At 48.4% G+C, this 117670-nt stretch overlaps 3 protein-coding genes and 1 non-coding gene across 16 annotated transcripts; 3 read left to right on the top strand and 1 right to left on the bottom strand.

Moving 5' to 3' along the window:
• The first annotated feature begins 1239 nt into the window (after positions 1-1239).
• Dnm2 (dynamin 2) lies at positions 1240-90719 on the top strand. 10 transcript variants are annotated; one of them, XM_046437498.2, is made up of 21 exons: positions 1240-1494; positions 35845-35918; positions 44652-44801; positions 45990-46193; positions 49267-49365; positions 54619-54779; positions 58406-58548; positions 59812-59947; positions 61459-61526; positions 63404-63542; positions 64522-64608; positions 66961-67031; positions 70311-70362; positions 71354-71365; positions 75260-75373; positions 81900-82009; positions 84741-84852; positions 85343-85507; positions 86898-87130; positions 88107-88358; positions 88962-89886. In XM_046437498.2, exons 1-21 carry the CDS (start codon positions 1334-1336, stop codon positions 89026-89028), a joined length of 2610 nt encoding a protein of 869 aa, XP_046293454.1. In that variant the 5' UTR covers positions 1240-1333; the 3' UTR covers positions 89029-89886. The 10 variants fall into 10 exon arrangements, with proteins under 10 accessions (XP_046293454.1, XP_046293459.1, XP_046293452.1 ...); XM_046437503.2 differs by lacking the exon at positions 88962-89886 and adding an exon at positions 90334-90719 and having other exon boundaries at positions 1241-1494; XM_046437496.2 differs by having other exon boundaries at positions 1241-1494; positions 88959-89886.
• Positions 90467-93869, bottom strand: Tmed1 (transmembrane p24 trafficking protein 1). Its single transcript, XM_046437506.2, has 4 exons — positions 93649-93869; positions 92912-93009; positions 92592-92775; positions 90467-91435 (listed from the first exon to the last, which is right to left on the bottom strand). Exons 1-4 carry the CDS (start codon positions 93829-93831, stop codon positions 91217-91219), a joined length of 684 nt encoding a protein of 227 aa, XP_046293462.1. The 5' UTR covers positions 93832-93869; the 3' UTR covers positions 90467-91216.
• Positions 93870-95708: 1839 nt separating this feature from the next.
• Positions 95709-95781, top strand: Trnav-cac (transfer RNA valine (anticodon CAC)). The gene has a single exon. It is a non-coding gene; the product is annotated as a tRNA-Val (tRNA).
• Positions 95782-103023: 7242 nt separating this feature from the next.
• On the top strand, positions 103024-115972 carry CUNH19orf38 (chromosome unknown C19orf38 homolog). 4 transcript variants are annotated; one of them, XM_046437675.2, is made up of 8 exons: positions 103024-103196; positions 104463-104768; positions 107066-107158; positions 110427-110454; positions 111021-111064; positions 112160-112197; positions 114728-114889; positions 115019-115972. In XM_046437675.2, the coding sequence occupies exons 1-8, from the start codon at positions 103166-103168 to the stop codon at positions 115151-115153; spliced, it is 837 nt and encodes a 278-aa protein (XP_046293631.1). In that variant the 5' UTR covers positions 103024-103165; the 3' UTR covers positions 115154-115972. The 4 variants fall into 4 exon arrangements, 2 of the variants coding, with proteins under 2 accessions (XP_046293631.1, XP_046293632.1); XR_009226043.1 differs by lacking the exon at positions 114728-114889 and adding an exon at positions 113804-114038 and having other exon boundaries at positions 103033-103196; positions 115019-115142; XR_006850282.2 differs by lacking the exon at positions 114728-114889 and adding an exon at positions 114337-114498 and having other exon boundaries at positions 103033-103196; positions 115019-115134.
• The last annotated feature ends 1698 nt before the right edge of the window (positions 115973-117670 follow it).

The raw sequence follows: 117670 nt of genomic DNA, 5'->3' as shown, positions 1-117670 counted from the left end.
TAATTTTTTTTTGCCCATTTTTGAGACCTGTCTTGGAGCAGGCATATACTATCGGCCACTCTGCCATCCTCCTTCCCACTGTTTCTGCATGTCAGTGTACCCACTCGTGTCAATCCCCTTCTGCATTCTGTGTTGCTCCTATTAACACACTGAATTCCCTGTTTTCTGGCCCACGTATGCCCAGAGGGATAAAATCACTTTGGGCCTAGAGTTACAGTTTCCAGAATCCCCACCTTTGTCTGAAAAACAGCGGCTTTGCATTAGGGAAAGGATCCTGTTGTTTCATTGAGTTCTCAGATCCGTGATGGGCTAAAATTGAAGAGACTGGAAAACAACATTGGAGCGTTCCTCGCATTAAGATGGGACACTCGCAGATGGGGGGAGGCACCATATTTGCAAAGGCGTGACTGACCTCCCTAGGAAGCAATAGTGTCGTCTGACTCATCTTCAAAGCGAGTAGGGACCCTGCTCCGAAAGCTGACTTGCGGGCTGGGAGCCATGAGGCATTCTGGGACTTGTAGTTTTTCTCAAGACCCCGGAACTCAAGTGACAATCACTGGTTACTACCACAAGGTGTCACCCCTCGGCAAGTACGGTGGATCTTACCCTCCCCTTCAGAAGACTAACACGAACATCACTGGTAAGAACGGAGTTCCTTCAACTGACAGATACAGTCTTCAATCAGAGTCAAGATTCGGATGTTAAAGCCCACCCTTTTTTCCCTTATTGGCTGGAATTGAGAAGTGATATTTATATAAGCCAATGGGAAATTTATAGGGAAGTAGGTAGTGTCAAGAGACAAATCAATGTTTTAGGATCGGTTCCTTACATCATTGGTCAGCTTTCATGACTGGCGTGTTTGCCTACCAATAAGGCGCAGATCTCCCTACTGGGCGGATCCGACATGTAGTTTCCCGAGACACCGCCCCGCTGCTTTGACAACTCGTTTTCCGCTCCCATTGGCCTTTGGACACCAGCGACACTTCTTTCATCCAATGAACTTGCGTGACGTTCCTTAGGGGGAAGGCTTACATAGCCTTAGGTCCGTGCCTCGCCTCCATTGGCTCAAGTGCAGGAGTGATAGCGGTTCTGACCAATCGGCTGCAACACAAGTGCTTTGGGAGCAGCCCACAGGCCGGGGCGGGAGGTCGCTCAGGTCGGATGTCGCCTGAGAACCGGATGAGGCGGCGACCGTGAGGCCGAGCCGGGAGCGGGCGTCGCGCCAAGACCCGGGCGGGCAGGGAGCAACGGCCACCGACGCCGCGGGGCCGGGTCGTTAAGGGTCGGGGGTGGGCGCGGAGCGCCGGGCGCTCGGGCCGGGGCCGCCGGCGCCATGGGCAACCGCGGAATGGAAGAGCTGATTCCGCTGGTCAACAAGCTGCAGGACGCCTTCAGCTCCATCGGCCAGAGCTGCCACCTGGACCTGCCGCAGATCGCTGTGGTGGGCGGCCAGAGCGCCGGCAAGAGCTCAGTACTCGAGAACTTCGTGGGTCGGTGAGCGAGCGCGGCGGGGACTGCGGGAGGGCGGCGGCCTAGGGCGCGGAGGGCGTACCGGGAATGGCGCTCCCTGCGCCGCCGGCGTAACTGCGGCGTTTGCGTGCCCGCGACTGGGACAAGGAGGCGGTCCCTGTGGGACGCCTGGGCGGAGGGTTCCCTGCAGGGGCTGGGGTGCAGACCCAGGGGTGGTCGCATGGGCTGGGTATCGTCGAACAAGGAGTGCGGTAGACCCCCGCAGTGTTATCTGGTCCCACTTTTTGTAGGTCATTTCTGCCACCTGGTTGCCTGTGATCGGGGATAGATCCTCCTGCTCATCTGTCCTTCCATCAGGGATGAAACCTGCCACTTAGATATTTATCAGGGAGACCCCTGCGGTCTGACTGGCGGTTCATTTATCAGGGGCAGCCCCTGTTGTCTGGTTGGCTGTCTTTCTGTTCTGGGCATGCCTCCCTAATACCACCATTTGGCTGTCCATCTGTCCAGACCCATCCAGCAGCATACCCCTTATTCCCCCCTGCCCCCGCCCACTATCTGGCTAGCTATACAGAATGATCTCTGCCGTCCGTCTGCCCATCTGTGTCCCTTGCAGCCTAACAGTTATCAATTCCTCCCGATTACCCTAGCTGCCCTCCACTGTCTTACGGACTGGATTCTCCATGGAGTCTCTTGTCTGGTTCTTCAAGGCTGACTTTTCAACTTTGTGTCTGCTGGCTCCTCTTTTGCCATTGAGTCCTATCTGCCCTGGTGTCTACTCATTACTTCCTTGGCAGCTCCTGACTCTCTGGCTCGACCCCTCTGGAAGGGGCTGACAGGAGGGTGGAGCAGAGAAGAGCTGAAGGGTGAGAATTGAACTCTTTCCTCTCTCAAATGGATATAGGACCGTTCTCTAGGGATTTTTCCTGGCCTATGTCAGGGCATTCTGGGGCCTACCCTTGCACACAGGGGCCAGCCCCCAAGCCAAAGCTTGCAGTTTAGGGGCCTCTGGGAATAGGCTACTTGCCTGATCAAGCCAAAGAAGCAATAACTGAGCAGCCCTGAGAAGCCTCAGTTTGTTCCACTTGTCCAGTGGCAAATTCCAGTCTTGGGATTTGGGAAGTGAATGAATGAGAACAGTGCTTGCTGACACCAAGGGATGTCAATTTACCCCTTCCCCTCCCTTCTTATCCTTCTGTTTCTCATATGGGCGTCCACTTCTGCATTCCAGGAAGTACTCCATTTGTGATGGTGTGCCTGCCAAGTGATAACATCCTCATTGCTGTCATCGTCGTCATAATTATTGTTATTATTGTTGTTATCAGTCTTAAGGGATAGAATTCATCCAGCAGGTCTCAGGCTAAGCTCCTCCTTGGTTCTGTGTTTTGAATCCCAGCAATGAGCAAGTGGCAAGAAGGTTTTTTGTCACCTCCTTAGAGATGAACTGGGAGGTTCTGGAAGGACTTGCTATCCATCCAAGGCCACCAGGCTCTTGCACAGCAGAGCCTGACAGCACTCAGGCCTGCCCTGCCTTCTGAGAGTCCTGGGATTTTTCTCACAGCAGCCAGAATGTCCTCCTTTGCTGCTTTGTCTCTGGCACTGTCTACTGTGGCAGAAAGGTGTGGAGTTGGGGGCAGTTGAAATTCAGACCAGGCTGTGGGACCCTTCTGCATAGCTGTCTTCTTTCCTGCCCAGGCTTCCAGTGGGCATCTTCAGAACTCTTTTTCATTTGCCTTGTGACCTTGCACAAGTGGTTTGGCTCCTCCAAGTCTTGAATGATCCAAGTTGAGGTACTGGTGACAGACTGAGAGGAAAGGGGGACTTTTCCTTCTCCGTCTTTTGGGATTGAGGAGTTCACCTCTGCATACTGCTCTGCTGTGGCTGACGGTATTAGTCCATCTTACCATATGTCAAGAAATTGAGAGTCAGCAACTTGGTGGCAGCAAGCACTGTTCTCATTCATTCACTTCCCAAGTCTCCCTCCCCCACCAAAAATTGGATTATGGTTCCTCAAAAAGAATGTGGCAAGGATACAGTGTATAGTGCATTGAAAGCCCTTGCTTTTTTTTTTTTTTGGTGCTGGGGATTGAACTCACAGCCTTGTGCATGCAAGGCAAGCAGTCTTCCAACCGAGTTATATCCCCAGCCCTGAAAGCCCTTGCTTTAAGAGCTGGAGATATAGCTCGGTAGTAGAGTGCTTGCTCAGTGTGTATGAGACCCTGGGTTTGAGCCACAGCACCGGGGGAGAAAAAAGAGTTTGTTTTAGCAGGCTAGTAGGTGTGCTAATTTGTAGTTCCTGCTAATTTGGGAGGCTGAGGTAGGAAGATCCCTTGAGCCTGGGAGCTCAGACCAGCCTGGGCAACATAGTGAGACTCTGTCTCAAAAAAAAAGTGCTTACTTAGTATAATGCCTGGTATACAGTAGGTCTCCATGGATGGGGCTATTACTTACTTAGCTGATTCCTTTTATATTAATGGCAAAATTGAACCAGAATTAAAATGCTTTTAAATTTTGTATTGGACTTCTTTTTTTTTTTTTTCCTTTAATTTTGAAACAGGGTTTTGCTAAATTGCTTAGGGCCTTGCTGAATTGCTGAGGCTGGCTTTGAACTTGGGATTCTCCTGCCTCAGCTTCCTGAGCTGCTGGGATTACAGGTGTTTGCCACTGTGCCTGGCTGAACTTCATTTTTTTAAATTAATTTTTTAATTGAACTTCACTTAAGCTTTATGAGGGTGGCACTGCAGTGGTCCCCATTTTACAGAGCAGGAAACTGAGGCTTGGAGAGCTGAGCCATGCACTCTTGCTTGAAGCTGTTCAAAGAGGGATTGGGATTCTGGGTTGGGGGCTCAAGTCTCTGACCCTTCCCCACCTCCTTCAGGCCCTCTACTCCTTGCCGTGCCTCCTTACACCCACCTCTCCCTGTCCCTCCAACCTGGTGCTGACCATGACTGCTGAGGTGGCTCCCATGGCATTGTCTTCCCAGAATCCTGCAATGTAGACATCAGCAGTTAAGATCATTAATTCAGTGCCTGAAAATCTAAGTTGTAAAAAGACCTTTTCTTGGGTACAGTACTCAAAGAGAGCTTAAATTCTTCGATTTCTGGAATGTGGGTAAGGCCTCTCAACTACAAAGCCCTGCTAGGAGGCTGCTGAAGGTGGGCCACACTTTGAATTACACTCCCTATTTCCTCTCATGAATTTGGCCCAACTGAGCTGAACCTGTTTCTTCCCTCGAGTGTGCTGTGCATATACAGTGGGCATCCTGGCAGGCGTAAGGAATGAGTGAAAGCGAGTCAAGGGCCTGTGGCTAGGCCAGCACCTAGTGGGTCAGCACAGCTGCTTTGTTTCTTTGCTTCCTCTGTGGATTTTCTGAGAGTGGCCCCCTTAGCTCAGGACTGTACCAGGGGTTGCAGATCACTGGCCCTGGGAGCTGAGAGGTGCCAACATTTTAAATGTAGATTTCACATTAAATTAAATTCCTGTGGTGCTAGAAGAAAACCCCACATCTTTAGAGGTTCGTGATGTGGTGCACAGGTCCTGGGATCCACTATGTTTGAATGTGTAACTTTGCTGAATGGATTTGGCTTTCTGGGTTTCTTTTCTAATGAGGGTGATAGGGTTGGGGTGTAGCTGTGGTACAGTGTGTGCTTTGCCTGTGGAAGGTCCTGGGCTCCCTCCCAGTATTAAAAAAAAAAATAGGGGTGATAACTGGATCCTCCCTTGGAGCCTGGATAAGTTAATGATTAATTCCTTTGGTTCTCTACCCATGGCTCCAGTCACTCTCATTACCGCCTCACTCTGCGGGGCCTGCATCTGGTGTAGTACTAGCTCTTTGAGTTTTAGAACCAGCAGTTCCTACCCCATCAGGCTACATTGGAGTTTGAGACCCCTGGTTTTTCTGCTCTGCACCTGCAGATAGACCTATAGACCTATGGGGACGCCCTCCCCGCCTTTTTTTTTTTTTGGCACCAAGGATTAAACCCAGAGCCTTGCAAGGAGCTGGCAAGAAGGAAGGACTGGGGCATTTTTTTCTTTTTCTTTTCTTTCTCAAACTTGGACTCCTCCCTGTTTAGCCTCCTGAGTTGCTGGGATTACAGGTGTGCACCACCATGCCCAGCAGAATTTTTTTCTTCTAATGAGGAGCAGGAGGAAGGTGGGGCCTCCAGTTTGGGTGGGTCAGCTGGGCTCTGCTTCATGCATCTATTACCTCTCTGAGCCTCAGTTCCCTCAGCAAGGAAGGGGGCTGGTCTGTTCCACCTCAGGGTGCCAGCCCTCACTGCAGACTGTGAATCCTTATGTGAGGAACTGAACTCCTTTAAAATGGGAGTTATAATAAGGCAAAAATTCTTAAGAGTTGAGAGGAGATTAGATGAGACCATTTTAGAATGCTTGGAGTTAGCACAGAGAAAGTACTTAAAACAAAAGGTCTTCATTGAAGAATGTTTTTAACACTTTGGAGCGATTTTTCTGTGTGCCTGGGTACATGGCCCTGAGATAGATACCAAAACTCCTGGCTGGGGGAGCTGACCTTCCAGCAGGGAGCAGATAAAGGAGAAACTGTGGTAGAAGGTGATAACACTTATGAAAAAAAGGATAAAGGAGAGATCATAGTGTGTGGGGGAATTATACTGTAAATAGGGGAGTCAAGTGACATTTGAGTAGAGACTTGAAGGCGGTAAGGAAAAGAGCTTGTGGAGATTGAGGCAAGAACATCCCAGGTTGTGGGAACAGCCAGTGCAAAGGCCCTGAGGTAAGATGGTACCTGGAGGCCAGTGTAGTGAGAGACAAGGTCAAAGAGGAATTGGGGTGGTGTTGCTGGCCATTTTGAGCCTTGGGAGCAGGGAGGGATCTGAACAGAGGAAAAGTGGCCTCTGTCACTGTTCCTCTCTCTCTGAACCTGGTCCCAAGCAGGCTTGAGGGTGCTCTCCTCTGATTTTCAGCTTTCCCTTGATTTTATTAGAGTAGATTTTTCTGTATGTAGAGGCCCTCTGCCCTTTTTCATTTAACTAGAAACAGCTGTCTGTGGGACTCCACCATCTCCAGCTACATTAACATTTGGTCATGGTAATGTGTTCCTCCAGGGATGTGGATGAGCCACAGGGCTGCTGCCTGTGCCTTGGTGAGTGCTGGACAAATGCATGCCAGATGGCTATTGGCTCACAGCCCTGCCATACTGAAGGGCACATGACCCACCTCCTGGACTGGTTTGTTCCTTAGTGGATCCTAGGTGTTCAAAGCCACTTGGAAACTCTGGTGGTTATTTATTTTTCTTTTTTTTTTTTAGTTATAAGTGGACACAATATCTTTATTTTACCCTTATGTGGTGCTAAGGATAGAACTCAGTACTTCACACATGCCAGGCGAGCACTCTACCTCTGAGCCACAACCCCAGCCCCAATGGCGGTTATTTCCATTGACCTTTCTTTTGGTGAAAACCAAATTGCATTTTGAAAAGGCTGCATCCTTGCCCAGGTGGTCTCTATTACCTTGGCCATCTCTAACGGGTGGAGGCCAGAGGTGTCTAGAGTGTGGCTCTCCTGGTGTTGCCACACACCATATGAGTGATCTCGTTTGTCTGGGCCATGGTTTTCTCATCTGAAAAATAGGATCATGATGCTTTCTGTCTTCTGGGAGTTGCCTGAGAATCAAATGAACTAATCCTTGTGAAACATAAGATAGGGTTCTTTTGCCATCTTGATCTTGAGTGCTGTCTGCCTTTAGTCTGGATCAGGCCTCTGATGATCAGTGTTCATTTCTTTTTCCTTAAAGAGAAGCAACTCATCATTACTTTGTTAATATCAGAAACTCCTCATTTTAGCACATACTTGAACTGAGTGCGTATTAGGCCAGGTAGTGTTAAAACTCTTGGGGGGTGCAGCTGTGACCAGGACCTGTGAGATGCTCACACATAAGAATGCACATCCCGTTCCTCAGATCCTGACGTGCCAGCTGGAGGCTGTTCCTGGTTTGTTTCTAAGTGGGAATCATGGCTGCAAACAAATATTTGGCTGTGAACATTATTTACACCCATTTTGTGTCTGATGGTGGGAATTTGGGAGCTGAAACACCCAACAATAGGGGATTTGGCCAAACAGTGTGTCCAGACAACTGACTATGAAATACACTGAGAATGATCTAGAAGAATACTTAATAACCCAGAAAGCTGTAGAAGACTTGTATATCATGGGCAGCGTGGTCCCCTCTTGTTTGTTTATGTATGTATGTTAATACATCTACATTTTAGAAGTCCTAGAGATTGAACCTAGGGGCGCTGTAACACTGAGCTGCATCCCCAGCCCTTTTCATTTTTTGAGATAAGGTCTTGCTCAGTTGCTGAGGCTGGCTTCAGACTTGGGATCCTCCAGCCTCAGACTCCCCAGTTGCTGGGATTACAGATGTGCACCACTGTACCCAGCATAGTCTTGTTTAAAACAGTTGTATTTTTGAAATAAAAAACCTGGAAAGTTGTACTGCACTCTAACCCCTGTCGTGGTTTACCTCCCGTGATAGTTTGATTTGCTTTTACTCATTGGGGGTTTACTTTTATAACTAGAAAGATAAATATCTCTAGAGCTTAGCTCTGGGCTCTCCCAAGTGGGGTTGATAGAGCTTTTTGCCCAGGGAGGAACTGAACTGAACATGGCCCTACCTATGTACAGGATATTGAAATTCCCTGGTAACAAGCTGGGTCATTTTGAGGGAGTCTGGAGGATGGCCTTCTGGATAGTTCTAGAGCTTTTTGAGCTGGGAAAGAAGGAATTGGTCACCGAATGGAAACCCACATTTCTTTCTGCATTTGCATTGGTCTGAGAGCAGCAGCTGCCAACTTTTGCCCGATTTAAATGTGAATGCTGAAATTATAGGTTCCCCAACTACTGAAAAAATGGGAGCACCTGCTAAACCCTAATTTACTGGGGTAAAGCCAACTGCATGCTGTAATTAGGCCCTTATTGTGCCAAAGCTTTGGAGAATTGCAAACCAATAATGAGATATTTATAGGGCATTAGCTGCAATCTGAATAAAAGAAAAAAATTGCCAAGCCTCCAAACAAAATGGCACAGGAGAGAAAAGACTCCTGTTTCCGGGTACATTTTAGGTTCCTGTTGGTATTTGGCAACTAGGGCCTTGCTGGGTGATGGGGAATTTCCCTGTGGAGGCACCCTTAGCTTGAACCAGGGGCTGGGTGACCATTTTGGTTTCATCTACTCTTGGATGTTTGTGACATAATACCTGACATTTGTAGAGATCTCCTGCCTGGAGACTTAAAATTAAAATCTGATTACGTTGTCCCAGCACCCCTGACAAGACAGCTGCACTTTTAGGATCACTGCTTTACAGGGAGGGAAACTGAGGCTAGAGCCAAAGGACTGGCCTGAAGTCCCATAGGGAGGAGCAGAGAGGCTGGGATGTGACCAGGTCTGTGTCCTCCTGAACTCTTATTGGGGACAGTGGGAATGGGCAGGTGTGGGCTTGTCTTGGGAGCTGGGCTGAGTGGTAGACATGGCATTTGTGACTGAAGATGGGGCTGAGGTCACAATAATGGAGCAGCTTTGGGGTCTCAGGATCCTTTTGTCCCCTCACTGACCTACACTCCAGACCTTTTTATTATTTATTCTTTATTTTTTTATTTTTTTTTAGTTGTAGATGGACACAATAGCTTTATTTTATTATTTATTTTTTTCATGTGGTGCTGAAGATCAAACCCAGTGCATCATACATGTGAGGTAAGTGCTCTGTCACTGAGCCACAATCCCAGCCCCATACCTTTTAATTTTTGTGACAACTTATTTTACCAAGTTGCCCAGGAAGACTTTGAGTTTGTGATCTTCCTTCCTCAGCCTCCTAACTGCAATTGTGGACATGTGCCACTGCACCCAGCTTTTCTGGATCCTTTAAGGTCATCAGCTGTGTGTCTAACTGGCAGTACCTATTCTGAGCCAGGTGCTGGGGACCCAACAGGGACTAAAATGGACTGAAAAACAGGGGAATAGGTAAATGAAGAACAGTTTGAAGATCGTGGGGACTCGGGGAATGAGAAGGTAGCCAGGGTGGCTGCTTTAGAGGGGGCCGTTAGGTGGGGGTACTGCAGTTGAATCAGCTCTTGAAAGACTTGGAAACAGCCCCCTAGGCAGAGGGAACAGCAGGCTCTGAGGTCCCTGCACACTCCTAGGCTGCTCCTTGCATACTGTAGATTGGCAGTGAACTAGTGGGCACGTGAGGGTCAGGAAACCACCCATCAGATGCCTGCTTTGCCTAAATTTAATTATGCAAGTTGAGCATGAAAACAGCATTCTTGTAAAAAGGGAAACCATCACAGATGAGGAAGAGCACACCACCTACCCTGTCCCTTCCCCCCAGCTGTGTAAGAAAACCATTGTCAGTTTGGAGTCTATCCTGCCAGACCCTCTGGTCAGTTGGTCGGTTCGGTCTGAGGTCTGTCTGTTGGTCGATCTGTCTGTCTGTCTATCTATTTTGGTACCAGGGATTGAGCCCAGGGGTGTTAACCACTGAGCTCCATCCCCAGCCCCTCTAGCCTGTTTTATTTTTTATTTTGAGACAGGGTCTTGCTAAGATGCTCAGGGGCTCACTAAGTTGCTGAGACTGGCTTTGAGCTTGTGATCCTCTGCCTCAGTCTCCCGAGCTGCTGGGATTATAGGCCTGTGCCACTGGGCCCAGTCTCTGGTGTATTTAGGGCCTGCTCCCTCTGGTCTTTTTATGTATGTGCTGGTTCTGTAGAAAATATGCAGCATTGTTAGGGGTTGGGTCTTTTTTGGCATGTTTTCTTGAACTGGGATCATCCTGCTTATATCATTCAACAACTAGTTTTCCAAACAAAGGACACTCTGTAGAGATGTTTCTGTATTGGTATGTTTGTAATTGCAGCTTAGAGCATTCTGACTACCCCAAGGGGTAAGGAATAGAGACAGGGATGGGACAGCATTGGGGCGTCACCTTGACTGTCCATCCCAGTGAGAGACAACAGGATCCTCAATGTGCCATGATCTACTCTGGGCCTTGGTACAGGTGCCTTGCCCACTTTGGGACTGGTGCTTGATCCCACATTTATCAATGAGGAAACTGAAGCATTGAGTTTGTCCATGGATGCTGTTGTTTTAGTGTGCCCAGAGCCTGGGCCTTGGTGGCCTTGCCCCCTGACATGGTGGCCTGTAATTCACCCCTGGTTTTATTGGATTTTCCAGCTTTCCTTTTCCTCTGGTCTGGGTTCATGTCTTTGGCACATTTTCCATGTGCCGGGCACTAGTTTTGGTCACATGGGCCCACAATTTAGAATGCACTTGGACATGTAGGGGAGGATATGGAAGGGTAGATGGCCAGTGCTGGCCCTCACCCTGGCTGTGGCAGCCTCACTGCTGGGATTGGATGATTGGGTCTGGACCAGAGAGCCCTCCACAGTATCCCCATATCCCACGTCAGTGTCCACACTACATCCTGAAAAGACACTACGTCCCTCCTCTGCTTTGAGCCCTCCATGGCTCCCACCTCACTCAAAGCAAACCCAAGACCTCCCATAACCAGACCCCGTCATCTCCCCGCCCTCAACTCTCCTCTCTCCTCGCTCACCCTCCATCAAAATGACCTGCCTTCTCCAGGACCCTCAGGCACACTCTGTTCCCATCATCTGCATTTCCTTTGTCCCTATTTCTCTGTGACTTGCTCTGCCCTCTGCAGTCCCTATGCAGATCTCAGGTCTGAGAGGCATCCCCTTTGCCTGGCTGGTGGAAAGCCCCTGCCATTCTCAGGCTGGCTGCCTGGTGGGTTTTCTTTAGTGCTTTGCAGCTCTGCAGCTATTCACTGCATGTTTGCTTGCTGTCCCGGGTCTTCCAGAACATCAGCTCCTCAAGGACAGGGGTTTTGGTCTGCTCATTCCTTGCTGTCCTGGCATGTTGTAGGAGCTTATGTATTTGTTGAATGAATATGTCTAGGAGCTAGAGTTGAATGAATAAATGTACATTTATTGAGCAGGGGAGCTAGACGACAGCCTTGAGACTTGCCTTTTGGGACTCACAGTTTCCCTGGGGTGGTTGGATCCTGAAGCAAGGGCATCTTCCTTACAGGGAGGACTGAGCCTTGCCCCTTTTGATACAAAGAATAATAACAATGATAGGGCTAAGGGGAAAAATGGCTACAATCCTAAGTTAGGGTGTCAGTGGTATCTCTGCTGAGTGGCTTCTTTGGTGGTAAGATTGGACTTAGCAGGGTCCCATACTAGTGGGCCATCCCCTCTTAACTCCTGCTTCCCGTCTGGGAGCCAGGTGGCCCTGGAAGTGTGGGTCCCCTGCTGTTTTTGTAACAGAAGACCTCCTTTGGGTCACCCTGAACACACTGGATCCACGGGTGTGGACAAGAGGCCAGCAGATGCTCAGGACCCTAGTGACACCCCTGTGTCCAGAGGAAGGGGGAGACACCCTAGACCTGACCTATGACCCATTTTTCCAGTGATAAGAGTCTTTCAGGGCTGCAAGGCTGGCAGATGAGCTGAGTAGGCAGCAGCAGTTCCTGCTGGGGTGACACTTGCCCTCTAGGTGATACACCCTGGTACAACCAGGCCAGCTCCAGAGGAAACGCCCAAGGTAGACTGGCGTAGACTGGCGACACAGCCCCATCTATCCTGACCCTGGGGCCTGTCTTCTGTCCTGAGAGAGGGTGGCAATCTCCTGGCCTCAGAGACCCCCCAGCTGGCCCTCGTGCCTAAAATTTGTACCCTGTAGAACTGTGCCTTAAGACTGTTTTTTTCTACCTGAGGGTAATGGAGTATTAGGAACCCATCAATCAAAATCAGGGGACTGTGGCTGGATAGCACGAGCTACCAGCTCAGCTGAGGGAGTCTTCCTGTGGTTTGGGTTGGTATGTCTTTTGGTTTTGCAACACTGAGCTCCCTGTCGTCTGGGCGGAAGCCAGTCAGACGGAAGCCCAGCTTCTATAGCATCTGCCTTGGTGGCATCACTTGGTGGCACTGACTGGCACAGGCTGCCAGGGAGCTCTGGGCAGGCTTTCGTTTATTTATTTATTTTTAATTTATTTTTATTGTGTTTTACATGTCTTTATTTGTTCTAATTAGTTAGGGCTTTCTTTTTTATTTTTATTTTTGTGGTATTAGAGATTGAGCCCAGTACGCTAACACTGAGTTCCACTCCTTGCCATTTTATTTTTTATATGTAGGGTCTTGCTAAATTGCTGAGGCTGAACCTGAATTGTGATTCTCCAGCTTCAGCCTCCAGATTAGCTGCAGGTGTGCACCACTGCTTTGGTCTCTGGGTTGTTTTTTTTTTGTGTGTGTGTGTGTGCCTTTTTTTTTTTTTTTACTTATTCTGATTTGTTATGACAGCAGAATGCATTTCAATTCATAGTACACATATAGAGCAAAATTTTTCATGTCTCTCGGTGTACACAAAGTACAGTCCCACCATTCGTGTCTTCATACGTGTACTTAGGGTAATGATGTCCTTCTCGATCCACCGTCTTTTCAACCCCACCGCCCCCCCTTCCTTGCATTCCCCTTGGCCCTATCTTAAAGTGCCTCTGTTCTTCCCGTGCTGCCCCATCACATCCCCAAGCAAGTGCTTTATCACTGAACCACATCCCTAACCCCTAATTTAATTTTTGAATGAGTTATGAGGTGTAGGTTGAAATTTTATTTTTGTTTGGTTTTATTTTGCATAGGAATGTCCAATTCCTCTGTTTATTTAAAAAGACCATCCTTTCTTCATTGAGCTGCCTCTGTCAGAAATCAGTTGGCCAGGTTTGTGTGGGTCCTTTCTGGGCATTCTTCTCTAACATAGATCTGTACATTTGTCCATTTGCCAAAACCACGTTTTTTTTTATTACTGTAGCTTTATGGTTAGTCCTGAAATCAGGCTGTGCAAGTCCTCTGTTCTGAGTTGCTTTGGCTAGTCTAGTTCCTTTGAATATGTATTTTAGAATCATCTTGTTTTCTACAAATAAAAGATCTTATACATGGAGAGTTTTGTTATTGTTTTTATTACTGTTTTGTTCCATTCACTGTCACTGTCCACCTGGACCCGTGCTTGAGTCTTGTACCTTTTGACCCCCGACCCTCACCCCTCTGGGCTGTTTGCCATACAGTGGGGAGAGGGGGCCTGTTAAGAACAACTGTGGGGGCTGGGGATGTGGCTCAAGCGGTAGCGCGCTCGCCTGGCATGCGTGCGGCCCGGGTTCGATCCTCAGCACCACATACAAACAAAGATGTTGTGTCCACTGAAAACTGAAAAATAAATATTAAAAAATTCAAAAAAAAAAAAAAAAAAAGAACAACTGTGGGCCGGGCATGGTGGCGCACACCTGTAATACCAGCTACTTGGGTGGCTGAAGCAGGAGGACCACAAGTTTGAAGCCAGCCTGTGTAACTTAGCAAGACCTTGTCTCAAAAAAAATTCTTAAGAGGGATGTTGCTCAGTGGTAGAGCAGTTGTCTAGCACATATGAGGCCCTCAGTTCAAGATCCAGCACCACCATAAAAAACAACCCCAGTTGTCTCTGGGTATGCACAGGGGATTGGTTCCAGGATCCCCACTGATACCAAAATCCTCTGATGTTCAAGTCCTTTTTAAAAAATGATATAGTATTTGCATAGAATCTATACACATCCTTGCAGATACTTTAAGTCATCTCTACGTTAATTAGAATACTTAATACAATGCAAATGCTATGAAAATACCTGTTGCTGTTCATGGAATAATGATGAGAAAAAAAGTCTGTACATGTTCATTACAGATGCAGTTTTTTTTTTTCCACATATTTTTGATCTGCTGTTGGATGAATCTGCAAATACTGTGAATTCAGAGGCCTGAGTACCCCCTTCTGCTCAGAATCCTTTTTGGTTCCCAGCTCCCTAGGGACAAAAACTAAAAGTATACTGCAGCCCATAAGGCTCATATGGTCTCCTTACCAATCCCCATATCTCATCACCACTGTCCCTGCCTCCCCCTCACCTCCCTGGTTTGTTCTCCAGCCAGCTGGGCTCTTGCCAGTCCTCAAACATGTCAGGGTCCATCCCACCTCAGGGCCTTTGCATGTGCTTTTCCTCCACCTAGACTGCTCTTCCCCTTAGGTAGCCCTGGGCTCATTTTGTCAGCATCATGAGGCTTCTGCTTAAATGTATCCTCTTCAAGAGGCCTTCCCTGGCCTCTAAAATGTCCCACCCTGTCACTCTGTCCCCTTGCTCTCTCTATAATTTTTTTTAAACACTTATCATATCTCTGCCCTACCTATTTGGCCCATTGTTCATCTCCACCCATGAGAAGGAGGGTGAGTGCCCGATGGTTGGGCCTTCTTCCTGGTTGTGCCCTAGTCTTACTGTGTCGTAGGTAATCAGGAAACCCATCTCCCTTTCTGTGTAAACTTATGATTGGTCTACGCATCAATCCTGCATAAGACTTACTCAACAAAGGTGGCCTGCCCTGTTCTGCTAAACTCTGACCTGGGCTACCACCCAGCTGGGACTAAACTGTCCCAATTGCCACTTCATCAAGCTAGGCAAGGTGGGGGAGACACATCACAAAGAAGTGGAAGCTCCTGATAGAGGCCACAGAAGGGAGGGGAGGCTTTGAGAGTTCAGGATGAGGAGAGGCTGTAGTCAGGGTCTTCCTGGGAGTGTTTGTGTGGGCCAGTGGTGAGTTTTTATCTTTTTTGGGGGCGCGGGGGTACTGGGGATTGAACTCAGGGGTTCTTGGCCACTGAGCCACGTCTCTAGCCCTATTTTTTTTTGTTATAGACAGGGTCTCACTGAGTTGCTTAGCACCTCACTTTTGCTGAGCCTGGCTTTTGATCCTCCTGCTTCAGCCTCCCGAGTTGCTGGGATTATAGGCATGTGCCACTATGCCCAGCATGAGTTTTTATCTTAAAGAAGATTTTGCTGGCACATAGGGAATCCCTGTGCTTATTGTTTCCTTTTCTCTTATAATTCTTTTTCTCTTATAATTCCTTTTCTCTTATAATTTCTCTTATAATTCATTCCCCTCCCCTCTTCTTTCTTTATCTCTCCCTTGAATGTGCTGGGATATGTGCCACCATGCATAACTATTACATATTTTTATTGAAGTATATATCACATACCATAAAATTCATCATTTCAAAGTATGCTATTCAGTGGCTTAGAGTTTAGTCACACCACCACTATCCAATTTCAGAACATTTCATCTCCCCCGAATCCCACACCCATTAAGCAGCAGTCACTCCTAGCCCTGGCTCCTGACAACCTCTAATATTTTTTCTATCTCTGAATTTGCCTATTCTGGTATTTCATGTAAGTGGAATCATACAACATGTGACTTTTAGTGTCTGGTGTGTGTGGGGGGGCTACCAGGTATTGAACTCAGTGGCACTCAACCACTGAGCCGCATCCCTAGCCCTATGCAGAGACAGGGTCTCACTGAGGCTGGCTTTTAATTTGCAATCTTCCTGCCTCAGCCTCGAAAGCCACTGGGATTACAGTCACCCAGCCCGTCTGGCTTCTTTCACTTAAAATGTTTTCAGGATTCTAACATGGTGTAGCAAGTATCAGTGCTTCTTTCCTTTCTTGGGTCCTAATATTCCATTGTATGGCTGTGACCCATTTTGTTTATCCATTCATCCCTTCGTCTACATTTGGTTCCTTTCTACCTTTTAACTATTAGGAATAATGATATTATGAATGTTTGCATACAAATATTTTGTGTAGACATATTTCTCTTGGGCACATACCTTGGAGCAGAATTGCTATACCATGTGGTAACTCTTGTGTTCAACTTTTTAAGAAATGGCCATTACTATTTTTCCATGTGACTGCATTAATTTACATTCTTACCAGCAGTGTCAGCTTTCCAGTTTCCCCATATCCCTGTCAACACTTGTGATTGTCTTTGCATTTAGCCTCTTAGTGGGTGTGAAGTAGTATTCATCTCAGTACTTTATGACTAATGACGAGTTTCTCATAAGCTTTATTTGGGTATTTTCTTTGGAGAAATGTCTTTTCAGATCCTTTTAAAAATCCATTTTAAGGCATTTGTAAAAGCTCTTTATATAGCCTTTTTTTTTTTTTTCCTTAATGATCCTGAGGATTGAACTGAGGAGTGCTTTTACCACTGAGCTATACCCTTAACACTTTTCTTTCTTTCTTTTTTTTTTTTTAATGGTGCTGGGGATTGAACCCACAGCCTTGTGCATGCAAGGCAAGCACTTTACTAACTGAGCTATATCTCCAGCCCTACACCCTTAACACTTTTTATTTTATTTTATTTTTTTTGTGATGGGGTCTTACTAAGTTGCTTAGGGCTTCACTAAGTTTCTGAGGCTAGTCTAGAACTTGGCATCCTCCCTCCCCTGCTTCTCGAGTCATTGGGATTGCAGGTGTATGTTACCAGCTACTCCTGTATTTTCATTTAAAATCTTTTATAGTTTCAGCTGTTACATTTAGGTATCTGATCCATTTTGAAATACTTCATTTATATAATGTGAGATAAGAGAACAGCTTTTTAATTTTTTTGCATGAATATTTAATTGTCCCAACTCCATTGGTTTAAAAGACTTATTCTTTCTTTATTGAATGACTCATAGTACCTTTGGTTGAAAATCAGTTGGCCATAAGTGCAAGAATATATTTCTGAACTGACTGTCAATTCTGTTCCTTTGATCTATATATCTTCCTTTATGCCAGTACCACACTGTCTTTTTTTTTTTTTAATATTTATTTATTTTTTAAGTTTTTGGCGGACACAACATCTTTGTTTGTATGTGGTGCTGAGGATTGAACCTGGGCTGCCCGCATGCCAGACGAGCGTGCTACCGCTTGAGCCACATCCCCAGCCCCACACTGTCTTGATTACTGTAAATTTTAGTAAGTTTTCAAATTAGAAAGTGTGAATTCTCCAACTTTGTCTTTTTCAAGCCAGTTTTGGATGTTGTAGGTCACTTTCATTCCATATGAATCTTAGGGTCAGCTTATCAGTTATTGTAGATGTCATTGGTATTTTGTTGGGGATTTCATTGATTCCTTACATCAATTTGAGAAGTATCACTATCTTAATAAAATGAAATTTTGGGATGTAGCTCAGTGGTAGAGCACTTAACTAGCATATGTGAGGCCCTCAGTTTGATTCCTAGCACACCTAGAAAATAGGAATCATATGAAGTCTTCCACTACATGAACACAAGATTTTTTAAAAATTCTGTTTGTTTAGGTGTTTCTTTTTTTTCTTTTTTCTTTTCTGTTTTTTTTTTTTGTTGTTGTTGTTGTTTTAGTAAACAACAGAAATTTATTTTCTCTTCATTATAAATAAGTATTTAATTTCTTACAACATTTTTATTTTTATTTTTTTTCTTATAAAAATTTGTACTTCTTTTGTTAAATTTTATTTTTTTTACCTTTTCTTTGTTTGTGTGTATGTTTGCTTCCTTTTAATCTTTTTGTCCTCACTTTATTGTAGTAGATAAATCTTTGAATACCTGAGCCAGATTTTTTTTTCTATAGGTTATATAAGGCAAGTGCTATATCACTGAGCTACACTCAGCCCTTTTCACTTTATTTATTTAAAAGATATTTTTTTTTTTGTAGTTGTAGATGGACAGCATGTCTTTATTTTATTTGTTATTTTTTTATGTGGTGCTAGGGGTTGAACCCAGTGCCTCTCATGTGTTAGTGAAGCACTCTGCCACAGAGCTACAGCCCCAGCCCCCACTTTTTACTTTATTAAAAAAAAAAAAAATTAGATATATTTTTTATTTGTAGATGGACACAATACCTTTATTTTATTTATTTTTATATGGTGCTGAGGATCAAACCCAGGGCCTTGCACGTTCTAGGCAAGTGCTCTACTGCTGAGCCACAACCCGAGCCCCCCTTTTTAGTTTATTTTGAGACAGGATTTTGCTAAGTTGCCCAGGCTGTTCTTGGACTTGTGTTTCCCCTACCTCAGCCTCCCCAAGTAGCTGGAACTCTTTTGTGTGTGTGTGTGTGTGTGTGTGTGTGTGTGTTGCTGGGGATTGAACCCAGGGCCTTGTGCATGCAAGGCAAGCATTCTACCAACTGAGCTATATCTCCAGCCCAGCTGTAACTCTTTTAAGTATTTTATTTATCTGTTTACTATCTATCTATTTATTTATTTGGTGCTGAGGATCGAACCCAGGACCACTCATGTGCTAGGTGAGTGCTGTACCTTTGAGCCATAACCCCAGCCCAACTATTTTATTTATTTATTTATTTATTTATTTTAAGTGGACACAATATCTTTATTCTATATTTATGTGGTGCTAAGGATCAAACCCACTCCCTCAAGCATGCTAGGCGAGCGTTCTACCACTGAGCCACAACCCTAGCTGTTGTTATTATTTTTTAATATATTTTTTAGTTGTAGATGGACATAGCACATTTATTTATTTATTTATTTTTAATGTGATGCTGAGGATTGAACCCAGTGCCTCATACGTGTGAGGCAAGCATTCTGCCACTGAGCCACAATCCCAGCCCCCTTTTTAATTTTTATTTTAAGAAAGGGTCTCACTAAATTTTTTAGGGCCTCATTAAGTTGTGAGGCTGGCTGTGAATTTTTGCCTTCTGAGCTGCTGGGATTACAGGTGTGCACCACTGCACCTGGCTCTTTATGATGTTATTTTAAGTGAAATTATTTTCTTAATTTCATTTCCAGATTATTCTTTGCCAGTATATAAATAACATAACTGATTTTTTTCTTTTCTTTTCTTTTCTTTTCTTTTTTTTTGTATATTGATCTTGTATTTGGCAACCTTACTAAACTCATTATTTCCAGTAGTTGTCAATTTTCTTTTCTTCCTTATTTTTCCCTGTAGCTTCCTTAGGATTTTATGTAGACATGATCATGTCATCCGTAAATTGTTTTCCTTCTTCTTTCCAAACTGGATGCCTTTTATTTCTTTTTCTTAGGTAATTGCTCTGCCTAGAACCTCCAGAACAGTGTTGAAGTAACTAGAGTAATGCCAACTGTTGTAGCACATGTCTGTAGAACCCTAGTGATTTGGGATGCTGAGGCAGGAGGATTATTGCAAGTTCAAGGGTAGCCTTGGCAATTTAGGGAGACCCTGCCTCAAAATAAAAAAGTGAGAAGAGCTGGGGGTTTGCTGAGAGAGAAGATGGGAATAGGAAAGGCAGTAGATGAACTGGACGTAGCTTTCCTATGTTTATGTATGAATACATGACCAGTGAAACTCCATATCATGTACAATCACAAGAATGGGATCCTAATTAGAATAAATTATACTCCATGTAGTTTAAAAAAAAAAAAAAGAGCTGGGATGTATCTCAGTGGTAAAACATCCCTGGGGTCAATCCCTGGTACTGCCAAAAAAAAAAAGTAACCAGAGTGGATGGGGAAATCTTTCATTATTTCACCCCCAAGCATGGCATAACTGTGGGTTTTATGTTGAAGTTTGGATTGAAGAAATGAACTTCTTTTTTTTAATATTTATTTATTTATTTTAGTTTTAGGCGGACACAACATCTTTGTTTGCATGTGGTGCTGAGGATCGAACCCGGGCCGCACGCACGCCAGGCGAGCGCGCTACCACTTGAGCCACATCCCCAGCCCAGAAATGAACTTCTGTATCTAGTTTGTTGAGCGTTTTTATCATGAAAGGGTGTTGGATTTTTTTTTTTTTTAAATATTTTTTAGTTTTTAGTTTTAGGTGGACACAATATCTTTATTTTATTTTTATGTGGTGCTGAGAATCGAACCCAGTGCCTCATGCATGCTAGGCGAGTGCACTACCACTTGAGCCACATCCCCAGCCCCGGGTGTTGGATTTTTTAAAAATATTTTTTAGTTGTCAATTGACCTTTATTTTATTTATTTTTATGCAGTGCTGAGAATTGAACCCAGTGCTTCGCACATGCATTAGGCAGGTGCTCTACCACTGAGCCACCACCCCAGCCTAGGGTGTTGGATTTTGTCTAATGCTTTTTCTGTATCTCTTGAGATGACCAGATAGCTTTTGTCATTGACTCTGTTAGTGTGGTGTATTGTTTATTGATTTAAATATTTTGGACCACCATTTCATTCCTAGGATAAATCCTAGTTGGCCATGATATATAATCCTTTTATATGTTACTGAATTTGGTTATTACTTTGTTAAGGTGTTTTTTTGTGTTTGGTATATCCGTAAGAGATATTAGTCTGTTGTTTTCTTGAGATGTTTTTGGCTGGCCTTGGTATCAGGATAATGCTGGCCTCACAGAACGAGGCAGGAAGTCCTTCCTCATCTTTCACTATTTGGGAGAGTTTGTGAGGAATTGGTGATAATTCTTCTTTAAATGTTTGTTAGAATTCACCAGTGAAAGTTTTTAGTCCTGGCTTTTCTTCTTGGCAAGTTTTTTGAACACTAGTCAAAAAACAACTTCTTGTTCCTTGTCAGTCTATTGTGATTTTCTGATTATCCGTTTTTTTGTTTTTTTTTTTTTTTGTACAGGGGATTCAATTCAGGGGTGCTTTATCACTGAGCTACATTTTTGAGTCCATTTTACTTCCTGCCTCAGCCACCTGAGTCATTGGGATTAAAGGCATGTGCCACTGCACCTGGCTGTTTTTGATTTTTTTTTTTTTTAAAGATTGTTTTTCTGCTCTGGGGTTGTAGCTCAGTGGTAGAGCACTTGCCTAACATGTGTGAGGCATTGAGTTCGATCCTTAGCACCGCATAAAAAATTTTTTAAAAAATTGTTTTTCTATTTTCCATTCCATTTATCTCTTTTATAATCTTTATCAATTTCTTTTTTTTCTGTTCACTTTGGGTTTGATTTGCTCCTCTTTTTCTAGAATCTTAAATTGAAGATTAAGTCATTATTTTGAAATCTTTCTTCCTTTTTTGTACAGTACTTAGATTCATCTATTTCCCTCTAAGCACTACTTTAGCTGTATCCTGTGGTTTTTGTTCTTGGTTTTTTGAGATAGGATTTTGCTTCCTAGTCCAGGCTGGGCTGAAAGTGTTCCTTTTACCTCAGCTTCCCAAGTTGCTGGGACTATAGACATGCGGCACTGTGCCCAGCTAGAGCTTACTGTTGTTTGTTTGTTTGTTTGTTTTTTAATACTGTGGATTGAATCCAGGGATGATTAGCAACTGAACCACATCCCCAGCCCTTTTTATTTTTTACTTTGAGACAAGTTCCCGCTGAGTTGCTCAGGGTCTTGCTAGATTGCTGAGGCTGGCTTTGAACTTGTGATCCTCCTACCTCAACCTCCTGAGCCTCTGGGATTATAGGCATATGCCACTTGCGCCCTGCTAGGTCCTGTGTTTTGATATGTTAGATTTTATTTTCAGAGTGTTTCCCAGTTTCCTTCATGTCTTTTCCTTCCTTCCTTTTTTGTTTTTTTGGTACTGGGGATTCAACCTAGGTGTACTCTACCTCTGAGCTATGTCCTCAGCCTTTTCTATTTTTTGTTTTGAGTCAAAGTCTTGCTAGGTTGCTGAAGCTGGCCTCCAACTTACAGTGCTCCTGCCTCAACCTCCCCAGTAGCTGGAATCACAGGCATACACTGCTGCACGTGGCTTCCTTATTTCTGTTTTGATTCTTTGAATATTTAGCACTGTGTTAATTTCAACTTATTTGTTGATATTTTTGTTATTGATTACTAATTTTATTCTGTTATAATTAGAAAATGTATTTTGATTTCAGTTCATTCATATTTATTGAGTCTTACACTGTGGCTTGGCCTAAACTATGGTCTGTAGTAGAGAATGTTCTACGTGTGCTTGATAAGAATATGTGTTTTTCTGTTGTTGGGTGGAGTGTACCATACATGACTTAGTTTGTGTTGGTTCGTGGTCTTGTTCATATTTTCTGTTTCCTTATTTATTTTTCATTTTGTTTTGTCTGGATTGAACCCAGGGTTTCACACATGCTAGGCAATTACTGGGGAAGTAATTCTATCACTGAATTACTTCCCCAGTCCTTTTAATTTTATTTAGAGGCAGGGCCTTGCTAAATTGCCCGTGCTGACTTGAACTTGTGATCCTTCTATCTCATCCTTCTTAGTAGCTAAGATTATAGGTTTGTGCCTGACATTCCCGAGTCTTTTTTTTTAAATATTTATTTTAGTTTTCAGCGGACACAACATCTTTGTCTGTATGTGGTGCTGAGGATCGAACCCGGGCCGCACGCATGCCAGGCGAGCGCGCTACCGCCTGAGCCACATCCCCAGCCCCCGAGTCTTTTTTTTTTTTTTTTTTAATGTTATCGTAATTTCTGTACCTTTATTTATTTATTTTTATGCAGTGCTGAGGATCAAACTAATGCCTTACATGTGCTAGGCAGGTGCTCCACCACTGAGCTACAACCACAGGCCCCCATTTTTTTCTTTTTTTGGGGGGGGGTACTAAGAATTGAACTCAGGCACTCAACCACTTAGCCACATCCCCAGCCCTATTTTGTATTTTCTTTAGAGACAGGGTCTCACTGAGTTGCTTAGTGCCTTATGGTTGCTTTGAACATGCGATCCTCCTGCCTCAGTCCTGAGCTGCTGGCATTACAGGCATGCACCACTGCGCCCTGCTTCCCCCATTCTGTTTAATGATTGGGTAGTAGTCCTTTGTCCCACCCAGTCTGCTAAGTCCAGTCATTTTCCGACAGGCATTTCCAGGTTGTTTCCAGATTTTTCCCTCCTAACAGCCTGTAAGGTCTCCAGACGTGTGTCTGTTGTGCTCAGGGTTGATCCTCTAAAGTGGGAGGCCATGTTGGAAAGGAAATGGATTTAGGATGATGTTGCTAGGCCTACCGGGGAAGGCTACCCCATGGTTCTTGTGGGGGTACCAGAGAGAAGGGTCTGTCCCTGTTGTAGTGGCACTAGTGGTTGACATCCCCCCAGTCTGTCACCCTTGTTAACTAACCCTATGCAGTAGGACCCTTCATATTCTGAGCACCAGGCTTCATGTGTCTCAGCCTTCTAGTCCTAATGACAGCTTATAGGTTGGGTGCTGTTACTGTTCCCATTTTTTGTATGTAGACACCAAGGATAGGGAAAATGACAACCCTCATGCCAGTCACGTGGTGAGGCTGTTGGTCGAGCCATGAGGCAGCCGACCCCTGTGTATGGCATCTGTCCTCCAAGTGTCTCCACAAGGAAGCCAGGACTGGCTTTCTTATGTTCAGACTTCAGTTATCTTTCCACATTTGCTCCCAGACATGCTGTGTGGTGACTGGATGGTTCCTGGTAGATGGGGACAAGAGCAAGGCAGGCTGGTTGGCCCTCTGTGGTCAGGAGGGCAGCTCTTAGCACTGTGGCTGTGTTCTGGGTGATTAAACTGCTCTAGCCACCATTTTTCCATGGCTCAATGGGATTGGTAAGAGTCCTGTGAGGGGGAGAGAAAAGTCCATGTCCCCATGCTCCCCATAGCTCCTGCAGGTCATTTGTACCCTGGAGATGTCAGCCACTCTGCTGTGAGCCAGGCACTGTGCTGGGTGCTGGGGACATGGTTGTGAACAAAGCAGACAAGATGCCATGCCCCTGTGGGACAGCCTAGTGGGGGACTGGAAGATATAAAGGAAGGGTAAAGGCTGGATTGAGAAACAAGATCATGCAGGTGAGAGGACAGTCTGGTCTTGGAGGTGCCACCGAGCCAAGGCCCAACATGTGAAGGGTTCTATGCAGGCAACTGGTGGCTGAACTGCCCAGGCAAGGAATAAGTCGGAGGGCTCATTCATTGCAAGGTCCCCAGGAGAATGTGCCCTGTCCCTAGAGTTCTAGTGTTTTTGAGGCAAGAAAGTAAGCAAGGAATAGTAGGGAGGTGACCACAGTAGTAATGCAGGCCAAAGGGAGGGACTGGATTTTGTCTTGAGTGAGACAAACATGATTGGGTTTTAAGTACATGTGCATTATGATCCAACTTGCAGTTTGGAAAGCTCTGGGCTGAGCTTGGGCCACATGGAAGAAGTGTTGTGCTGACTGAGGGGACTTGGCTTAGGGATGTTGGGACAGAGTAGATGAGCTGGGCATGCATCCTGGATGCACTGAAGCCAGGGCAGCAGGATTTGCTTAGAGATGGGCTGTGGGCTGTGGGAAAGGGATGACCCAAGGAACAGGGATGAAGCTATCCTCTCCCTTGTGATACTATGGACCAGGTCTGCTTGGATAGTCCCTTGGGTATGGCTGGAAAGGTGCTGGGATATCCTTGTCTACTCTTCTGCCTGAGGAAGGCACCTGCAAGGAGGATGGTTCTGAAGTGCTCTGGATGGGCTGGGACGCTGCCTGTCTTGCTTCCTGCATGTTACCGGAATCCTGATAAGGGGTTCGTTTGGGCCCTCAGGGTGGTGATTTGTACAGAACTTAGAATCATGTGTGGCCACCCACTTGCAGGACTGCAGAGATGCAGTGAACACTCACTTTGCTCCAGTACCTGCCTTGCCTCCCCGCTCCTCACTGCACCCCATTTCACAGAGGAGGACAACTGGTCCAGGATGTGAAAAATTCTCCTCCAAGGTCACCCAGCTGGCATGTGGCAGGCTGGTCGTGGGACTTAGGCCATCCGCTGAGTATAGGGCAGTTAGGACAACATCAAAGAGACCTCCAGGAAGCAGAGTTGAGAGCCCAGGATCCCAAAATGCCAGCAGTTTTCCCATCACGCTTGCAGACACTGCCTGGTTAACCAGTTGCTTTGGGGCTTCTCAGTCCAATGGACAATTAAATATTTGCCTGTTATAAAAAGTTATAAAGAGTCATAAAAGACTGAGATTTGTGTCACAGTGGAGCCTATATGAAACAGCCCATTCCCATTTCACAGATGAATTCCATCAAGCCTCCACAGAGCAAGAAATATGGACGTACCCCAAAGCCCCAGATGGCAGACAGCTTCCGGCATATTGAATCTGGCTGCACTTCACACTTTGCTTTCAGCCCTGCAGTCTGGATTGCTTCCCAGATGAGTTCCCAAGATCGATTTAGCCAGTTCCCTGCTGCTGGACATTTAGGTCACGAATGGTTTTTCCTCTGAAAAGCACTGCCGCAGGCAGTTGGCCGACCTTGCAGTCCCATGCAGGCAGTGCCAGCATCATTATGGGCCCCGAAGGAGGGGAGCACATCTCACAGCCCTTCCATCAAGGTGCTGACCTTCTAGTTGGGGCCGATCAATAAATAGATAAAGCAGAAAAATGCTGTCTCCTGAAGGGTACTGGGTAGAGATCCAAAGAGGCTGGCCAGGTTCAGTGGCGCACGCCTGTGATCCCAAGCAACTCAGGAGGCTGAGGCAGGAGGACAACAAGTTTGAGACCAGTCTGGGCAACCTAGTGAAATCTATCTCCAAAACAAAACAAAAACGGTGACATGGGATTAGGGTCAGAAGGGTCAGCCAAGCCTTTTTGGGGAGGTAACATCGTAGCTGAGCTTGAGTGAGCAGAGGAAGCTGGGGTTGTCAGGTGTAGGGTTGTTCTTCCCTTGGATGAGAAGGTCATTCAGCACATGCAGAGGCCCTGAGGCAGGAATGTGTTTGGCCTTCCAGCTGTTCCTTGACCACCATTGTGCTAGAGGGAGTGAGCAAGAGGAAGATGGGGGTGAGGGCCTTAGAAGCCTTGGGGAAGCCTTTAAAGGTTGAGCAGAGAAGAAACATGATCTTGCTTCTTATTGAGTTTTGCTTTTTTTGTTTGTTTGTTTTTTATATATGTTTTTTAGTTGTAGGTGGATCTAATACCTTTATTTTACATTTATGTGGTGCTGAGGATCGAACCCAGTGCCTCATGCATGCTAGGCGAGCACTCTACCACTGAGCCACAGCCACAGCCCCTGAGTTTTACTTTGATTTTACCAACAACTTCCCTCTATTTGGTACCAGGGTAAGAACTCTGCAAACTTCCCACACCCCTCTGAGGTAGGAGGCATCATTCCTATTTAACCAATGAGGAAACCACATCTTTGTGGCCCGACCTGCCCAGATTATCCAGAAAGGATATGGTAATTCCTGGATTCTAGTGGGGCCTTGAAGAGTCACAGAGCCATGGCCACAAATCATAGTGGGCTGCTTCTTGCTTTTGCTGCTACCCTGGCTTGTCCCTCAGATGAGACCACAGAGGAGGTGACAGTAAAGCCTGAGGGCCAAGGGTGGGGCTCTGGAAGCTGCAGGATTCCTGCACAGGGAGGAGCTGCTGGGCTGGGCATGTGATGGTGGAACACTGCCAGGAGTGAGCTTGTCGAGGCCAAGCAGGCAGGGGCCTCTACCACTGTCTGACCCTCAGTCTGCTGCTCTGTGAAATGGCAAACTTGATCCTTCATTTTACCAACATATTGTACCTGCTTGGTGCCTGGCTCAGGGCTGGGGGGAGAACTAAGATCCATCTGGCCACAGAATCCCGCACCCATGAGGCTGCTACTGGAATGGGCAGGTAGAATGGGGATAGGGATGGACTAAGAGGAGGTGACAACTAGGAGGAGATGGCAGTTGAACTGGGAGCTGCCAGCCTGCTCTGTGAGTGCTGCAGGAAGAGGGTTCTAGTCCAAGAAAGCAACCTGTGCACAAGCCCTGAGATGGCATTGTGCCTAGTATGTTTGGGGATCATAGAGGAAGCCTGCTTGACCTAGCAGAGCAAGCAAGGGACAGAGGAGGAGGAGGAGGGGCATGCAGGGAGGGGACAATGCAGGTTGTGTGGGGTTGGGTGGAGAATTGGGGCTTTTTCCCTGAAAGAAATGGGAACCATTGTCACTTTCCAGGGAGACATGGCCCTGGGAGGCCTTAACAAAGAAGAGATGTGCCCTGACTTGGTGCTCACAGGTACCTCTGGCTCCTGTGAGGAGTGACAGGGTGTAGAAGAAAGGCCCAGGCAAGTGATAACGAGACCAAGCAACCAGTGATGTTGATGTGGAAGAACTGAGCAGATTCTGCCTTGATTTGGGGGTGTCGCCAGCAGATGTGAGGAGTGAGGGGTAGGAAGAAACCCTGGTCGGATCTGAGTGAGGGCCATGCCACGGACACTATGGCACCTGCCTGGAAATGCTGAGAGTGGGCTAGGCACACGACACCTGAAGCATCCACATCAAGTGCCCAGTTGTCATTGTTAGGAGTTCAGAGGGGCTGGTGAGTTGGGCACAAGAGTAGCACCATGAGCTGGTCCGTGGCTCAACTTTTGCTCTAGCAAAAGCACAAGGAGGATCCAGGGTGGCTGGCTGGATCAGCCTCTTGGTGTCTCCCCTGCATTCCTGTCAGGGCTCCGTTCCCTCCTCTTTGTGTGGCCTGGGCAGGAACTAAAATGCAGAGCGTCAGTCTGCCCATATGTGAAGTGGAGGTATTGGTTCTGCCATCATTTCTTTGGGGTTGCCTGAGAAGGGGTTGGAGCAGCACTGCTGACCAGGGCCCTGGAATGTGGTACACCTGCTGAGGGACTCCTTGTGACCCTGCAAAGGTCTGGCTGTGGTATTTCTTGAGTCCTGCCAAGCCACCTCGGGCTGTGAGAAGCTGTGAATAACCCCACTAGTGTATGACCTCGAAGAAGGGACACCAGCCTGGGACCTTGCTGCTGCCCTGCCAGCACCAGCCTGCTCAGGTGACAGGTGGCTTGGGCCTTCCTGCTGACTCATCCTCTGTTGGCTTATCTGTTTGTTTCCTGTTGCCTGGGAAGGCCTTGGTTTTCAGCCTCCATTGTTCATGCACATAGCTGTCTCCACCCTCATGGGGCTAGAAGTCAAAGGGCTCCTGGTGGGACCTTGTGCTCTGTTCAAGACTATAAATAAATAGTCTGGCCTTCTCATCTGATAAGGGGTACCACCCCGACCACACCCTTCCCTCCCTGTCCCCTACCAGGCTACCTCATCACCTTCCAGGGGGAGATAGCCCAGTTGAGAACTCTGAAACAAGCTTCGGTGGTGTGAGGTGATTTTTGCCAGGTCCTACAGCTAGCACGGTGGGCAGGGGACACCCTTTCATCCCATACATGGTCAAACCAATGCCCAGAGAGGCACACAAAACTGCCCATGGCTCCACAGGCCATGGTCATTCAACAGACATTTAATGAGCAGCTGTGGTGCAGAAGGCCTACCTGCAGCAGGACTCGCTTCCATTGAAGGCCTTGTTAGCAGGCCATTTGGTGAGGGACAGGCCTAAGCCGTAGCCTCTGACCATGGCTAGGTTGGAGGGCCTGTGTAGGTGTCCTGGCAGGGGCAGCAGCCCCTGCAAAGACTTGGAGGGCCAAAGTGCCAGAGAGATCCTAGAGGTCGAGTGGAGGAAGTGTGGCTGGAGGACCTCTACATTTCTGGAACTGGGCACTTGGCTTCTACAGGAAAGAGTCTTGGAGATCTTTGTTTTAGTAAGATAATGGTGGTGGTGGGGGATGGGCCAGTAGATTAGAGGCCAGGTAGAGAAATGATATAATAGTTAGCACTTAATTGAGCTACTGTGTGCAGCCCTGTCCTAGGCCTGGGGACCCAGCACAGGAGATCCTGCCCTGGGAAACTGATATGGGCTGTGGGCATGCACAGTAAGAAGCAGTCGAGTGACATTTAGAATGTTAGCGTATGCAGAGAAATGAGGAAGGGAAGGAGATGGGGAATTAGAAGTATGGATGAGGTGAGAGGCGGCTTTCTGACCAGGTGTCCGTGGAGCCAGAGCCCTCAGAGATTGGCCCAGTTACTCTGTCTTATATTCCAGGAAACCCAGACCAGAGAGGCCTGAAAGTTGGTCCAGGGTCATGTGGCACAGAGGTAACTAAGATGGGTCTGGAATATAGGGTAGCCTGGGCGCACTGTAGCAGCAGTGAAGAGAGAGGACAGGGGAAGGGTGGCTTTCAATGACCAGGAGGGACTCGGTGACCTATGGGATATGGGTGGGATCAGGGAGGAGGAAGCAGATGAGACTTGAATTGAAAGTCATTTCCATTTCCAGCTAAGTAGACAGACAGTGTTCTGGGTACAGCTACTTAGAAGGTGTTCCCAGAAGGCCCTGAGAAGGTTCCTGCCACTGTGTCCAGAGAAACTCTTTGGACTAGGTCCCTCCTCATTGAACCCCTGGGAGATTGCGGGAGGTTGTCCAGGCTAAGGTGGGTTTTGCTGCCCTTCGCACTCAGCAGTCTGAGAGCTTCCAGCGGTACCACTGTATGAGTTCCAGGGTTTCTGACATCCCTAGCCTATCATGTGTCAGGCCTAGCCAGTCTCATCCTTAGCCTCTTCCTGCATTGAGCTCTGTCTCCTTCACCCGGGCTGTGCCCTCCCCTTGTCCTTCCCGCTGGCCACCAAGGCCTCAGTCCCAGAAAGCTCCTTTTCCTGTGATGGCCAGAGCATCTCTTGGGCATCACACCCACCGCCTGTTCTTCTGAGGCTCTGATTGTCCCTTGTCTATGATGAATGCTGGTGGTATCTGGGGTGTTACCATTGTCCTCACGGTGCCTGCCTCAGATATGCCCAAAGCACAGCCACAGGACAGGACACAAGCAAACTCCAGTGGTTTGCAGTCTTGTCCTGGCTGGAGAGTTGTGTGGCTTTTGTATCCTATGTTCACAATGAGAGGCCAGCTGGTTGGTGGTCAGAGGACCATGGGGTCCCATGTACATTCCCACCATCCTGTGTGTTGTGTGACTTTGACAGGCACCCAACCTCTGGACCTAAGTTGCTTTTAAAGATGGACCAGCAGGATGTGAGGGTGATCTACCTGCCCATTGATTACCAGAGCTGATTGGTCTGATCTGGCTATCAGGTGTCCCTTTCCTCCTTGACCACTCCAATGCATTGCTCTTCAGTCACAGGAGACCACCTTCCCATGGAAGGCTGTTCTTTTTGTTTGTTTTTTAATATTTATTTTTTTTAGGTGTAGATGGACACAACACAATGCCTCTATTTTTATGTGGTGCTGAGAATTGAACCCGGGTCCTGTCTGTGCTAGGCGAGCACTCTACCGCTGAGCCATAATCCCAGCCCCTGGAAGGCAGTTCTTTAATCAAGGGTATGGTAGACTATATAGAGGGAGCAGCTGTGTTCTCCCTGCTGGAACCTCCAGACTCTCAAGGTGAAGCCAGCAAACCCATGTCACTATGTCGCCATGATCGAACTGGCTAATCCGTTGCAAAATTCTCAGCCCCTTGCCTGGCATACAGTGAGCGCTCCATGACTGTTAGTTCCTCTTTTTTTTTTTTTTTTGTACTGGGGATTAAACTCAGAGGCACTGAACCAATGAGCCACATCCCCAGCCCTTTTTATATTTTACTTAAAGACAACACTGAGTTGCTTAGGGCCTCGCTAAGTTGCTGAGGCTGGCTTTGAACTCAAGATCCTCCTGCCTCAGCCTCCCAAGCTACTGGGATTACAGGCGTGCACCAATGCACCCGGCTCCCCTTATATATTTTTTTTTAAGTAATTTTTTTTAGCTGTGTGCAATGGTACAGTACCTATAATCCCAATGACTGGGGAAGCTGAAGCATGAGGATCATAAGTTCAAGGCCATCTTAGCAACTTAACAAGACCCTATCTCAAAATAAAAAATACAGAGGGCTGGGATGTAGCCCAGTGATGAAGCACTTCTGGGTTTAATCCCTGGTACAAATTAAAAAAAAAAAAATCTATATTAATTTTTTTTTGCAGTGTTAGGGATTGAACCCAGGACCTCATCTATGCTAGCCAAGTAGCCAAGTACTTTACCACTGAGCCACATCCCCAGGCCTTAAAAAATTTCAAGTGGTTTTTGGAAGCAGTAATGCATGTGTATGATGTGCAGTTCAAAGATGTTTGAGAACATGCAGTGCCGGGCTCCTGACAGCACTCTGCTCTTGAGGCTCTATTGTGTTTTGTTTTCTTTAGTCACAAAGTGCAGACGTTCTTCTGTACCTTTTTTCCCTATTCACTTAGTATATCCAGAAGGAAGTTCCGTGTCAGGAGATAAAAGACTTTTCCTTTTTATGTGGTGGCTGCACAGTGCCACGGATGGGCTGTCATTATTTAACTAGTGCTCCCTACCCCCACTGGGCTTTTGAGCTGCTCAGATGTGAGCTTTTCTTCTAATTGTGAAGCTAACGAGTTCAAGGACTAGTGGAGTGGTAGCTCTCTACTTCCATGTCTCAATTTTCATTAGCTGTGTCTTCCTGGATTTTATGTTTGTGACTTTTTGGTTTTCTTTTTGTTGTTTTCGTGCTAGAGATGGAACCCAGGACCTTGAGTATGCAAGGCAAGCACCCCACCAATGAGCCACAGCCTCAGTCTCACCTTCTTTTTTTTTTAGAGAGAGAATTTTTTTTTTAATATTTATTTTTTTTAGTTTTTGGCGGACACAACATTTTTGTTTGTATGTGGTGCTGAGGATCGAACCCGGGTAGCACGCATGCCAGGTGAGCGCGCTACCTCTTGAGCCACATCCCCAGTCCCAGTCCCACCTTCTTATATGTGTATGTATTTTTTAGTTGTAGATGGACACAATGCCTTTATTTTACTTATTTAGTATTTATATGGTGCTGAGGATGGAACTCAGTGCCTCACATGTGCTAGGAAAGCACTCTACCACTGAGCCACAACTCCAGCTCTTCTTGTTTTTTGAAGCTGGAAATGGAATCCAGGGCCTCACATAAGCTGAGCACATCCCCAGGCCAGTGAGCCCTTTTTCTGAGATTTAATTTAGACTTTAATCGTATAATTTTTTTTTTTTTGGTAGTGGGGATTGGGGACTTGGGGTCACTTGACTATTGAGTGACATTCCAAGCCCTATTTTATATTTTATTTAAAGACAGGGTCTCACTGAGTTGCTTAGCGCCTCACTGTTGCTGAGGCTGGCTTTGAACTCGCCATCCTCCTGCCTCAGCCTCCCGAGCCACTGGGATTACAGGTGTGCACCACCATGCCCAGCTAATTCACAAATTTTTTTTTTTAAATATTTATTTTTTAGTTGTAGTTGGACACAATACCTGTATTTTATTTATTTATATGTGGTGCTGAGGATCGAATTCAGGGCTTCGCACGTGCTAGGTGAATACTTTACCGCTAAACCACAACCCCAGCCCTAAATCACAAATTTTAAGTGCACACCTTGATGTTTTTATATAACTGCGTGGAACCTCTGGATCACTGAATAGATCAAGATTTAAGATGTTTTCATCAAACCAGAAAGTTCCCTTATTCCCCTTACAGCCAGTCCCCCTAAAGGAAACCCTCTAGTGCTCTGATTCCTATCACCAGAGACTTGTTTTGCCAGTTGAAGTTCAAATCCGCCCTATGACTCAGCTGGAGAAACAAGGGCATATGTCTTCAAAAGATGTGTATAGGAATATCCAGAGCAGCTCTCTTTGTTACAGCCCCAGACTGGGAAGACCCCAGTCATCTCTGTCAGCTGATGAAAGGATGAACACACCGTGTTTCATCCATGTAACGGGACACGGTTTGGCAATGAGAAGGGATGAATTTCTGTCTCGCTGGATATGACAGAGGCACTGCACCGATGTTGGTGACTGTCCTTACACACTGTCCTAGCCATTGAGCATTCCTCTTCTGTGATTAGAAAACAGTCAACAGGGGCTGGGGTGGTGGCTTAGCGGTAGAGCACTCGCCTGGCACGTGCGAGGCACTGTGTTTGATTCTCAGCACCACATATAAATAAATAAAATAAAGATCCATTGACAAAAAACCAGTCATCAAAGGTGGTGTAGTGGAATTGGGGACTCTTGTGAAGGTGGCACACTGTCATTGCTTCTACTAGTTACTGTGTTAGCACCCATGGTTTCTGAGATGCCACCTATATACAGGGTGCCTCCAATTCCTGTCTCTTGTGTCCTGCATTTGAGTCTTTGTGAGGCCCCAGGAAGGCCTGGGCCAGGGCTACATGTGATAGCCTCCAGGTTGAGTCTCCTCAGCAGACCTACGGTGTCCTCTGAAGAGTCTAATGTCCCTGTGTCCACTGTGAAGGGGAGTCCGGGCCCTGTCTGGATGCAGTGGTGAAGAGCTAGTGTTGAGTTCTGATGACCCACAGTGGTCTCCTGGCTCTTTCTGTCACACTGCCCCTCCACACCAGGGCTGCATGTGTCTTGACCCTCGTTCCACCTTCTCAGAGAGTCCTGTTTGACCAGCCCAGCCCCCAGCCCTAGAGTCACCCCTGAGCAGAGGACCTTGGCTGAGGTATAGGATCTGGCTCAGTCTCCTCACTGGCCAAATGAGGGACTACCGGGAGTAGAGGACTACTCAGTGTGTCGCATGAAGTGGGGCATGCAGTGTAGAGTGCTCAGGGCAGGGCAGGCAGGGTCTTTGGGCTCTGTCATCCTCTGGAGTATGACACCATAACCCCTAGTACCCAGGGTATGTAGAGCTGACTTTGCGCCGTAAGGCTGCAGGGGATGAGGTACAGAGCTGGCATGTTTCCTTGGGGTATTTTCTTCTTACAACGGGTGTTTAAAAAGCTGACATTTGGGCTGAGTGTGGTGGTGTGTTGCCGGCAAACCAGAAAGCTGAGGCAGGAGAATTACAAATTTGAGGTCAGCCTGCACAACTTGGTGAGACCCTATCTCAAAATAAAACTAAAAGGCTGGGGCTGTAGCTCAGTGGAAGAGCACTTGCCTAACCCATGTGAGGCGCTGGGTTCCATCCTCAGGACCACGTAAAAATAAATATATAAAATGTATTGTGTGCATCCACAACTAAAGAAAAAATTTAAAAAATAAAAAAATAAATAAAACTTAAGGGGCTAAGGGTATAGTCCAGTGACAGAGCACTTGCCTAGCACGTGAGACTCTGGCTTCAATCTCTAGTGCCACAAAACCAAAAAAGTCCCCCATAACATGACATCTGTTATCATCAAACCCCACCAGTGGTGAGCAGCTTCTTCATTGTTACTCCCACGCCCCCCCTTCAACATTACCCCTGCTGAGTCTGTCAACTGGACGAATATTCTGGAACTTCAGTGCCTGGTTCTGCTGCTAGTTAACTGTGTCTTCATGAGTGCTTCCAGAACTCTGATGCCTGTGGAGATCCCCATAAGGATGCAGGTCATGTGGTCACTGCCATATTCCTGCATCCAGGAAAAAGAGGTGCTGCATAGCATGCTGGGATGGCCACAGGCTGACAGATTCACAGCTCACCATGCACCTTGCTTGGCAAGTGTACCTCTCCACTCACCTTCTGTACACTGGTTTAGGATTCTGACCTCTGTCTAGGCTTGAGAACCAGCACTCTCCTTTGGAACCCTCCAGGATCCCAATCTAGGGCTTTCCAACCTGGGGAGGGCACCTCCTTGCTGGGGAGGGCATAGTACTAATGGCATTTGGTCTACATCTGGTTGAGAACTGGGATCTGGTGTCTGTCTTGCCATGTGTGGGATGTACAAGCCCAGCACTGATTATCCTGTGTCCTGTATGAATTTTGGACAGTCTTCTAGGTATAAATCTTGTTTAAAATTCCCTGTGCCTAGCTGGGCGCAGTGGCACACACCTGTAATCTCAGTGGCTCAGGAGGCTGAGGCAGGAGGATCTTGAGTTCAAAGCCAGCATCAGCAATGGGCAAGGCACTAAGCAACTCAGTGAAAGCCTCTCTCTAAATAAAATACAAAATGGGGCTGGGGATGTGGTTCAGTGGTTGAGTGCCCCAGAATTCAATCCCTGATACAAAAAGAAAAAAAAAATTCCCTGCACCTAAAACCTTTTTCATGTAAAATAAGAGGCTTTCACACTGCTTTAATGTCCTCTAAACGTGTGAGTCCTTCCTAAGGGACCACTTGGGCATTCTCGCTTTCCTTTTTTAATTTTTATTTAAAAAAAAATTTTTTGGTACCAGGGATTGAATTTAGGGGCATTTAATTACTGAGCCACATCCCCGGCTGCCCCTTTTTTTTGTATTTAATTTAGAGACAGAGTCTCACTAAGTTGCTGAGGCTGGCTTTGAACTCGCAATCCTCCTTCCTCAGCCTCCCAAGCTGCTAGGATTACAGGCATGCACCACGACGCCCAGCTCACTTTCCATTCTTTTAATTTTATTTTGAGGCAGGGCTTTGCTAAGTTACCCAGGCTAGCCTCTAACTTGCAATCCTCCTGCCTTAGCCTCTCAAGTCACTGGGATTACAGACATGCATCATTAAACCTGGCTTAGATTTAATATTTTGGACATGCAATGTAATTTGCTGTCAACTACTTTTATTTTGCCTTTTTATCGTACTTGTGGCACTGTAGTAACTTAAAATAGGTAGAAAATATACTGGGGGAGGTTGTCCAATTACTTTCTAAGGAGAGGGCCCTCTGGGAATGCTGGTGTTGGGACATAGCCTGCCAGAGGGAAAGAGGTCTATCCTCATGGCCTTTGGTCCCTCCTCTACCCCTTTGACCTCAGGACCCTCTAAGATCAGAGTGTTCTCCAGAGATTGGTATCTTTGCCAAAGTTTGCAAAAGCGAGTTGCTCCACTGGTTGCAGTCACACTTCCTGCCCCTTCAGCCTGACATGTGAGTCATTTCTGTTCCTTTGTTCTCTCACAGAGACTTCCTTCCCCGTGGATCAGGAATCGTCACCCGGAGGCCTCTCATTCTGCAGCTCATCTTCTCAAAAACAGGTATACTATGGTGCCCAGGAAGAGCTGGGGCTTAGGGTGGAATCCTGGGTTCTGGGCTGTCATTTGGGTTTGAATTCACATATCCCACATGTAGGGAAGTTGAAAAACAGTTCAGTGAATACCCACACCCCCAGAGTCCTCAACTGCGACCAGGTCCCTGGGTGTCAGAGATCCTTTCTAACATGTTTGTGCTGAATCCTTTCAAAATCATGAGCGCACTTCAACCTGAAATGCCTCAGCACACTTCTGTGCAATGAGGACACTTTCCTGTGTCATCACAGAACCAGGCCCAAGAGAAGGAATCATCGCTGCTTGTTGTCTGAGGCGCAGTGCATACTCACAAATTGCCAATAAGCCCCAAATATCTTCTATAGCTGGTTTTACAGTCAGGGAAACTGAGGCTTAGCCAGTTTACCTGCCTTTCTAGTGAGTGGCAGATCTGGGATTTTCACCTGGGCATATCAAAATCCCACCTGGGACCCGGCTCCTGGCTGGACCTTCTCACCTTTCTCCCTTGACTCTGCTTTGCCCAGCATGGGGTGTGTAGCTCCAATGGGAGGTGGCAGGGGATTGGCCCAGCTCTTCCTCTATCTGAGCTGCACCCTGGGGTATAGGTCACAGGTGGGCCAGTGGACTGCTACTTCTGGATCGGGCACCCAGACAGCTGTGCTAGTCCAGTGCAGTGGCAGAGCTGCTGGTTTCAGATGTTAGCCCTAAACCAAGTCCCTAGGAGGTTTGTCCTACACTGGGTCTCTGTTTCCCATTCAACAAGTTGGGGTGCGGGGGTGAAGATAAGCATTTTTCATGTGTTTCCAGGGTATGTTTCTGCCGTTACAGCTGCTGCTGCTGCTGGCTCCTAGTGGCACTGGAAAGCCTGCACTGGTGGATGGGGACTAGGAGCTGGGACTGTCCAGGTTCCCATCCTGGTTCCTGGGGTGGGCCCCCTATTCAGGATCTTGTCTGTCTTTACCTAATGCTGGCACACACCAGACCTTGCCGCGCGCTGCTACCCTGATGGCTGTGGTTTTGTGCTTGTTGCCGGTGTGTCTTAGGGTGGCATTAGAAAGCAGGTCAGCTTCCTGCATTGAAAGTCACTGACAGTCTTCATGGCAGGTTGAGGGGTGGCTCCCTTATCACTGAGTCCATCACCCACCAGTGGGATTTGGATATACTCGGGGGTAGAGGCCCAGGGAGAACATTCTAGGAGGGGCAGCGGCACATGCAAAGCTGGGGTGGGAGGCTGTGAGGTGAGGGTGGGGTCCAGGAGGCAGGTGGGACATGACCAAGAAGGCATGGTAAGGGATTCAGGCAGCCAGAGCTAGGTTGGCAGTGGGATGGAAAGAGAATGGCTCATTCCTCTGGGGGAGGGAGGGACAGCATGGCACCAGGTGAGTGGTGATGGAGCCAGCCTAGGCAGTGCTGTGGTGGTGAAGGGCAGCCTGGAGGGGCCTCCAGGCCAGGCACCAGATGTAAGAGGAGCCTGGGCTTGGGGAGACAGGATACTAATAGTAGGAGGGAGGAGATGAGCACCCTGTGGGATTCTGTGGGGTGCTGAGGGGGCTACGCAGGGCTGTGTTGCTCCTAGAGGTGAAGTTCTGGGGGCTGAGCTCCAGAGCCAAGCTGTTCACATGCTTACTAGCCAAAAACTTGAGCAGGCAGCTTTCCTTTCTATACTGCAGTTCCCTCAACTATAAGTGGGTGACAATGTGCCTCCCTCATGTCCTTACTTGGCCGTGGCCTATCTGTGTCTTCCTGTGGGGTCCAAAATGCAAAGACATGGCCCCTGAAGCTGGGTCTAGGTCCTTCTGTGTGACTCCTGAAACTCCCAAGGTTGCAGGTTTCTTGTTCAGTCTGGTCTCAGTGAACCATTACTTTTAACCAGTGAAGTTTAAAAATTACCCAAGACCGCAGCCAGCAGGATTTTAGTGGTCCATGGGTGAACCTGCCTTCACTGGGAATTACCCTTGAGCCTCGTAAACTCTGAGTGCTAGGGACTCTTCTGTGTGGAATGTGGGTGACATGGCCTGCTGAGCTCCCTGCCCCCGGTCTTGACTTTGACTTTGGTCTGTCCTCACAGAAGTCAGAGAAGAGATGTTAGGATTTGACTCCCAGGCTTCCCATTGGCCTCAGAATAAAATCCAGCCTCTCCTCAAGGCTTTGTGGCTTTGACCTGTTCCTTCTGGTCTAACAGCCCCTCCTGGTCTGTGGCTGCCCTACAGTCTCCCTCCTGACCTCAGGCTCATTTGTTCTCCACCTCTAGGCCTTTGTGCTCACTGTGCTCTCTGCCTGGAGTACCCTGCCTAGATTTTCCCCTCCGCTAGGTGACCCTCACCCCTCCTCCATCCTGGCTACTTGCTGCCTTAGTCCCCACACTTGCATCCCGTGGCACCATCCTGTTCTTGTGTGTTTGCCTTGATTTCTCCCTACTGCGGTGTCAGTGCCCCAGGCCTTCATGCTGATCCACTTAGTTTCCTACTCTTCCCTTGTGCCCAACACAGGGCCCAGGCCAGCACCAGGCATGGGCTGTGTCTTGGGTGCTGTGAGGACCTCTGTGTGCCCCTTCTCTTCCAGTGGAAAGTGGGCTAAACTAGGCATGGTGACACATGTAGCTCCAGCTACTAGGTAGGCTGAGCACAGGAGTTCAAGACCCCATCTCAAAAAAAAAAAAAAAATAGCTGCGGTTGTCAGCCACTCTTTATCTAGCACTTTCTTCCTGGGCCATGCACTCCCCCACTCCCCCAGCATTTTAACACTTTTCCTGGCCATGGTAAACCTGCCTGCCCATCTGTCTATCCTTCCTTCCTTCCTTCCTTCCCTTCCCCTTCCCCTTCCTTCCTTCCTTCCTTCCTTCCTTCCTCCCTCCCTCCCTTCCTTCCTTCTCTTCATCCTTTTTTTCCTTAGGAATTGAACCTAAGGGTGCCCTACCACTGAGCTATAGCCCCAACCCTTTTTATTTTTTCTTTTGAGACAGGATCTTGCTAAGTGTCCTTCTGCTTTGGCCTTCTGAATTTCTGGGATTACAGGTGTATGCCACTGTGCCTGGGCTTAAGTGTGACACTGTCCTTAAGTGTGACAGTTTCCATCAGTGTGAGTCAGGTTGAAGACTGAGTCCTGGGTGGGTCCCCAACAAGAGACTAAGTATGCTGGTCTCTGGGTGCTCTTTTCTCTAAGAGGAAATGGCCTGGAGCTAGCATGGCTAGCTGGGGACTGTTGGGATGCCAGCTTACATTTGTAGTGTGTCCTCTATTGGGAGATCTTGCCCACTTATCTCAAAGGGAGTTAAAGGGCCAAGTGGGATTGGAAGTGCTGTGTGCTGTACCCTGTCTTGGGTGGCTAAAGTCTCTGGAAAGTTCTGCATAAACGGATCCTGTTTGACTGTAGGGTACACAGGGTCTCCCAAGTGTGTCTGAGCCCCGAGTCACTCATGCCCAAGCATGCCTATCACAATGCCAGATCGAAGGAAGGCAGATCTTGTCTTTCTTCTTTCAGGAACCAGCCTGGTGGTTTTGTTCTTTGCTTGGCTGGGAGTGGGGGAGGATGGCAAGCTCCCCTCTGTGCAGAGACCCTCTGTGCAACATGCTCAGACCACGGGACAGTCTGTTGAGTTCCCCTAAGACTGACACCTAAAAAAAAAGCTGCCAGCGGGCTTCCTGTGCACCCACACCCAGATTTGATTACATTCTCATAGCACTAGTAATAGCTTTGGATTTTGTGCTGGCTTTTGCATTGTAGGGAAACTGAGGCACTGAATGAAGGACCGAAAGCCTGGGCTGGGTGTGGCTAGGCTATGGAGCTTCATAGTGCCAAAGCACTTCCACCTCACACTTTTTTTCCAAGTCCTATTGGGGTACCTGAGGACCCCACTTAATGTAGATTTCTCAGCAGAACTTTGACCTTTGTGACTTCAAGGAAATACTACTGGACATATGTCCAGGTGTGTCTTTAGGATAGGGAGGCCATCCTCTGATTACCTGTGGCCTTCTTTTAGATCCTTTAAAACAAGAGAGCTCCAGTGGAAATCCTTGTGGGACATTGATCTCAGTCAAAGGGCTACTTCCTTGTGTCCCAGGTGGAGATGGGCTGCTGCGAACAGTGGGAATCCATTGGGGGATCACAGTGATGATATCCTCCTGGGCCAGAGCATCTGATGCTTTGTAATAGATTGGCTCATACATGTTTTTTAAGCAGCTATTGCATAATCAGATGCTGGGGAGTGCAAAGCCCTTTGCTCTTTTTTTTTTTTTTTTAAGAGAGAGAATTTTTTAATATTTATTTTAGTTTTCGGTGGACACAACATCTTTGTTTGTATGTGGTGCTGAGGATCGAACCCGGGCCGCACGCATGCCAGGCGAGCGCACTACCGCTTGAGCCACATCCCCAGCCCAAGCCCTTTGCTCTTGAATTCCAGCTTCTGTGGAGGTAGATAGGCCTGGAAGGAGAGCAGAACCTCACTCTAGAAGAAAATCACGAGGGCATCCACCAAGCTCACCATTTGGCCACTATCAGGAAGCCCAGCAGTGGATGAGGATGGCTGGTTTGGTAGCCCGGCTTCTGGGCCAGGGTCTTGTTTCTTCCTTCATTCCTGCTGTGTGCCAGGCCCTGGGCTGGGGCCTATGGAGCTAAGAGCCTTCTAGAGGTACCAGCCTGGCTGAGAGCACAGCAGGCAGAGGGGAGAATACACTGCTGCTAATAGGGTATGTGTCATTGTTGAAAGGCCACACCATTAGCCCAGGGGCCAGAGGAACTGGCTTTATCACCTGGAAGTACTGGGACCAGGGAATGAGTGAGGAGTGCAGTCCAGCAGCAGGGACTAGGATGGGCAGTGCTGGCAGTGGCTTATGGCTTGACCTTGGCAGCTGGGGACAAGTCAGTCTTAAGGCCTCTGAGTTCTTTCTTTCTATGTGTCTACCTGTCCATCCATCCCCCCTTCCCCCTCCCATCCAGTACTCCCACCAAGGGCCTCACATATGCTAGACAAGTGCTTCACCACTGAGCTCCACCCAGCCCCTTTTTATTTTCATTTTGAGGCAGGGTCTTGCTAAGTTGCCCAGACTGGTCTCAAACTTGTAATCCTCCTTTCTCAGCCTCTCAAATAGCTAGGATTACAACTGTGTACCACTGCACCCAGTGCCTCTGACATATTATTTGAGTCAGTGGGTCGTTAACTAAATCATTGCCAGCATTTGACCACATTCAGAAAGGGGGACATTTGTATTAGGACCTGCAAGAGGAGATGGGATGCTATTTGACTTCTGAGACTCATTTGCCTTTGTGTGTGTGTGTGTGTGTGTGTGTGTGTCACTGGGGATTGAACCCAGGGCCTTGTGCATGAGAGGCAAGCAATCTACTAACTGAGCTATATCCCCAGCCCTCACTTCCCTCTTTTGACTCCCTCTTGTTTAGGTCAGGGAAATGCAGAGCCCTTGGCCCTCATCATTGTTCCTGCCATATTGTGCCATGGGGTTCTTTGCCCACTCACATGGCAGCGGTGGTGGCTGTTCCTTTTTGTATACAGGTGTTAATTCCTCAAGACTTCATAGAAGCCCTATTGTAATGCCCAGTTTACAAATCAGGAGACAGGCCTTGGGGGGGGGGGGCTCTACTGCATACTAAGCTAATAACTTCATTGCATACTGGTTTCTGAGGTGCCACAGCTGGTGGGCCACATAAACAGAATGCAGAATGACGGAGTTCAGATAGGGAAGGAGGCCAAGCTGCAGGATTCAGGGAAGTCTGCCTGGAAGAAACGACGGGCAGGGAGGACCTGGAGGAGGAGGAAGTGAGGCCAGGCTTTCCAGACACCGCGCCTGGCAGGGGAGAGGACCTATGTCCTGGTTTTCAGCCTCTCTTGTGTCCCATATCCCTTGCACTCCTTAAAGGAGAGTGGCCTCTCTTGGGGGCCAAGCCAGGGCTTGAAACTGGAAGAGAACTGAGGTTCTGTGGGGGTTGGGGGATATTACATTTTTAGTGGCTGCTACAGGAAGAGTAGCCAAGTGTTTCCTCTTATCCCTGTGGAGGGCCAGAGTGTGACTGTCCTTGGGAACTGGGTCAGCTGATAGCCTGGGTGGGGTGGGGGAAGGGATCCTGAATCCTCTAGCTGGCATCCTATTGCCCTGCTCCCGGGTGGCCAGTGCTTGTGCAAAACGTGAATATGAGGGCTGGGGATGTGGCTCAAGCGGTAGCACGCTCGCCTGGCATGCGTGCGGCCGGGGGTTCGATCCTCAGCACCACATACAAACAAAGATGTTGTGTCCGCCAATAACTAAAAAATAAATATTAAAAAAAAAAACAAACATGAATATGAGTCCACTGAGGCCCACTGACTCTGCAGCAGAAGCTGGGAAGTAAGATCCTTCCAGAGGCTTCATGGAGGCCCTCTGGCGTAAGAGTCATGAACCCCACTAGGCTGTCTGGGTTCCAAGTCCTGTCTCCACCACTGAGCTTTGTCCAAAGTCATTTCACTAATCTGGGCCTCAGCTTTCCAATCTTTGAAATGGGGGTCATGGAGATGCCTATCTGCTGTGAGACTCAGAGAGAGTATGGGACCACAGACAGGACCTGACCGGAGTGAACGAGGGTTGGAGGTTTGCACAGTCAGTTAGGTTTTAGTGATGGAAAAGCACTCTCTTCTTTTGGCCGCCTTATACCTCTGGATAGTGGCACTCCAATAGTGCAGGCTTTCTGCAGCTCTGGGCTCCCTCTTGAGGCAGCTGCTTTTCTTTCTTTCTTTTTTTTTTTGTAGTTGTAAATGAACAGAATACCCTTATTTTACTTGTTTATTATATATTTTTTAATGTGGTGCTGAGGATAGAACCCAGTGCCTCACACATGCTACGCAAGTGCTCAGCCCCTGAGCCCCAGCTCCAGCCCGAGGCAGCTTCTTGATGGCAATGCTATTCATGCAGCCAGGTCTCCTCCTGGTGGACGTCGTGGATGTTTCCAGTTGTTAACTCAGAAATGCCATGCCAGTGCACATCTTTGCATTTCTTCCCTGGGCCGGTTCTCCAGCCCAGTGGCCCATGTGACTTGCTTCCTTTGACTTTTCAGCATCACTGCAGGAGCTATGATCTCTGAACTTGATGGTCCCTACTTCCCAGAATTTTACTGTGAAAATTCAGATATTTGAAAAAGTGCAAAAATTGTATAACGAACACCTTTGTGTTCAGCATCTACATTCTACCATGAATGTGTTCGTTATTTTTAATTATTTCATGCGGTACTGGGGATTGAACCCAGGGGTGCTCTACCACTGAGCCACCTTCCCAACCCTTTTTATTTTTATTTTTATTATTTTGGCACTGGGGACACTTTACCACTCAGCTACATCCCCAGTCCACTTTTATTTTTTATTTGGAGGTAGGGTCTCCTTAAGTTGTCAAGGTTAGACTTGAACTTAGAATCCTGCCTCAGCCTCCCAAGTTGCTGGTATTACCCGTGTATGCCATCACAACTGACTGAACAGTTTTTCTGTTTGCCTGTCCCATCTCTGTGCTTTAGGACTGGATTCCCTCGTTCAGGACCCACACTGCCACATTAATCACTTATGTGTTCCTCTTGTTCTCATTCCCAATGTGGCTTTCAGACACCCTGAGCTCCTACATCTGCTTGAGATCCTGCCCAGGAAGCAATTCTTTTGAGTCATTTATATCCAGGTGGGGTTCCCCTTGAACATATAGGAGGGGAAGGAGGGACATCAAGATGGCTTTGGCAAGGCCAGCAGGGATACTCTGGTTCCCTTGGGGAAGGACAAAATACTATGGGAGCTGGGTGGCGTATGCTTGTAATCTCAGCGACTTAGGAGGCTAAGGCTAGAGGATGGCAAGTTCAAGGCCAGCCTAGGCAACTTAATGAGACCCTGCCTCGAAATAAAAAATAAAATGGGCTGGGGATATAGCTTTGGATAAAAGCACTCCTGAGTTCAATCCCCTGCCCCTCCAAAAAATGCTATGTGAGAACATCTATTACATACTGAGTCTGCCAGTACAATTTGAACATCCCTGATTGAAAAATACAGGACCTGAAATGCTTCAAAGTAAGTACTTTCTGAGTGCCGACATGACACCCAAATGTTGAATTTTTACATCTGACCTCATGTATGGTTGCAGTCAGTACAGGGGGACACTTAAAATATTGTGTAAAATCACCTTTAGGGATGTGTCTTGGGTGTATAAGAAACAAATGAGTTTCACATTTAGACTTGGGTCCCATGCCTAAGATGGTTCACTATGTATGCACGAATATTCCAGAATCTGAAAAATCCCCAGATTTGAAACACGTCTAGCCTTGAGCATGTTGGATAAGAGATACTCCACCTATTATTTCTTGTGGAATCTCCAGGTCTGAAAAGGGGCTCTGTCTGGGCTGGGGATGTGGCTCAAGCGGTAGCGCACTCGCCTGGCATGCGTGCGGCCCGGGTTCGATCCTCAGCACCACATACAAACAAAGATGTTGTGTCCGCCGAAAACTAAAAAATAAATATTAAAATTCTCTCTCTCTCTCAAAAAAAATATTAAAAAAAAAAAAAGAAAAAGAAAAGGGGCTCTGTCTATAGGAGCCCCCCCTCAGTACTGGTCATAAGAATGAATCTCTTGGTCTCAAAATTCCTAGAGTGATTGTAACTGTTTCTATTCTTCCCCTGCTTGAAAAAGCACTCGTTCCAAAAGTCTTTCTGTTCTCTACCCTTGACAAGATGGCTTTTCTTTCTCATATTGAGTATCTCTCTTCCTTTTTCAGAATATGCAGAGTTTTTGCACTGCAAGTCCAAAAAGTTTACTGACTTTGATGAAGTCCGGCAGGAGATCGAAGCAGAGACCGACAGGGTCACGGGGACCAACAAAGGCATCTCCCCAGTGCCCATCAACCTGCGCGTCTACTCGCCACATGGTAGGCAGCTCAGAATGAGACCCCCCCACACATGAGAGCAGAAGAATGCTGACTGTCCCCCAGTCATGGGGAGATCTACCTACTCACAAAGAATATGCTTCCTTTTTTCTTCATAAACGCACAGCTCTAAAAAAAAAAACCCACATACCAGGAAGATTGCTGGGAGTATTGAGGCCTGGGGCAAAGTGTAGCTCTCTACTTTTAATCAGGGCATCATCCTTGCTGCCTCTCCTATTCCATAAGGTCCACCAGAAACCAGACTTATTTGCAGATGTCCTCATTTTAAAACTCTGAATTAAAACATGAGCCTGCTGCTATATGTTGCTGTTGGCCCAGAGGCCTGGATTGTGATAGCAAATGCCATTTGGGGACCATCTCAACATATTTTTCTTGAGATGGGTTCCTGGTGATAAATTGTAAAATGTATTTATTTTTGAATTATTAATGACTATATATGGCTCAGGAATTTAAAAATTACCTGAGAGGATGGAAATATTGCTCAGCAGTAGAGCACTTGCTTAGCATGTGCAAGGCCCTGGGTGCCATTCCCAGTACCAAAAAAAAAAAACAAACCATCAAACAGTATGTGGCAAAAACCTACCTTGCTTTTCCACCAATGTTACAAATATATTTCATGTTCGTCAAATGACAATGCACATGCAGTTGTGAATATGTACATATATGTATCATGTATGTGCATATCATCAATTTTCCTGAAATCATAGCATACTACAGAAATCATTTGTGCCTCTTTTTTGTGTGTGTGAATACATCTCAGAGTGTGTTTCTTATGGTTCTTTGGTACTGGCTGAATGGGTGGACGAATGGGCTGGAATTTAGCCACTTATGAATTCCAGTTTGTAGCTGTAAACATCCTGATTTAAACATCTATATCACTGGAATGGAGTAGGTAGAGGGTAGAGTGGAATCCTAGGAAGGTTACTGGATAAAAAGTACAGTTGGGATTGGGTGTGGCTCAGTGATAGAGCCTGACTAGGATGCACAAGGCCCTGCGTTCCATCCCTAGCACCATGTTTTAAAAAGAGGGTATGGTCCAGTTGGAGTGTCTAGGAGTCATCCGAAGTCTGACCCCCTCCAGGAAATTAGGGATGTCACCTGGATCTTAGGGCTATATATGCTTTGCCTTTTGCAGGTTCTGACCACTTTTACCTCTGATTTCCTTTCCAGTGTTGAACTTAACCCTTATTGACCTCCCAGGCATCACCAAGGTGCCTGTGGGGGACCAGCCCCCAGACATTGAGTACCAGATCAAAGACATGATCCTGCAGTTCATCAGTCGGGAGAGCAGCCTCATCCTTGCTGTCACACCTGCCAACATGGACTTGGCCAACTCAGATGCTCTTAAGCTGGCCAAGGAAGTTGACCCTCAAGGTAACCAGGCAGCAGCTCCTTCATCCCGTCCCAGTATTGAGACTTGCCTAGAACCCTGGATTCTAAGTCCTAGCATTCTCTTAGCACATGGCCCTTTAGGAAAAGACCTCCTGTGAAATTCTCAGCATTCCCTGACAGGACTTGTGATGGTGGTGGGTGTCTCCTGGGGGCCCACAGTGTGGCTGTTGGGTGTCCCTCCTTGAACATGATTCTGCCTGCTTTGCTAGTGCAGGAGGGTAACCTAGGGGAGTGGGAACAGTACAACTATGTTAGTCTTCTTTCTGTTACTTCAACAAATACTGGAGGTAATCAATTTATGAAGAGAAAAGGTTTGTTTTTGCTCACAGTTTTGGAGGTTCCAGTTTGGCCTCATTGCTTTGGGGTCTGCGGTAAGGCATCACATGACAACACATTCATGGAGCAAAACCACTTACCTCATAGTCAGGGAGCAAAAACGAAAGAAAAAGGAAGGGACCAGCATCCCGTAATTTTCTTCAAGGGCATGCCCCTAAAACCTCCCTCTAGGTCTCCACCTCTCAGATTCCACCCATTGTTGCCACTCTGGGGAGCAATCCTTTAACACATCGTCCTTTGGGGGCGCATTTAAAATTCAAACTCCAGGGGCTGGGGTGGTGGCTCTGTGGCAGAGCACTTGTCTAGCATGTGTGAGGCACTGTGTTCATCCTCAGCACCACATATCAATAAATAAAATAAAGATCCATTGGCAACTAAATAAATAAATAAAATAAAATTCAAACTCCAGCACCAGCCCTCACGGGGCACAGATGCAATTCCAGATCCCACCTTTAGAAGTTACTATCTTCCCAAGGTTTGGTTTCACTCTGTCAAAACTGGAACATTAATCCCAACCCATAGAGTGGCTTTGAGGTCTATAGATAATCTCCATAAACTGCTTCGGCGCCAGGCAGGTAAAGTAAAAGTTACTGAAGGAACTTGGGGTCATAGTGGGTAGTGGAGACTGTGGTATTCCTGGCCAGAGGCTTGCAAAATCAAACTTTTCAAATGGCCACTGAATATTAGTTAAGCACCTGCAATGGGCCAGGCTCAGGAATGCAGGCTTGGGAATGGAGCAGGGAACAAATCATCAGGCTCCTGAGATACTGATATTCCATTGAGAGTGTAGAATAATAACCAGGAACAAGCATGCGAGATCCTTGCAAGTAATGGCAAGTTTTGGGGAGAACATAGCTTGGAGAGTGGCCAGGGTTGAATGGTCAGGGACCTCTGTGGAGGTGAGATTTGACCAGAATGATAAAAAGATGAGAAGAGAAAAAAATCCAGGAAATTGGACAGTGGGTACTAATAGCTGGAGTGAGGAAGGGGGTAATTTGAGTCTGGGGTATTCAAGATGCAGCAAGGAGACCCTGTGTGGCTTAGGCAGAGTGAGCTAAAAGGTAAAAGGTGGAAGGAGACACTAGTTGAACAAGGCTTTGAGAGCTGCTGTAGGGGGCTGTGGTTTATTCTGAGAGTCTTGGAATTTTAACCACGTATGACACAAACGGAAATGCATTTTGTTTGATGCCCTCCGACTTCCAGGGTTCTGAGTAGTTTGGAGGAAGTTGGGTACCAGTAAGGAGCGGAGGGAGTTGTCAAGGCCAGGCAGGCTTGTAGCTCATGCTACCTAGTCAAGGGTTAGGCCCATGGGTCAGTCAGTCTTGTATGTGACTGAAAGCTCTTCAAAATCCAGTGCTGGGGGTGTGGCTTGGTGGGAGAACATTTGCCTATCATGCCTGAGACCCTGGGTTTCATCCCTAGCACTGCAAAGTAAAGTTTTTTTAAAAAAATGTTCAGGGCTATCCACTGAGCACTTCTGTGCTGCTGACGAGGAGGCTGTGACTGCTACTCCCCTCCAGGGCACATGGGCACACTTTCTTGGGAGAGGCTGCCCCTGCCTCCCTGTCAACACCAGTCTTGTCCTCTGCTGTCTTCACATGAAATATGGGGTATGGTTATGAAAAAGGGTTAATCAGGTGGTGCAAAAATGGGCATCAGTACAGTTAAGTGCCATTTGTGAACCCGATGCTGGCCTTAACATTTTTTTCTGTCTTCGAAAGCATTCGTGATTATTACCCAAAAATAAAAGTCACCATGGAAAAATAGAGAACTCAGAAAGTGACAGCTCCCCTCCCCCTGCAGAGATACGGCTGGCTACATTTGGTAAATATCTTTCCAGAGTCGGTTTTACCCATAAACGTGCGTTTTTAAATTAGACTATTGGCCAGGTGCAGTGGTGTGCGCCTGCAATCCCAGCCACTCGGGAGGCAGAGGCAGGAGGATTGTGAGTTTGAGACCAGCCTGGGCAACAGAGTGAGGCCCTGTTTTGAAAGAAAGGAAGGAAGGAAGGAAGGGAGGGAATGAGGGAGGGAAGGAAACATGGCTTTCACCCCGTCAATGCCCAAGTTGGCACTTACCAGTGATTTCCCTGGGCTTCTATCTGTCCCCTGTGTGTGTCTCACACATGTGACACACGTAAGTGTGCACACACAGCTAGCACAGCCCTGAGCTCAAGCCCTGCATGGGCATTTGATGTGCAGGTGTGAAGCTATGCTATGAGGAGTTCCTTGAATTTGGCTGAGTAGGGGAGAGGAGGTATTTGATGGGGTGGGCCCCAGAGTGGCACTTTGCCATTCAGTTGAGAGGAAACCCTGGAAACAGTTGCTTCAGGTACAAGTGTGATGTTGGGACTTATATACAACTCAGAGCACAGCATTGAAACTGCATAGAAATTGACTGGGGATAACTCAAGTTGCCATGAGGTTCCCTGTAGACCCTGAAGCAGCAGGTTCTGTTGCTAATATGAGTGACGATGATGATGGTGGTGGTATTATATATTGACTGTTTGAATGTGCCAGGTTTATCCTGTGGATTACTCTCTGAGATCAGAACTTGTAACTGTCTTCATTTGATACTTGAGATACTGGGGTCCAGACAGTTAACATGGTTTGTTACCATATAACCTGACAGTGGCAGGGTGAATTGGACCCCAGGTGGCCCGGGGCCACCAGCCTGTGTTCCTTCCTCATGGTGCCTTCTGACCTCTGTGCTTTTTCAGGCCTGCGGACCATTGGTGTTATCACCAAACTCGACCTGATGGATGAAGGCACAGATGCCAGGGATGTCCTGGAGAACAAGCTCCTGCCACTGAGAAGAGGTGTGGCTGGGGACAGGGGCTGGGACCTCAGAGTGGGGAGTGTGGACTGGGGAAGCCATTGGGTGCTCCTGGGGCAGGGAGAATGGGCTGGGTTGTGTTTGTGTCTTTTTCTTCTGATTTTTATACTTTGATTTTTCAGTTACACAGTGAACACCTGCTCCTTTTTGGAACATTAGTAAACATGTATACAGAAAGAGGAAACTAATTTCACCCACAGCCCTACTTCCCCAGTCAGTAGTTAATACTTTGTGGCTATCTTTCCAAACAATTCTCTAAAGTTTGAAACTTTTTTTTTTTTTTTTTGGCGTTGGGAGTCCAGGGCATTGTGCATGCTGAAGCACATACTGTACTACTGAGCTACACCCCCAGCTCTTTGGGCTATTACTAATTTATTTTATTTTATTTTATTGTTTGTTTGTTTGTTTGCTTGCCTTGCCAGAAATAGAAGCAGGGCCCAGCATATGCTAGGAGCATTCTACCACTGAGCTTCATCCCCCCCATCTTATTAATTTTTAGAATTACTTTCTATTATGAACATACTACGTACCAAAAAGTAGGGGAGTTTTAGTAGTCCTGTGGACCTGTTGCCCGGCTTCAGGGGGTGTCACACACAGTTAATTTTAAATCTCCTGAATGTCGTTGTCAACTATTGTTATTTTCTTCCTGGGGGATTTTTAAAGCAAGTCCTAGACATTATATCATTTTATACATAAATATGTGCATTTCTTTTCAAATAATACTTCTTCTCATCCCTTTTCTTTTTCTATACTGTTTATTTGAAGAAGAAACTAGATCACATCCCACATTTGGAATTTGACCAGTTGTCATTCCCTATCAGCTGGTAATTAGATCCAGATGGAAGCCTGATTATCTTCAGGTTCAAGTTCAGGGTTGGGTATTCTCTCACAGGAGTAGCCTCAGCATTTTGTTGTTGTTGTTGTTTGTTTGTTTAGTTGTCAATGGACTTTATTTTATTTTTTTTTATGTGGTGCTGAGAATTGAACCCAGAACAAGCGCTCTACCACTGAGCCACAACCCCAGCCCAGCCTCAGCATTTTAATACATATTTTTTTCAGTTTTAAGATTTTAAAAATATTTTTGGTTGTAGATAGACATAATACCTTTATTTTCTTTGTTTGTTTATATATTTATTTTTATGTGGTGCTGAGGATCAGACCCAGTGCCTCACACATGCTAGGTAAGAACTCTACCACTGAGCTACAATCCCAGCCTCAAGATTTTTTAAAGTAGCAGTGTTAGACTCACAGCCAAACTAAGGGGAAAGTACAAAGATTTTTTCCAAAGTTTCTATGTGCCCCTGCTATCAACATCCTGTGGCAAAGAGGTGTTTTCATTATAATTTGTGAACTTCCATTGACACATCATCACCCCAAATCCATAGTTTACATTAAGGTTTACTCTTGGTATTATAAATATTTTTATTTTCAAAAGATGAGAATAAAAAGACGAGTATCTTCACACAACATATGTTTATACTAACATCTGTCAGCCATTTTGTGAGAATATTGCCAAAATATAACATTTATAAAAACAATAAGCCAAAAAACGTGAGAATAGCAAACATTTATTGAGTATGTATATGTACCAGCCACTATTCTAAACTCAGTATGTGAGAAATCATTGAATCCTGATAGCAACTCAATCAGGTGGTTTATTCTGTTCTCATCCCCATTTTATAGAAGAAACTGAAGCACTGGAGGACTAAATCCCTTCACCCAGCTCCTAGAACTAGGGAGTAGCAAACATAGTTTTTGAGGCCCTAACCCTTCAGCACCATGCTACTGTGACCCTCTTTTACATTTCAAACATTTCACCATAACAGGTCAATAGTCTTCAATGTGACTTCAGGATGTCTTGGGGAATTCCTTACATAGGGCCCGAAGGCCATCACATTATCCCTACACTGAGGACACTGAGGCCACTTCCTGATTTTCACCATGGCACAATGTCTGGCTATTTGATTTTTTTTTTAAATATTTTTTTAGGGGCTGGGGATGTGGCTCAAGTGGTAGCGCGCTCGCCTGGCATGCGTGCGGCCCGGGTTCGATCCTCAGCACCACATACAAACAAAGATGTTGTGTCCACCGAAAAATAAATAAATAAATATTTAAAAATAAATAAATATTTTTTTAGTTGTCAATGGACCTTTATTTTATTTATTGGCTCATGGTGCTGAGAATTTAACCCAGTGCCTCACACATGCTAGGCAAGCCCTCTGCCACTGAGCCACAACCCCAGCCCTGGCTATTTGATTTTTAAGAACATCCTTCTCTCTAGGATCTGCTGTCAGCTGTGGGCATATTCTGGTCTTCATCCCTGTTGGCATCACTTAGACCTTTTCTTTTGCTCCTGGGGGTTCCTGCTTGGATGACTAGGATGGACCTGGGAAAATATTCACACTTCATTTGTCACCTTCTCCTAGCACTGCTGAGACACTGAGTAGTGACATGGCCCCAAATCAGAAGGGAGCATGGTCAGAGGCCAAATCTAAAAACCCACTTGGCTGTGAGGATCAGGATCTGAGAAGTGAGTCAGCTACCAGCCAGCGTTGAGGGAGGAAGTGCTAGGGCTGAAGAGGAAGCCAGCCCACACCCTTGACCAGCCACTCTGCCTTGAGCTCCCTTGAATGGTCTTGAGCCTCCCCCTTAGCCTCTGGAATCAGGGGTGTGCTCAGCATCTATGGGCATTAGCTGAGCTAAGAATCCAATGGCAGGGGCCTTGTGTACCTCATTCCTCACTAATGACCACATGACTCCTTCCTCTGTTGTCATGGAGGACAGCTGTCATGGGCCTGCTCCCATATTGTCTCGTCATCTCAGGCTCTCTCTTTCTCAGTTTCTTCCCTCTCCATGTGGCTTCAGAACTCCTCCCCCTGAGATCTGAGGGTGTTGTGCAGGAGGCCCTGAGTTTCATCCCCTAGCACCACAAAATAAAAGTCCTTCCCACTGGATCCTTATTCCTGGTTTACAAGACATTTGCAACTCTAGTACCTTTAAAGGAACTGAAGTCCAAGCCAGATGACCTCTGTCTGCCCCACCCTGATATTTCCCTCTGTATTCTCTTACATGTGCAGTATGGAGTATGGCTTGACAGGGTTCTAGGTTCAGAGTTTGGTTCACCTACTATGACTTCATGTTGGCATGCCTCAGTTTCTCCATCTATAAAATGGACATAATGACAGCTTATGAAGAGGACAGGAGCCATCCTGTCTACACAAGTCTTAGCAACGTAAATGGCAGGCACTACTCCTCTCCCCAAGAGAAACATGTACAACCCCCACCACTGGTTTTCTCATATACCACATGGAGTATGAGTACAAGACATTTGTCACTTTGGACCTTTTGCCATTACCTTTCCAGTTTTAATTATGTTGATAACAATTAATAGCAACAACTGTATCTGTGTCTGCTACTAGGTGATGTTCTTTTTGTTTTTGTTTTTGTGGTACTGAGAATTGAACCCAGGGGCGCTCACTTCTGCTGAGCTACATCCCCAGCCCTTTTTGTTTTTTTATTTTATTTTTGAGACAGGTCTTGCTAAGATGCTGAGGCTGGCCTCAAACTTGTGATCTTCCTGCCTCAGCCTCCCAAATAGCTAGGTAAAGTTCTTTATTTTTCATGACACCCATCTATATACCCTTAGTGCTGAGTGCCTCCTGCCTGGATTCAGGGAGTCCTGGCTGTTCTGGGTTTCTTTTTTTTTTTTTCCTCTCTCTCTCTCCTTTCTCCCCTCCCCTCCCCTTCTCTCTCTCTCTCTCTCTCTCTCTCTCTCTCTCTCTCTCTCTCTTTTCTGTTGGGGGTAGGGGCTCTGCTGGTGATTGAACCCAGGGCCTTGCAAGTACTCTACCACTAAGCTTTATCCCCACTCTTTTTTTTTTTTCTTTTTAATATATTCCTTTTTTCCTTATTATTATTTTTTTAATCTGTGTGTTCATTCATTTAAAAAGATAGGGTTCCTCACCTGGACCCCAACGTTCTGGGCTCAATGTGTTCTCCCATGTTCTGACTTTTTGTTTGTTTGTTCATAGTACTAGGGATTGAACCCAGGGCACTCTACCACTGAGCTACATCTCCAGCCCTTTTTATTTTTTACTTTGATACAGGGTCTGGCTAAGTTACCTAGGCTGGCCTTGAACTTGCCATCCTGCCTCAGCCTCCCAAGTTGCTGGGATTACAGGTGTGTGCCCCTGCACTAGCCCATGTTCTGCCTTTTTGAATGTCATCCCTTGCCCCTCTTCTCTCCAGGTTTCTTTATTTTTAAATATTGTATATCTTTTTCCAGACTAGCATTTTTATTCTAAAAGTGTTTTTTACCATTGGAAAAGTTGAAAATGATACTGAAAGCCCCAAATTGAGGAGATAATCTCCTGATTCCACTAATCCACACCTCCAGCTCTCTCACTTGATTACTTTTAACTATTTTCTTGTGTTTCATTCCAGAAAACAAATGCAATCTTTTTTTTTTTTTTAATCACTCATGTTTTCTTCAAGTTTTTTTTCTAGTTTTCTGTTTTCTGTGGGGATCTGTGATCCCTTGAGAGTTCATTTTGGTAGGCACCCAATGTTGATTCTTTGCCAGCAGAACCCAGATTTTTTTCTTTGCCAAATAATTTTGGCAAAGCTTTTATGCCACCAATTTTGAAATCTTCAGTTCCCATCTGCTTCTAATGGTGTTTTTGGATTTTCTATTTGGTGCCTTTCATCTCTCTATGCATAAGGTCCCAGTATGCCAGATATTGAAAATATAGTAGCTTTGTAGTTGTGGTGGTGGTGTCTGTTTGTTTTTGTCTCTGTGTTTCTTTGCTTTGTTTTTTGGGGTGGTGGGAATGGAACCCAGGGCTTCTTGCATGCTAGTAAGTGTTCTGCCACTGTGCCATATCATCTCAGCCCTATAGTAGCTTTTAATGTCTAGCAAGATTTAGCTGCCTTCTGATTGCCTTGTTTTGGATATGTATTTTTTTTTTAACTGTCTTTAGCTTTTTTCTGGCATCTGTCCCACAGACTGGATATGAGTTGTCGTTCCTCCAAATATTTATGTTGCTTTTCCATACCGCTTTCTGCTGCGTTGCACTGTCAGTTGTTTCTGAGTATCGTGTGTTGACCCATGTGTCCCAGTCTCCACACGGCCATCTCTACACCCAAACCTGGCCCTGCCCATTCTATGTCCATAGTAGATACCCGGGCACCTTAGTGCTCCTGACCAAGGCCTTATCCTTACTGTGTCTTCCCACAGGCTACATTGGTGTGGTGAACCGCAGCCAGAAGGACATTGAGGGCAAGAAGGACATCCGTGCAGCACTGGCAGCGGAGAGGAAGTTCTTCCTCTCCCACCCAGCCTACCGGCACATGGCTGATCGCATGGGCACCCCACACCTGCAGAAGACCCTGAATCAGGTACCATGAGGATTTGGCGTCTCTGTGTATACTGGGACAGTCTGCACACTGCACAACAGCCACTGTCCACACTTGTACCATCTTCAGTCTAAACCAGCAGGGTTTTTTTAGTAAAATGGGTTCAATCCACGTTATTACTCCACAATGAGTGCTTTTAAAATGGAACCTGATAGGATTGGGTTGGTTCAATCAGTTGGTATTTGACTTTTTAATATTTTGCCGTTATTTTTGTTCTTTTAATTGCCATTGTAATTTGGTCAAAGGCTCAGAAGTTTGCATGCAATTCTGGAGTTGGCTACCTGGATTAAGGTTGCCTGGACTAAAGCAAAGCCAGGTGCCCTTCAGTACCTGACTGCAGCTAAGTAGGAAGACTCTGCAGTCTGAACCTCGAGATTCCAAAACCCAGCCCAGCCTCAGATGTGTGGTCCCGGCCCAGCTTTTCCAAGGTTCTCTCCTCTTGGGTCCACCGATTGAGAATGGTCACTGTGCCTGCTTCCTAGGGCTGGCATCTGGAATCAGCAGGGCCATGTGTGTTCAGTGCACAGCACAGATGCTGCGTGCAGTATACTGATAGATGGCAGCAGCCACCCTGGTACTGGATTGTATTCCCATCCCTCTTTTTGAGGTAGTGTATTCCTAGGGTTCATAAACAAAAATAGTATTGAAATGTATACAGTGAAAACTTTCCTTTCATGGGCTCCACATCATTACCCTGCCTGAATTTTTTTTTGTCCATGAAAACAGAAAGAACTGTGAGAAGTCCCTCTTCTCCCTTACCATGAACCATGATAGTCAGGGATTCCTGCTTCACTTGCTTTTCTCTGCTCTACACTTACCTTGGGGAGCGCCATCCCTGTAGTTAAGGGCCCTTCCTTACTCCCAGTACTGGGCCCTGATCTGCTCAACAGGCTTATTTTTTTTTCCCTCAAGCACTTGAGATGGTTTCTAATCTTCCTGGTCAATGAACAGCTATAGTTTGTATCATTTTATAGATGTATAAATGTGCATGTTTCCCTGGGGGGTAGACTCCCTGATGTGGCATTGTGTAGAAACAGGCGATAGGCTGTATCTGGCCTGGCCTTCACTGATTTCCTGGTTTTCCCAGACAGTGTTGCCCTCTCAGCTGTCCCTGTGGTTGAGCAGATCAGGGGCCAGCTTTTGGGAACTAAGCAGCTACAGCAAAGAGTAAAGAAGGGCTCTTTACTACAGGGACAGATCTCCTGGAGATAGTATGGGACAAAGGAGAGCAGATGGAGTAGGGATCCCTAACTGCAGGCATTGTTTATGATAAGAAAGGGAGAATGGGGACTTCTCAAAGTGCTTCCTGCTTTCTGGCAGCTTTCAGGATGATGGCCTCAGAATGGCAATCTGAAGGTCATACCTTCATGTACAAACTGGGGAGCCAGTGGCACTGTGAGAACAGATCCTGTCCATCCGGAGGGCTTTCTTCTTGTGCCTTCTGTGTGTATGTATGTGTGGTACTGGAGATAAGGGAAGGCTAATTTTTAGTGGTGGGCCAGGGAGCAAGCCACCAGGTAAATGGATGATCAAGTGTTAACTTGGGCTGGGGTGGGGGCCAGAGGTAACACAGAGCAGGCAGCTCAGGGGAGGGAAGAGGGAAGTCAGCCTCCCTTGGGAGGGGCCCTCCAGGACCGGAAGTAGGCAGGCCTCAGCAGTGGGGAGGATGCAGAAAAAAGGAAGGAAACCTCCACTGCAGCTGGCCAAGGCCTCCCAGGGTGAGTGGCCCAGAGGCCCCTTAGGAGTCAGGAAGGGTTGGCCCCTTTCACATTGGGTGACTTTCTGGGACAGTGTTTCCCCAAGTTAAATACTGTAGGATCACAGACGGGAGTAAAGGTCTGCAGAGCCCTAAGCATCAATCCCCACCATTTGAGTCTCTCAGCTCCCCTAGAGAGGGGCCTGTGGGCTGGGTCATGGAGGCAGGGACCCCTGCTTACAGAGAACTCTGGGGTGGCCTATTAGAGCCACACCACAGATGAGAGGCTTCTTTTTTTTTTTTTTATTGGTTGTTCAAAACATTACGAGAGGCTTCTTTATGCCTCTTTTTTAGCTTGATAGATACTTAGAAAATTCTCTTCTATTAGAGGACAGGTGGCAGCAGAATTCTGGTGTTCACTTTTTGGGTAGTGGCTGATTTTATGGTTTTTGTTTTTTTCCCTTTATTTTGTATTAGGGGGAAAAAAGGTCATCCATCCCCATAGTGACTGTCCCATTTCTTCCTTTCCTGTAATGGATGCTTGTGCCTTTTCCAGAGGTGGCCTTTGTCATCGCTTCCTGTGTGTTTTCTTCTAGGGCCTGAAGAGAGGGACATGTCTACACTGTATATCCCTCCTTCCCCTCCCCGACTCCACTGCTTCCTCCTCGTCCTTTCCTCCCTCTTCCCCTCCCTCCCTTCCTTTCCTTCTTTTCTCCTTTTTACTTTTCTCCCTATTTTCCCTTCTCTTTTTTTTTTGGCAGGGGGTTACTGGGGATTGAATCCAGGGGTGCTGTCCTACTGAGTTACATCCCCAGCACCCCTACCCCCTTTGTTTGAGATAGGATTTTGCTTAATTGCCCAGGCTGGCCTCGAGACTTATGATCCCTCAGCCGTGGCCTACTGAGTAGCTGGATTGCAGGTGTGTGCCACTGCACCCCACCTTCCTTCCCTTCTTCCTCTTCCTCCTCCTTTACCCCCTCTTCCTTACCATTTTTTTTCCCATTAGGTGGGGCATGGAACCCAGGGCCTGTGTGTGCTGAGCAAGTGCCCTGCCACTGAGCTACGTCCCTAGCCCTTTTTCCCCCCTGCCCTAGACAGCAGTAGCTTACCCCCATTCCATATCTAGTTTTCTGTCAAACAGCACATCTTGTGGGTCATTCCCTGTCTGTTTTCTGCCATGAACCTCCCTTTCAGAGATTAACAGATATCAGATTCGTACAGTTCAAAAGCAGAATAAGGGGCTGGGGGTGTAGTTCAGCGTAGGGCACTGGCGTGCGGGAGGTCCTGGGCCCCATTCTAAACACCACAAAAAATAAATTAACTAAAGCAGAACAGTAGAGCAAAAGAGAGCACTGAGAAGGCCATTCTCCGGCCAGCCCTCTCTATGCTCCAATCCACCGTCTTCCGTGTTAGTTTCTTCAGAAACTCTTGTGTTGAGGCAAATGCAGGTGCTGCCTTTCTTTCACAGCAGGGAGCCCGTCGTATGTGCGTTGTGTTCTTCTCAGGATATCTATTCCACCTAAGTTTGCAGGTTTGTCACTGTCACTCCTCTGGTCAGTGGGCTCTGCAGGGCCGCGCAGACGTCTCACTGAGTGGTACCAAGGCGGATGTCCCGGGTCAGCAGGCCTCCTGCCCTCTTTGCCTCCTTGTTAGCATCTGTGTGTCTTCCTTGGTGTGACTGCCTCATTGACCACCCAGTGCCCTATGGCAAGGGTGATCACTCAGTCGTGGCCCCTCTTTTAGCCTGGGCGTAAGCGTGTCCGTTGCTGGGTACTTTTTCTATTGCTTTTATTTGAGGCTGAGGAGTGTGCTGGTCTCAGGTGGCATTGGCCCTCCATGGGGAAAACAGGGCCTGCACCTTCCTGGTTTCCTGCCCACAATGACCTCCCTGATATCTGCCCTTCTCTTGCAGCAACTGACCAACCACATCCGGGAGTCACTGCCAGCCCTACGCAGCAAACTGCAAAGTCAGCTGCTGTCCCTAGAGAAGGAGGTAGAAGAGTATAAGAATTTCCGTCCCGATGACCCCACAAGGAAAACCAAAGCCCTGCTACAGTATGTGCCTCTCCTTTCCCTCCCACCTTCCCACAGCATCCCTGGGCTGGGTGCCCATTTGACCTTGTTGTCTGTTCATTCATTCAACAAGTATTTGTTGAGAACCACCTGTGTGCCAGACCTTATCCTAAGCACCATGGTGTGGCAGTGAATAGGGCAGGTGCCCATCCCTCTCCCCAGGGTGTGCAGGAAGCGGGAATAGGGAAGGAATGGGACAGAAAATTAGTAAGTAGCAAAACATATGGTAAAAAGCTGAGCACAGGGCTGGGGTGGTGGCTCAGCGGTAGCCTAGCACATGCGAGGCCCTGGGTTCGAGCCTCAGCACCACATAAAAATAAATAAATATTATGAAGATATTGTGTTCAACTAATATATATATATATAATTTTTTTAAAAAGCTGAGCATGGCAGTGTACACCTGTAATCCCAACTACTGGAGAGGCTGAGGCAGGAGGATGGCCAGTTAACTTCTGGCACTGGGAGTCTGAGGTGAATTACTATTAGTTGGAAGCATTTTTCTTTTTTGTGAGTGCACAGAATAACTATGTATTTTAGGGTCAGCGACTTTTTGAAGTTGATGAAATGCACAAATGCCTTCAGTTCTCAACAGTGACGGTGTGAGGTAGATGTTGTTCCTATCCACCACTTTGCACATGAAGAAACTGAGGTGCAGGGGACAACTTTGCCTGTCCAAGGCCTCAGCACTCATCAGTGGTACAGACCCCACCTGAACAGGCTGGAAAGGGAACTTGTGTAGCCACCTGAGTTGCTGAAGGGGCTACCTTTTTTATATTATTGTTAATTTTTTTTCTTTTAGTTTTAGTTGTTGATGGACCTTTATTTTGTTTATTTACTTATTTATATGTGGTGCTGAGAATCAAACCCAGTGCCTCACACGTGCTAGGCAAGTGCTCTAGCACTGAGCTACAGCCCCAGCCCCAGCGGGGCTACCTTTTTACACCACCATCTGCCAAGTCAAGTTGAGCCTCGGGGTAGAGGTTGAGTAGCTGTGATGTCAGATCTTCATCTACAAACTAAGAAAAATAATTGACCCCCTCAGATTCAGTGGGTGGATAATTGCAAGAGGCTTTGCAAACGTTTGCCCTCAGCAGCTCTTGTATTTTGTTGATTTGTTTTAGTATAAGCCTATATTTTGCTGCTAAAAATGAAGCAAGCAAATACATCATGGTTCAACTGGGAACATAATTCCAGAGCCATGCAGACACCTCTGCTTTGATATTTGTGTTTTCTTTTTCTTCATAGGATGGTCCAGCAATTTGGGGTGGACTTTGAGAAAAGAATCGAGGGCTCAGGAGACCAAGTGGACACGCTGGAGCTCTCAGGGGGCGCCCGAATCAATCGCATCTTCCATGAGCGCTTTCCCTTTGAGCTGGTGAAGGTAGCACCCCAGAGATGGGCCCCATCTCTAGCCAGGCACCCTCCCTCTTGGCATTGACTCTGGCCTCCTTTCTGGCCATAATGTCTGTGGGTAGAGCATGACCCAGAGGAGGCATCCCCATGGGCTTTCTTCCCCCAGTGGGCAGCTTAGGAGTTCGGGGCAAAATTATATTTAAGTCCCATTTGTTTGCATTGATAAAAACCAATATATGTTCTTTGCTAATTCTGTCAGCCCTCCAAGTTCATGTGTTTCACATTCACAGGTTTAACCAACTGCAGATCGAAAATACTAGAAAAGAAAAAAACGTCTGTACTGAACACTACAGACTTTTTTCTTGTCATTATTCCCTGTGCAAAACAGTGTAGCTATTTACATAGCATTTACTTTGTGTTAGGTATTGTAAATCATCTAGAAATGTGGAAAGATATGCATAAGTTCTATGCAAATCTACACCCATGGCATAGTATATATAAAGGACTTGAGCATCCCTAGATGTGGTGTATTGGGGGAGGATCCTAGAGTCATCCACTGTGGATACCAAGAGACGACAGAAAATGGAGGTAAACTTGCAAGGAAAAATGTCCTCAACATGTTGTTAAAGGTAGAACCAGTTATGGAGCCTGCAGATATGCTGTATATGTACATGGCATAATAACAGCCTTCTGTGTGAAATTGTATGTAAATGTCTAGGGCTACATCTGTATGGACAGATCTGCCAAGATGTTCTTGAAAATGTCAGCTCTGGAGCCTGGGATTTGGGATCCTTCTTTCCTCCTTCCCTTCCTTTTTTGGTGATTTATTGGACACTTTATGTTTTTTATAATGAGCATATAACATTTAAAAAAAAAATAAAATGCTTTTCAATAAAAGGAGAGAAACACCTATAATCCTGATAGCCACAGACAAGGCCTATTAACATTTAGCTAGGCATATTTTCTGAATTATTTCTGTGCAGATGGGTAAGCCTGCCACAAACACAGCATGTGTCCTTATCCATAATTGTGTATACATATCTATTTTGTAATCAAAAAACAAATTATGCCTCTTTGTGACATGCATTTTTCATGCAGTAACCATCTTCCCAAACTAGTTATCAACATATAACAAATTGTTAGTGGCAAAATAGTATCCTGTTTTATGACTGTCCCATCATGTACTTAATCTGTCTCCCATTTTTGATCATTTAGGTTCTATTTACACTTTTCGGAAAAGTTCTGTGCATGTTGCTAAATCTTTCTTAATTCCTTAAGATGAATTTCTAGAGTATTGGAACTAGTAAGTGAAGTATAGGAATGTTTTAGAGAGATTATTACTTTATACAGACCATGTGACAGTGTTAGTTTTAGAACATCTTTGCTGAAACTGGGTTATAATTTTTAAATTTTTATTCTTGAAGTAAATAATTTGCCCTCTGAATACAACTGTGCTAGGAAATCACCTTCCCCAAGTACACACCTGTGCTGGGGTACCCCAGGGACCTCCCTTCATTTGTTTGGCTTATCTCTTCTCAGATGGAGTTTGATGAGAAAGACTTAAGACGAGAGATCAGCTATGCCATTAAGAACATTCATGGAGTCAGGCAAGTTTCCTTCCCCTCTACAGTGACACCCTCTAGCCAGTTGGGCTCCCCAAACCTCTGGGCACACCAATTGTGAGGCTCTTGGGTGATTTTCAAGAGCTGTAAGCCTGTCCTTTTGGGTCGCTAAAGGCATTGAGGGGGGGCATGTTTCAGTCCTTCCTGAATCTTTTGCAGGCCACCGTGCATAGCATGGCCCCAGGGTTAGACACAACTGATTGGTAGAGCCTTAGTCACTGGTAAACTAAGAGAGCTTACCGCAGATTGTCTGGGGCAGGGTAGGGCAGACTTGAGTCACGTTCATAGAAATCTCAAATTTATCCTCATCGAAGGTCCCTCATGAGAGTCTTGGGCCCCCTTCTTATTCTAACAAAGGTAGTCTTTCCAATTATCCAGGCTTTATTGCCATTGGGTCCTCGGGTCACCTTGGGTTTCCCCACTGTGGACTCAGGCATCTGATCCCCAGATTTGATGTAACCTTCTTCTTCCTTGGGGACCCAGCCAGTACTTAGGAAATTTCTGATCATGCTTTGTTTCTCTCTGACTTATCTCCCCTGCCCCCCGGGTACGGATGGTTTTAGGACTGGGCTCTTCACCCCGGACTTGGCGTTCGAGGCCATTGTGAAAAAGCAGGTCGTCAAGCTGAAAGAGCCCTGTCTGAAATGTGTCGACCTGGTTATCCAGGAGCTAATCAATACAGTTAGGCAGTGTACCAGTAAGGTATTGGATCCCTGGCAGGGTGACTCCTGGCCTTGTGGAAACTGGGGTATGGGAGTTTGGTATCAGGCCCCCAGTGTTGGTCATCCCCTAAGTTACCTAAATTTCCAAGAACTTGACCTCTATCCAGAGGAAGGGATGGGATCATGTCAGCCAGGGCCCACTGGGGGGTGTCAGGCCTCCAGAACTGGCCAGACATGAGGACAGGCCTCCCTGGGGCCCTGATACCAAGCCTAGCATGTATCTGGTGGAATTGGGGCTTCACTGGGCTGTTGCTTTGCTGCCTTCTGGGAAGCAGAGAGGGACCCCACGTCAGCTGCTGGAGGCCAAGCCCCTGAATCTACTTGACTGTCACCCCTTCTTGACAAATGCCCAGTATCCTCTGGCTTCTCTGGAGCCAACTCCTTCTGTTTCCCCATGGTGCTGGGAAAGGCCCAGATGCCAACAACATAACAAATGCTTAGTGCCCAGCTTGATAAAGCTTCCTGATCTCCCAAGTGCCCCCTGCCAGCTCCCCTGCACCCCATGCCACGTACCCCACCCCCTACCCAGCCTGTCCTCAGCCCACCTGATCACAAGTACCTGGGTGCCAGTTTTCACAGGTGGCTGCCTCCACTCAGCAGGACGTGTCGGGCTTCCCAGAAGGGCCTGTTTCCCAGGGCAGCACGCTTTGGCCAAGCCACTCAAATGCTTCCCAGCGGGCAGTCTGTGCTTGTGCGACCATGATGTCCTCAATGCTCTGGGTTGGCAGAGAATTTCTGCTTGATATCTTTGTTCTTAGTCTGGAAAAGCCCCCATTTGCTTCTTAAGCTCCTTCAATTGGAAAAGGGGGAAACCAAACCTGCTTGGGTTGCTGATTATCATCCTAGAACCCTTCGTCATGAATGTGACCATTTAAGGCCTCCACCCATCATAGCTGTTCACAGATCATGGTGATCCATAGCACCTCCATAATTAAATGCCAGACCAGCCCTCCCCTCCCTTCCCCTCCAAGCCTCTGTAATCTGAAGCAGCTTCCGGGGCAAATGTGGGCACAGGACCTCCATGCACATACTAACCAGCTGATTCTCGTTTCTTCTCTCTCTCTGTCTCCTGTCTTGTGTGTGTGGCCTGCACTATCCCTGGGTGTCTTTCTACTTCGTCCCACCTTCCGCATGACCCAGGACGGGGCTCTTCACCCCGGACATGGCCTTTGAAGCCATTGTGAAAAAACAGATTGTAAAACTCAAAGAGCCAAGTTTGAAGTGTGTTGATCTCGTGGTCTCAGAACTGGCCACAGTCATTAAAAAGTGTGCTGAGAAGGTAACAGGTTTTGTTCTTATCGCCTCCGCATTTGTCCCCCATCTTATCCCTTCCATTTGTTTGTCTCAACCCAAGCATCTGGAAAATTCTGCCTCGGTAGGAATCCCCTTCTGTGGACCAGTTGTCACCTGTTGATATCTCAACTTTGCATGGGCAGCTGTGGGAGTTGGGTCACAAACACATCCCACCTTTGCAGTTTCAGGTACAGTGGGGACTGGAGGCCTTTGACATCGTCAAATGCATTGCTTTTACAAAGCAGTGCCTATCCCTGCGACCCTTGGACAAGAGTGGTTTCCCAGCTATCACCAAAGCTCTGAAACATATTGTCAACTTGTAGACCCATACGTCTTTAGATTATAGGGCGTTTGAGAGGTTTTCAGGGGCAATTTGACCAACCAATCCATTTTCCCCAACTTGTGGATTTAACCCAAACCACGAAAGGTGTGACTCCCACACAAGTGTGGTTTGGTTCAGTCACTGCTGCAGACAAAGGTGAGGGGCCCTGGGGTGTTAGCCTAGTGGGTGCCAGAAATGCAACAGTAAGGAATGGTGTCTGGCAAGGGGGTCCCTCTGAGGTGGATGGCCCAGATGCTGCCCTCGTTATCCTAGAGGAGGTGCTAGACACAAACTTGGCAAGCACCTCCATGGTCTTGTCACCCAGCGCTGTGCAGGAGGGGCCTGCTGGAACCTTGAGTGGCAAATCCATGCCATTCGCTTTCTCTACCACCTTTCACCTACCAATCTCTGGCTTACAAAGCGGCTCCTGGTGCATGCATGCGCACCCTCTCCCTCTCTCCACTCCGCCCCCTGCCCACCGTCCTGTTCTTGTCTCCCAGCTGGAGCAGCTGTGAGATGGGAACAGAGTGGGGACTTGGCCCCCCATGTCACTCCCCTTGCATTTTCTACTTGTGTGGTTCGTGTTTCTCCCTGGTCAGGCCACTAGGATCCCACCAACATGAGCCCTCTGCTTGTTCCCTAGCTCAGCTCTTACCCGCGATTGCGAGAAGAGACAGAGCGAATTGTCACCACTTACATCCGGGAGCGAGAGGGGAGAACCAAGGACCAGGTATTGGCGCTTTGTCTTATTTTCCAGGTATAAATTTTAGGTCATCAGTTTTGAGTATATGTTCTGTAAGTTCTGACAAATGCATAGAGCACTAATCAAGATTTAGCGTGGTGGGCTGAGGATGTGGCTCGCTGGTAGGCTTCTTGCCTCATGCACGTTTGATCCCCAGCACTATTTAAAAACCAATTCCAAATTATATCTTATGGTTCTGTGACCTCCCCGCAGGTTCCCACCCTTGTGCCCCTCTGTGGGAGACTGTTCCACCACCAGGCCCAAGCTCCCCCCAGTTCCTCCCTGTTCCTGCAGATTTTTGTTTGGGCTCCTATAGCACCTGTCCTGGTGACTGGGCTTCCCTGACCCAGCACCGTGCACGTTGGGTTCCTGGTGGTGCTTGTCACACATGCTGGGAGCTCGTGGTTGTTGGTGCTGAGCAGCAGTCCCTGTGGATAGAGCACAGCTCCTGCTATCCATGTGCTCACCAGAGGGCAGCTGGGGTGCCATGGTGGAGAGTGGGGCATAACCCATATAGCCTCCCTTCTCTGTAGCAGTCTCATCTATCACCTGCTGAGCCCCGGGAGTCACAGGTGACTCCACATGTGAGTTGTGTCACTGTTCCTTAATTGTCCTTTTTTGTGGCCTTATAGCAACTGTTAAATCCAGGTCCAAGATGAACATATGTGTTGCGTTTGCTTGTGTCTTGTTTTATTTAGAACAGTCCCCCTGTTCTGGTCTTCACTGGGGAAGAACGTGGCTCATTTGTCCTGGAGGGCTTCCCCTAGTTCCCACTGACCAGTCGTTTCCTCTGTGAGCCCGTCCACTGTTGCCTCATTGCCTCGTAGTTTCTGGAGCCTGGAAGTTTTATCAAAAGCCTGGGAGATTCCAACTCATTTTGTCATTGTTGGCAGAAATGCTGCTGTCCCTTGCAAATGTACACAGCCCCTGGTGCCCCACAGTTGACAATGCCAGAGAGCTCTGGTCCGAGAGTTCTGGGGTGATCATTTGGGCTTTACAAAACCAGCCCTCAGGAGTCCCCTTAGACAGAGCACCCCTCGGCATTCTCCAACAACCTCCAAGGCCCCAATTTATCTTTGAGAACTCCGAGGCACACAGAGGGAAAGTGACTGGCCAGGGATCAGTGGGAGCCTGGTTGCGGGCACGAGAGCTCCTCTTCCCCAGCCGCCTGGCCTGGTCTTAATGGGAATTGCGCCAAAGAGCTTTCTGAGCCTGTGCTTCCCATCAAGCACCTTCATCCTGGCCAAACTCGGACAGGGATTGTTGCGAGGAATTTGCACAGTGTGGGGCGTTTGCAGGTGCCGTCCGGTGTCTGAGACTGCATCTTCCTGATGTGTGTGTGCAGACGTGTGCACATGTGTGGGTGCCTTTGTGTGTATGTCTTATTTTAATGTTCTCACTTAGCCAGTTTATCTTTGCAGTTTTCATTTTTGATTTTAACATTTTATTTGGAAGTAATTTCATTAGGGAAAATTTCAAAAATAGAACAAGAGTCTACACTATTCACTCAGAATTAGCTATTACCTTTTTACCTGTTTTTTTCATTCATTCTGTTTGTATTACAATAGAATATATGCACACTTATACACACACCACACATGTGTATGTGTGTAAGCTCTTTAGTTTGAATGTAGCATTTATAATGCATTGGGTGCTAAAGATTTGATGCACTGTAAATGCTGGAAACCTGGCTGGGGCAAGGCTGAGTGGTCGAGCTCATGCTGAGCATGTGCAGGGCCCAGGGTTGCATCACTAGCACTGCAAAGAAAAAAGAAAACATTGAACCCTGTGCAGTAGAGCCTCCCGTTAATCACATTCCACAGCTTAGTAATAAAAGATCCAGGGTCACGGGCTACTTAGAGTCGGAATGAGACTCCAGCTCTAGTGGTCCACTGGGCTGCCTGGCACTGTTCTCTTTTAGTGCAGTCATTTTTCTTTCTTTCTTTTTTTTTCTTTTTCCTGGTACTAGGGTTAGAACCCTGAGGACTTTACCACCAAGCTACAACCCCAGTTCTTTTTTTATTTTGAGGCAGGGTCTCACTAAATTGCTGAGGCTGGCATTGAGCTTGTGATCCTCCTGCCTCAGCCTCCCAAGTTACTGGGATTACAGCATGTCCTACTTTGCCCAGTTTAGCCCAGTCTTGCTTGTGTGTGCTGTTCTGACCATGGAAGTACCCTGTCCCCTCTGTGTGCTTATGGGCCCCCAGCCCCACCCATCCTGGCTCTCGCCTGGGAGGCTGTGTGGTTCTGGGCCTTCTGACAGGGTGCATGACGTGCTCTTGCTGCTGCCTCTTCTATCTTGGCTGGGCTTTATACCCACAGATTTCCACTTTCTCCCAGATTCTTCTTCTGATAGACATCGAGCAGTCCTACATCAACACGAACCATGAAGACTTCATTGGATTTGCCAAGTATGTACTTTTGGGGACAGTGTCTGGTGGGGCGGCCCTAGGGAGGAGTTAGGTTCCCTCAAGAGGGAGGAGCCAGAGGGTCTCTGTCATGGGGGTCCCTGGTTAAGCACAGAGCCATTAGAGAGTTTGTGGGCCCTGACCCAGTGTCCCCACCCAGCATGTTCTCTGTGGGCATCCCAGTAGCTAGTTTTATGAAATAAAAAGACAGTCCTTGGTCAGATTCAGGGGTGGGGCTGGCTAACTGCAGTGCTCCTTTCTTCGAAGAACTCTCAGAGCCTTTGTGGACCAGTGTGTGGCTTGTTTCAAACCTGGCTCTTTCACAGCCAGAGCCTCCTACAGGCTCTGAGCTTCAGAGAGTCTCTGTGGGATGTGCTGTTTGGGGTGTGTGTGACTTCTGGGCATGTTGGAAGTTTAAAAACAGAATCTCATGGCACTCAGATGTGGGACAGGCTTTGATTTAGGCAAGTCTTAGACAAAAATGGTATGGTCTTGGGTGTCACCTCCCTGATTCCATTACCTCTGGGTCCCCTTGACAAGCTTGTACATCACTTGGATTGTTCCATTCCACCAGGCACCAGCTTCCTTGTACCAATTTAGCAGATACAGCTGGTGCCTTCTTGTGCCAGATCTGGTGATAGAGCAGCGTGTAAGCACAGGCCAGGTTCCCACCCCCAAGGAAGGCCCTGGCAAGCACAGGCTTGTACCCTTGCAGTTAGCATGCAGGATGATCGGGGCCAGGTGGGGACTGTGAGGGTCCCAAAAGTCCCAAGGTACTGGCCTTGGTGTCCTGGAGGCTTCCTTAAGGAGGACCTCCTGGTGCCGAGACTTGGACAGTGTAGGTCTTTGGTAGAAAATGTACCAATGAACTGGACAAAGTGGATGGAGGTTATGTTCTGTTCTGGGTGGGTAGGAGATGAGTGCATTGAATGAATGAATGAATGCTCCTCCCCAAGCCCAGGAAGCTGAGGGCCCTGTCTGGGCTGTCCCCACAGGGGGTGGCCTGGGGAGCCCCAGATGTGGGCTGTGCTTAGGTGCAGTTCTCAGAGCCTGAGACAGACAGCCTTCAGCCCTGAGACAGCCCTCCCACCCGTTCTCCCTGCCACCAGGTGTGCGTAGGCAGAAAACGCTGGTCCCTCTCTTTGGTTTGCTGCTGTTTTCCTCACTTTGATGTCTCTGCTTCTCACACTTCATCCACAGTTCCTTCTCACAATCTCTCCTGTTTTTCCTTTGACCACTCCATTCTTTCCTCTGGATTCCGGGGCCTTCCCACTTACCCCAGCTGTTACTATACTGAGCAGCTGGTCACCGGGTGGGTATTGCCTGCTGTGTGCCTTTTCCCTGGTGTGTGAATGGGGACGCCTTGGCTGGGTGGCCCTAAGGCCCAAGGGGATATCCCAGAGGTCCACTGAATAGCAGTGGAACACTGTCTCAGAGATGGGGCCAGTTCAGGGTCTTTGGATAAGGTCAGCGAGTGAGGCAGCTATAGCCCCTGCCCTTTTGGAGCTCCCAGCCTAGGAAGATGGAGTCATTGGTCAAGACATGACAGAAAGAAAAGACTAGAAAAGGAGAATAGGCAAGGGCTATGGGAAAGGAGAGTGAGGACTGGAGAGACATTCCTGAGAAAGTCATGACAGCAGGTGACAGGCAGGGCCCCAGGGAAGGAAGGCCAAGAAATAGAGCAGGGGGCGACCAAGACAAGGTGGAAGTGACAGGAACTGGTGGCCACACCCCTCACCAAGAGGACCCTATAGGATGCAGGGAAGAATCTGGAATTTGGTACCTGGAAATCTCTGATTGGGTCCAGCAAGGGCGAGGGCCCACCACATGGGCTGTTTGAGGAAGGGTGGAAGCCTTTAGGGGGTAGCACATCTGGGACCTCCTGCCACCCACCCTTGCTGTGAGTGTTGTCTGTGCTCGTTCTCACCTCCCTCAGATGCCATTGGTCACACTCCTTTCTGTCCTACAAATGTTACAAACAACTCATAGTAAATGGCCTATGGTAATCACATAGAACACTAGGAAAATTGTTCACTAACATTTTGTCTTCATTCTTAATACTCCAGCCTTTACTGATTTAGAACTAGAAGCTTCCTGTACATACACAAACACTCGTTCTGCCTTATCCATCAGCCAACTTAAACTGTAAAACAAAACCCCAGAGGTAAAGGAATGAAACCAAGCTGGTTTGCTTTTTGATATTATTCTCAAACTTCCAGCTAAAGCAATGAGATAAGAAAAGAAAATATGATGGAGATGTAAATTGTTTGCAGGTGGCAGTATGATTATTTGAATGGCAAATGTATTAGAAAGGGGGTTGAGTGGGTGCACACATAAAATACAGTGGCCTTCTGTACCTATATGAAGTAGCCAGGAGATAGGATGGATAGAGAATAAAAGAAGCTGGGCATGGTGGCACACGCCTGTAATCCCAGCTGCTTGGGAGGCTGGGGCAAGAGGATTGTAAGTTGGAGGCCAGCCTGGGCAATTTAGTGAGATTCTGCCTCAAAATAAAAAAGGGATTGGGCAGTGGCCCAGTGTCTGAGTCTGGGTTCAATTCCTAGTACCATTAAAAAGAAGAAAGAGGGCTGGGGATATAGCTCAGTTGGTAGAGTGCTTGCCTCACATGCACAAGGCCCTGGGTTCAATCCCCAGCACCACACACACACAAAAAAAAAAAAAAAAAAGAAAGAAAGGAAAAAGAAGAAGAAGAAGGCAGGAGGAAGAGAAAGGAGATCGGCAACTATAGACAAATAGGGTTCCTGATTGAACTTAAATGTCCTCTGACTTGGGTCAGGAGCAATCAGAGACTAGTGCCATTTTCCCAGGGCTGGATTGCTTTGTGGTTAGTGCTACTTACAACCTGGTATTGGTGTTAGAAATGGGAAGAGAGAGTATAGGGAGAAACCTCAAGTGTCTGACACTCAACCATCCTGGTGCAGAAGTACCCCTGGAGTTACCTCCTGCCTGCCTCCCAGCTACCTGGCACTCCAGCTTCTCCTGTCCCCTCTTAGAAGCTCCAGGATCTTGTGGAAAGAAAACTGGCACTTTTGGGGTAGTGAGATCGGGGTCTAGAAGCATTAGTTCAGCCACATGTGCTTTCTTGTTCTCTAGGCCCCAGCTGTTTTTCCTGGGCAGCATGCAGACAGCATCTGTCTTCCTCTGTCCATAGCTGGTCAGTTGGTCCCCCAGGGAAAGAACCCCACCTGGGCAACCAGGGCCTCTTGCTCCTTATCCCTCCTGGCATCTCATCCACATGTGCTTTCTCTGCTTTGATTTCAGCGCCCAGCAGAGGAGCACACAGCTGAATAAGAAGAGAGCCATCCCCAACCAGGTAGCTTCACCAGGCTGCAGTCACCACTCCACCATGGGGGTGGGGGAGGGTGCAAGAGATGACCGAAACCCAGTAATGGCACTTTGCACATGAACTGCCCTGCCAGGAGCTCACCCCTAAGCACCAGACCATCCACTCTGTTAGCCTCCGAAGTCCACTTAGATATCAGTGTTTCCGAAAACAGTCTGAGTGCTGAAGCTTTGGTAGGGCCACAAGAGGCAGATTTCACATGCAGGGGGTGCTGTCCTATTTGATATCTGAGGCCAAGATTAAAGCCTGGCCCTGGAGATGGGGTGACACAACCATCACCCAAGGTGTCTATAAGCAAATTGAATTTCCCATCTCCTGCCCCAAGTATTGGGGACCTGTTGGTGAGAACCATGGAGGCTACATTGTCACAGGCATCTCAGAGAAGTCTGGGGTGGTTTGAATCCCATACCCAGACAGACCCTGAGCCTTGATAACTTGTCCCAGCTAGAGGTCTCGCAATGGCTTTATAAATACCAATATTAGGTGGGTTTTTTGGTTTGTTTGTTTTATGGTTTTTTTTTTTTTGTTTTTGTTTTTGTTTTTTTAAGAAAACTTGTCTTTGTAAAGTTTCTGCCACTTGTCCCCACCTTTTCCACATCAGACTGAGGTGGGGGTGGGGATGGGGGCGGGGGCTCTGCTGTTTATCTTGCACGATTATAGAGTTGATGAAAAAAAAGAATGTAACCTCTGCATGATTTTTTTTTTTTTGCTGCTTGCCATAGGTAATATGTACATTGTTGCTTTTTCATTTTGAGAGATGATAATGAATTAAATATTAACACCATGGATATAATTAATAGCATGTAATTTTTTTCTTTTGCTGTTTTTTTCCCTGCTCCTCTCTTCTCCCATTATTGTGCTTTTTCCTGCTTTTTCTCTGTCCCCTCATGTCCCTTTCGTCTCTTTTCCTCTGCCTGCTCTTCCTTGATTTACCCACAACCCTAACTTTGCATTCTCAAAGGGGGAGATCTTGGTAAGTACCTGCTTAGTGTGGTAGCAAACATTAGAGAACCTAGTATCGGTGGAGATCCTGCCCACCCTGTAACATTCCCTTCCCCACAAAATAACCAAAAAAAAAAACTAAAAATAGAGCTAACCTGGAAATCCCACGTCACAGTTGTCATTGGACTTTGCATTGTCTGGGTGTCAATTGCCCTCACACAAACACTAACCTGACCACCACCTTTGTCAGAAGCCCACCTCTCCAGCTGATGCCTGGCGGGTTCACCTAGGGTCCTATAGATCAGGGATGGCAAATAATCAGCTTATATACTATCCCTGCCTCTGCTCCACTTCCCTGGCTGTGGAAGATTCTCCTCGAGTCCTACTGAAATTTTTTATTGCTGCTGTCACTCCTCTTTCTGCCTCCAGTGCAGACATCCCTCACTGACCAGAGCATGTTTTTCCATATGCAGAAATTTCCTCTCCTGTGCTCATGGCAGGCATGGCTAATTGATTCAGCCCTCTTCCCCATTTACCTTTCCTCCATCATGTGCCAATGGCAGAAATTGCTAATCAATCCTGACATTGTATCCTAATACATATGCCACCACTCCCCATTCTGTGACCGATGTGACTAACTGATGAGGGCTTTTAAAATTTCTTCTTATAATCCTGCTTCTGTATCCATGGCAGGCATGTCTAATCATTCAGGGTGTGTTTCCTGGATTGCTGCCACTAGCCTCGAGCCTCTGTAGCAGATAATGAGACTGTTCTGTTCCATATGCCCCCTTTCCTTATCCTTTGCCTGGGACAGACATCCATAATCAATCCTAGTACCTGTTCCTGCCATTCTCAGAAATCTCACCACAGTGCTCTGGGCAAGGTGAATTGTATTTGCCATCCCTGCTGTAGGTAACGCCTCCTCCCCTTGCTCAAGCCCTTGAGTGGCTCAGCCCAGCCCAGGAGTGGGCAGAGGCCACTTGCATCTGAGAGCTGAGTCCAATTCAAGGCACTCACTGCGGGCAGCTGGCCTAAGCCTCAGCCTGAACCTCAGAGAGCACTGCTCTAGCCTTAATAGAGGCCCCCTTCTCCAGGACATTCTCCCACTGCCAGCCCTCTGCAGAAATCTTCCAGTAACCCCAGGATCAGTAACTGAGACAATGCTATCTCAGGGCTTTGATGTGCCTGGGTTCCTAGAAGATAAAATAAAGATAGAGCCAAAGCAAAAGCCTGGACCCGTGGGGAGGATGTTTGGGGGAAGAGATTGGCTTTAGGCCTGTGGTTCCCTCTTGCCACACACCCCTCCCCTCACCAAGTTCCTTTGAACTTGAAATTTTTCCTCCCCAAACAGTTCAGGCACATGCCTGCTTTCCTCCTCCCCACATCCCAGATGTTTAGTCATTATTCTTTTCCTATCAGATTCTACAACCCTGGCCATAAAGCCTTGAGTTTGGCTGTGGCCTCTGGGTGTCCCAGCCATGGTTTCCACCCCTGCCTGGGACCCTGACTCAAGAGAGAAGGCTGGCCTAGCCTGCCCGCTGACCCCGCCTGCACCGCTGCTTGCCTGCTGCCCCTGGCTGGCCCTGCCCACCTCTCTGCGCGCCTACCTGCCTGTCAGTTGTGCACCCCGGACCTCAGGAGCCCTACCTGTCTCTCCTGTCTCCCTGCCCCGTACCACTCCCACTTCCTTATAAGCCCAGTCCCCTGGGGATGGCCCCTTGGCATTCCCTTTCTTTGGATCACTGTGTGTGTCTGCCCACAGCTCACTAGAGAGGGATTTAGGCTCTGACCCTTCTGAGCACTCATGCAGGCAGCTCTCTAGGTGGCCTGAAGGGAAGGTGCCTCAGGGCTTTTGCCAGGCCTCACCCGAAGCCCGCACTCCCCAGCCTCCTGCTCCAAGGCCTGGGTATGCTGTTCCTCAAGGGTGTGCTCTGGGAAGGGCCCCGCCCATGGCCATGCCCCTGAAGCACAGTCTGTGGGCTCCGGCCTCCCCTAGCCTCAGGTGGGAAGCAGGCAGCCCAGGCCACAGAGGGATGGTTGGAGCAAGGTCTCTCCCAGGAGAGCAGAGACCACACCATGCAGGATTTCTTCTTTTGGGGAGCAAGGACAGCCTGGATCCCTATTTTCATTCCATGACTAAACCTAAGCCTACTATGCTTTTAATCTGTGCCAACCCCTGGCCTACACCTGGGTGAGGCAACCCCTCTGTCTGCCCTTGGGTAGATGAAGGAGCAGAACATGGCTGCCATAGAAAGCCACTCGGGACTGGGCCATATTGTTAGAACCACGGGGTCCCTTCTGGGTCCTCCTGTGCAGTTTGGCCTTGGCCGCAGTCTTTCTGGAGACCAGCTTTGCTAACAGCGCAACAACTGTCCCAGTGAGTCTGGGATTGAGCACATTCCAGAACACTGAGCCATCCTTCCATGCTGCAATCAGGACATCTTGGAAAAATTAGGATGATGGTCACCCTCTTGTCAGGGAGACTATCATGACCTTGTTTGGGCTGTTGGCCTATGTTCCTGATGGCTGCAGGGGTCCTGAGATCTCTTTCTCATCCCAGCAAGTGATAAGTCTATACCCTTGACCTTAACAAAGGGTGCCAGGTGGCAACTTTATGCTGTCCCCAGCCTGGGCAGGGACTTCAGCATGGTACAGGGTGCCTGGGCTTTCTGTGGCCACTCTGCCTTCCTTGCCGCCTGCAGCTGGAAGACAATGTGCAATCATGGGCAGGGGCCATGGGTTGGTGGCCCTGTTAAAATTTGGTACCCTGGAGGGAGGTTCAGTAGGCACAGTGAAGCTCCTTCTGAAAGCTGCCTACCAGGAAGGTTTCCGGGCCCCAAACTCATCCCTAGAGACCCCATCTCAGGTTCTCCTGCCTAGTGCTGCCCTGGGAGTACCCAGTACCAGCCCTTCCAGCTGTCATGGCCATGTGCAGCCCACCCTCTAGAGCTTAGCCCGTCTGTTGCTGTCTTGGCCCCAGGCAGCCCTGTCTGTGCCTCCATGTGCTTTCACTGCCTGGGGTTCCCAGTTCAGTGGGGGGCAGGGGGGCTCTGGTCCACATGTACCTACCTCCATGTCCCAGGGATCATGGGAGCATAAGAACGTGGCCAGCCCCCTAGGCTGCCTGCATTTAGCCATCAGGTAAGTCTCTAAGCAGGCCTGGGGTCTTCTCTGCACTCGATGACAGCGACAGCCAGACATCCCAGGGCCCTGAGATGCCATGCAGAGAAAACTGCAATTGCTGGGCTTAAAGCCACACTGGGGCATGATCCAACCCCGATAGTCCTTGTAGGGTCCCTGAGGAGGTTCCTCTGTGCTCCAGACTTTGTCACCAGCCCTCTAGGAAGAAATGTCCTCCCAACCCTAGTGACCTGGGCACAGTTGAGCCAGTAGTGAGGGTAGCAGTCAGTGGAGTGGAGTGAGAGTCATTCCATGGCATGGGCTCCTGCAGTCCTCCAGTGACAGCCACCTGCCAGAGGGCATGAGGGGTGACACTGAGGGCACCCCTGGTTACCTTATCTCACCCAAAGAAGATGTCACCTTCCATGTGCCCCTGCCCTGAACACAAGCCCCAGACTTCCCCCTGGGCCTTTTTCTACCAGGTGAGCGTGCATTTTGCCTCCTGGTTAACCAAGTTAGCCCCAAGCACAGAGGGCCTCACAGGGTCCTGGTTCCCTATCAGCACCTGAGCCAGCGAGTTACTGTCCTGTCTGTCTGCCCACCTGCCTGGGCACCCTGCTGGGTTTCCAACTGGGAGTGCTTGGGGTGAGATGGAGTTGGGTTCTCCTGGCTTAGGGCTAGAGGTGTCTCTGCCATGGTCCCCAGCTTCCTGCCTTGCTATGGGGTGAGGGTGCTGGCTGCTGTGCTGGGGGGTAGCCAGGGTGATGGAACACCGTTCCCCGCTAAGCCATGTCCTCCCCCCCAGGTGATCCGCAGGGGCTGGCTGACCATCAATAACATCAGTCTGATGAAGGGTGGCTCCAAGGAGTACTGGTTTGTGCTGACAGCCGAGTCACTGTCCTGGTACAAGGATGAGGAGGTGAGTGGCCGGTGGCAAGGGCTGGGTGATGGGGGTTGTGGGTGGGTAAGCCCACACCTGCTCCCTCTAGGCAGCAGCCATCCATTCACTCACTCATTCACTGTTCATTTGGGGAAGGTTCTAGAGGGCAGGCTTGATGTGCTGGGCATGTCTCATCATAACCCAGCCCCTTGCTGTCCCCTGTGAGGTCGAGCCTGATGGCAGTCAGTTCCCACAGGGGGAAAGGGGTTCAGGAGGTGAAGAGCTGCCAGGAGGTTGGAAATGGACCCTAGGCCTGAGCACCATAACTCTCATGAGAGGGGCCACAGCTAAGGGTTGGGAACTCAAGTGCAAGGCCAGGCTCCTGGAATGTGGGTTTTGTCACCCATGGGCTTGGCCAGGCTCTCAGGGCCTTGGTTTCCTTACCTGTGAAGTGAGATAGAATGCTCCCTTCCCCCTGTGTGGTGCGTATCCATAATGAGTGTCTTTTGAACAGTATGCACATTCGTGTCATTGTGAGAAGGAGATGGAGAGGCCTCTGGGGACTGTGGGAGTAAGAACTGCAGGGAACTATGTTGTATGTGGAATCCTACCAAGGGGCTCATCCATTTGGCTTGAAACTACGCACTTGGTGGACCTGTGGGCAATGAGCTATGAGCCAGCTCAGCCCCGGCCCAGCAGACCCTCTTCTGAGCAGTTCAGACAGGCACTGCCACCCAGGCCACTTCTGCTCTGTGCTCGCCCACCCTCCACTCCTGGCTGACTCATTTCTTGGTCCTGTCAGTATAATGACAACCACAGTTTAGCAGGTGGGGAGTGAAGCCACTTCTTCACAGTGATGTGGGCCAACCATAAGGAATGCAGTTTCTCTCCATAAACTCAGCCAAGATTGCTTTAAGCAGGTTATTAATTTAGGTCTGTAACAGAGGTCCCAATGAAGGCATGCAGAAATTCAGAAATCTGTTTCTTGTTCATGTGTCTGTGAGCTTGGTGTGCCCCTGCTGCCAGAATGTCCAGGGCCTGGGCTCCGCCTTCTCGGTCACCACCTTAACACATGGCTCCTCCTCGCTTTCCAAGACCGTCCCCATGTCCACATCCCAAGAAAGGAAAGAAGAGTTGAGTATGGTGGTGCACACCTGTAATCCCAGTGGTGCAGGAGGATCACAAGCTAAGGCCAGCCTCAACAACTTAGTGAGGCCCTGAGCAACTTAGCAAGACCCCTGTCTCAAAAAAAAAAAAAGGCTTGGTAATATGGTTCAGTGGTTAAGCACTCCTGGGTTCAATCCCATGTACCAAAAAAAAAAAAAAAAGAATAGAAAAAAGAAGAGGGCAGATGAGGGGAATGCTGGCTCCATTTATGGGCTCCTAGGCAGCAGTCTGTTCACAAGGCTACTCTGTGGGAACTGGGCACCTAGCTGACAGTTCATCACCCTAAGAAGAACATGAGAACCAGAGTTTGATGCCTAGTGTTCTACCAGGATCGTGAGCAGGTATTCTCACCCCTTTATGTCTTGTCTTCCTATCTATAAAGTAAAGGCCATGGCCTGCTTTCTGTGGGGCTATGGGAGTCCGAGGGGGTAATCCTGGTTCTAAGCCAAACGCAGGACCTGGCTCTTAGCATGTTCTTGGTGATTTGTCCTGGTGGTCGCCTCAGGTTAGTCCTCCAGCCATTCTGCATGAGGGAACACCCCCCAATTCACAGAAGGGGAACCAGAGTCTTTGAGGGTGTTTTTCTCAAGATCATGCTGGGGCCCAGCTCCAGATCATGGCGTGGACTAGCATTCACTGCCCAAGTGCTTCACTGCGATACAAAGCCAGCCAGCTAATGCCCATGGTCCCTGGGATGGCACAGCAATGACAGCACAGCAGGTGTCCTCCATGATGAAGCCAAGCTTCTCTGATCACTTCTAGAGTGGGAGGAGGCCAAATGGAAACGCACTACTCTGGGGGTCTCTCCAGGACAGGCTGGCCTGGGCCCAGCCTTGTGTCCTTCCAGTCAACCTTAGAGAGGAGGCAGTTGGAGCTTCCTTGAGGAAGCAGCAGTGGGAGGGCCTGCACATTTATGCAGCCCCCTCCCTGTGGCAGTTCCAGGGCTAGGAGAAGTCACTGAGTCCCCACAAAAGGCACCCTCCTCCCTTTCCTCAGCAAAGTCTCAGGCCTGCCTTAGGCATGGCACTGTCACCCCTCAATTGCCAGTTGGGAAAATTGAGATGTGTCCCTGTGTGGTAGACACCCCTCGCCTATGACCGTCTGTGAGCACATGCCAGCTGACCTGAGGGACAGCTGCCCCTGTGTTCAAGCCACTCCCCCGTAGCTCAGGCTGGATACAGTTACTGCAGGGGAAGGTATTGGTGTGAAAGGTGGTCATCCCTCTTCACACGAGGCTTACACACTCAGCCCTGAACAGTTCCTGGAGCTTTCAGAGCCCTGTGCCCCCTGAGGGACCCTGCTGGGGACTGTTCTAATCCCAGGATGGTGGGGTTGATAGAGCTACCACAAGAATTTCTGGGGTATACCTGGAACCCTCCAGAACTCCAGGCCCAGCAAGCCTGACAAGGTTGACACGTAGAAGCAGGTCAAGACTGGGTGTGGTCTGGCCTCCCTCCACCCACCCCCACCGCCGCCCCCTGCCATCAGTTCTTCAAGAAACCATGGGTCTGGCCAGGCATGGTGGTGCAAGCCTGTAATCCCAGCTACTGGAGAGACTGAGTCAGGAGGGTCACAAGTTTGAGGTCAGCATGGGCAACTTAGTATGACCTTGTCTGAAAATGAAAAAGGCTAGGGATGTAGCTTAGTGGTAAAGCACCCCTGGGTTTGATCACCAATACTGCAAAAAAAAGAAAAAAAGAAGACGAAGAAGAAGTAGTAGAATAAGCAGCTACAGAGGCTATGGGATCCATCACTCCTCAAAATGGCCGGGGTGAGGGGGTGGGGACAGCCCTTTCGCATTCCCTCCCCTCTTTTTACCACCAGTCTGAAACCCAGTCTGCTCTGTGGAATGTCAGCTGTCCAGGGTCTTTGGTCCCCCGGGGCAGGACCAGGCTGGAGCAGCCAAGACAGCAAGGCATTGGAGTCCCATCTCCAGCACTGCACAACAGAAAAAAGTCAACCGGGGCTGGCCCCTGCCCTCCATTGTTTTGGGGGTGCGCGGATCTTCTGGATTCTGCCCATGGAAAGACCAGGCCCCGGGCAGGGTGCCACGGTGCGGCTGCTGGGCCGAAGCCTAGACTGCGCAGGTCACCGTGTGGCCGCGCTGCAAGTCCAAGTTTACGAGCTCCTCTTCTGTACCTTGAGGAAGCGCCCTTTGATTTTCCCTCGTTGGGGGGGGGGGGGGCATTTTAAGCAGGAGCCTCCTACCCTCCCTGGAGGCCCCAAACTGGAAGCAGGGGCAGGGTTGGGAGGAGGTCGGGCGCTGGTGGTAATGAGAACCAGTCAGACCCGTGAAAGGGGCCCTGTGTGTGCCCCAGACACAAAGCAGTCTAAGATCAGAAGGGACAGGCACAAAGTACTACCCCCTCCCTGCACCACTGCCCACACTGGGGACCCTAGCAGTCACCCCCAAGGGCCAGGCCACTTTTGTAGAAAAGCTTTGGTGAGAGACAAGATGTCAGAATTTCTTTATTTCTGAAATAAATGAGGAGACATTAACAGCGGAAGGGGAGAGAGGGGAACAATCCAGCTAGAGACCCCCAAGCCCAGTGCTCCCTTGGCCTTTATCCAGCACCTCGTCTCCCCCCCCCCCAGACCCTTCTTCTTTGCTCCAGAATCTTCAGTTAAGTCTCCAACCCAGTGGGAAACAGGACTGTGGAAGGTGACACTTACCTCGAGGTGTGCCTCACTCTGGGGGTGGCAATAAGTTTAAGGGACCGGCGGGGGCCATCCTGAAGAGCTGCTTGCCCAAGCCCAGCCTAACCAATGTGCAGACTACTGTACACATTCAGAGCCTCCTGAACACTAGTCTGAACACTGGGATGGCGGGGCCGGCTGTTCATCCCTTGGGCCCCCAGCACGGCAACGGCAGGGCCACCACGCGAGGCCATGCCTCTGCTCCTCTGAACAGGCGAGAAAGCCACTGCTCCTCCTGCGACAGTCTGCTCTGTCGTCTCTTCTGACGTGGCAAGGCTGCAGCCGGCTCACATCTGGAGAAAGTTGTGGGTTTTCAGGAAATCCAAAGGAGGGGGTGGGGGAGGAGGTTGGTGGGAGGGAGGGTTGGGTCGGTGGCCTGTGCGCAGATCTCTGGGGTGGGGGAGGGGTGTCAGCACTCCTCTATGTCTGTGTGTGCCTGTGTTCTGTGTGTGTGTATGTGTGTGTGTTTGTGTGTGCGCACGCGCATGTGCTGGCAGTCGCAGGAAGGCAGCCACTGAGTTCTGGGCGGAATCACACTATAAACAGTTCCAGATGTGGTGTCTCGCTAGAAGCCAGGAAGGCCTCTGACTCAGTTGCTTGGCCTGGCTGGTGGCTGGGAGCTTCCTGCCTTATGACACGATGGGGCAGGGGTCACAGCCGCCCTTCCACAAACCTCCAGGAAGGCCCCAACCCTGGCCCCCTCTAAACCCTAAGCCCTTCCCCAAGAAGGCGGAAGGCCCTGGGCCCTGTGGGCCGCTGTTTTGTCTGCAGTAGCCATTGACAGCCTTTCTTGGATACTGTCTCTCCCCTGGGCTCTCAGTGTCCTCCTGTCTCGTGGCCAGTGGGCCCCTCTGTCTGTGCTGTGCCCTGAATCCTTGCCCAGAACCCTGGGGGCTGGCCCTGGAGCCAGTCCTACCAGTAGAAAACCCTTGGAGCCTCAGTGGGCATGATGCTAGGGCTTTGCCATGTCAGCAATCCTCGCTTCCTGTCATAAGTATGGAACTTGAGTGCTTCTGTTGACGAATGGGGAAACCAAGGCACAGGCGAGAGAAGAGACGTGTTCAAGGGCACACAGTCAGGAAGGGGTAGAGCTGGCACTTGGCTTCAGCCACGCCCCCATGCGGCCAGGCCCACCTAAGTCCTGACTCTCTGCCTGAGGGGCAGCCCCTAGATCCCTTCCCTTCCATCACTGTGGCTGCTCTTGAATTCAGAGGCAGCAGCAGGGTTGAACTTCATTCTGGGGCTTTTCAACAATATGGAGACAAGACATGTGACAAAAAGTTTCTAAAGACATCTGAGTGCTGAAGAAAGGAGAATCGCAGAGAGAACCCAGCTTTGTGTCAGGTGGACATGGCTCGTGAAGTCCCACAGTGGCCCACACCACCTGCTGTGTGCCCCTGGACAGCCAGCTTTCCTCACTGAGCACAGTGTCATCCTAAGGAGATTGAAGGAGAAGGTTCCACGAGCTGATGGATGAACAGCACACGGCCTTGGTCACTGGGACCTCTGCTGCTGCTGTGGGTCACATGCATGTGGGAATCAGGGACCCTGAGTGCTTTGTTTCCCTGCTATAGAAGATTGGTTCATGGGCTGGGTGGTGGTGCAGTGATAGAGCGCTTGCCTAGCATACACAGGCCCTGGGTTCCAACCCAGTACAGCAAAAATAAAATAAAAATAAAAGCAAGTGACACTACTGAAGGGGCTCAGTCCCGTGTTGGGCTCAGAGTAACTGCGTAGTCGATATTAGTGGGTTATACAGGTCTTGTGGTGCCACCTCCAGCTGTGACTTGCAGGCGGAGGGTCACACCTCTGAGCTTCCTCCCCAGCAGCCTATGGAACTGCCATGCCCAACACTTGGTGGGCACTCCCTGAAGGGGGCCACCCTTACAAACCCACTGACAACCGGGCATGAAATGCATGCCTATAATCCCAGCCACTAGGTAGGCTGAGGCAAAGAGATCACAAGTTCAAGGCCAACCTGGGTGACTTAGTGAGACCCTGTCTCAAAATAAAAGGGGCTGGGAATGTGGCTTAGTGGGTTCAACCCCAATACCAAACCAAACAACAACAAAGCCACGGATGACGCCTAGGCATCAGATTTCCAGCTCTGGGATCAGGTGAAGCAGCAGTCGAGGTGTAAAACCCAACCTGCCCCCGCCTCTGCCTGCCCCTCTGTGGGGCCTCAGTCTCTCTCCCTGTAAAATGAGATCATCATGATAGCTCACTGCTAGGCCCTTTGGAAAGTGCTTCCATTCACTCACTGGGGGTTGGGGGGGTTGTGTTCTTCATGTCCCCACTGAACAAAATACATGGGCATCTGTCCTCCAGGAACTACTGAACCAGCCCAGGTGACATACAAGCTATCACGTGGGTCACTAAAAGCAAGGCCCATGGGGGTGTGGGGTAGGGTCAGCCCATGAGGGTCCCTTCTGCATAAAGACTTGAGGTAGACAAAAGAAACCCTCATAGTTCAAGGCCATTGGCATAGAAGCAAAGGTCCTGGGGTAGGAACCCCCTTGGAATGTACTGAGTGTCAGGAGGAGAGAGTAAGGGGGAGAGCTCTGGCAGATGAGTTAATTCACATAAAGTCAGGAGCATGGGAAGTGCCACATGCTGGCAGTAGCCCTGGCCGAGCATTCTGGCTTAAACTTTCTCATGTTGCTGGACATCCCAGAATGACTCCTGTCCCCTCTGCCCTCAGGAAAAGGAGAAGAAGTACATGCTGCCCCTGGACAACCTCAAAATCCGTGATGTGGAAAAAGGTTTCATGTCCAACAAGCACGTCTTTGCCATCTTCAACACAGAGCAGAGGTAAGGCGTCCGCAGGGCCTGGGAGGGCTTGGGATGCAGACAAATGGCCTTGTTCCTAGTCTTTCAACAGCGTGCACTGAGTGCTTGCTCCCAGCAGTCCCTGCCTCATGTTCCAGAAAGGAAGTAGGGTGAGAAACAGAAAAAACACCGGGTGTTTCTGAGGAGTAGTCAGGGAAGACCTCTCTGGTCAGAGATGGGGATGAGGTGAGTCGGCGAAGGCGTGGGGAGCAGAGGTACCACAGGGAACTGGCTGTGGTCCTCACAGGCGCCCTCTGGTAGTTGTGGGGCAACCCTTGGTGGGTGGGCAAGGAGAGAACCTGGGGCTGGGCTGGGCCAGGTGGGAGGTCATGGAGCCAAGGACTTGGAGGAAGAAGGAGCAGATTCCAGGTAGAAGTAGAGCTGATGAAATCCTCTAGTCAGGCATGAGCGAGACACTGATGGCAAGCCTGGGGACTTGGGCCTCAGCTGCTGCTAAGGGCTAAAGGGGGCAGTGAGGTAGGGCAGGTTTGGGCTTGGTCAGCAGCTCAGCTGGGACCTTGCTGAGGGAGAGGCCTGGGAGACACCCTCAGAGTAAGTGGGAGGCGAGGGAGATGCAAAACGTGGTGTCCAGGAATGAGTCTCAGGCAGAGATGTGAACTGGGGAGTCGCTGCTACACAGATGGGATTCAGAGTCCTAAAATCAAATCAGCCGGGGGCGTAGCTTGGTTCTAGAGCGCTTGCCTAGTGTGTGCCGGGCCCTGGATTTCATCCTAGTACCACAAAAAGGGAAGAACAGGTGAAAGAAAACAGTCCTGAAAGCATATGAGTCCCCCTTCAAGGGAAGATGGAGATGAGGGAGGACCCAGGAAGCCCTTAGGACCTACCTGAGTAGGGGAGCAGCTATTAGCAAAGGCCTGGTGTTTCTATGTGACCAGCCAGTGGGCCCTGGTGTCCTCCCTACTGGCCCCAGCACCATCGCCCCACTGCTCATCCCACCCACTCCAGCTGTCTCCTGTTTTCTGAAAGAAAAGTTCTGTCCTGGGCTAGCTGGCCTGCACCTCTGAGACCCAGCTTGGCCAGCAGCCAGGGCCCAAAACCTTTTAGATTATCTTTTAAGACTGGAATCAAGGCACCCAGAATAGTAATAGAAACAAGATAGACATTTCCTTGTGTAGTTACAAAAATTAAGTCTAAAGGGAAGAGAGGCAGCTCTAGGTATTGGGGCCCAGACCCCACTTCTTGTTTCTCAGACTTCCTGGACGCATGGCTCCCATCTCTTTGTCCAAGAGGGCCACCCAAACTCCAGCCATTATAAAGCAGCATAAAGGAGAAGAGCCACAAAGGCCCGCCCCTTCCCTTCCCTCTGACTCCCTCCAGACTCTTTCAGGGCAACCACTTGCCCATGCTGGTTGGTCAGAGCTCTGTGATGGAGCCATGGCTGACCTCAGGGCCAACACTCACTTGAGAACTTTAGGGTCACTTGCTGCCTCAGCCCTAAATGTTTGTGGAACAGGCTGGCATGTGTGCCCTGTGACACCACAGTTCCTGACCCAAGAGGTGCTTGAAAAACACAGTCCCTCCTGTCTTGCTTCTCAAGTCCTTGGTGCTCTGCTTCTACCACCAACTTGCACAAGCCTTGCCAGGCGTCTTGGTACTGTCCTTGGAGTTCCCATTCTACCTAGTCCTGGGACTCAACCACATACATGCTAGACCTCTGATGTGCAATGGCCACTGGCAGTTATTTACATGCAAAGGATGAAATGAAATTAAAAATTCATTCCTGTGGTCGCTCTGGCCCCATTAGCCTCCTTGGTGGGGGTAGAGTCAGGGTGTTGAGCTCAGTGATAGAGCACTTACCTACAGTAGGTGAGTTTTTGGATTCAATCCCCAGCACTGCAAAAAATAAAAATTAAAAAAGGCATTTTAGGGCTGGGGTTGTGGCTCAGCGGTAGAACGCTCACCTGGCGTGTGCGAGGCCCTGGGTTCGATCCTCAGGACCACATATAAATAAAATAAAGGTATTGTGTCAACTACAAATAAAAAATAATTAAAAAAAAAGGCAATTTAAAGAAGCTGCCTGCGCCTTAGGCTGCCACATTGGATGGACAGTACAGAACATTCCCACTGATGGGTGTGCTGGCGCACACCTGTAATCCCAGCAGTCAGGAGGCCGAGGTGGGAGGATTGCAACTTCAAAGCCAGCCTCAGCAACTTAGCAAGATGCTTTCTCGAAATTAAAAGGGCTGGGGATGTGACTCAGTGGCTATGCACCCCTGGGTTCAATTCCTGGTAAAAAAAAAAAAAAAAAAAAAAAAAAAATCCACTGTCACAGAAAGTTCTGGTGGAAGTTACCTCTGTAGGCTTCCTCATTGGGAGCTTCCCAACCCAAAGGTAGGTGTTATGACACACATGCTCCCACTTTGGGGCTTTTTGACAGCTTTTGGCTCCCACAGGAGAACTCAAATGAAGGGTACGGGCAGTTCCCAGGAAAAGAGTTGGCAACAAAAGCCAGAGGTACTGCTCCACCAGGCCCTCCCTGGGCCTGTGCTCTATGCCTAGTCCCATTTACGTGCTGGACACACTAACTCACAGTGACCCCTCAGCATCAAGGAGGAAGGTGCTGAAGCCATGCTGGAGCCCAGGTCAGGTTTGAGTCCATGCTCAGGCAGAGAGACGCCAGAGCTCACACCTCTTAGAGGTCAGTCAAGTCCATGGGCAGGGTCAAGCTACATGCCCCTTCCTCCTGCCCCAGGAATGTCTATAAGGATTTGCGGCAGATCGAGCTAGCCTGTGATTCCCAGGAAGATGTGGACAGCTGGAAGGCTTCATTCCTACGTGCTGGGGTCTACCCTGAGAAGGATCAGGTGAGGAGCCGCCCTGCCCTACCCGCCCAACACTCCTTGTGCTGAGCTGACCCATCTGGGAGAGGAAGGAGGCAGGTCATTACTAGACCTTGTGTACAAGGATTCTCTGAAGGTGTGTAGCTGACGCCCACTTAAGCAAGAAAAGCAGAGATGGGATCAGCTTGTCATCAGAATCCCAAAAGTTTTCAACTGAAGCTGCTACAGTCAAGGATCTCCAAGGACTTGGGTCCCATCTGCGTGGTCCTCTTCTCTCTTCCCATCCTTAAGGTGGAATGAGCATGGATGCATTTGGTCTCCAAATACGTTGTTACCACAACTAGGGGAAAGGATCTGGGGGCAGAAAGGACCTACAGGATGTCAGGGCCCCTGACAACCAGGGGTGTTTGGTTATTGGTGGTAGGTACATGGCAAGCAGTACCCAAAGAAAGGCAACTCACTACAATCACCTCAGGCCTCAGTCACCCCTCACCGCCTCTGCTCCCTCTTGCAGGCAGAGAATGAGGATGGGGCTCAGGAGAACACCTTCTCCATGGACCCGCAGCTGGAGCGGCAGGTGGAGACCATTCGCAACCTGGTAGACTCCTATGTGGCCATCATCAACAAGTCCATCCGTGACCTCATGCCAAAGACCATCATGCACCTCATGATCAACAACGTGAGTGCAAAATTCAAATTAGAATGAGTCATAACATTGGAACCTGGATTGCAGGCCACACTGGGCTCCTGGTTCCATTTAATCAGATAATTGGAGCTAACGCTGCGCTTGCGCACTTTGTCTAAACCCTGTATTCCCATCTCTAAGAAGTCTGTGGCCTGAACACTCCCATCTTACCTAAATTTGTCCTACCCTGGAACAAGTATAAAATTAATAAACAAAAACTGGTAGTGTTTAAAGAAAAGCAGTTAAAAGATATAATGGGAGGGCTGGGGATGTGGCTCAAGTGGTAGCGCGCTCGTCTGGCATGCGTGCGGCCCGGGTTCGATCCTAAGCACCACATACAAACAAAGATGTTGTGTCCGCCAAGAACTAAAAAAAATAAATAAATATTTAAAAAAAAAAAAGATATAATGGGAGAAAAGATATCGATAAAGGCATAAGGTACTAGGAAGAAGGGCTGGGGATGGAGCTCAGTGGTAGAGCACTTACCTAGCATATGTGAGGGACTGTGTTCAATTCTTGGCACCACATAAAAATAAACAGATAAAATAAAGGCATACTGTCCATCTACAACTACAAAAAATTAATTGATTAAAAAAATGTAAAAAAAAGGTATGATGGGAGAAAAGATAGAGAGGGATAAGATACTACAATAAGGGTTTGGGGTATGATTCAGTGGTAGAGCACTTGCCTAGCATGCATGAGGCCCTGGGTTCCATCCCCCAGGACTTCAAAAATAATAATAATAATAATAATAATAGAAATAAATTGAACAAGAATCTTGTGAAGGCAGGAAGAGCATTTTGAAAGCACCCCTGAGAGACTCGGCAGACAGCTGGATAGAAAGCTTACCAGATACACTTCCAGCTATGCACTCCAGTGTAAAGGAAAAACCAGGGGGCTGGGGATGTGGCTCAAGTGGTAGCGTGCTCGCCTGGCATGCGTGCGGCCCGGGTTCGATCCTCAGCACCACATACAAACAAAGATGTTGTGCCCGCCGAAAACTAAAAAATAAATATTAAAAAAAAAATTCTCTCTCACTATCTCTCTCTCTCACTCTCTCTTTAAAAAAAAAAAAAGAAAAAGAAAAAAGGCTAAGCACATGGTGTATGCCTGTAATCCTAGCTAAGCATGAGGGTCCCAAGTTCAAGGCCAGCCTGGACAACTTAGTGAGACCAGTCTCAAAAAGGACTGGGAATACAGCTCAGTGGAAGAGTGTTTGCCCAGCTTGTGTTGGTTTCAATTTCTAATACTGCAGAAAGTGAAAAGGGAAAAAAAGCCAAAGGAATCTCTGTTCTAGATAAAGGGTGGTTTTTCAGTCATGGTGAGCCACTGAGTTCTTGGCTGGGGTGATGGGAGGGCCTGACCTCCCAACATTTGTCTCCAGACGAAGGCCTTCATTCACCACGAGCTGCTGGCCTATCTATACTCGTCAGCAGACCAGAGCAGCCTTATGGAAGAGTCAGCCGACCAGGCCCAGCGGCGGGACGACATGCTGCGCATGTACCACGCACTCAAAGAGGCACTCAACATCATTGGGGACATCAGTACCAGCACTGTGTCCACCCCCGTGCCCCCACCTGTTGACGATACTTGGCTCCAGAGCACCAGCAGCCACAGGTCTGGGAGACTCTTCCCCTACATGCAGCAGAAGCTGCTGCTTGTGGGTGCCCAGGTCCATCCACGTATCCTTCAGGGTCCTGGCAGGAAATGGGGCACAACGAAAGGGTGGAAAGGGTGAAGGGGCCGAACCCTAGATGGCACAACACCCAGGGCTGAGCTGCTGTCCTGCCCGAAGAAACAAGGGAAGAGGTGGGTTCAAGGTGCCAGTCAGGGCTGGAGTGGGTAGAAGCTGCATATATATAATCCTGACTCCTCATTTTCCTGATTTTCTGCCTTCTGGTGCTTTCTCTTAGTTAAGCCCTTCTCAGAGAAAGAGGTCTGGGTGATGCTGGCCATAGGGGTTAGCCTCCTGGGACAGAGAAGAAAACAGGCAGGCGGGGGGGTGGGGGGTTCCTAACCAGCATACCCCACCAGCAGAGCTGTTAGTAGAACCAATACCTATCTGCATGGGGTTTGGGGATACCAGGCAGGGACACAGGAAAGGTAGTTGCTCTGCTGAGACCTTACAGCACCACAGAGTTCCTTAGAAATAGAACCCAGAGTCCAGGTCTGGGGAGAAATGGGTGCCCAGGTTCAGCAGGGAGCCCACGTAGGGGCTTGCTGGTTCTGCAGCATCTGGAGGCAGTAGAGCTAGATTCTGGAAGGGTCTTGGGCTATGAGGATGGCTCAGAGGCCATGGGGGGGTCCAAGTGGGGGCTGCTAAGTGGTAAATGCCCTTTAGGGTGCAGACATAACATCAGGGAAGCTGGAGCCCTTGGTGGCAGAGGGGAGGCAACGCCGGGGCATGGCTCCAGCTGTGGGTGGGAAAAGAGTCATTGCTGAGCAGGTCTAGGGAAGGGCAGAGAATCTCCCTATACCTTTGATGCCTCTGTGGCCAGAAGCCCCCAGAGTCTGGGTCCCCAGTGCCACACTGTCATGGCCGATGCTCACACCTCCCCACTTCACCTCATAGCCTCTACCCATTCCTCCACAGCCCTACTCCACAGCGCCGACCTGTGTCAAGCGTGCACCCGCCAGGCCGGCCCCCTGCAGTGAGAGGTCCCACACCAGGGCCACCTCTGATTCCTGTGCCTGTGGGGGTCGCAGGCTCCTTCTCAGCGCCCCCCATTCCATCTCGGCCTGGACCTCAGAGTGTGTTTGCCAACAATGATCCCTTCTCAGCCCCACCTCAGATCCCATCTCGGCCAGCACGGATTCCCCCTGGGATACCCCCTGGAGTGCCCAGGTAAGGTTGGACCCCACTGGCTGCCTATCATGTAGAGCCCCCAGCCTGCACACTGGGATCTCTTCTAGAATCTGACTCCCTCCCTCCTAAAGATCTTCTGCCATGCTCTAAGCAGGGAGTGGAAGAGTTATCACCATCCTGGGGAATGAAGGCCCAGAGAGGCCAAGTCCTTTGCCCAGAGTCAGAGTGGTAGAATCAGGGTGACTCCAGAGCTCTTGGCTCGTCCTTTAGACCTAAGTAGTGGGCCACCATGTAGCTTGGCACCCCTTGCCCTGGGTGCCTGTGAATACCATTTACCTTTGTTTCCCTGCTGAGGACAAATGCCCGCACCAGCCATTGCAAGCTTCACTCACCTCCACCCACCCTATGGGCCAGCTCTGTTCTTCCCACTTCTGTGAAGAACCCCAAGCCAGTGACTATGACACCAACAGACAAATGCCAGGATTTGTCAACTCCCTCCTGGTACCTTAGCAGTCTATGGTGTACCCATTACTGGGAACACCTTGGGGTGGGGTGGGGTGGGCTGGGTCCTCAATAGTTTCCCTGCTTCTAGCCTCACTACCCTCTCCCCCTCCCCATCTGTCTTTATTCTCTTTGCAGCAGAAGACCCCCTGCTGCGCCCAGCCGGCCCACCATTATCCGCCCAGCCGAGCCCTCCCTGCTCGACTAGGCCACACAGGGGGCATTTCCTCGGGGGTCCACGTACCCGCGGTGCAGGAGCTTCGGTGGTCTGGGCCCCTCTGCTGCCCCTGGCCCTCCTGCCCCTATTCTGGGACCAGGCTCCCGTGGGCAACCCCTGCCTCTTCCTCCCTAACTTGGCCCCAGTCAGGGGCTGGCCTGGCCCCCATTCTGGACTGGACACTAGAATGAAGGGGCCCCGGAGCCCCAGGCAAGGGGGTTCCAGGGCACTGCACTTTGCGGGGTAGGGTCTCAGGGTGGCAGCAGGAGTAACCACCTTGGATACCAACTCGAATGAGGGATCCCGACTGTGGTGGCAGGGACTCTGCCAGGAGCTTCTCTGGCCGGAGATGTTCATATAGGAACAGGCTTTCTGGAAGCCGGGGTGCCAAGGGCATCTGTATCCCCTAGTCCTTGTGGGACAAGGAGTATTTCCACCTCTCTCACTGGGAGGTCCCCAGCAGAAGCCAGGCCCAGTGGGTGCAGGACTGCCCACCGGGCCCAAGTTGTACATATTCCTTTCTAGGCCATATTAACCACAGCCTGAGCCCAGCCGGGGCTTGGCTGCCAGAGTTGCCTTCACCAGGCCTGGAACTCTCAGCCCAGGCCAGCCTCACTCTTTCCTCTCTGGGTGCCCTCCTTCTTCTGGGACCCTCAGGGTGGCTTGGGCTCTGTGTGGGTTGCGGAGGCTTTGGGAGTCTCTCAGCTCCCGTCAGGCCTCCTCTACCAGGCAGGCCCCGGGCACCTCTCTCAGAGCAGAACTTCTTGCTCACTCCTTTCTCGGTTTGACCACTGTAAGTGCCTGCACTCTGTATCCTATTAATAAACTAAAATAAAGGGAAGAACCTTCTGGTGGCTGCTGTGTGGGCCTTTTGTGTCGGTGTTCAGGCTGAGGTTGTAGCCTAGCCTCTCCTGGGCCTCTCACCGGGACCCCTTTCCTTCCATGAGGAGCCCTGTAACCTCACCTAGCAGGGGCTCTGCTCTGCTCTTGGGCAGTCATATTTTCTGGAGGAAGCCTGACACCAAGGGAGAGCTTTCACCTTCCTCAGTACCCCAGAATCAGAACAGATACTCCCCGCTCACCCCCAAGCCCCCAGCCCCACGCCTGGCTGCTGCAGGTGACCCAGTGCTGAGGTGGAACAGGAATCCCAGCTGCTACCCAGACCCTGCATGGTCTGACCCCTCCAGGCCTCCAGGTCCCCCTTCTCCCTCTCTTGCCCTCTTGGGGGACCCAGGCCTTTTTGCCCAGCCCGGGACACAGTTAAACTTTGCTTTCTGATTTTTCTTTTGTGCCCAGGCGACCACCTCCATCGGCTCCCGCCCGACCTTTCTTCTGAGCTTCGTGGGAGATCCCTCCCGCCTGCCTGGCTGCCCTCTTGGGGGCAGGTCTGTCCCAGCTGGTGTCCCTGAGCCCCAGTCACCAGGCTCTGTGAGATTTTCTGACCATAATTTATTGACTCCAGTATGCAGGCCGGACCACCCTTTGTTCCTTGGGGCTCCTGCACAGGCTTTGGCCAGACCACCCCTCAGCCTTGTCTGGGCCCCCTGCACAGGGAGGGGTGGGTGGTCCTGCAGACCCTCTCCTGGAGTTCTGTTACCAGACCTCACACTCAGCAGGCCCCCCGCTGGGCTGAGGGGCCAGGGCCTCTTCCTGTCAAATAAAGTGACTATCCTGGCAAGAAATCTGCAGCCCTGTCTCCTTTTCAACCCCTGACATGAGCAGGCCGCCCCCAGCCTAGGAGAGAAACTAAGGCTTAGGGTCCCACAAGTAGCAGGCACCCTCCCACCACAAGCTGGCTTGGGGAGCCCAGGTGGGGACTCGGGGAAGTCGGCTTCCTGGGCCTGTTCCACTCTGGGTAGTGCTGATACAGGCTGGAAGACTTGAGCTAAGGCACATTTACAGGGGGCAGGGCCAGGAAATCCAAGGGTTGCATTCCAATGCTGCGTCACCCACCATATACAATTTCCAGGAAAGTAGAAGCAGACGCTGAACTGCCCCTTTGGGGGGCCCAGGTTTGCAAGCCAGCGGTGCTCTCTGCACAACCCAGGAGAGGAGATGCACAGGGCCACACTTGTGGTGCTCACTGCACAGCCTCCCCTCCTGCAGGAAACTACGTGGGGAAAAACCCGCAATTCACACTGGCTGCCCCTTTTTTCCAGTTTGTCCTCCAGGGCAGGGGCTACGTGGGTACCGGGTGCTTGTCCTGGAAGAAGCGCTTGAGCGTGCAGACTTGCAGCACGGCCACCAGCAACAGCACTGCTACATTGACAGCTGACCAGAAGTTGACCCGCTCCAGGTTGCCTTCCTGCAGGTTGCGGTCCCGAGCCTCAAAGGCCCGCAGCAGTGTGAGCATCTGGATGCTGCGCTCCAGCCGGGTCCTCATGGTCTCGATGGATTCCTGCAGAGTGAGGGACAGAGTCAGGCCTCCAATAAAATGAGGAAACAGAGCAAGGCCATGTTGGGCAAGAAAGAGAACTGGGGACACACAACTTGGCCAGACTGCCTAAGTCTGAATCCTCACTCTGCCCCTCACTGGCTGTGTGACTATAAGCAAGTTAAATAACCTAAAGGCCTCAGTTCACTCTCCGCACTGCCCCCACCTTTGGTACTGGAGACTGAATTCAAGAGTGCTCTACTTTGAGCTACATCCCCAGCCATTTTTATTTTGAGACAGGGTCTTGCAAAATTGCCGAGGCTGGTCTCAAACTTGCAATCCTGTTGCATCAGCCTCAAGTAGCTGAAATTACAAGCACATGCCACCACATCCAGCTCTGTTCACTCTTCTATTAACCTCAGCATTGCTGTGGAAGTTGAATTTGTAGGGCAATGGAAGAAGGCTCAGTGGTAGAGTGCCTTCTTAGCATGCTTAAGATCCTCAGATGGATTCCCAGTACCAAAAAATAAAAAGAAAAGAAAAAGAAAAAAGTTGAATGTCTAGATACAATATATTTACTAGTGATTAACAGAATAATTGCTGCACCCAGGCACAGTGGCATACTCCTGTAATCCCAGAAGTTTGGGTGGCTGAGGAAGGAGAACTGCAAGTTCAACTTGCCAGTCTCAGCAACATAGGGAGATCCCATCTTAAAAAATAAAATGGGCTGGGGATGTAGTTCAGTGATAGAGCACCCCTGGGCTCAATCTCTAGTATCAAAAAAGAAAAAGATTATTGAAGTCACACTGCCCGAGTTCAAATGCCAGCTCTCACAGTGGCTAGTTGTGTGATCTTGTGTGAGCTACTTGACCATTTTGTGCCTCAGTTTTACTACCTATAATATGGCGAGACAGCACAGCCCCTAATTCATGGGGTGGTTTGGAGACTTGATATATGAGTTATTTGTGACATAACTATGCATTATTTAGCTTTAGAACAGCACTTACTCGTAGAAATGAGCTATTATTTTAACTGACATTAAGTTAAAATATTAAGGTGGGGACAGCACTATGTAGGTGAGTCAGAGTCAGGCCAAGAGAGAGACACCAGTCAAAGAGAAAGAGTAGAATGCTCTGCTGATAAATGCCAAAAAACGCAGCCCAGCTCAGCCCGGTCGCACCTTGATATCCTCCATTTTGACATCCAGCATCTCCTCTGGCTCCACAGCCTCTGCCCAGCCCTCTACCTCCTCATCGTCTTGCAAGCTGTCAAAGATGAGCTCGAAGAACACCAGCTTTTCGGAGATGGTGCTGAAGGAGTTGTCAAAGCACAGCTTGTAGTCCCCCGCCTCTGTAGGCTCCACACTGGGCAGACAGACACACAGACGTGACCATTAGTGCCAGCAAGACGGACTCTAGGGCAGGTAGGGCAGTAACCCGAGGCCCCTGCGGAGGGGCAGGGCTGTAACTGAACCCAGGCAGGGAGCAAGACTTAACTCACGTGTGCACCCCGTCAGCCTTTCGGGACTCGCTGACCAACAGCACACCCTGAGGGCTCTCCAGCGTGAAATCCACGTCCAACCCAGCACCTCCGATCACCTAGGGGGCAGGTAAGAATGGGTAGAGTACACCAAGGGCACCTACAACTCACGTTCCCGGCTGAATCAACCTGCCCAGATGCACATAGACCACCGAGGGCCTGAGTGCTGACACCTATACCTACAAGCGGGTCGTGCCTCCCAACTGCTCCTCTAGCTGCACCCTTTGCCCTGCCTTAGTCCTCACTGATTTGACAGCCTCAGGGTGGATTTTTTCATCAGGCCACACCCGTCAAAAGTCCTTGATCGATGTTTACTTCGCCGCGCTTTACTTGGCACTGCTCCAACTGAGATGCCAGGGCCTTGCAATCTCCGAGAAACCCTCACGTTGACCACTCCCTTTATTTTAGTCTACATATAATATGGCCACGCCCACTCGCGACGGTCCTGCCCTGAATGCCTTCCTTTACTTCCCATTGGCCCCGCCCCCTCAGCAGTCTCACCGTAGCCCCACCCTCTTCATTATTCCCACCCCTTCCGCTCCCACGAGCCACGCCGTCCGGCTAAGCGCTTGCTAGCCCCGCCCCCGCGTCATGCAATGGCTCCTCCCGCTTCCCGATTTAATGCACGCCTGGTCTAGCTGCTTGGCCACGCCCCCTTCCCCTGGCCCCCACTAGTTTCAGGGTCCGGGACCCTCTACCTGGTACTCGGCCTCGAGGCTTGCGTTGGCCGGCGCGGACTGGTAGAAGCACTGCTTCCTCCCCGCGGGCAACAAGAACGTGAACTCGCCGTCCTGGATCGGTGGGGGCCCTGCTCCTCCCACCCCCACTGGCGGCAATAGCAGCCACAGGGCCAGGAATAGGGCCGAGCCGGCCGCCATCATCCGGGTCACCCTCTGGTCTGCAAATGGGTCGCGGCTCCTTTAAGGGATAGCCCTGCCCACTCTGCTACTTCGCGGAGCTCATTGGTAGCCACTTCGTGTTGATTGACAGCTGCTGAGGGAACTGGGAAGGACCCCCTGAGAGAGGAGCTGTCCGGATAAGTGCCATATGCGAGTGAAAAGACTCAAACGAGAGACTTTTTTTCTGAAAGGCCTGAAACTGTAGTCTCAGTCGTTCGGGATGGGGAATAACAAAACTAAGCGCCATGATGGCACATATTTCGCAGGCCTCAGTTAAGACAACTAAGGTAGAGGTGGCCCGGGTCCTTCTAAAGCGCCTCGCTGAGGTTTTCCCAGAGTACACGGCCCCGGGACCGTTGGTCCATCTAGTCTGAACATAGCGGACCCGGGTTGCTTGACATGTCCCTGCGCGCGACCCGTAGGGCTCACTTATCTTCATTGCGGCTAATGGTATTGTTGATTACTAAGTATGGGCCGCCTCCCCCGGGATTTGACGCCCCACTTCCCATTCTGTGTACACCTTAGGCCAAAACTTTCAATTTTGTCTTTAAATTGGGGGCTATTATGCGCCCAACCCTTAGAACGGCTGTGAGAATTCAGTGAGAGGAGGTTGGAGGTTTGACCATAGTGAGCGCTTGGCTTTCCTTTTCAAGTCGACGTGGTTTCAGTTTGCATCCCATGGGTCTTAACTAGAGGACCCGCACATAAACTCAAGGCTCTGGGTCAGGAAAACGACAGCCATGGTGAGAAGAGGTGAAAGTGTGGGCCTGGGAGCCAGATTGCCTAATTCAAACCTCACTCCACCCTTCACTTAAGGCGATCGACCTGCTAACCCTCAGTTTTCTTGTCTGCAAAAGGGGGATAATGATAACCCTAGCTGTGAATAATAGCTGTCCCATTGGGCTGCTGTGGGGACTGAGATTGTGCTTGCCAAGTGCTTATTTTGCATTATAGTGCTTGGCAAATTTTAGGCTAGTGAATAATTTTTACTTGGTTCCTGGTTTATTGTCCTCCATTGAGCAGCCTGTCATTTAACCGCTTTCAGCCTGGCTTTAGAGAATCTGGAGGCCACCAAGGAAGTCATCAGGCCAAACGGAATCTACCTCTAAATATAAGAAGAAAATGTTAGCCAAGCATGCTGGCACACACCTGAAATCCCAGTGACTCCGGAGGCTGAAGCAGGAGGATTACTAGTTCAAAGCCAGCCTCAGCTGATAAAATATTTTCAACACCAGGTGTGGTGGCGTACACCTGTAATCCCAGCAGGAGGATCTTGAGTTTAAAAGCCAGCCTCAGCAATTTAGGGAGGCTGTAAGCAACTTAATGAGACATCCTCTCAAAAAGGTTTGGGATAGTGTTGGGTTGTGGCTCAACGGTAGAGCGCTCGCCTCGCAAGCAGGACCCTGGGTTCGATCCTCAGCACCAGGTAAAAATAAATAAGATAAAGATATTGTGTCCAACTGCAACTAAAAAATAAATATTTTTAAAAAATAGAGATGTGGCTCAGTGGGAAAGCACCCTTGGGTTCAATCCCAGGTTTCAAAAAAAAACAACAACGATGTTTAAGTGGAAATCTTCCATGATGGACTGACTGAAAGAGATTGGCAGCTGGTGATAATTACTCTTCAAGTAAAGCTAGATATTGTCAGCTCTTTCCTGCATGTGGGGAATCTGAGGAAGTAGCATCAATTTGTAATGTCAAAGTTTATATATACACTATTCCTTTTCTCAGTGCCAAGATTTTTTTCATTTATATAGATGCACTGCTTATACATTTTAAAGTAGCAGCAGAGAGTAGGTAATTCCTGTTTTTTATTTTATTTAATGGATTATTTAAAAATGCACTTAAATTCAGGGCTGGGGATATAGTTCAGTTGGTAGAGTGCTTGCCTCACATGCAAAAGGCCCTGGGTTCAATCACCAGCATCCCCAGCATCACTTCACATTACATAAGATTAGCCACTTTAAAGAGAACATTCAGTGGCATTTAATAGATTCACAGTGTTGTGAAACTCTCACTTCTATGTAGTGCCAAAATATTTTCATCATACCCAGGTGCAGTGGTGCATGCCTGTAATCCCAGTCTCAGGAGGCTGACAGAGGAAAAGAGCATGTAGGAGGCCAGCCTCAGCACTTTAGTGAGACTACGTCTCAAAATAAAAAACGAACTGAGTATGTATCTCAGTAGAATCATGCCAGGATCCAATCCCCACACCAAAAAAAGATGTGTATTTCATCAAGAAGAATCCCTACGTCCTTTAAGTGCTTATTCCTCATTCCTCCTCACCCCAGCCCCTGGCAACCACCTCTACCTCTACCTCTATGGATTTACCTACTCTAGATAGTCCATAGAAATTGAGTCATATGGGGCTGGGAGGTGGCTCAAGCGGTAGCGCGCTCGCCTGGCATGCGTGCGGCCCGGGCTTGATCCTCAGCACCACATACAAAAACAAAGATGTTGTGTCCACCGATAACTAAAAAATAAATATTAGGAAAAAAAAAAAGAAAAGAAATTGAGTCATATAATATGTGACCCTTTGTATCTAGCTTCTTTCACATAGCATGTTTCTTTTTCATGGCTGAGCCATATGCCATTGTATGCACATACCATAATGTGTATCCATTCATTCATTGATGGACATTGGGGTTGTGTCATCTTTTGGCTGTGGTGAATAATGCTGTTGTGAACATATGTATAAGTATTTTTTAGTATCTTCTTTCAGTTCTTTTATATATATATATATATATATATATATATATATATATATATATATATACCTAGAAGTGGAATTGCTGGGTCATATGGTAATTGTATGTTGAACTTTTTGAAGAACTACCTAAGTATATTCTACAGTAGCTACATTTTCCATTCCTTCTAACATATATGTGATTGGAACATGATTATTTTATTGATTCAGGGTCTAACTATGTTGCCAAGGATGCCTTCAAATTCCTGGGCTCAAGAGATCCTCCTACCTTATCCCTCCCCAGTCGCTGTCACTGGTCACTGCAGTGCACACCTACATACCTGGCCTGAAATGTGTTTTGTTTGTTTGTTTTCAGTACTAGGATAGAAACCAGGGGCCTTAAGCATGCTAGGCAAGTGCTCTACCACGAAGCTACATTCCCAGCCCTCATTTCTTTCTTTTTTTTTTGATATTAGGGATTGAACCCAGGGCCACCGAGCCACATCCCCAGCCCTTTTTTTGTATTTTATTTAGAGACAAAGTGTCATTGAGTTGCTTAGGGCCTTACTAAATTGCTGAGTCTGGCTTTGAACTCGCAATCCTCCTATCTCAGCCTCCAAGCTGCTGGGATTACAGGCATGCACCACTGTACCCAGCCCCCTTTTTATTTTTTATTTTGAGACAGGGTCTCATTAAATTGCTGAGACTGGCCTTAAACTTGTGATCCTCCTGCTTCCACCTCTCAAATTGCTGGGGTTGCTGGCATTTGTGACCCTGCCCAGCCTGGAACATGATCTCAAAAACTCAGTAATCCACAATGTTTGTTCAATGAAATAAAGCCACCCTGGGAATCTAAGGGTTCCAAAATTTCTCCACATCCTCATCAACACTTGTTATTTTCTGTTTCATTTTTATTATATCACCCTAATGGGTGTAAGTGATCTAATTTTGGTTTCCCTAATGACTAAGGATGTTGAGCATCTTTTCATGGCTCTGTTAGTCATTTGTATATCTTCCTTGGAGAAATATTTATTCATGTCTTGCCAATCTTATGTTGTTGTTGAGTTGCTAGAGTTTTTTGTTTATTATGCAGACAAAAGAAAGAACAAACAGAAAGTCTCAGTCCTGTGAATCCATGCTGCAGTACTCCAGTGATTAGTAAGGGCAGTTAAGTTAGCCTCTATCTTAGCCTTCACTTCTTGTTCACAGTTGGTCTAGAGATCAGCCAGAGATGAGCTCTTAGGTTTTCTTGTTTTGTTTTGGGTGTTACTGGGGATTGAACCCAGGGCCTCACACATGCTAGGCAAGTGCTCTACCACTGAGCTACATCTCCAGCCCTAGAGATGAGCTCTTAGGATCCTTTTGGGTTCATCTGTTCTGTCTTTTTTTCTTTTATCTTTCCTTTTCTTTCTTTCTTTTTCTTTTTTTTTTTTTTTTGTGTGTGTGTTTGTGTGTGCATATATGCATGCGAGATACTGAGGATTGAACCCAGGGGCACTAACTATATATCCCCAAACCTTTTTATTTTTTATTCTGAGACGGTGTTTTGCTATGTTGCCCAGGCTGGCCTGGAACTTGAAATTTTCCTCCCTCAGCCTCCTGAGTTTCTGGGTTTAGCCTCTTAGGTTTTTCCTGACCACGTGTCTCTTATGCATGTTCATTGTTTTCATGTGTGTGTGTGTGTGTGTGTGTGTTTTGGGGATTGAACTCAGGACCTGGCACATGCTAGGCAAGCACTCTACCACTGAGCGACTCTTTCAACCAGGAATGCACTTTGAGTTCAACAGACACCTGAGTCAGACACTTTACTTGACACTTTACTTGAAGAATGGGGATTCTCCCCAGTAGGTCTCCTACTGGGAACATACGTTGCTCCCTTCAAGATCTCTGCTGTGCTGGGGAAGGAGACAGGGTAAAGCTTTCCTGTCACGTTCAAGTTGTCTTTTTCTTGATTGAATGTATTGAACGTTCACTTAGCTTACCTAAACTTTTGTTTTTCAGAGTTCAGACAAAGTTGATTCCAAGCATTTTTGTTGTCTTACTGTTTCTGTGATGGGGTGGGCCCTCGGAGATACTCTTCCATTCTTGCTGACCTCTAGGATCTACATGGGTAATTCATGCCCCTTGACTAAACACAAACAAAGACTCTCCCCCTCCCCAATTAGTCAACCAACACTTGCTGAGCATCTCACACTGAATTAAACCAACACTGTCCATGTCCTCATGATGCCGATGTCTTAGTTTGGAGACAAAAAACAGACAAGCAAGTTTAGCACTAACATGATTTCAGGTAGCCATGGGCACCAAGAAGTAAAAGCTGGGTGGTAGATGGTGATGGCGTTGGTAATTTAGGCTGAATGGCATCAAGTAGGGCTTACCTGAAGAAGTGGGATATAAGATGAGGTTTGAAGTGGAAGGGAGAGAACAGGACCCTGAGGTCAGAAGGCACTAGGGAAGTTCAGGGGCATAAGGAACACCAGAAGGCCCAGGGTGAGACAAGTCATCAGTTAAGAGACGGAAACAGCCCATCAGAGCCACATCAAGGGTCCTTCTTCACTTTGTAGTGTTGGCCTAGAGTCATAGCCTGCTGTGTTTCTTAGAACCTCGAGGAATTTGCAGACTGGCTTCCAGAAGTCAGTGATCCCCAGAGATTACAACCCAAGGATTCTGTGAGTGTGTGGCAGTCACTGTTCTCCCTTCATCCTCCCCTGCATTTCTCCCTGCCCCAGGATTCTGACAGCCACACATAAGGAGAGCTTTACCCCTTCACCTGCAGTTGAGCTTGGCCTTGGTGGATTATCTGAGTGCTAGCAGAGAAGGAAGCCTAGGTCTGCATTCCTTGGCTCCTGCCTAGTTGGTCTGCATCTCTTTACCAAAACCTGTGACTATATCGCCCTGAAACTAATTTCCACAATTCCTGTTCCACAGGTGGTAACAGCCCCCTGGCCTGAGGTTTCCTCACCATCCCTGTTTTCCCTTCACCCTGCCCATGACTCCTCAGTGGTTTTTTGTTTTTTTTGTACCGGGGATTGAACCCAGGGGCACTTGACCTCTGAGCCACATCCCCAGCCCTATTTTGTATTTTATTTAGAGACAGGGTCTCACTGAGTTGCTTAGCGCCTCACTTTTGCTGAGGCTGGCTTTGAACTCGCCATCCTTCTGCCTCAGCCTCCTAAGCCACTGGGATTACAGGTGTGCGCCACCAAGCCCCACTCCTCGGTGGTTTTTGAGGGCATCATCCATCAAGAGTCAAATGAATTAAAAATGCCAGGTTGCTGATTCCAGCACCATGGGAACTGCTCCCAGGATGAAGCCTTTGCATACATGATACTTGCTCTACTTAGAATTCCCTTCCTTCCTGCCAGAAGCCTCCCTTGAACCTTCTGAAGCTGGAGTGAGCTTCCCTCACCATCACTGCAATACAACTTCATCAGCTCCTCACTTATATTTTTGGTGGTGCTGGGGACTGAACCCAGGGCCTCGTGCATGCGAGGCAAGCACCCTACCAACTGAGCTATGTCCCTAGCCTGCTGTTGTCACTTACTTGTCTGACTTACTGACTTCTGAGCTCCTTGAGGACAGGAGCTATTTCACTTATCACAACATATCCGGCACCCAGCACAATTCTGGGCTTTTGGTGACCCTTGATAAATAGCTGGAGGAATAAGTAAATGAGAAGTCTTTCTTAACTCCATCTTCTATGCACCCAGCATAAAGTCACAAAAACAAATGGAATGAATGGGTGATTTACAAGCTTTAGGTCAGACAATGGAGAAATATTTATGGTTCACTGTGTGCCAAGCTTTATAGACACTACAGGTGACATCATAGACTGCAACTCTGCACTCCTGGAGGAAGAAAACTTTTTAAAGAAATCAGGATAGCCGGGCGGGGTGGTGCACACCTGTAATCCCAGCAGTTTGGGAGGCTGAGGCAGGAGGATGTAGAGTTCAAAGTCAGCCTCAGCAAGAGCAAGGTGCTAAGCAACTTAGTGAGACCCCATCTCTAATAAAATACAAAAAAGGGCTGGGAATGTGGCTCAGTGGTTGAGTGCACCGAGTTCAATCTCTGGTATCTCCCCACACCTAAAAAAAAAAAAAAGAGAGAGGAAAAAAAAAAGAAATCAGGATGAAGTCAACAAATTGAGGAATGTTCTTGACCCACAGTGGCCTGATGTAATTGATAATTGCAGATAACTGATATAATTGGAATAATAATTGATATTATTCCAAATTACTGCAGAGTACAGTTTCATTTCTATTACACATCCAATGTGAATCAAGATATGGTTGCTAGACCATTAAAAAGTGTTAATAAATTTCAAAGGATTGAAATATATGGAGTATATTCTTTGACCACATAGGAATTAGAAATCACTAACATTCAAGCTACCAAAACAGCCCAAATGTTTGAAAAGTAAACTGCGTACTCCCAATTAATCTTTGGGTCATAGAAAAATTCAAAAGGGAAACATGAATATTTAATAATGACATCGAAGCACAGTATATAAAGATGTGTGAGGTGAAGTTAAGCAGTGCTTTAGAGAGCAATGTATAGCTTTAAATGCTTTAGAACAAAAGTTTTTATCTGGGTGCAATGGCCCATGCCTGTTATCCCAGTAGCTCTGGAAGCTGAGACAGGAGGATCACAAGTTCAATGGCAGTCTCAGCAACTTAGTTAGACCCTGTCTCAAAATAATTTTTTTTTTAAAGGGTTGGGGATGTGGCTCAGTGGTTAAGCACCCTGGGGTTCAGTTTCTGGTACTAAAATAAAAAATGTTCAAAGGAAAGTTTTAAGGGCTGGGGTTATGTTTCAGTGGTAGAGCAACTCTGCACATGTAAGGCACTGGGTTCTACCCTCAGCACTGTATAAAATATAATAACAAACAAAATAAAGGCATTGTGTCCATCTACAACTAAAAAAAATATTTAGAAAAGCATAAAGAAAAGTTTAAAGACAAATAACCTAAACTTCCATATTAAGAAGCTAAAAAAAGAAGAGCCAGTTAAACACAAGATAACTAAAAGGCAGAAGAGATTAAAGGTAAGCCCAAAAAAATTATAGAAAATAGAGGGAGAAAAAAGTCAAAAGTTAGTTCTTTGAAATGATGAACAAAATTAACCCCTAGCAAGACTAATCAAGAAGAGAAGCCAGGCACCTTGATGTAATCCCAGGGTCTAACAAGGCCGAGGCAGGAAGATTGAAAGTTCTAAACCAGCCTCAGTAATTTAGCAAGGCCTTAAGCAACTCAGTGAGATGCTTTCTCTAAATAAAGTATAAAAAAGGGCTGGGAATATGGCTCAGTGGTAGAGAGTTTGCCTAGTATATGTGAGGCACGGGGTTTGATCCTCAGCACCACATAAAAATAAAAGTATTGTGTCCATACACAATTTAAATTATTTTAAAGGGATGGGGATAAATAGATAAAATATTAAAAAGTGATTCAATGGTTAAGCATCCCTGGGGTCAATCCTTGGTATCAAAAAAAAAAAAAAAAAAAAGAAAAAAGAAGAAGAAAAGGCTTGGGATATAACTCAGTGTATAGCATCCCCGGTTTCAATCCCCAGTAACTAACATACACACAAAATAAATAAATAAAAATGCAGTTGCAACAAACAAAGATCACAGGGCAGTATAGAAAAATTCAATAAGGGAAGAGTCCAGAGGAGCTTGGAATGATTTTCCAGAAGTGATATTTAAGCTGACACCTGAAGGAAAAGTGGTATTCCACCAGGTTGAGAGAAGTGTGGTAAGGAAAACAACAAGTGCAAATACCCTGGGGCTGGGATGAGCTTTGTGTGTCCATAGGAAAAAGTCCATTCTAATGTTTTTTTGTCTTTTGGTGACCATATGCTGCCTCCTTCTCAGTGTGAACCACCAGCTGGAGCTGTTTGGCTTAAACAAAAACATATAGCAAGACCAAAGCACATCTACCCATAAGACAGAAACTTAGAAGTTTCTGGGCTGTAAACAGGAGGCAATAAATCCTGCAAACTATGCCATTTCCTCAATTCTAGACAAGTGTCACTTTTTCCCTGTTGGTGAAGCCCAGAGCCTTCTCCCTGTAGATGCCGACTGGGAGCACTCACTGCCCCCTAGCATTGTCTTATGCCATGAGTTCTTTCAATCTGATGTCCACTCATCTTAGCCCCATCCGACAGGGCAGCAAACTGAAGCTTCAGAGAAGTCAGAGGCCAAACCCTAACCACCATGCCCTACCACATTGCACCCCACGTTTATTTCCGTCTTGCCATTGCTTGGGCTGTGGTTTCTGCCTTGGGCATGAGTTTCCCAAGTAGCCCCTGCTGCCACCCTTCCTCGGGCATGGGAGTTCTCTTAGGTGGAGGGAGGGGAAAAACAAATACCTCACCATCTCAGTCATGCTCCCTCCAATCTACAGAACTGCACAGGGCTGGTCCGCTGTGCTGTGCATTTAGGGAAGGGGTGGGGAGAAGAGAGAGTCCCTTTCAGTGCCTGAGTGTGTGTGCAACTTCCTGCCACTGAGGAAACATTCAGCTCGAATTAGCCCTGGTTCTCCTTTCCCTGCTCTGGCCTCACAGGAGGAGCTGGCGGGGAGCCCTGGACCCTCTGGTCCCAGCCAGATTTCCTGGCCAAACGCGGGAGGAGAGATGCCTTGGACTGTCCTGCTTTTTGCAGCTGGTGAGTCTAACGGCCCCTCCGGCACCCCCAGCCTGTCCCCCGTCTCCTGCCCATGTCGCTGCTCTGAGGACAGATCCCAAGTGAGGTTGCTCATCCGCGGTGATGGAGGAGGCTCATCCTGGACTGATTTGCTTGAGAGCGTTAGAAACCTCTCAGCCTTTTCTTCTTAGGCTCCTCCTCGTGGTGTCCCAGTCAAGAGAGCTGCCTACAGCCCCTGCCTCAGCCCCACTTGGCCTCCACAGGCTCCTGCCTTTGACAGCAGGAGTGGGGGCAGCAGGAGCGCCTGCCTGGGGGCAGACTAGCCACAGGGGCCATGGGGGGCCACTCTGCTTGTGGGCCTGTGGGCAGCTGGAGAGCAACTCCTCCCTGGGTGCGGCTTCCTCTGCAGGAGCCCCAGTCCAGCCCCACACTCCTTGGCACACCCTGGGGAGAAGGTGGGACCTCCCCCCATTTGCCCATTTGCCGCGCTGCTTTCTCCCTTGCTCAACTCCCCCCAGCCACCCGCCTCCTCACCTTTCCTGGATTCCCTTCCTTCCTTCCTTCCTTCCTTCCTTCCTTCCTTCCTTCCTTCCACTAAGGACAGTACCCAGGGCCTTGCGTGTGGTAGGCAAGTGCTCTACCACTGAATGGTGCCCCCAGTTTGACTTACCCCTCCTTAAGCTCACCCCATGTCCAACCATCCTCTGGGCCTTTGCCCTTGCCATCACCTTGGCCTTCGAGGCTATCACCCAGCTCATGCCACTCTTTCATTGCTACAACTCAACTTACATGACACCTCTTCCAGGAAGCCCTCCAGCCCATGCAACTCTCCCATTGCCCAGAACTCCTTGTCTCTTTGAAAGAACATCAGCTGCCTGAGACGAGCATGTCTCTTCATTTGTCTCCTTCATTACTTTGTCCCCAACACCTTGAACAGGGCCTGGTGCATAGCATTGCTGATTGAAGTAGTGTACTTGGGACACTATATAATAACCAAGGTCATCATCACTGTGACCCCGTGTTGCGCCAGGCACCCAATGCTCTGAGCATTGCAGTGGGGAGAGATTGCCCGCCTCCTGGTGCACAAAAAAACAAGGCCCAAGGCCTGGGGATACAGCTCAGTGGTAGAGCACAGGCTAAGCACGCGCAAGGCCTGGGTTGGGTCCCCAGCACCAGAACCAAAATGAAAACAAAACAAGGTCCAGAAAGGTGACCTGCTTGCTAGAGGTCACACAATGCTCTCCAACGTGCACCCACACTGCCACCTCCCCTGATCCTGCGTTGCAGGTTCCTTGGCCATCCCAGCACCAGCCATCTTCTTGGTGCCCCCCTACCCAAAGAGCCAAGAGGACCCCATCCACATCTCATGCACAGCCCCCAAGGACTTCCTGGGGGTGAATTTCACGCTGTACCGAGAGGGACAGATTGTCCAGCTCCTGCAGGCCCCAGCCAACCAGCTGGGGGTCACATTCAACCTGAGCGGCGGTGGCGCGGCTTCTGGAGGGAAATTCTGGTGCCAGTACAGTGTGGTGGGCGAGCACAGCCAGCCCCAGCTGTCAGACCTCAGCCAGCCGGTGCACGTCTCCTTCCCAGGTAAGCCCTCCCCTGGGCTCACCCAGCTGCGGCAGATGCTGTTCCCTCTCCTGGGAGGTCGTCACAGGAAGGCCAGGCCTACCACTGGCCAGGGGTCACTCACCTTTCCCTGTCTGTCCTCATAGCTTCCCTCCAAGGTGGGTGCAGGATTGTCCTTTCTGTAGATAAGAAACAGAAGCACAAGATGCACAAGGACTTGCCCAAGGCACACAGGTAGCAGAGCTGGGAGGCCAGCAGCCCCTCAAACTCCAGACCTTGGGCCTCCGTGCTAGTAGCTCAGGGGCAGAGCACCTGCCTAGCACATGGGAGTCCTGCGTTCCATGCTCAGCAGTGAAAAAAATATCTCCACCGTCCAACACACCTTCCCCTTCCTGGACCCAACATGTTTGCTCATCAACTGTGCATCAGAGTCTCTCCTTATCACTGGAGGTCCAGCAGGGAACAAAACAATGTTCCTGCCCTCCTTCCACAGATGTTCCCAGGGGGTGGGACAGATGATAAACCCAGGATCCAATAAATATTCAGTGTGCCAACGAAGTGCCCAAGGATGATACACAGCCTGGTGAAGGTGTCATTTTAAGGGGAGAGTAGAGTGACCAAGGAGGACCTGTCTGAAGAAGTTATTTGGAGAAAAGATCTGAATAAAGTCCATTGTGGTAGGGCTTGCCTGTAGTTCCAGCTACTTGGGAAGCTGAAGCAGGAGGATCACTTCAATTGAGGAGTTTGGGGCCAGGTGAGGTGATATAGTGAGACCCCATATTGGAAAAAAAGAAAAGAAAGATCTGAATGATGAGAAGGAGCCAGCCATGTGGATTTCTATGGTAAGAGTATAGCAAGAAGAGGAAATAGGCTGTGCAAAGGCCCTGAGGCTGAAGCGTGCCTTGTGTGTTTGAGAAGCATAGAGGACCCCAGAATGGCTTAAGTACCCTGAACAAGGAAGAATGTGTGGGGAGAGGAGGGAAGAGAGGTGGTGAGAAGGATCACATAGAGCTTAGTGGGCTGTAGCAAGGACTTTAGCTTTCCATCTGAGTGAGAAGGGAGCCCTGGGAGGGCTGATGTCTTTCTCTGGTCTTTCCAGGAGAGGGGGGTTGGGCATGGGTTGTGGATCAAGAGGCCAAGGGATGGGGCTAAGGAGGTAGCTCAGTGGTAGAGTGTTTTCCTGGCAGGCACAGGCCCTAGGCTCAATTCCCAGCAAGCCCCCCACCCCGCGGGGGAGATGGGGAGGGGCGGGGAGACTGGGGGGGCAGGGGAGGGGGCAGAAGGAGGAGGGAGTGTCTCCATCCCACCATCACCAGGACTTTCCCACTGCAAAGAGGAACTTATTACCAGCCAGTCTTAGAGCTGTGATGACAGAGGGTTCTCTGTGTCCTTTCTGGCCTAAGCTCCTCTGTCAAAGGCTCCCTTTTCTCACCTTAGCCTTGTGGTCTGAGAGTGGGGAGGTGACAACAGCCCTCCCACCCGAGGCGAATGAATGGACAAGGCCTAACACTGTTGGAATCTCCCCGTACATCTTTCCTTCCCCTCCGGGCTCCACAGCTCCTGACCTCCACTGGGGTCAGGGGACCTCCTCCCAGGGCCCTCAAGAGATCCTCTCTCTCTTCCAGGAGGGAAGCTGAGTCCTTTACTTGGCTTCTATTTCCCGGTGGCTGACCTCTGTGTGAATCTCTGTGTGGCTTGGGGTGGATGTCAACTGATCCTTCATAGCTAGGACAAGCAGGATTCTTCAGGTGGCAAGTAACTGAAAACCTGACTCACACTGGCTTCAGAAACCAAGGGAGATTTCGTTGGTTTACTGAACTGAAGTCAGTTCATATTAGGGCTTCAGGCGTGGCTGAATCCAGAAGCTTGAAGTTGTCAGGAATTATTTGCCACCTCTCAACTTGGCTTTGTTCTAGGTTTATTTTCAGGCAGGTCCCCAACATCATGGTAGCAAAATCATGCCCAGAAGCCCCAGAGAAATATCCTATCAGAGGGATACAATACAAGCCAAAGGAATAATCCTTTTCTCTCAGTGGCCCTGCAAAATCCCAGGATTACCTTTCATTGTCTTGGCTTGGGCCACACTCCATGTCTGAACCAATCACAGGGACAGGGGGAGGAAATATGCTAATGCTAATTGGCCAGATATATGCTAATTGGCTGATTCCCAGGGTCCAGCTACACCCAAATCTCATGGTTGGGAGGAGGTCCTTTTGGAGAGGGCTGGCACCTCAAAGTAGCCTGGAGAGATGACAGAGGCCCCACCCTCCCCCGCAGCTCCTGACCTGCCCACTCGCTCTCTTCCTGTTTTCCTCTAGTGCCCACTTGGATCCTGGCCCTCTCGCTGAGCCTGGCTGGAGCCCTCCTCCTCCTCACTGGTCTGGCTGCTTTTGCTGTGGTGGTCAGGAGAGGTGAGTGCTTAAAGAAGACAGGGCCCCGCGCTGCCAGCTGGCAACTCTGAATGTGCCATGTGCTTACGGGCACATACCCATGTTTCTAGAGGCACAGAGACAGGCCATTTTGGGAGGTCTAAATTCTGCAAATTATCAGTGAAGGAACCGTCCATAGGGGAGATGTTGGTGGTGAGCAGGGCAAAAGGATACACGACTGTTCTTGAGATTGTTTCCAGGTTCTTCTATGGATACCCCAAACCATGGACGCTCAAGTCCCTTATGTAGAATGGCTTTGTCCAATGGGTCCTCCCTATTGACAGATTCAGTATCCTGGATTCCATATCTGCAGACTCAACCCATAATGGATTGAAAAGATTTGGAGGGAAAATTTGTGTTTAGGGGCAGTGGTGCAGCCCAACCACAGATCAGGTGCTTTCCATGTACAGGGCCCTGGGCTCCATCCCCAGCACTGCAAAAGGGGAACGTTTGGCGTCTTTGTGAACACGTGCAGACTCTTTTTTTTCTTGTCATTATTCTCAGTATAACAATTCTTTTTATTGTGTATACATTTTATTAGGTATTTTCATCTAGAGCCAGGTGTGGTTTTGGTGCACGCCTATAATCCCAGTGACTTGGGAGGCTGAGGCAGGAGGATTGCAACTTCAAGACCAGCCTCAGCAATTAGCAAGCCTCTAACTAAGCAACTGAGTGAGACCCTGTCTCAAAATTTACAAATATAAGGGACTGGGATGTGTCTCAATAGTTAAGTGCCCCTGGGTTTAATCCCCAGTACCAAAAAATAGAAAATAAGGCATCTGGAGATGATTTGAAGTCTGTAGGAGAAATAGAAGGGAGACCAGTAGAGTATGAGGAAGATCATCAAGAGGGAGGGAGGGAGGGAGAACAAGGGGAAGTACAGGGAATGAAATCTACAAATTATGGTACATCCATGTATGAAATACCACAGTGAATCCTACTTATATGTATGTAATTCTTATGCACTAATTAAAATAATAATATTAATAATAAAAAGGAGATCAGTAGATTTCAGCAAGCAGGTAGGGGGAGAGAGGAGAAAAGGGAAAGGGAAGGAACTGGGGAATGAGACTGATCAAACTGTTATCTGCATATACAAATATGGCACAATGAGTCCCACAGAATTATGATGTATCAAAAATAAATAAAAATGTAAAATGAGGGCGGGGCTGTAGGTCAACGGCAGTACACTTGCCTAGCATGCATGAGGCACTGGGTTCGATCCTCAGCACCACATAAAAAAATAAAATAAAATAATAAGTAAAAAATAAAGGCATTCTGTCCATCTACAACTACAAAAAAAATTTAAATATAAAATAAGTCTACAGAGGATGTGAATAACGTAGTCACATTTTATATAAGGAACCTGAGCATCCATGGATTTTAATATATTTTGGGAGTTCCTGGAATCAATTCCCACTGGTACTGGAACAACTTGAGTGTACATATGTACTGGGGATTGACCCCAGAGATGTTCCACTACCTCAGCCCCATTTAGACTTTTATTTAGAGACATCAATAAGTTGTCCAGGGGCTGCTGGGGTTGTGGCTCAGTAGTAGAGCGCCTGCCTAGCATGTGTGAGGCACTGGGTTCAGTGCTCAGTACCACATATAAATAAATGAATAAAATAAAATAAAGGCCCATTGACAACTAATAAATAAATAAATAATTGCCCAGGTTGGCCTCAAACTTGTGATCCTCCTGTCTCAGCCCTCTGAGTTGCTGGGCTTACAGATGTGCATCAAGTCGCATAGCCATGATATTTTGATTGTGGTAAAATTCTCCATAGCAATTCAGTACATTCACATTATTGTGCAACCGTCACCCCCATCCATCTCTAGAACTTTTTCATCATCTCAAACTGAAACTCTATCCGCATTAAGCAATAATTTCCCATTCCCTCCACCTCCGGCTTCAGCTCCTGGCAACCACTGAAACTCAAATATATTTATAGCAACTCAAACACACACACACACACACACACACACACACACACATACCCGTGGCTCAGGAGGCTGAGGCAGGAGAATCACAAGTTCAAAGTCAGCCTCAACAACTTAGCAAGGCCCTAAGCAACTCAGCAAGATCCTGTCTCTAAATAATATTAAAAAGGTTGGGGATGTGGCTCAGTGGTTAAACCCTGGATTCAGTCCCTGGTACCAAATGTGTGTATATATATAACTTTGAGACAGGTCCTTGCTCAGTTGACCAGGCTGGCCTCAAACTTGAAATCCTTCTGCCTCAGCCTCCCAAATCAGTTCAATTAAAGGTGTGCACCCCCACACCCTGTAACTCATTTCTTTTAAGAAAAATCATGTCACATGCTGTGCCTTGCTTGAAGTTTTTTTTTAATACTTAATTTTCCTATTCTTTATTTTTTAAATTTTTCTTAAATGTTGATGCACCTTTATTTTATTAATTTATCTATATGTGGTGCTGAGAATTGAACCCAGTGCCTCACACATTCTAGGCAAGCACTCTTCCACTGAGCCACAGACCCAGCCCCTTGCTTAAAGTTTTTTTTTTTTTAATTTTTATTGTTGGTTGTTCAAAACATTACATAGTTCTTGATATATCATATTTCACACTTTGATTCAAGTGGGTTATGAACTCCCATTTTTACCCCGTATACAGATTGCAGAATCACATCAGTTACACATCCATTGATTTACATATTGCCATACTAGTGTCTGTTGTATTCTGCTGCCTTACCTATCCTCTACTATCCCCCTCCCCTCCCCTCCCCTCCCCTCCCCTCTTCTCTCTCTACCCCATCTACTGTAATTCATTTCTCCCCCTTGTATTATTTTTCCCTTTCCCTTCACTTCCTCTTGTATGTAATTTTGTATAACCCTGAGGGTCTCCTTCCATTTCCATGCAATTTCCCTTCTCTCTCCCTTTCCCTCCCACCTTGCTTAAAGTTTTTATCAACATACATTACTATTGTAATTGAAGAATTAAAAAAAAAAAGGATTCAGGCGTGGTGACATGTGACTCAGATATTCAGGAGACTGAGGCGGGAGAATGGTGAGTTGGAGGTGATTATATGGGCAACAGTGAGACCCCATCTAGAAAAAAGAAACAAAAGTGCTTGTTAGCAGTAAGTTTCACAATGAGTGGCAAATTTGCCACAGAGAGGCAAGACTGGGTTACAGAAGTAAAAAGGAGTTTTAGATTTCTTGGGTGTAGAAACTTGTTTGGTGCAATCAGAACCATAATCTAACAAATGCTTGTTTATTTATTTTTCAGTGAAAATAAAAAATTTACAGAGAAAACGGTAAGACCATCCCTAGGGACCCTCATAGAATGGTTTGGGATCAGAAGGGCACTCCCTTGGCTGGGTGGGCTTTCCATTGCAAACAGCACCCTCTGGTGGGAGAGTTGATGAACAAAGACAGGTGGTATTTGTTAAGCACCTACTAGGTGTTGGGCACTGTGCTAGAAGTGATCCCACCTTATCCCCACAGCCCTGGAAGTAGGAATAATGAATAACCCCATTTTACAGATGAGAGGACAGAGGCTCAGTGCTTAGTCACACAGGGAGCAAGTGGCTTAGTCTTCCCCTTACAGTCAGCTGCCAGGAATTGTTGTGCTATTCTGGATCCCACTGGGGTTGTGCAGTGCCCAAATTGCACTAGAAGTGGGCCTGGTTCTTGACAGCCAAGGACTGTTGCACAGGGTGATAGCTCTGGAAATCAGGGCATTAACTGCTTTGTCACTTTGTGGGTAGGATGTGTAGGTGGGTAGGGGGTCAAAGACCCAGTATTGTGCTTGGTTTGGGTCTAGGACTTTCCAGAAGCCTCCTGTCTCATGAGGCAACCTTTCTTTTGAATCTCTTTGCAGAGAACAGGAATCCTGTTGGGCCCAGATTAACTTCACCACCGCAGGTCTGTGCTCCTTGCTCCTGACCTCCACAGGATGAGGTCACTGCCTCAAAATGCTATGGTGACTTGAACCTTTTCTGCAGCTCTGTTAGGGTCAAAACACACCCTCACCCTCCTTTCCCTGGATTCTCACTTTCTCTCCGGGTCCCAGGCGCCTGCCTTTCATTGGCTCCACCCACTGCCTAGAATATTCTCCATCTCCTGGGTCTCAGTCACCTCCTCTTGGTCACCAGGCTCTCTAGACAGGGTCTGCGCTTGCTACTTACCTGCCTCTACTACCTTGTTGTTCTTACCCTTGGTAGAAACCCAATGACATCATCTTTGGGGTCTGAGTTTCAATGCTAGAGTGCTTACCCAGCCTGCGAGAGGCCCTGGGTTCTATTGCCAACACCGGAAAAAAAAAAAAAGTAATCTCTGGATGCTTGTGTATTTAATAACTCGCTTGCTTCCACCGCTAAATGGCCAGCTCCACCGGGAAGGACCGCCTAAGCCTGGGTCCTGCGGGTCTTCAGTTAATGGCCCGCTCGCCCTGCGGACCCTGTCATTCCTCTGGCCTCCACCGGGGCCGGAAGGCAGCTGGTCTGTGGTGTGCGATGCTCTCTGAAAGGGGCCCAAGCGCAGAAAACTTCATTCTCTATGCTTGATTAACTGCATGACACGTTTATTGAGCCCCTACTATGGTCTAGGAGTGTTCTATGATGACCAAGATAGACAGCCCAGACTCCATTGGGGAAAGAGCGGATGGCAGGTCTGCTTAAGCAGAGAGGAGTGTTTAAGAGGAGCATGGCATACCTGGGTGACGAGGGGGGCCATCTAGCAATGGGGCGTGGGCTGGGGAGTGGGTGGGCTGATAAGTGCTCCTTCTGAAAGGTGGGAGTTGGCAGAAGGCTTGGGGACAGAGGCATGGTTCAAAATGTAGTTTAGATTCACTGCTCAGTTGCAGAATGGGTGGGAAGGGAGCAGGAGAGGTTGCTGGGAGATAGGTCCCACTCTTGCCCCTCTTTAGACTTTGAACTGGGGAATGTGGGCAGAGGTGAGAGGATTAGGGCGGTGCACAGTGAAAACTGGCTCCAATCCTGGTTTTCCTTTCTTTTTCAGACATGTCCTTCGATAACTCCCTGTTTGCCGTCTCCGCGGTGAGTGGCTCCTGTTTTTGGTTCCCCTTTCCTGTTGACCATCCTACCTGGTCAGGTGGAGGCCACCCTCAGCCTGGGTCTACCCCGGACTCTGAGCTCTGGGATTAGGAAAAAGCATAGAATCCCCAAAGTGGGGTTTGTCAGTGAGCCCAGGATTGACTGAAATTCCCAGGGACAAGGTTATCATATGGGGGTATATACTGTCATGGTCAGTGCTCCCTTTGGATTTAGGAAAATGTGTCAGAATGGTGAGAGTAGTCAAGGTAACTTGGTAGTCTCTCTGTGGTCCTTCAGATCGCCTTTAAACAATCTGATGTATTCTGTGGTTGGCTCTTGGCTTACTCTTGTTTAATTTCAGGGACTTCACCTTAAGTGTCCCACTGTGGGTTTCCATGTAGGGGAGGGTCAGAACCCCCTACTTTTCAAGAGGTGTCGCTCCTCCCCTGTTACACAGTGCCAGTGCTGGGATTCAAAACTGGGTCTATAGGACTCCTCTGCATAGTTAAATTTTGGGGGGTGGCACTTATAAACTTTATTATTATTAACTGATTTTGTGATATCTGACCCATGAACTCCACGGATCAAGGAAATGTTCAGTCAGTTCCACAGAGGGAGCTCCACTAGGGGGCCTCAGACGTCCCATTTGGACACGTGAATGTTACAGAACTTTGACTTTGCTCAGGTGAAATGAAAGCCCTGGAGGGTTCTGAGTACAGACTAGATTCGGGTGCGCACAGGCGCCCTCTGGTGGTTCCTTCGGGCAAACAGATTGTGGCAGGCAGGCGGCTGGAGCTCGGCAGGCAACTACCGTCCGTGGTCAAGGCCCGCGAAAGAGTGGTGGTTTGGTTCCGCGGGTTGGCAAGAGAGGTTGAAGAATCGAAAATGGTAGATCCTGGTGATGGGAAACGAATGGTCCAAAAGAGAAGGAGGAAGCCTTGAGGAAGGGCAGGCTGAGAGGGATAAGAACCGATATTGCAACCGCATCAGCACCAGGTGGAGCCTGAGAGCGGAGGCCAGGAGAGAGGGCAATGCTAGAGATAAGGACTCGGGGTCGCAGATATACAGAGGGTAAGAGGAGGGGGGGGGGTTGGCACTGGCTGGTTAAGCTCTCTGAGGTCTCAGTTCCTAGAACAAATCCTGAGCCATGAAGACAAACACATCCGGCCAGGCAGGCTCTAAAACTCCATGAGAATCTGCATGCTCAGGATGCCATCTGGGGACATACCCCCACAATTTTTTTTTTTTTTATGCTGGGGATTGAACCCGAGGTCACTTAACCACTGAGCTACATCCCCAGCCTTTTTTAAAAAAATGTTTTTATTTTGAGACAGGATCTCGCTAAGTCTTTAGGGCTTTGCTAAGTTTCTGAGGTTGGTCTCAAACTTGAGATCCTCCTGCATGCCTCATCTCCTGAGTCCCTGGGATGACAGGCATGTGCCACCACACCCAGTGGGAAAGCCTTTTTAAAAATCTTTTGGGCTGGGGATATAGCTCAGTTGGTAGAGTGCTTGCCTCCCATGCACAAGGCCCTGGGTTCAATCACTAGCACAGAAAAAAAAAAAAAAAAAAAAGAAAGAAAAAGAAAAAAAGCTTTTTTGTGTGACAGGGGAGGAGCGACACCTCTTGAGAAGTAGGGGGTTCTGACCCTCCCCTACATGGAAACCCACAGTGGGACACTAAAGGTGAAGTCCCTGAAATTAAACAAGAGTAAGCCAAGAGTGAACCCCAAAATACATCACATTGTTCTAAGGCGATGTGAAGGACCACAGAGAGACCACCTCAGAACTTTAGCCTGTCATTCTTCTGCTTAAAGAATGGTCCCTTCAAATGGTCATTTAAGGGTAAGTAATATAAATGGCTTTTTTTTTTTTTTTTTGCTGTACTGGGATTGAACCCAGGATTACTCTACCATTAAGCTATATCCCCAGCTCTTTTTATTTTGAGACAGGGTCCCTCTCAGTTGCTCAGGCTGGCCTTCAAACTTGTGATCCTTCTGTCTCCAACTTCTGAGTAGCTGAAACTACAGGCTGCTGCGCCAGCACAATCAGTTTTAGTTTCTTTTTGAAGCTTTGTAAAGCTCTGCTGTTGGCTGAAATGACTATGAAGTAGCTGACTCTAGTTTTTACTGTTGCCTTGCAGAGGGCCTGATATGCAACTTTATAACATCCTGCTAAGTGAGGTTGACAGTTTCTTTTTACAAAGAAGTTCCCTGAGGTTGGACTTGGACGTTACTGTAGTCTCCCAGCTAGGGAGAGGCAGGCTGGAACCCCACCTGCTCTCAACCACTTGGTTTAATTTCTAGTAAGTTCATTTGTCCTTGACTAGTGTTTCAAGTATTCAAGATAGGGAAGAGGGTGGATCTTGAAGATCTTGAGGTACTCAGAAGGGGAGAAACAAAGGAGAGCGGCAATGGATGTGTTCATCCTTTAACAAAGCTTAGAGGTGTCAGCCACTGTTTATCTGTTGTACTTCTTTAAGTCTCATAGCAACCCTAGAAGGTGGGTACTAGCATTCTCTCCATGTTCAAAAGGGGAAACTGAAGCAAAGGGGATTAAGTCACTCAACCAAGTTCACACTGCCAAGAAGTGACCGAACTGGGATTTGGACTCCTGCTCTCAGGTCCTCTACTCAGCAGGGAGGAACCCTGGAGAACAGAAGACCAGGACAGGAGGAGCAGGTCCCTGAGGCTCAGGTGTGGAGAGGTAGAGGAGCTGACATAAGACCTGATGGGCTGAAGTAGTATCAGGTTCAGAACGTGGGGGAATCCTGATTCTGATGCTCCAAATCACTCACTTCTGATTTTTTTCTTTCATGGACCAAGAAAATGACTTCAGAAGAAGACCCAGCAGCCACCCTAGATGCTTGCGCTGGCAACTGTGGGCCCCGAAAGAGGCCAACCTCCACATCATCCTCACCAGAGCCCCCAGAGTTCAGCACTTTCCGGGCCTGCCAGTGAGGCTGAGGATTGGGGAACACTTCTATTCAGCCCTGTCCCTCCACCTGCCTGAGCCTTTCCGGGGCCTGAGGTTCCCTTCAGCTACTTCAGGGGTGACAGGGGTTTATGTTCCCTGGCTGCTACCTTCTCAGGGAGTTGAAGAGAGATGAAGGGGTCCTCTGGCCTTGGGACCTTGCTCATAGAAGAGTGGGAGAGGGGATGAAGGCAATGGCATGGAGGCTGAGCCCAAAGCAGGAAGCCCTTCTGTGGATTCCTCCTTCTCAAGACCATCAGGGAAGATGTCTGGATTTCTTCTGGCCCCCCAGCTGGGCATAAGAGGTCCACACTCTCCACGCTGTGCCCCCCAGTTCTTCCATTTTCAGTCACTCTGATTCAGGTACCTGACTTCCCAACTGGGTTTTTGAGCTCAGGGTTGGGGGGATGTTCTGTGTGTTCCCCTTTTGGCATACCTAAGTTATTAATTATAACACATGTTGAGGTGGTCCCAAGGTCTTTCTGGTGTGTAATCCTTCAAACCTGGGACCTTCGGCATCCAACTCTTGGACAGCTGAGGGTGGTAGCATGCCCAAATCCATGATGTTTAAGGTACCCCTGAACTGAGTCAGGATGGTGTAGGAGACCTATGAGGGGTTTTGTGAAGAGAGGGGACAACAACACAAGGTTGTCTCCTGCTAGGTTCCTTCAACTGTGGGGGAACAGGAGGTAGAATGATGTTGTGTAGGGGTAAAGGGGTATTGGGGAAAAGGAGGTGTAAATGAGGACCAGAAAAGGTGTCCCAACTTATGCAGTCAAGGGGGAGAAATAAAGAATGTCCACGTGCTTCTGCCCTTTTCAATGCTTTATTCACTCAACTCAAATCACTCAATACCATTTCATTCTATAGGTTCTTAATCAAGAAAATAACAGGGCTGGGGCTATAGCTCAGTTGGCAGAGTGCAGAGTGCTTGCCTTGCATGCACAAGGCCCTGGGTTTAATTCCCAGCACCACAAAAAAAAAAAAAAAAGACAATCCTTAATGCTAGGCACTGCAATAGCCATAATCAATTCATAGCAAACAATTCTAGATTAATTCTAAGCATGCCAAATACACTTAATCATGACAGGCTCATGACAGACACTCCCTCTGCATTCTAAGCTCAAGTGTCAGATCAAAAGTCTAGCAGATGCACACTCACTCAGACCGCCCTGATCAGGTCAGGACCCAAGGCAGGATTCTCCTAGGGTGGAGCTGACAGCCAGTTGAGGATAGGGTCCTAGGGAGAAGAAGTGGCTCTCACCATCAAGATGTGGCTGTAGAGTTTGAGAACAGTGAGGAAGAAGCAGAGGATCAGGCAAAAAATGAGAAGAGTTGGGATGTCAGTCCAGGTCCTCATCAGGCTCTCAGCGTGAGGGCATCAGTGTCGGCTGGCTGAATGTCTGTTCATTTGCTTTTTTTATACTAAAATTTGGGGCTTCTGACCACCCTTTCAATCCCTACCAGCTCCCACGGGATTTCTCAGTGACATCATTTGCCCTGGGGTTACAGCATCTGGTCTGGTGGTCCCCACCCTGATTTTCTTGCTTCTCTTCCTTATCAAGGCAAGGACAACATGACAGACTTCACTCTGAGCTTGTCTGGGTGGGGAGAAGTAACTCATGTCAGGGCTATGTCTGATGATCATTATCAGAGGGCTCCTAGGAGGTGTGCCTGGTGAGACTGCAGGTTTCAAAGTGGAGTTTTTAAAATGGAGTTGCTTAGGCTAAGGCCTAAGGCCATCCTTACAGAAGGGGCAATGGGAAGCCGGCTCCTGGGCCCTCTAAAACGAATGAGCCCCAGAACAATGCACACAGGAGCAGCCACTGTTGGAGTCACTACCCACCACTAGGGAAAGGGGAGGCCCGCAGGGAGAGGAGGAGGAATGTTTTGTGTAGAGGAAAGAGAGAGACGGGCCAGGGCTGGGGAAGGGGCAGTAGGCGGGGCAGAGATAATGGGAAAGAAAGGAGCAGTTCAGTGACGGAGTTCAGGTTAAAGGTGGAGGCCCAGGAGCATCTCAAACCGCTTTCCCATTAGGGTGGCCGGGATAGGGCCACGGGATGGGGGCGTGCCCTAGGCTGTGGCCACGCCCTTCTCTCAGCTCCCCTGCAGAGCCAGGAGCCTCGCAGAGTCTCAGTGGGAGGGGAGCGTGGCTGGTATAGGGCGGGCCCTGGTGGCAGCTGGGCCTTGCCTCCGCGAGACGCTACCCCAAATCGAGCGGGACCAAGGGGTGGAGCGCGGACCCAGGAGCGTGTCCGAGCCGTCCAGGCGTCAAGCCCGCCCCTGACATCCCTGAGGCTGGGGAGCCGCCTCACAAAGGGCGGCCGTTTCTACGGGGCGGGGTCGGGGAGTGTCCGCGCGGCCAAGTGCCCTCCCCGCCCGCGCCTAGCATCAGCACCTCCTTACAAAGCGCGGCCGTTCGTGCGACGCGGGGTGGGGGCGGGGCCCAGGTCCCATGGGGGCGTGTCCACGCGACCCGGTGCCGCCCCGTGAAGCACGCTCCG

Source organism: Marmota monax, unplaced genomic scaffold (genome assembly GCF_021218885.2).
Source record: "Marmota monax isolate L192 unplaced genomic scaffold, Marmota_monax_Labrador192_F-V1.1 WCK01_AAM20220418_F8-fsc00021, whole genome shotgun sequence".
Taxonomy (NCBI): domain Eukaryota; kingdom Metazoa; phylum Chordata; class Mammalia; order Rodentia; family Sciuridae; genus Marmota; species Marmota monax.
This window is presented reverse-complemented; position numbering and strand designations above follow the sequence as displayed.

Coding starts and splice junctions, on each gene's coding strand:
- Dnm2 (XM_046437496.2), top strand. CDS start 1,334: ATGGGCAACCGCGGAATGGAAGAGCTGATTCCGCTGGTCAACAAGCTG. Junction 44,802..45,989: donor GCGCGTCTACTCGCCACATG/GTAGGCAGCTCA, acceptor TTTCCTTTCCAG/TGTTGAACTTAACCCTTATT. Junction 67,032..70,310: donor GACTTCATTGGATTTGCCAA/GTATGTACTTTT, acceptor CTTTGATTTCAG/CGCCCAGCAGAGGAGCACAC.
- Tmed1 (XM_046437506.2), bottom strand. CDS start 93,831: ATGATGGCGGCCGGCTCGGCCCTATTCCTGGCCCTGTGGCTGCTATTG. Junction 93,010..93,648: donor GCCTCGAGGCCGAGTACCAG/GTAGAGGGTCCC, acceptor CCTGCCCCCTAG/GTGATCGGAGGTGCTGGGTT. Junction 92,776..92,911: donor AAGGCTGACGGGGTGCACAC/GTGAGTTAAGTC, acceptor CTGTCTGCCCAG/TGTGGAGCCTACAGAGGCGG.
- CUNH19orf38 (XM_046437675.2), top strand. CDS start 103,166: ATGCCTTGGACTGTCCTGCTTTTTGCAGCTG. Junction 111,065..112,159: donor GATTAACTTCACCACCGCAG/GTCTGTGCTCCT, acceptor TTTCTTTTTCAG/ACATGTCCTTCGATAACTCC. Junction 112,198..114,727: donor CCCTGTTTGCCGTCTCCGCG/GTGAGTGGCTCC, acceptor CATGTTCAAAAG/GGGAAACTGAAGCAAAGGGG.